The sequence below is a fragment of the Rhinopithecus roxellana genome, chromosome 5, assembly GCF_007565055.1.
Source record: "Rhinopithecus roxellana isolate Shanxi Qingling chromosome 5, ASM756505v1, whole genome shotgun sequence".
NCBI lineage: Eukaryota > Metazoa > Chordata > Mammalia > Primates > Cercopithecidae > Rhinopithecus > Rhinopithecus roxellana.
The window spans coordinates 168,050,283-168,194,461 of record NC_044553.1 but is presented as its reverse complement, the minus strand read 5'-3'; the positions used below and the strand labels follow the sequence as shown (position 1 = coordinate 168,194,461).

Here is a 144,179-nt window from a genome sequence, read left to right as displayed (position 1 = left end):
TATAGTTTGAGAGCGCTGACATACATATAAATCAGTCATTGAGGCTGGGTGTGGTGGCTCATGCCTGTAACCCCAGAACTTTAGGAGGCTGAGGCAGGTGGATCACTTGAGGTCAGGAGTTCAAGACCAACCTGGCCAATATGATGAAACCCTGTCTCTAGTAAAAATACAAAAAAAAAAAAAAAATTAGTGGGGCATAGTGGTGCATGCCTGAAATCCCAGCTACTTGGGAGGCTGAGGCAGGAGAATCACTTGAACCTGGGAGGTGGAGGTTGCAGTGAGCCGAGATCACACCACTGTGCTCCAGCCTGGGTGACAGAGGGAGACTCCATCTCAATAAATGAATAAATCAGTTGTTGAATAGTGTTGGAAATTCTTACCAGGGCAATCAGGCAGGAGAAAGAAATAAAGGGTGTTAAATTAGGAAAAGAGGAAGTCAAATTGTCCCTTTTTGCAGATGACATGATTGTATATTTAGAAAACCCCACTGTCTCAGCCTAAAATCTCCTTAAGCTGATAAGCAACTTCAGCAAAGTTTCAGGATACAAAGTCAATGTGCAAAAATCACAAGCATTCCTATACCTCCTATACAGCCAAATCTGAGTGAACTCCCTTTCACAATTGCTTCAAAGAGAATAAAATACCTACGAATACAACTTACAAGGGATGTGAAGGACCTCTTCAAAGAGAACTACAAACCACTGCTCAAAGAAATAAAAGAGAACACAAACAAATGGAAGAACATCCCATACTCATGGATAGGAAGAATCAATATCTTGAAAATAGCCATACTGCCCAAGGTAATTTATAGATTCAACTGCCATCCCCATCAAGCTACCAATGACTTTCTTCACAGAATTGGAAAAAAATACTTTAAACTTCATATGGAAGCAAAAAAGAGTCTACATTGCCAAGACAATCATAAGCAAAAAGAGCAAAGCTGGAGGCATCATGCTACCTGACTTCAAACTATACCACAAGCCTACAGTAACCAAAACAGCATGGTACTGGTACCAAAACAGATATAGACCAATGGAACAGAATAGAGCCCTCAGAAATAATACCACACCTCTACAACCATCCAATCTTTGACAAAACTGACAAAAAACAAGAAATAGGGAAACAATTCCCTATTTATTAAATGGTACTGGGAAAACTGGCTAGCCATATGTAGAAAGCTGAAACTGGATCCCTTCCTTACACCTTATACAAAAATTAATTCAAGATGGATTAAAGACTTAAATGCTAGACCTAAAACCATAAAAACCCTAGAAGAAAACCTAGGCAATTCCATTCAGAAACATAGGCATGGGCAAGGACTTCATGTCTAAAACACCAAAAGCAATGGCAACAAAAGCCAAAATAGACAAATGGGATCTAATTAAACTAAAGAGCTTCTGCACAGCAAAAGAAACTACCATCAGAGTGAACAGACAACCTACAGAATGGGAGAACATTTTTGCAATCTACCCACCTGACAAAGGGCTAATATCCAGAATCTACAAAGAAACAAATTTACAAGAAAAAAATCAAACAACCCCATCAAAAAGTGGATGAAGGACATGAATAGACACTTCTCAAAAGAAGACATTTATGTAGCCAACAGACACATGAAAAAATGCTCATCATCACTAGCCATCTGAGAAATACAAATCAAAACCACAATGAGATACCATTTCACACCAGTTAGAATGGTGATCATTAAAAAGTCAGGAAGCAACAGGTGCTGGAGAAGATGTGGAGAAATAGGAACGCTTTTGCACTGTTGGTGGGAGTGTAAATTAGTTTGACCACTGTGGAAGACACTGTGGTGATTCCTCAAGGATCTAGAACTAGAAATACCATTTGGCCATTCCATTACTGGGTATATACCCAAAGGATTATAAATCATGCTGCTATAAAGACACATGCACATGTATGTTTATTGTGGCACTATTCACAATAGCAAAGATTTGGAACCAACCCAAATGTCCATCAATGATAGACTGGATTAAGAAAATCTGTAGACATATAAAATAAAAATTCCATATACACTATGGAATACTATGCAGTCATAAAAAAGGATGATTTCATGTCCTTTGTAGGGACATGGATGATGCTGGAAATCATCATTCTGAGCAAACTATCACAAAGATAGAAAACCAAACACTGCATGTTCTCATTCGTAGGTGGGAATTGAACAATGAGAACACTTGGACACAAGGTGGGGAACATCACACACCAGGACCTGTCATGGGATGGGGGGAGGGTGGAGGGAAAACATTAGGAGAAATACCTAATGTAAATGATGAGTTAATGGGTGCAGCAACCCAACATGGTACATGTATACATATGTAACAAACCTGCACATTGTGCACATGTACCCTAGAACTTAAAGTATAATAATATAAATAAATAAATAAATAAATCAGTTGTTGAAAAGATTACCCATTATGTAATGAATTATCTTGGCAGCTTTCTCAAAAAGCAATTACTCATATGTGTATGAGTTCACTTTTCAACTCTCTTCTGTTACACTACTCTATTTGTCTACATACCATGCTGTTTTGTTTATTATAGCTGATAGTAAGTCTTGAAATCAGAGAGTTTAAGTCCTTCAACATTTTTCTTCTTTTAAAAACGTTTACCTGTGTAATAAACCTGCACATCCTGCACATGTACCCTGGAACTTAAAATAAAAGTTAATGAAAAAAAATGTATTTGTTATTTATGGTTCTTTGTCATTTCAAATATTAAACATCAATTTGTCAATTTCTGGTTTGAAAAGCTTACTTTGATTTACATTGCTTCATATAAACATCCCATTTTGGAAAGAATTAACATCTTAGTGATGTTGAGTCTTATGATCCATTAACATGGTATACATGCCTATTTATTTAGATCTTTAATTTCTCTCAGCAACATTCTTTAATTTTTACTGTACATATCTCTTGTATTTAATCTTAAGTATTTTATGTTTTTGACATTGTATTAAATGAATCTTTTTATGATATTTTTCACTGGTTTACTGCTAGTATAAAATAACAATCAATTTTTGTATATTATACTTGTATCCTGCAGGTTTGCTAAATTTGTTTTTTATTTCTAATAGCTCTTTCATAAATTCCTTGGAGTTTTCTATATAAACAATCATGTTACATGCAAATACAGGCAGTTTTACTTCTTACTTTTCATCTGTATACCTTTTATTTATTGTCCTTGTCTTATTGCAATGGCTATAACCGCAGTACAATGTTAAATAGTAGCGGGTGAGAGTTACATCCTTACCTTGTGCTCAGGCTGAGAGGTAAAACATTCACTATTTCACTATCAACCATGGTGTTAACTGTAGGTTTCTCATATAGATGACCTATAGAAATGTGAGGAGGATCTCTTTTTTCCTACTTTACTGAGAGATTTTATTAATGGATTTTAAATTTTTTCACTTGCATTTTTCACTTGCAATTTCTATTAAAATTATCTATATTGTTTTTCTCCTTTCTTTATTTTGTTAATATGGTGAATTACATTGATTGATTTTTAAACATTAAGCCAACCTTGCATTTCTAGGATAAATCCCATGTGGTCATGGTGTATTATCCTTTTTATATACTGTTGGATTCAATTTGCTAAACCTTTTTTAGGAATTTTATGTCTATGTTCATAAGGAATATTGGTCTGAAATTTTATTTTATCTTTGGAATATCTTTCACAGATGTTGGTATTAGAGTTATGCTAACTTCAGATAATTAAATAATTGTCCTACTTTATTTATTTTCTAAAGGATTTTATGTAAAATTGGTATTATTTTATTTTATCCTTGAATTTTTTATAGAATTTACCAATAAAGCTATTTGAGCCTGGAATTTTCTTTGTGAAGAGTTGTGTGTGTGTGTATGTATTTTGTTGTTGTTGTTCTTAAGAGACAAAGTCTTGTTCTGTCACCAAGGCTGGAATGTAGTGGCATGATCACTGCAGCCTTGAACTCCTAGGCTCAATATTCCCACCTCACTTCCTGAGTAGCTAGGACTATAAGTGTGCACCATCATGCTTGACTAATTTTTTAAATTTTTGTAGAGATGTGGTCTTGCAATGTTGCTCAGTCTGGTCTCAAACTCCTTGCCTCAAGTGATCTTCTCACCTCAGCCCCCCAAAGCAGGAAGTTGGTTAAAAAAAATAATTAAATTTATTTAATAGATAAAGGCTACTCAGAGTTTCTGTTTCATCTTATGTCAGTTCTCATGAATTATATTTTTGATTTTGTCTATAGTGTTGAATTTGTTGGTATACAGCTATTTATACTATGCCCTTCTATCTTTTTAATATCTGTAGTATCTGTATTAATTAATTAACTTTCATTTATTCCTGATGTTGGTCCTTTGTCTCCACTCTATGACCAGTCTAACTAGAGATTTACCAATTTCGTTCACCTTTTCAAGGAAAGAACTTTGGCCTTGTTAATTGTTTATATTACCCGATCTCTTCTATACTGATTTTTGCTTTTGTCTTTATTGTTTTTTCCTTCTACTTATTTTTGGTTTACATTGCTCTTTTTTGTTTGTTTTCTCTTAGCTCTTTGGGCATTGATTTTCTTTTCTTTTTTTGAGATGGAGTCTCATTCTGTCGCCAGGCTGGAGTTCAGTGGTGCAATCTCGGCTCACTGCAACCTCCGCTTCTCAGGTTCAAGCAATTCTCTTGCCTCAGCCTCCAAGTAGCTGGGACTACAGGTGCACACCACCATGCCCAGCTAATTTTCGTATTTTTAGTAGAGACGGGGTTTCACATGTTGGCCAGGATGGTCTCGACCTCCTGACCTCATGATCCACCTGCCTCGGCCTCCCAAAGTGCTGGGATTACAGGTGTGAGCCACCACACCTGGCCTTTTCTTTTTAAATAAAAGGATTTAAATCGTTTTCTTCTAAACACTGATTTAGCCAAATCTCACAGATTTAGACATTGTTATTTTCCTTATCATAATGTCTGAGATTTTTATTATTATTAATATTATTTTGAGATGGAGTCTCGCTGTGTCACCCAGGCTGGAGTGCAGTGGCACGATCTCAGCTCACCACAACCTCTGCCTCCCAGATCAAAGCAGTTCTCCTGCATCAGCCTCCCTAGTAACTGGGACTACAGGCGCGTGCCACCACGCCTGGCTAATTTTTGTATTTTTAGTAGAGACGGGGTTTCACCATGTTGGCCAGGCTGGTCTTGAGCGCCCAACCTCAGGTGATCTACTCTCCTTGCCTCCCAAAGTGCTGGGATTACAGGCATGAGCCACTGCGCCCGGCATAAAATATTTTTTAATTTGGGGGAATTTCTTCTTTGACCCATGGGTTATAGAGAACTGTATTATTGAATTCCCAAAATGTGGGTTTTTTCTAGATGTCATAGTTGTTGATTCAAATTTAGTTCAATTTTGGTCAGAGAACATACTCCAAAAAGGCCAAATTTTGAATTTACCTCTCTGGGTTTCTGTCATCCTCCAATATGCTTCATTATAATATCAGCTCACTAGAGCTTACATGCAGATCTTTTAAGAAATATTTTGTCTGGTTTTCCTTATTGTGCTAATGGGGAGAATTAATCCAAATGATTAATTCAAGTCATTCATTATCAGAAGTCACTATATTTGCTTTTCAAACATATGTCAGACAAAACCAATTGTTTAACATAAAAGTTAAGTCATAAATCATTTGATGGAATTTTTCTGCCTAAGATAGATTGGCTCTTTCCTTAAAACATGAGTCAAATGAAGTTTGGGCCAAAGACATTTTCTCCCTGTCCTAGAACAAATTTCAGAATCAAGTTAGGCATTCTTTTTACAAGAATTTCCAAGAGATACTCATATTGAGGTCCTTTTTCACAGTTTTTCTTCATTGCCTATTCAGTTTATAAGAATGTCTTTGACATTAATTGCTGAAGAAGGAGAAATCTCACTTCTTCCTCTTCTTCTTCAATTCCTTAGTCTCTGTTTTATCAACCTAAAAAACCAATTTTGAACTGCATTCCTTTTCAACAATTAGATATACTATTTTCTAGAATGTCTACAATGCTCTATCTAGTCCTATAGCTTTCCTTAAACCCTGATGTCATTGTTAGAAGGGAAAGATTATTCTCCACTCATGTATCATTCCATGTGGAGGGGCACCATTCTTTGTAACACTTCTGGCCTCACTCCAACTGGTGAGTTAGAAAAGAGGAACTGGGAATGTGCACTTCAGCTTCTTCTGTCCTCTTTCTCTGGAACAGATTGCCCCAAAAAAGCACGTGTTCTGTTATGCTCCTCCAAGAACAAAAATTCACAAACTAATACTTCTGGGTGGGTACAATTATCAAAGTCTGACAGATTATTAAACCCAAATATCAGGTTCATAATTAATAAAGGATCTATTCCACTGGCTCCCTTGAATCCAATAGATATGCCAATCAATTCTCTTCCTGAAGTGATCCCAAAGGAAAAGAAAGCATTATATCAAAAAGAAACCAAGTGGATGGATCACCTGAGGACAAGAGTTCAAGACCAGCCTGACCAATACAGTGAAATCCCGTCTCTACTAAAAATACAAAAATTAGCTAAGCGTGGTGATAGGTGCCTGTGGTCCCAGCTACTCAGGAGGCTGAGACAGGAGAATTGCTTGAACCCGAGAGGCAGAAGTTGCAGTGAGCCGAGATCGCACCACTGCCCTCTAGCCTGGGCGACAGAGCAAGACTCTGTCTCGAGAGAGAAAGAAAGAAAGAGAAGAAAGAAAGAAAGAAGGAAAGAAAGAAAGAAAGAAAGGAGAAAAGACAGAGAGAAAGAAAGAAATAAAGAAAAAGAAAGAAAGAAAAAGAGATCCCTACCGAAACGCAATACAAGCCGACTCACTCTAAACTCGCCACTCGCCCATCCCTCCCATCACCTCCCCGTCCTCCCGCTCTCCTCTCCCCCTCTCTCACATCGCTCCCTCTCCATACTCTCTACCCTCCTCTCCCGCTCTCACCTGTCCTCTCCCTCTCTCCTCTTCCCTCTCTCACCGTCCCTCCCTCCCATCTCTCACCTATTCCCGCACGTCACTCTCTTCCCTCGCTTCCCTCTCTTCCCTCTACACGCTCTCACTCATCGCCATGCCCAGTCCCATTACCAGGGACGCAACGACCAGTAAAAGAGACCTGCCCTCAGGTATTTATCCCAGCACTAGTCACAATAGCAAAGATATGAAATCGACCTACGTGTCCATCAACAGTTGATGGGATAAAGAAAATGTGGCATATTTACACCACGGAATACTCTTCCACTATAAAAAAAAAATGAATGAAAAATTCCACTATAAAAAAAACATGTCTTTTGCAGCAACATGGATGAAACTGGGGGCCATTATCTTAAATGAAACAATTCAGAAACAGAAAGTTAAATACCATATGTTCTCACTTATAAATAGGAGGTAAATAATGTGTACACAGGAACGTAGAGTGTGGAATAATAGGCATTGGAGACTCAGAAGGGTGGGAGGGCGGCAGAAGGGAGTGAGGGATAAAAAATTCCTTAAAAGTGTACAATGAACATTATTTGGGTGATGGTTACACTCAGAGCCCAGACTTTACCACCATGCTATATAGCCATGTAAAAACACTACACTTGTACCCCTTAAATTTATACAAATTTATAAAAAATAAAAATAGAGGTTTTCAGTCTCCAGTGTGGTGTAATAGTGAGAGGTGATACTGTGCTAGCAGCCCTCACTCTCAGTGCCTCCTCGGCCTCAGCATCCACTCTGGCAGCACTTGAGGAGCCCTTCAGCCTGCCACTGCACTGTGGGAGCCCCTCTCGGGACTGGCCGAGGCTGGAGCCGGCTCCCTCTGCTTGCTGGGAGGTGTGGAGGGAGAGGCGCGGGTGGGAACCAGAGCGAGTCCAGGCCAGGGCGAGTTCCAGCAGGCAGCCACGCGGTTCGGCAGGCCCAGCACTCCGAGCGGCCAGGCTGGCAGTGCCGGCCTGGGGCAGTAAGGGGCTTAGCACCCGGGCCAGCAGCTGCGGAGGTTGTGCCAGGTCCCCCAGCAGTGCTGGCCCCCTGGCGCTGCACTCAAATTGTCGCCGGGCCCTAGCTGCCTCCCCGCCGGGCAAGGGCTCGGCACCTGCAGCCCGCCATGTCTGAGCTCCCCTCCTGCGGTGGGCTCCCGCGCAGCCCGAGCCTCCCCAACGGGTGCCGCCCCCTGCTCTGTGGCGCCTGGTCCCATCCACAGCCCAAGGGCTGAGGAGTGCAGGTGCGGTTCGGGACTGGTGGCAGCTCCTCCTGCAGCCCAGGTGCAGCATCTTCCACTAGGTGAAGCCAGTTGGGCTCCTGACCCGGAAGGGGGCTTGGAAAACTTTTATATCTAGCTGGAGGATTGTATGTGCACCAGTCAGCACTCTGTATCTAGCTAATCTGGTGGGGACTTGGAGAACTTTTATGTCTAGCTAGAGATCGTAAATACACCAATCAGCACTCTATGTCTAGCTGAGGGTTTGTGAATACACCAATTGGTACTCTGTATCTAGCTAACCTAGTGGGGACTTGGAGGACTAGCACTCTGCGACTCTGTGTCTAGCTCAAGGATTGTAAATACACCAATTGGTGCTCTGTATCTAGCTAATTAGCACTCTGGGTCTAGCGCAAGGATTGTAAATGCACCAATCAGCACTCTGTCAAAACGGACCAATCAGCTCTGTGTAAATAGACCAATCAGCTCTCTGTAAAATGGACCAATCAGCAGGATGTGTGTGGGGCGGTGGTCAGTTAACGGAATAAAAGCAGGCTGCTGGAGCGAGCCAGCGGCAACCTGGCCGGGTCCACTTTCACACTGTGGAAGCTTCGTTCTTTCGCTCTTTGCAATAAATCTTGCTGCTGCTGACTCTTTGGGTCCACGCTGCCTTTATGAGCTATAACGTTCACCTGGAATGTCTGCAGCTTCACTCCTGACAGCGAGACCACCAACCCACCAGAAGGAAGAAGCTCCAGACACATCTGAACGTCTGAAGGAACAAACTGCGGAAACACCATCTTTAAGAACTGTAACACTCACGGCGAGGATCCGCGGCTTCATTCTTGAAGTGAGTGAGACCAAGAACCCACCAATTCCAGACACAATAGGACAGAACTGAACCCAAATCCCAGCTTTGTGACTTTAGGCAGACAGTGGTCGTTCAAAGTCCCAGTTCCCTCCCTTGTGGAAACAGAGACAAACAATGACTGTCTTCAGGGGCTGGTAAGTGGGTGACTACTGGCAAGACAAATGTGGTGAGTACTTGATAATGGCAACTATTTTTTTGAGACAGAGTCTCACTCTGTCACTCAGGCTGGAGTGCAGTGGTGTGATCTCTGCTCACTACAGCTTCTGCCTCCCAGGCTCAAGTGTTTCTCCTGCCTCAGCCTTCCAAGTAAGCGAGATTATAGCTGCCGGTCACCACGCCCAGCTAACTTTTGTATTTTTAGTAGAGATGGGGTTTCACTATGTTGCCCAGGCTGGTCTCGAACTCCTGGCCTCAAGTGATCTACCCACCTCAGCCTCCCAAAGAGCTGGGACTACAGGCGCAAGCCACCGTGCCTGGCCTCTGATAATGGTAAAATTTTTTTCTTCCAAAAAACTAACCCAAATGTCCTTGATTATTTTAGGGAGTCTCAGGGAAGACTCTCAATAATACTGAAAACCAAAGAAACGGGAAGATTGGCCAAAACAAAACAAGATAAAAACAACCGCGTTTAGAGAAGGAATGACCCAGGAAACATATTCCATTTCTACAACTTGATGCTTTGCCAAAGGGCTCCTCTCACTGTTATTTGATTTGAGCCTCACAATTGCTCTGTGAAACTGATGGGGCAAATACTACTGGGTCCATTTGGAATGTGAGGAAACTGAAGTCAAGAAATCATGTGATGATTGCTCAGGGCACCTCAGTGTCTAGTCCAATCCATTTCTCCTAGGGAACCCTCGACATGTTCTGGTCACTGAAATGATGGCCATAAAGATGCCACCCTCACACACATACGGCACTTTGCAATGTGCAAATAGCACATTTATTTTCTCATTGAGCTCTCACAGCAATGATTTCTGGCCATTTCACAAAGAGGAGCCCAAAGCTTCAGAGAGGCCAAGCAGCCAACCCCATATCACACAGCTGACGCAGAGGCTGAATTTGGGTCTTCTGGCAAGGCTGGGGCTCTCATGCTCATGGATTTTAATTACACTAGGGCAAATTAGGATACCGAGGGCAAGTGGGGAGGTGGACTGGTGTTAGAGCGAGAACAGGATGCACATTTTTCAGCCCTGGAGGAGCGCCGCACACGAGCAGCTCTGGCTTTTGTGGTCACAGTGACTGGCACAGCCAGCTCTCTGCCCAGGTCATTTAGTATAATCTGCAGCATCGTTGTGATTTATTGATGGCTTTTATTCCCCACTGGGATGGCATGAAAATAATCAGATGAATAATGAGCTTGTGAAGATGGATGCACTCTGAGCCAGCTCCCGCAGAAGGGAATTATATGCTGGGATTCTGCCTGGAGCAGCACAGGACGATGGATGTTGCTGCAGAAAGCTGGGCCTCATTTGCTCCTTTGGCAGTGAGTTGCTTCTCTCTACAGACACAGAGAGCTTAAGAGGTAATAGTGCTGGCATGTCCCTGTTCCAAGAGTGGAAATGAGATGGGCATTGATGGTCTCAGGGATGATAAAACGGAACCTCATCCTGGGGGTTGGTGGTAGGAGGCATAGCTGCACTTCACCCTGTGGTCGCTAGCAGGAAGACCACCCACTGTGAGGTTTTGCAATGCATGGGTAGCCACTCTGCATGATCACGAGTCTGGCACCTTCCTGCTGGTGCATCCATGCTGTTTCAGTTGTCTATCGCTGAATCACAAATCACCCCAAAACTTAGGGCTTTCAAACAACAGTCATTTTATTACTCACAATTCTCTGGGTCAGAATTTGTGTGTCTCAGCAGAGATAGCTTATCTCTGCTCCAGTTGTGTTGGCCACGGCAGCCCAACCAAGGCTGAAAGAGCCACAAGAGCCTGTCTTGCATGTCTGGGGCCATGGTGCTGGCTATCTACTGGGCTGCCTCAGTTCTCCTCCATATCATCTCCCTCCAGCAGTACAGCCTGGACTTGTTTACATAGCGCTGGGTTCCCAGAGTGAAGGTGAAACTGCAAGTCCACTTAAACTCAGGCTCAGAAGTCCCAACCGTCACTTCTACACATTGTCTTGGTGAAAGCAAGACACGAGGCCAGCTCAGATTCAAGGTGGGGAGAAATAGGCTGCCCCTCTGGAAGGGAGAAACAGCACGGTTACTGTGAAGGGGTGGATATAGGCTGTGATTCACTGGGGCCAGTCAAGCTGACTCTGAGATGGAGTTTGGTGAGCAGGATGTTTGCTGAAGAGTGTCCTTGGGACAAACGCCTGTGGAAGGGAGAGCTCTGGAAGGAAGGCGTGGACAGAGAGGGAGGTGGAGTTGTGAAAGGGTTCACAGAGAGCTTCAGTGGACGCCGCAGGAGCACTGAAGCTGGAATGGTCCATCAGAGCTGTCCCGAGGTGGGCCAAGGTGGTCAGGACCTCGTATGCCTGCACCAAGGATGTAGGCACCCTGGAAAGGGACATGACCTTGACAGAGGCAGTCCCTGAAGGCTGCCTGCTCACAACCCTCCCTGCAGCAGACAGCACTGTGGGCGGCTCTCACAATGTCCTCCCAACCTTCTACCACACTTGCCTTCGAGAATCTACCTTCCTCCCCAGCCTCACAGCTCCCTCAGTTCCCATCCATACCACTGTCCACCCAGAAAATGCCACAGATTTCCCCTGACGCCTCCTCCCATCTGGCCAGGCCCTGCCGACCTCAGCACCCCACGATGTCCCTGTACCCTCTCCTTCCTCCCCAAGTCCTCTCCCTCCTCCCTGCCCTAGCCCTGAAGCAGCCTCCTGACCCCATGTCCTCGCTTCCGCCCTTTCCCCTTCAAAACCAGTGCTTCTGCAGTAGCCCCAGCCTTCCTTAGAAAACAGAAATGTGCCCCTGAGGCTTTCCTGTTTAAAGCCCCTCACTGATCCCCATCATCTGAAGGCCGAACCCGGGCTTCTCCACATAGCTTCCTGGCCCTGACACATGGTTCCATCCAGAGCTCCCTTCACATTCAACCCTGACCCTCAGGGACTTCCAGAGCTCTCTGTCTCTGGGCTGCCACACAAGCTGTTCCATGTGCCTGTGTGCTCTGTCTTGTGGTCCCCTCCCTGCCTCTGTCAGCAACCCCATCCCACTCTTCATCCAGCCTACTCTTCTGCTAACCCCTTGCCCTGGGAGCTTGCCCCAGTGAGCCCTAGAGCCCACCCACGTCCCTCACAGGCCCACCGCACCTCCGTTCCCCCATCCCAGCTCGCTGCACATTGGGCACAGGTGCCAGTGATGTCTGTCTCCCATCCATCAGGCGGTGGGCTCCACAGGGCGGGCCCAGGTTCACTGCACCACAGGGCCCAGGGCACAGCACCCTGCAGAGCCGCTGCTTAGTGCATGGCAGGGGATCTGCCACCTGTTCTCTGTACCAGGCTGCTGAGCTGAGAGCTGGAGGAGGGATGAGGAAGGGAAGAGAGGGCTTCAGCCTAGTCCTGCGTTAGATAGGCAGGCCTCAGGAGGGGCGCGCTCCAGGGCCAGGAAGAGCTGCTCTGGAAAACAGGCCTGGCCCACAAACAGTCCTATCCACAGGGCACGAGTGCTTCACCTGGCAGCCCAGGACAGTGGAGGCTTGGAGGATGCCCCGTACTGGTGGACAGGCTGTGGAAGGCATCACATCCCTTAAGATAATATCCAGATTCCACTCCCTACTGGGATTTTCCCTGAACATGGCACAGCCCTCAACATTTCCTGTTATGGGGTGAAATGCACAGTCCATCTTTTCCCTGCCCCACAAGAACGCTGCCAACACACAGTGCCAGAGAACTGCCTGTCATTTCTCCCAGTTCTTACTAGGATCCACGCCCTGGCAATGCACTTTATGAGGATTATTAGCCTCGGTTTTCAGGCTAGGAAACTGAGGCTCAGAGAGGTTAAGCGGCTTACCCAAGGTCTCCAGAATTAAGAAGTGGTAAATGTGGGGTTTGAAACTAAGTCCTGTCTCCTGTCCACTGCAAACACCTGACACTTTGCACAAGACCCAGGCAGGGAAGTCTGCGAGAGTCAGAGAGTGAGTGCCTATGGAAGCAGCCCACCACCAATGGGAAAAGATCACAAAGCTCGTATTTCTGACCTCTATGAGGCGCTCTGCCCAGGATTGAAAGGGAACTTGGAGACCATCCTGGCCAACTACCTCCATTTATATTTCATTTTACTTTGTGGGCCCTTGGGGCTATGGTTTTTAATATCCATCTATGTTTCTATGTGAACATCTGGTTCACTGCTTTTAAACGCTTCTAACTGCTGTGTCTACTGTGGTTTACTGCCCACTGCTGCAGGGACAGAGGCCTGGGTAACAGCTTGCTCCACAAACTCCACTGCAATGGACACCCATAGTTGTGTCTCTGTTTTTAAAAGTGAGAAAACAAGGTCTAAAGAGTGGAGAGAGGCTTGCGGCCAGTATTTATCCGTGGTAGGCGTCTCTAGTTAGCTCTTAGCAACTCTGGGGAAAGGGGCATTTTTCTCTCCCAGTATTTGCATGTCCATTCAGGAAAGAACTCCGACTGGCCCTGCTTAGATGTTCACACACTTAACTAATCCCTGTGGTCAGGGACAGGGCATCCTGACATTCCAAGCCTGGACCAGGTGACCACCTCTGGTTTGGAGTGAGTGAGGCAGTTCTTTACCTACCTATAGAGGACAGGTGGAACAGGGGAAAGACACTTAGCTCTTCAAAGAAAAATAGCAGGTGTCTATATAGGGACCTATGAGCTTTCCCAAACTGGGGACAGCAGTGCTGGCCATGGGAAAGGGCCCTTTGTTGGGGTGGAGGCACAGGGGAACGCCTGAGGAATGAGGCTCTGAGTGCATGGGGGCTCAGAGCTGCCCATCAGGAGGTGGGCATTTCCCTGCCTGTGCTCCCATGAAGGAGCCCCAAATGTTTCTCTGGTCTCTCTGAAGTGCTCAGCATGGAGCAGCAAAATTACCAAGTTTAGCATAAACTCCCCTCCCCACCTTGTCCCAGGCCAGAGTGAAGAGCTGGTGAAACTGCTCACAAACATCGCCAGGTGTGCACAGAAGCAGGCACAGAACAATAAGCGTCTCCGGACATGTCAGGGAGTCCCATCCTGCCAAATGCAGAGTCCTATCTTTGTTGACAACTTAATCTCTCAGAAAGTAGAGGAACAAGCACAACTGCTTCCACAGACTTAATTGTGGTCAACAAAGAACTGGCTGTTGAAATGGCAACGAGAAAGGAAATTGAGAAAACATAACCATCCACTCAGAATGTGTTTGTGGACTAGGTATGTGCCCGGAGCTGCCACTCATCCCTTCTCTTTTGGACACCTGAGACCTTGCACATTAGGTATGGGCAGGGCCACCTGGAAGAGTCAGATTTAATGCCTCCAGAAGCTGCCCACAGTCATCCAGGGATCGAAGTTTGGTGAATTAATACCCCAGCTCCCCAGCTTCCTTTTCCTTTGTCAGGCAACTCTGCAGTGTGCTCTGCAGGATCTCCCAGGGGTCCCCAGCAGGTTAAGCTTTCATTGCCTACAGCAGTAACTTACATGATAACACACATACAGCAAATAGTAACTTGCACGCACGCAGCAGTAACTTGCATAACACACACAGCAGTAATTTACATGATACATACACAGTAGTAACTTGCATGATACACAGCAGTAACTTGCATGATACACACAGCAGTAACTTGCATAATACAGCAGTAACTTGTATGATACACACACAGCAGTAACTTGCATGACACACACAGCAGTAACTTGCATGACATACACAGCAGTAACTTGCATGATACACACACAGCAGTAACTTGCATGACACACACAGCAGTAACTTGCATGACATACACAATAACTTGCATGATACACACACAGCAGTAACTTGCATGACATACACACACAGCAGTAACATGCATAACACACACAGCAGTAATTTGCATGATACATACAGCAGTAACTCACATGATACACACACAGCAGTAACTTGCATGATACACACAGCAGTAACTCCCACAATACACACACAGCAGTAACTTGCATGATACACACACAGCAGTAACTTGCATGACATACACAGCAGTAACTTGCATGACACACACACAGTAGTAACTCGCATGATAACACATGCTGTATGCACTTCATTTCCTCCTTGTCTCTTGTCTCCACTCCTTCAACCATTTCCTTTCTTAAAAAACTATTTGCACTTACATTCTTCTCTCGGGTTTTGTCTGGTGGGACTCAAACTAAGACAATGCAATAGCTACAAAAGTAAATTCTAGGAACTTGGAGACAGAGTTGTACAGTTGGACAGGCTTTAGAGTCAAACCATCTATGCTTGAATATACTACTAGTGTGTAAATATTTAATATTAAAATGATTGTTGTATATAAACTTTAGGAAGTCGATTTCAAGACAGGCAGAACTGGAAACTCTAGAAAAAGGAAGATGGCTCAAGAAGGAAAGGAGACATGTTAAAATTCTGAGAATAGACAAATAATTCATTCTTCCGAGGTAACCACAGAAATACAGTGACTTCCCAGGACGCTATCCGGGGAGGCAGGTGTTTAAAGGACAAAGGGCAGAAGGAGTAGTAATGAGCCAGGCAGAGAACAAAGGCTTCCTGCCCCAGCCTGCAAGATGCTGGGGAGACCAAGCCCCAGAATGCACTGTGGCTTGCAGATATCCCAAGGACAATAGAAAGGCTTTGTTAAAGTATGCCTGAAACAAAACAGAGAGGGAGGAAGGGACACACTGGTGCTTGGAGCGGAGTGTGCTGTTCACGGGTGATGGAGAGAAAACTGAACTATTCAACTCCCGTCTTACTGCTGTCTGTCCCATCAAGGCAAACGATTTAAAACATAAAAGGTGAAGACAAACAGAGTTAAGAGGAAATCAGCAGTCAGCTAAAATCTCGGCAGGCTCTTTGGCTTCACAAGGTTCCTAGACTGGTAGACAGAGATGTGGGCGAGCCAAGGAGGCTGGGCTTGGGCTCAGAGGCTGACAAGCTCTCTTGGTCAGCGGGGCAAGTGGTAACTGGAAGTGGGCTGCAGGCTCTGCCCTCAGCCCCAGCATGTTTTCCAAGAAACTGAATGAAGATACTAAACACAGGGCTTATCACAGAGATGCCTCCAAACCAACGGGTCTCACCAAGGGTGATTTTGCCGCCACAACAAGGGAAACCTTGGCAATGTCTAGAGACCATTTTTGGTGATCACAACAAGGGTATGGTGGGGTGCTATTGCTCTCTAGAGAGTAGAGCCCAGGGATGTGGCTGAACTTCCTGCAAGGCACAGGGCAGACCCCACAACAAAAAAATTATTTGATCCAAAATGTCAGTAGTGCCAAGATTGAAAAGCCCTACTTTGAGAAACCCCCCTGAAGAGATGGCTATTGAGTGAATGAATAAGACGTTGAGTATCCACTATGTGCCCTGGGAAAGTACAGATGACCGAGACGCATGCTCTCCTCTCACAAGCTCATACTTTTTTCCAAGAAACAGATACAAGTGGCTGTGTTACAGTATACAACATGCTTTAATGGAAACGCTATGGGAGCAGAGACCAAAGAACCACCGATCCCACTAAGCAAGGCATGATTTGAGCTAGGCTCTGATAAACAAACGGAAGTTTGGCAGAAGCACAAGGTGGGAATGAAGGGCGGATGGAGGCATTAAATGTGCCTGGTGTGTTAGGGACACCTCCTCTTAAGGAGGAGCAGCTGGAGGGGGACTGGGGAGGCACTGGATGCTGCAGTAAGGCCTTGGCTCTGTCTCACAGGCACAGGGCTCAAGAAGGTTAAGCAGAGGGTAACACAGTCAGATCTATTTAGGGCTGGGTGAGGTGGCTCATGCCTGTAATCCCTGCACTTTGGGAGGCTGAGGTGGGCAGATCACGAGGTCAGGAGTTCGAGATCAGCCTGACCAACATGGTGAAGCCCTGTCTACTAAAAATAGCAAAAAAAAAAAAAAAAAAAAATTAGCTGGGCATAGTGACAGGCACGTGTAATCCCAGCTACTCAGGAGACTAAAGCAGGAGAATCGCTTGAACCTGGGAGGCGGAGGTTGCAGTGAGCCGACATCGTGCCACTGCACTCCAGCCTGGGTGACAGAATGAGGCTCTGTCTCAAAAAAAAAAAAAAAAAGAATATATTTATGATCTCTGGTTTAAAAAAAAAAAAAACTTCAACAAAGAATTAGCATAACAATCACCTCATTTGTAAATCTGCCATGATGACCTCACACCAAAACACAGTGGAATATGCTGGAACCTTGGAGAGCACGCTAAAACTCTGCTCTGTCCACCCTCATGCACCCCTCCCTTGCCCTGTGCATGTGCCAGATGTTTTGTGTACAACTTAACAATTTTTTCTAAATTCATGGAGTTGTACCACCATCACCGTCATCCAGTTTTAGAACATTCCTGTCACCCCAAAGAGTCCCTGTGTGCATTTGCGCTCAATCCCTATTCCTACCCCCAGCCCCTGGCAGCCACGAAGCTGCTTTTTGTCTCCATCGATTCACCACTTCTTGACACTTCCTATAAATGGAATCATACAATATGTGGTTTTTGACCTCCGGCCTCTCTCACTTAGCATGATGTTTTCGAGGTTCGTCATGTGGTAGCATGAATCAGTGGTGTGTTCCTTTTTATTGCTGAACGATATGTCAGTCAGAGGCCTATTTAAAAGACTATGCTGGTTATAGAATGAAAGATGGGGTAGGAGGAGGAAGAAAGTAGAGGCCAAGAGAACAGTTAGGAGACAGTGATGGTTGTTCAGGCTGAGACAAAAAGCTGTGAGTCAGTAGAGAGGCTGTGGGTGTGAAGAGAGAGGACTGGGTGGGAGGTTACAGGTCTGGAGGCAATTAGTGTACAACAGGACCATCGGGGAGGCTTGACCAGAGGCCAGGGGCTACACAGGGAAGGTGAGAAGCCCACGAGAGGTCTGAATTCCCACAGGGCTAAGAAACAGGACCTGAGTTGATTGCACCTCTGGGCAGATTCATACCTGGCTGAAGGAGCAGAGTGCTCTAAGGACTCACCAGCCCTGTGGACCCTCCTGGTGGCCTGCTGCGAGGCTGGCTCCTTGGGCTATTGGGATGAAGACAATGAGAACATGTTTGTCAACTATGCAGGTGACACAAATCTGGAAAGAACAGCAAATTTGGGATAACAGTGTTCAAAAACATCTTGGCAGACTCCAGTGATGGGCTGTGGCAGAATCTGGGGCAGCTCCAGAGGGGTGAGATCTAGTGGATTATGAGTCTTCTGCTTCCCTGTTTTCCTAGGATGCTGTGAACTTTGTGAGAACAAGAACAGTGTCCGCAGGACACAAGAAGTATCATCTGAAAAGGACCCCAACAACTTGCTCTGAGTCTCAGCTCTGGGGGTTCCCCCAATAAAACCTGATTCCTAACCCATACTGTATGATGTGCAGAAATTTATCCCAAGCCCTGGTAACTCAATAGGTGGCCATCACAGTAGTGATGTCTTCTTCTTCATATCCATTTATCAAGCACCTGTCATGCCAGCCCATGGACAACAGAAGGCACAGACCCCTTGGATGATGGGCACCTTCCCTAAACAGAGTCAGCTCAGATTTCCAAATACAAGTATTAAGCAGGGGCCCCATCACTGTACTCTGTTTATAGTATCCTCATTCTTAGAAACTGGAAACTCTGATAACATTTACTGCACTGTCTAATGATATAACTAGCACATGCTCTCTGAGGCAGATCTGGAAAATATAAGCAAGGTTAACTTTTTGATTAATCTATCTCTCAATACAGAATATATGCTCCGCATGTTCATTCATTCACCCATACACATAGATACACACACACACACACACACACACACACACACACACACACACACACACACAGATTCTGTCTACATATTTGGGATCAACACTTTGGCTTTCAGTTTCAAATTAAAAACATTTTTCTGTTCTTAAGACTCTTTGAAAGCACTCTGTGTACTCAAGGCATCACACCCCACCCCATGCAGGTTCCATGACTGATGTGCCCATTCCCCTCTCATTGCCATGTCGGTGGTTTTGGATGTGGGGACTGGCTTTGGTGAGCCTAAGTCTGCAACCGGTACATCGGCTGTGTCTCTCATATGAGCCCATGAGTTCTTCCCTCTTTAAGCCACCTTCTTTCAGAACCTGCAATCCTTCCTCTTCTGGTCCCCTTGCTCCTGGGTCTGTGTGTAACTTCCCTCTGTTCCTCACCTCAAGGGCAAGTTCTGCACTAGCCCCCTGCTTCCCCCTCTCTACCAGCTAGCTTCTATGGCTTCACATCTTCACAGTCCTTCGAGGCCACAAAAAAGATTCTTCCTGGCTCTCTCCTGCCATCTCCTGCCCACTCACAACATCTCTAGCTCCCTGGCTGAAGCGGTACGGTGCTCGGATGAATTAGAAAAGAAGGACAAACCTAAATCCATGTGAAAACATGCAGTAGGTTTCATTGTAAAGTCCCATGCTTGCTTTGTGCTCAGCTATCTGCATATGACATTATGACAAGCCTGATTTAGCATCTGAAAAGAGACCTAGAGGCATAATTGGTTAATAAGCTAAAGAAGAATCAATAGTGGAATGTGACTGTCAAAAAAGAAAGTTAGGCTGGGCGCAGTAGCTCACACCTGTAATCACAGCACTTTGGGAGGCGGTCGGATCATGAGGTCAAGAGATCAAGACCATCCTGGCCAACATGGTGAAACCCCGTCTCTACTAAAAATACAAAAATTAGCTGGGCACACCTGTAGTCCCAGCTGCTTGGGAGGCTGAAGCAGGAGAATTGCTTGAACCTGGGAGACAGAGGCAAGATCGCGCTACTGCACTCCAGTCTGGGTGACGGAGCAAGACCTCATCTCAAAAACAAAAAAAAAGAAAGAAAAGAAAGTTAATGCCATGCCACTCACAGCCACCTTTGTGTACTATGTTCAGGCTCAGAAACAATAACGAAGTCACAGGAAGGCAGATTTCTGGTCAAAATTAAGAAAAGGCTTTGTAAAAGGGGTTGACTCTAATCAAATGGACTGGCAGTGAGTTGCCCACCACTAGCAAGGTGCAGGAAAAGATGGTATTCATTATGCTCCAAGATTTTCTTGCTTCCCACATAAATGTATGACCCCCACTTCTTAAGAAGTGACTACAGAAAGAGAATACCTAAACAGTCTATGGGAAATGTGAGCTCTGGCTTCTGTGTGAACCTTGGAAGACTGCAGTGAGGTGTGTGGTTGCTCTGAGGTGGGTCCTGAACAGGCCCCCAAGGAGTGCTTTCACCAGCGGTTGGGACTTGACAGAGGGAGGCAGCATTTGGTCTCGTTAACTAGGACAATCACTGGTGGGGGCACAGTGTGAGCCATTCTCCCTGAGCCGTGGGTTAAGAGAGAGCAAGGCCCTGTCCCCAACCTCCACGTGGCCCATGATGTTTTGCTGCAGCCCCTGCACTGTCTGTGCCCAGATGAGCTCCAGCAACTCTAGCAGATACTCACTTTTCACACATTCAACACACGTTTCCATCCTCCAGCCTGCTGCTGAGAATGGCGTGCAAGGGTGGTACACTCATAGGGATACCTAAGAGAATGGTTCCATTTACCTTGGGAAGAGGCATCAAGAAAGCAAAGTCTTACTGGGTCAAGGCAGTGGACATGTGAGAAGGTGTGTCTGCCAGAGTAAACAGCAAGTGCAAAGGTGTGGGAAGTGGAGGGCCTTGGGACAGGGCTTGGGGAGGAAAGCATACAATGTAGCCAGTAGCTTGACTGGTTGGGGCTGAATGGGGGTGAGACGTGAAGCTGGAGAGGCAGATGGGGTTCAGAATAACAGCCATGCTAAGAAATGGGTTTTAATCTCCAGGCCATGGGGAGCCGCTGAAGGAATGTAAAGAAGAGAATGATGGAAGCAGATTCTCATTTTCAAAAGACAATCTGGTAACACTTCACAGTGAAGTGGAGAATGGATTGAAGCAAAAGAGGCTAGACACAGGATGGCAAACTTGGGGAAAGAGTGTAGACATTCACGTGAAAAGTGCCTGGTACTTTTGCTAGAGCAGTGTGGTTTGGGAGAAGGAGGGAAGGCTTCCATCTAGAAATATTGCAGCATGGTTACAAGTGGGTATACAGAGCAGAATGGATTCGGGTGGACTCCCATGCTTTCTAACTTAAGCAGCTTCATAGATGGTAAAGTCATTTCCCAAGGCATGGCAGTGATGATTTCAGATGTTGTCTTACTGCTCTTGCTTATGTTGTCTTATTGCCCTTGCTTATGTCTTGATTTGGATTAGAAACCAATAATGTCCATGCAACATATGATATTTGTCAGAGTGTTGGATGCCACGTATCTGAGCCACTTCCTTGGTTTAAAAATTTCCTGCATGGTAAGACCAGATGGGAAGCTTGCTTTCCCTGGATTCCTTGCAGTTGGGTGTCCTGGGTTCAGCCAATCAACTACTCCTGTCCTGGACTTTAAAAAAGGATGTGGCGACATGAAGAAGCCATGAGACTCTCTAGCAAGAACAGGGGCTGCATCATCATGGAGTTTTGGGCTTCAGGGCTGCCACATTAGCAGTCCTGCATCCAGTCACAGTGGTGCAAACAGTAGCCGCAGTCTTCTCACTCAACCAGGCCTGTGAGTGAGGCCTGTCATTCAAGTAGCCCCTGAGCCTAGTACTCCAGCCCTTCTGGCAAATCTGTAAGCTCCCATGTAATCTCTCAAAAACTATTTTTTCTCCCTAAATTAGCCAGAATTGGTTTCTGTTGCTTGTAATTACGAACCTTCAATGTTACAGACATTGAAATCAGGAGTAGTTGTAGACAACAGATTCTTAGGGAAGTGGGGAAATTGTGGCAGGGTTTGCAGAGGTGAAGGCTGTGAAACTCTAGTATTAAGAAATGGGATTCCGGCAGTCCATGCATGCAGAGGAGAAACAGCAGATTAAATTATCACCACTTTATACTTAGAATGCAGTACTGATTGAAGATAACGCTGTAGGGTACTGTGATAGGCAGGATTATGGCCCCCAAAGATCTCCCACCTTAAACTCTGGGACTGGGAATACAATGTGGGATCATGCCCATAAATATGTTGCCTTGCATGGTGAAAGAGACTCTGCAGTTGTAATAAAGTTTGCTAATCAGCCAACCATAAAATAGAGAGATTATCCTGGATTATCTAGGTGGGCCCAGTATAATCATATGAGCCCTTAAAGCAGAAGAACAGGACAAACCAGAGAAGCTGGATGCCCAGGAAGGATTTGATGTGTCATTGCTGGCTTGAAGATGGAGGGGCCACGTATCAAGGAAGGGGACCCCAGTCCTACGACCATGAGGAACTGAATTCTGGCAATAACTGAATGAATTTGGGAGTGGATTATTCCCCAAAGCCTCCAAAAAGAAACACAGCCCTGCCGACTCCTCAGTTTCAATGTTGTGAGAGCCTGAGCAGTGGACTCAGTCACATTGCACGGTACCCCTGACCTACAGAACTGTGAGAGGATAAGTAAGTGTTGTTTTAAGCCACTGAGTCTATGGTGATTTGTTATGCAGACATAGAAAACAAATACAGGTACTGGGGAGGGGTCATTGTCAGAGAAGAGATGAAAAGCCTGAAGAATTCCAGGACTATGGGGTGGGTGGTTCCTTCTAAGGGCAATGACCGGGTGAAGGAAAAGACAAAAGTTCTGATTCCTGAGCTCTTGGTCTAATGGGCTCTACTTGCCAGTAGCAGTGAGCAACCTAAGACATCACACAGCACCTCGTGGAGAGGGTGGTGTTTTGCTCTCCTGAAACACACTTGGGCTTGCTTTCCACTCCTATTGTTCTGCAGCAGCTCAGCCGTCTGTGGACTCACCTCACACAGGCTTCATATCAAAAACAACACTGCTCTTAAGAAATCTATTTTTCTGCAAAATTTAAAAAAAAAAAAATGGTTGATGGTCTTCATTCACTAGTTTTACCATGTACCAAATCACCTGTAGGCAGCTGGCCTTATAGAAGGATGCATTAACCTATTGCAGACTCAAGTGATAATATCAATGGAGAGACAATGGCTTTTGGGGTTAGGGTGCTGATCTCCAGGGTACAGTGTATGCCTTGAACCAGGAGCCAGTACATGGGGCCTAGAACCAAGGGGTGGATGTGGAAATGTTGCTTGTCACTGTCACACCTAATGATCCATTCACAATGTTTTTGCTTCTTATCCCTACAACTCAGGGCTGTTTGGGTTTAAACGTTTTAGTGTTGAAAAAAGAATGCTTCCAACAACAGACACAACGATGGTTTCAAAAACATGGGCATTTCAAAAACATGATCATTTTAGCTCCCCAAAGTACTGTGGTTGTAACAAAACTGCTACATCATGCAGACAGAGAAGGGTAAAGATGGAACCTAGGAGTCTCCTGGGACTTCTCCCAATACCTTGATGTTCAGTGGTAAAAATGAATGGAAACTCTAGCCAGTGGTACTGAATTGTAGTGTTTGCTAATTTCCTTGATGTAAAAACCCCCACCATAGCCAATTTCAATCAACAAGACATTACTGAACATGCAGTTGGGATAAGATGCACGGTAGTACAGCATTATATAGTATTTCTACTATACATATAAAGACATACATCATCTCAAAAGGAAGAACATATGCTAGTAAAATAATTAGTGATGAGTGCAGGAGTATTTATTACATTTGTTTTGTTTTTAATAAAATGTATTTAATTGTAGGCTTATATAATTATTATTATTTTTTTTTTTTTTGGAGATGGAGTCTCGCTCTGCCACCCGGGCTGGAGTGCAGTGGTATAATCTCGGCTCACTGCAACCTCCACCTCCCAGGTTCAAGCAATTCTCTGCCTCAGCCTCCCAAGTAGCTGGGATTACAGGCACCCACCACCATGTCCGGCTAATTTTTTTGTATTTTTAGTAGAGACGGAGTTTCACCATCTTGGCCAGGCTGGTCTTGAACTCCTGACCTCGTGATCCACCCACCTCGGCTTCCCAACATGCTGGGATTACAGGCATGAGCTACTGCACCTGGCCTATAATTTAATTTTTAATAATGGTTGTTTTTAACAAATGCTCATAACATTGTTGAAAATTTACTAATCCACTCTCACAAGCTGGTACAAGATAGATCCAGCACACCACTGACAAAGCTATTCTATAGAGAAGAAGTCATTGAGGTCCTAGATCCCTTACAAATGAAGGTTGGGGTCACCTTTCCTGGTTAAATAATCCAGTTGGTTGAGATTCTAGCTAAAGACAAAGTGGATCTTAAATATTGAGGAGGAGAAAAATCACCAACACCAATTCTGGCCTTGGGTTCAGTTGCAAAAACTAAGGCTACCCACATTTCTTCTTCCTTCCATATATCTATTGATGAGTTTTAATTAATTTCCTTTGTCTTCCCTTTCATTATCCCTCACTCTTGGGAAGATGACTTTACAATTTAGTCTGTAAATCAGATCACAGAATTTTGAGAAAGAATGTAACATAAGTTGAGGAGGGCTGGACAGTCCCAGAGACCCTGAATGTGGACTTAAAGCTGGTCACAGTTCTTTTTTTTTTTTTTTTTTCAGAGATGGAGTTTCGTTCTTGTTGCCCAGGCTAGAGTGCAATGGTGCAATCTAGGCTCACTGCAACCTCCGCCTCCTGCGTTCAAGCGATTTTCCTGTCTCAGTCTCCCGAGTAGCTGAGATTACAGGAATGCACCACCATGCCCAGCTAATTTTTGTATGTTTAGTAGACATGGGGTTTCACCATGTTGGCCAGGCTGTTCTTGAACTTCTAACCTCAGGTGATCCGCCCGCCTTGGCCTCCCAAAGTGCTGGGATTACAGGGCTGAGCCACCACACCTGGCCAGAGCTGATCACAGTTCTTATGAGATGTTGGGTTGCCTCCCTTCAGGGGCATGGATGAATTTGTTTTTTATGATATGATGGGTAGGAGGGAGGGATTTTTGTTTTGTCATATTTTGGTTTTGAAGTATAAATGTAGAAAGAAGAAATATTTTTGATAAGGTAAAATTTCTAAATAACGCACCACCTCATATTGCAAACTTGAATATAACACAACTAGTGATTGCCCTCTGCCCAACCCCTGTTTAATCGCAGGCAGGCTTAATTTCTTATCCTCTGCAGCAGGACTGAGAAATATGGAGGAAGGATGAAGCCAAGTAGGAAATAGCAGACACAGGCAGCCCTTGTTTGGGAAAGATGAGAGATGGGGGTTATGCTCCTACATCCCTGGTATTCTCCCCAGATCAGGGCAATTAAATGGGAACCAATCAAGTGGGATAGTTTTAGAAGCACTGCAACTGTTCTGGAATCCATTCTGGTTGCAGAATCCAGAATCATTTTCTTGATATTTAAGCTAGGGGTTGACAGCTGCCCCAAATGGTACCAGATGGCACCCGGGACCAGGACACAATTGAATCCTGCAGTAGGACTCTCAGAACTCTTGTCCAGCTAGCTGTGCTAACTCACTCAGTTATTTCACAATAATACAACCCCTCCTTCTACAAGCTTTGATTCATTTTGGAACTTACTGTGGCATTAGAGCAGAGTTTATGGTATCAGCTACCAAAGGGAAGGCCTTTCATAGATATCTGTGTTTTGTTTTTCATTTTTGACTTCCCAGAGCTTGAGCCCATTTCTATAATTAGGAAATTCCCACCTTATGAGTCTTATGAGGCTGTGCTGATAATGCCCAGAACCCACTTCTCCAGCCTCCTTTGCAATTAGTGTATAAGCCACATGGCCGAGGAACAACCCGGATGGCAAACTCGCCCTGAATCTGGCATTCAGTGGTAACAATGGCATCTCCACCAAGCCCCTTCTGATGGTTTGGTTGGATAGCCTGCATACAGTCTTTCCATCTTTTGAGTGATTCCTGAGTTACCTAATATTTTTCCAATAATTACTTTTCTTCTTAAATCAGACAGCTATTTTTGTAATTAAAACCCTTAGTTCATGCTATACAAATATATTCTACGGGGAAGTAGCAGAGTCCCATTTCAACTTTTGGGCCAATGACCCAGGAAGTAAGGCCACTTGGAAAAACTATGGAATTATTTTTGAATGAGTTTGCTTGTAATGTCACTCTGCTACTTCCTTGGTGAGCTATTTGAACTCTCTGCCTTTAACCTCCCCTTCTTTCATAGGGCTCGTCCTCCAGTCATTACTATAGAGGCAGGAGGGGAGCTCTTATATCCATAGCTGCTTGATTCCCCCTGTATTCTGTCTTTCTGTTAATGCACATAAGCACATCATACACTAACAGCAGTGTGGGAAGTTCAATACATGCATGTAGACATACATCTCAACCAAACTTAGTGTCAGAAAAAGCAACTTCAAAATTCATAATTCAGAGAAAATAAGAACATGATTGGTCCAAATGCCAAGACAAGCTCAACAGTCACACCAGGAATAGAACCTCATAAAATTCTTGTGCTAAGAAGCAGTTTTGTAATAAAGCATCTCTCTTTTCACTCAGGTCTAGGTACTGAGGTTAAGTTAGTTATACAAGGTCATACCAATAATTAGGAGTATACCTAGGAGCCAAACTCAAGTCTTGTTTACATTTTTTACATTTCACAAAACTTTATAAATTCTCCATCATTAAATATGTCCTGGGTTATCTAATCTACACACACACACACTGTCCAGTAAGAGGAAGAAACTTTCTGCAGAAAGTATCAACTTCCAATGAGCCCACTAATCTCTAAAAGACATGTCTTACTTGATCTAATGTTAATTTCTCCCCATAAAGCATTCACTTCCTCTTCCACACAGTTCCATTTTAGATGGATCCTGACAAGCCTTGTACCTAGGAAATTCTTCCAGGCTAGTTTTTCCACTACAGGCGCTGGCGTTTCCCACTGACCATCATCATAGCCAGGACATAATGAGTCCACCAAGCTCTTGAATATGTCCAGAGACAAATGTAGAAGAGAAAGGACTGACATGGGCCACTATTCAGTGTTTTATTGTAACACAAAACAATAGAAAGTGCTCTTTTATTCACTCAAGTCCTAAAGGTGCTGTCCTCTGGATTAAAGAGGTAGCTTAGGGGCAAACAGAAACCCCAACAGACTCATGTTTTTCTTTGGGTTTAGGAAGCTCAGATCTGACTTTGTAGGCCAAGTTTGGTTATGGTATGAAGACTTTACACTTAGCTTAATCTTAACCCTCCAGTGCCTAACATAATTACTTTCATCTTACACGTATTTCTGTAAGTCATTGTTTATTTTTCTGAAGAACAAGGTAAATTACTTTCACCATTTTTTTTTCATTTTGAAATAGTCACTGGCCGGGCACAGTGGCTCACGCCTGTAATCCCAGCACGTTGGGAGGCTGAGGTGGGCAGATCACGAGGTCAGGAGATCGAGACCATCCTGGCTAACACGGTGAAACCCTGTCTCTACTAAAAACACAAAAACTTAGCCGGGCGTAGTGGTGAGTGCCTGTAGTCCCAGCTACTCGGGAGGCTGAGGCAGGAGAATGGCATGAACCCAAGAGGCGGAGCTTGCAGTGAGCCGAAATCCAGCCACTGCACTCCAGCCTGGGAGACAGCGAGACTCCATCTCAAAAAAAAAGAAATAGTCACCAAAAGTTTTCAAGATATTACAGAGAAGTTCACTGTGCTCTTTGCCCAGTTTCACTACATGGTTACATTTTACATCAATAATCAAAACCAAGAAATTGACACTGGTACAATATGTGTATGTTAGTTGTAGGTCATGTTCTCACATATGTAGATTCCTGTAACCCTGGAACCACCCTGTAATCAAGATACACAACTATTCCATCCCCACAAAGATCTTTCCTGCTATCTCTTCATATCGTACCCACTCCCTCCACCCCTCGTGTATTAGTCCATTCTCACACCACTCAAAAGAAATACCCAGGTCTGGGTAATTTATAAAGGAAAGACTAATTGACTCACAGTTCTGCATGGCTGGGGAAGCCTCAGGAGACTTACAATCATGGTGGAAGGAAAAGCAGGCATGTCTTACGTGGCAACAGGTAAGAGTGTGTGCAAGAGCAAGGAAAACTGCCTTATAAAACCATCAGATCTCATGAGAACTCACTCACTATCATGAGAACAACATGGAGAAACTGCCCCCATAATTCAATCACTTCCCTCCCTCCACACATTGGGATTGCAATTTGAGATGAGATTTGGGTGGGGACACAGACCCAAACCACATCACCTGGCACCCACCAATCAGTTCTCCATTGCCATAATTTTGTCATTTTGAGAATGCATATAAATGAGTTCATGTAGTACGTGAAGGTAAATATATTTTTGAAGTATTTATTTTTTCAGTCATCTTTTTTTCTCTAGACCATTTTCATTCACCATTTTATTAACATATCCACTTATTCAAGCAGAAGACTTGGCTGGGAAAGCCACCACTGGAGAGATTCAAAATGTTCTAAGACCACTCTTACTTCACTGTAGCACATAATTTGGTTTAGTAACTTACGTGTCAAAAACTTCACAGATGATAGGATAGATAACTATATCTTTATTCTCTGTGCCAGATTCAATAATGGCTTCCCAAAGATGTTACCCATGCATTAATTCCTAGAACTTGTGAATGTCACCATATATGGCAAAAAAGTACTTTTTGCAAGTGTGATTAAGGGTTTTGAGATGGAGTGATTATCCTGGATTATCCAAGTGGACTCTCCTAAACGCAACCACGTGTTCATATAAGAGGGAGACAGAGTGGGATGTGACTACAGACAAGAGAGGAGAAGGCAATGAGGCAACGTGACCACGGAGACAGAAGTTGGAGTGACACATGCACAAGCCAAGGAATGCCAGACGCTACCAGAAGCTGAGAGGCAAGGAATGGGTCTTTCCCAGAGCCTCCAGAGGAAGTGCAACCCTGCTGACACTTTGACCCAGTGAAACTGATTTCTGACTTTTGGACCCCCAGAACTGCGAGGTATTAAATTTCTTTCATTTTAGGCCACTAAAGTTATGGCAATTTGTTTAAAGTGCCCATAGGAAATGAATATACTCCCCGACAACTAAGACGGTGCCCTTCTGATATATTGCAAGTGCTCAAGAAACGTTTCATTGGCCGGGCGCGGTGGCTCAAGCCTGTAATCCCAGCACTTTGGGAGGCCGAGACGGGCGGATCACGAGGTCAGGAGATCGACACCATCCTGGCTAACACGGTGAAATCCCGGCTCTACTAAAAAATACAAAAAACTAGCCGGGCGAGGTGACGGGCGCCTGTAGTCCCAGCTACTCGGGAGGCTGAGGCAGGAGAATGGCGGGAACCCGGGAGGCGGAGCTTGCAGTGAGCTGAGATCCGGCCACTGCACTCCAGCCTGGGCGACAGAGCGAGACTCCGTCTCAAAAAAAAAAAAAAAAAAAAGAAACGTTTCATGAACTTCACTGAGTTCAGTATGAAAGAAAAAGCTTTTTACAAGGGAATTTCTGAAAGGCTTAATGGAAGGAGGATTTGGGTTGTCCCTTGAAGAATTAGGTGAATTATAATACAAATAAATGGAGCAAGAGATTATTTCAAGTGGTGTGAATAAGATGGGCAAAGCAAGGAGGCAGGAGAGCCCAGTATTATGAGGACAATGATGCTGGGATATTGTCCCAGCTTGGCTGGGATAGAAGGTCCTCGCTGGGAATCAGTGGGGGAAGCACCACAGTATGAATGGCTGGCTACCTCATTTATCAGTCCATATATGGGTTTTCACTGGCTTTCCTCCAGTGCAACTAATCCTGCCAATATGGGAGACTCTCAAATTATCCTTCTAAGACCTGAGCATAAGCAGTGGTGTTCTGTGGTGTGCTGTAGAAATCCTACTTCAGTGGGTCCACTTGGCTCCCCTGCCAGGAAGCCATTTGGAGCCCACTAGGATAGAAAGAATGTGTTTGCTCCTCTGGGAGATGGCTCTGTCAATTACTGACCAACTGTTATCATTGTCTTAGTTACCATTCTGTAATAGTTATAATGTACAAATTTCATTCATCAGCTTAGTGTGGATGTGGTGATCCATATAACAAATGGATGAGCCTGTCGTCTGTCTCCAAAAGCTCCGACACTCACTTCCCTCCCGGCATCCAAGAAGAAAAACACGGTCAACTCTATTTTATCCAATATCCTGTGCGGGCTCTGTTCATGAGCACATCAGCACATCGATTGCATAATGATAATCAGTGTTGTGATGTTGTTGATGATCCTGAGATACTATAAGGTCTTGACAGCCCTTGTGAATTCCCAAAGGCAAAGTATATTTTTTCAATACAGTTTCTTATTTAACAGAATTCTGTGTTAACCAGGACATTTTATTCTCTGCCCACATGGCCATCTCCAACTGGCAGGCTTCCCAAATTCCTGCCTATTTATCCAAGATTGCCTTTTGTTTTCTCAAAAGCAATTGCAGAAATATTTGGAACCTGTGAGAGTATAGATTTTGGAATAGAGGTAAAAGATAGGTAGACTAATGGAACAGAATGAAGAGTCAAAAAATAGCCCCAGATATATTAGAAATTTGATATGTGCTCAAGGTGGCATCACAAATCAGTGGAGAAGACAGCACTGAATTTTAAAAAATAACTGAATTAAACAAACTGTATAGCAATTTGGACAATAATTAAACTGAATCTATACCTCACACGATAGCATTAAAACAAACTCCGAATGGATTATTTGTTTAAATATATACAGTATCATACAAGCACTAGATAAAATATGTTGGGAAAGAATGTTTAAGGTGTAACACTAATGTCGGAAACCATAAAGACTGACAAATTTTACTGTATACAAATTTAAAATTTCTGAGTGAGAGAAACACAGTTAAATGACAAATGAAAAAAATCGGGAAGAATTGCAATCTATATGACAAAGAGTTAGCATTGTTTTATAGCTGATTCTTAAATAAGCTACAAATCTTAAAGGCCATCATTCTTCCCCTCTTGCCCACATAGTCCAATTCAATTAAGTACTCTTAAGCCCAGACTCTTAAAACAAGGATTGGGAGCCTATTTATTGGATTCCCTGGACAAAGATGGAAGTGGCCCCAAAATTCTGCTCCATTATTATTATTATTGTTTTTTGAGACGGAGTCTCGCTGTCACCCAGACTGGAGCACAGTGGCGCAACCTCAGCTCACTGCAACCTCCACCTCCCAGGTTCAAGCGATTCTCCTGCCTCAGCCTCTCAAGTAGCTGGGACTACAGGTGTGTGCCACTATACCTGGCTAATTTTTGTATTTTTAGTAGAGACGGGGATTTCACTATGTTGGTCAGGCTGGTCTCGAACTCCTGACCTCAGGTGATCCACCCACCTCGGCATCCCAAAGTGCTGGGATTACAGGTGTGAGCCACCGTGCCCAGCCAATGCCCCATTATTCTTCCTCAGAACAGTCTTCCTTGGAATAGATGCATACAACGTATTGGAAAAGATACATCAAAGCACTAAGAGTGATTTATCCGTAGGCTTGGAGTGAATTATTTTTGCCTTTTTCCTATCTATATTTTCTGAAATTTTCTAAATTGACTACGCTTTGGAAATAAGGAGAAAAATTCATCAGCCCAGGTTCTTAATTGTAAGCAATAGAAATCAATCTGGCTGTTTTAAGCAGACAGGGATTTATTTAAAATGTACTGGCTATCTATAGAGAAGGTAAAAAACCCTGCTTAGGCCTGAGCAGACAGAAACAAGCTTCCAAGTTATACTCCAAAGCCTGTCTGGTGAGAAAACAGCTGTTCCACCAAACATGAGATGCTCATCTTTTGGCCACCTCCATCTCTGCACCAGGAACCTGATTGTGCAGTAACCCCAACTGTCCTTGCTGCCAGAAAGACAAATATCACCCCTGCCTCTTACTGTTACTTAGTCCCCTAGTCAAAGCTGAGGGCACATTTGGCAGAATGTGCTGGCCTGGGTCATGTGCCTGCACCCCAACACCACCTCTGTCAAGGAAAAGCAACTGTTTGGCATTTTCAGCCTCTATAGTGAGCAGATGTTTCCACATCTTATCATGATTCATAAGGCAGAGAATTCCCGAGAGCTAGAAAGGTGGTTTGTATGCTGGGTGGTCAAGAGAACAGTAAATGTCCACTACACACTACACTTTTAAAAAAGATATTTATAAAAATACAGAGAAATGGAACAGTCTAAGGAAAGCAGTAACAGTTCAGGGAGAATTGTGAAGGGGGTGGGCATAATACAGGCAGAGATGATGCCTCTACTTCTTGAAAATCATCTTCCTCTCCCCCTAAAATATGAATCATTTCCCTTCATTTTATTGTTTTTCATAAGATTCTCTGCCAATTAATACATTATTAGGGGGTTAAACATGCTTTTCAAAAATTAGTTTACAATGGTTGTTATCAATAATTTACAGCCAGTATGAATTAATTTAGTCACACGGCTTTTGAATTCCTGCCTCAAAGCTATACCAATTTCTATCTTTGAATGAAGTGAGGGAGAGGAAAGAAAACAGGAGCACATGCACTTAGGGGCTAGGTAAGAGGATGCAAAAATGGGGGACTTACGGTATGGTGAGCATGTTAACGAAAAAATTATTCAGTGACACTTGTGAAAGCACAGTAAGGAAGGGTTTATTCAGGACCATCGTGTTAGGATAGGGACCACTGCAACAGAGTTTGCAAAAGGGGAGAGAGACTGGGATTGACTCTGAATACAGCAAGGGCAAGTGGAAATTTATAGCCAAGGAGCAGGGTTGGAGTGGTGGTCACTGGATGGGAAATTTCTACAAGACAACATCAGGAGTTAAGACTAAACTAACCCACAGGATTCTTGCTGAAGACAGATCGGGGTGATGAGACATCACCTGTGGAAGGTGGAGTATGAGGCACCGGATCAGATGTCAAGAGTGACCAGCTATCAAGGGTGAGGGCTCTTGCTAACCTGACCTCGTAGGGTTCTTTGCTAAAACTGGGTTGTACAGGGAAGTGCACAGATGGGCCTAGAAGAAGGTTGAATAGCCTGACTAAAGTTTGGCCAGGCAAAGAATGTTTGTCATGTGCATAGGAGGCCAGAAGGGAGTGACACAGATAATGAAAAATAAGTAAAAGGCAGGCAAAAAACCAACAAACCAACCACAAACCAGACACAGGTATCTACTTAAGAAATTTGTTTGAAACATCTGTGGCCCAAGAATAAGGCAAGAAAAAAAAAAAAAACAGATTTTTCCTTATGGACCCAAAATATGGACTGCTATTACCCTGGTTCAGTCATCTCATGGACTACAAATTACTCCAAAATAAAAATGTTACTAAAAATACTTTCTTTTTAGGTCCGATGGAAGCATTTTAGGAAGATGTGCCATTTTTATCCCAGGGCATGTGCCCTGAGGCACTGCGTGCTCCAGCTTGAGATGTATACCAATTGATGTGCTGGACCCACGGGGAACACCAGGCCAGTTTCAGAACCAGGAATATCTGTGATCTGTCTGACACCATGTCTCACATATGTGATGTTTTCATCATTACACTGGCCACTAGGAAGTTCAGAGTCAAACTGAGGTCAGCCCCAGAAAAGCAGGATATTATATTGTTAACTGGCATGTTTCCTGCACAACAAGTTGTTGCTTGTTTTTCCTATCCTTTTAGTATTTATCATCCCCATTCTCCTCTCCCATATTAACAAAAAAAAAAAAAAAAAAAATGTAAGCCATCTTAAAATCCTTTCTATAATGAGGAAGGGCAAAAATAATAAATATGCATATTGACATTTGCTTGGAAACCTAGAATATAAATTCAGGGCACTAGCTCTTTATTCTGGTTAGACATCAAATCACAATTAAATCTTCCTCAAATTCTCTGTTGTCCTGGTAACTGCTCTCTACTTAGAGAACATGGAGGGCTTGCCCAAAAGGGTCTGGAAGGAGAGCAAGAGCTTATTAAGGAATTCTTTCTGATGTTCGTAACCACACAACAAGCTGTGCCAGAATGACAGCGCGGAGCTGGAGAAAAGCCCTCCTTCAGGTTATCCCAATTGCTGTGATATATTTTAGGCTCTGCTGCCGTTAAACGGCTATGTACATTATAATAATAAGATTGGCCATGGCACACCAAAAACATTGACAATAAATAGTATTTTGGATAATCAGATTGCAAATCCTCTTAAACACATTTGACTCTAACAGCTATATTTAGACTTAGATGAACAGTGGCTGGGGGATTTTAAGTGTCAATTGGTGTGAATGAATAAAGATGGTTTTAAAGGAGCTATATTGCTTAGGGATTAAGGCCAACTGGAACAATTCACTTAAAAAAAAAAAAAAAAACCTTTCACACTCAGGAGTGCAGCTCACATTTATTTGATTGAGGCAGATGCACTTTAATCCTTAGGACTTATACTGGTAGTCCTGGGATGGTTCATCTCTCTCCATTTGTACAAAGCAGAGTGAGTTTTAACTGCACAAATGAGATCTTGCAACTCCTGTAAGTGAGACAATGTTTGCAGCAACAACAAAGAGGGAAAAAAAAATTTAAGTAGCAGTCATTTTTATTTTGGCTTAACAGATTTTCAGCAGGAAGACTCTGAATATGAATCGGCTTCATTTTTAAATTCTGAAGAAAATTTCTGAAGCAGCCCATAAGGTGCCACTTTAGTCAGAGGCAATTTAAAAAAGCCTAGAATAGCAAGAAAGAAAATCACCAAATTTGTTTGGACATTGTAGGGGGGAAAAAGTTACAAATTGTATTAACTCCATTCTCACAGCCTCCCTGAGTCTATTTGCTTTTAAACTCCTAAAACTCTTCCCATTTTTGGAAGTAGGAATGGGGCAGGAGGCATGGTATAAACAGTAAGAAAAACTTACATTAAGGTATTAATTTCAACAATGGGATTGTGATAAGCACTTAATAAAGAGAATGGTGCAGACTTTCTTCCAATAGGCAAGTGATTCTTCTCAAGGGTCAAATTCCACTCTCTCATTGATAATTCGAGCATTGCTAGAAAAAGTAAACACTTACTAGAACTCTTCTCTGGGTCTTTGTTTTCATGGTCCTTAAGGACCACTGAAGCAGGCATTTCCAAACTTAAATTCCTGACAATACATAGCAACCTTAAGAATCCTGGAAACTACTAGAAATGCAGTTTCTCTAAGTGAAATATCAACAAAGGACATGTAGCTACTTGGATTTCCTGCAGGTACCACTTTTAAAATGGGCTTCACCATATTCTTCTAGCCGGTAAGCAAGCTACTTAATGATGCATAAAACTAATTATTATAAGACTGAATCTGTTTGGTAGCTGTTCACAATGTGGAAAATCACACTTTTTCATGGCCTATTTTCTTTTAAAATGTGTGCCCCTTTCCCATCCTTAATGGGTTCTGTATATGTAAAATAAATACTCTTCGCAGCAGGACCCTGGCTTGGGGGCCTTAAAACCCAATGAAAGAGTCCTGTAGTTTAATGGTCCTTAAATGCTCAACATCTTTTTCACTTAATGTAAAATCCATCTGATCTAATAGCTGTGACTGAATTATACATATATAATTTTTTTCTATTAAATGTTAATCTTCTGACTTGGCAGAGCAATAGACGCTCTAAATTATTAAGAAGGCAATAACCTCTCTAAACTCTTTCCAGAATTCAGAATATTCCCATGACTGCTATCTTGAAAAAAACTGCAAACTTGCTTAAAATATAAAAGTCAGGCCAGGCGTGGTGACTCATGCCTGTAATGTCAGCACTTTGGGAGGCTGAGGTGGGTGGATCACCTGAGGTCAGGAGTTCGAGACCAGCCTGACCAAAATAGTGAAATCCCCGTCTCTACTAAAAATACAAAATTAGCCAGGCATGGTGGTGCATGCCTGTAATCCCAGCTACTTGGGAGGCTTGAGGCAGGGGAATCACTTGAACCCTGGAGGCGGAAGTTGCAGTGAGATGAGCGTGAACCACTTTAGCCTATGCAACAAGAGTGAAAAAAAAAAATCAGGCGTATTAAGTATAATTTGATGCCAAATATCAATTATAAGGCGCACTGTTTTTATTGATGTCTCTTCCATTATTTTAACTGAATGGAATATATATACATATAAATTAGACTGAATTACATATATATATGAACTGGAGAAGCAACCCTCACAAGTCTTGCTCTTTTTCATTTACATATGACATTTTTGTAACCTTCTCTTTTTGGTTTAATTCATTCATCACCGATGTTTGTTCATGCAGGCATAAATAATGAAAATGCCTTTAATATATAAGTGATGTCACATGCCCAATTACGCTGAACACAAGCACCCTCACTGCCCAGGGAGTCTGCTGGAATGCCATTGCTGATACAGCTTGATCTTTAAAAAAAAAAAAATCTGTACATTCATTACTCACTTGAGCCCAAAGGTCAATATATTAATAATCAGAAACTATGCTAAGAAGCAGGTTAATATTTACCTGGAGAGGCTGGTCTAAATAGTCCTGTTTCAAATAGCTAAGACCAAAACATGGGGAAGAACTGAATTTCCAGCAACAGTCTCAGGTTCAGTTTCCAGTTTAGCTGGGAACAACACTGAATGAAATGACAGTTGAAATGTCTATACTAATTTTCATTTTGTATTTTGTGAACAATCTATTTTATAGTGCAAATTCTGCCTTTACTCATCTAGTGCTTTTTATCCTCCCTCTGGACTTATTCATAAAACTTATGGGCCAGGGGTAAGATCTAGGTCAGCTACATCTTCCATGTTCATCACAGGCATTCTCTTTCAACCCGTATTTTGGTGCCAGAGGTGCTACCATTACTTTGGTGCACAGAACCAACAAGAAGAGAAAAGATCACAAGGTTGCAGAATCCAGTGGTGAGGAAAACAGAGGCAATAAGAAGTAACTGTCTTCTACCATGGTGAAGCAGATGTCAAAAGAAGCTTGTAACCACTGCTAAGGTCCGGCACTCCTGCAAGCAGGCACTGACGTATCTAGTCACCATGAACACCAAAAATTAACTTGAAACTCTTCCCTTTTTTACTTTGAAACAAGTCAGTCAAAGACATGAACATTCAGGTAGGGTAACAAGCACATGTGTGAGAACAGTTTTTAGGTGCTAGTCAGAGGAAAGCTGGTAACACTGGAGAAAAAAAATGCTCATGTTCTGAAGCTGCAAGATTTTTAAAGCAGCAATGAGCCAATGCATTTATAGAAGAGTAGAAAATTGTAAACTACAAAATTTGGTTGGGGTCAAGAGAAAAGGTTCAACTAAAAAGCCATAAAAAAGACAGAGCTAAATTCATCTGGAATTCTGGAACAATGCTGATATAGCTAAGTGATTATAGTCACCATAATATTAAAATTTAAGATGCTCAACGCATGAATATTTGATTTTATTTCAGTAGACAATTATTTATAACACTGACCCTCTATCAAAAGGAATATGCTTTTCTGATGGGGAAGTGACCAAAAAAAAAAAAAACAAAAAACAAAAAACTACACAGAACAAGAGTAATAAAGCTTTCAAGTAAGGATTGCAGTCCAATAGGAATTGAGTGATTCTCTGAGAGAGCACTCATGACATCTTAGACAACATCACTCTTCTTTCCTCTTGGCCAAATGTTCAGGTCTCACAGTCCTTCTGAACACAGAATGGCAGTGGCCAGCATTGTCCATTACCTATGTTCCACTTGTTTACTAATTAAAAAGCTTTAGTCTTCAGTGTTGTAAATGCAATTTCTACCTTCAATATCAAAAGGTGAGTGAATGAGACAAGATTAGTTGAAGGAGGTACTTGATATTTTATTTCAGAGAGCTGAAGGAAAATGGGTATTCTCATTTGTACTCTGGAGCCCATCATTTCCCACTCCCAATGCCCTCACAGACAGTAAATAAACTAGTTTAACTTGCAAATCCTTTTACAAGGATGTTCAAAACAATATTCTAGAGAAAACTTTATTAATCGTTGAAAACAAAATAAAATACACATAAGATTCCCTTCCCATCTCTAATGTGGAAAATAAAACACTTAATATAAATATTCAGTTTAAAACTTTGCTCTATTGTATATTGTAGAGCTTTTATTTTATTTATTTTATTTTGAGATGGAGTCTTGCTGTTGCTCAAGCTGGAGTGCCGTGGCGTGATCTTGGCTCACCGCAACCTCCGCCTCCCATGTTCAAGCGATTCTCCCATCTCAGCCTCCCAAGTATCTGGGAATACAGGCGTCAGCCACCATGCCGGGTTATTTTTTGTAGTTTTAATAGAGACAGGGTTTCACCATATTGGTCAGGTGGTCTGAACTCCTGACCTCAGGTGATCTACCTGCCTCGGCCTCCCAAAGGATTCTACAGGCATAAGCCACTACCCCTGGCAACTTTTTTAATTTTAATTTTTTTTTTTTACTGAAATAAAAATAAGTGGCCCAAAACTTGTGAAACAGAACTCATGCTGAAGGACAATAGTAAACATAATAATTAAAGAAACAGATATTGCTTATGTAAACCATATAAAGAATTAAAAATAAATCCAATTCTGACTTTCAATGTTGTTTCAACACTGAAAAAATATGATGACTTATTCTTTGTTATGAGAAGTCATTTTGATGGTACTTTTACCCTATTAAAAAAAATAGGATTACAAAATCTGCTTCAGGATGTTCAAAGATTATTGCTAAGGCAAATTTTGCAATTTGAGAAAACCTAACAGCAATGATCCATTTATTCAGTTATTTGTTAATACTCAAATTAGTAATTTTCACTCCGAATGGTAAATACAATGTTAATAAAAAATAACAAGACATATAAACTTTCCCTAATGAGACGCAGTACATAAAAATGGTTGGTTACTTCAGAGTATTTACTATAAACATGCCCACTTACGTTATTTGGCTATCTATACACTCTTAGCGTTTACTGTATTACTGCGCTTTTCTCTAAAACTTTGAAAATCTGTTATCTAAAATCAATTCTCTAATGCTAATTTTGCAGGAAAACTGTATTTCATATTATTAATCTCATTAGTATAACTTTCCTATAAATAAGCATGAAACATTTGGAGGATGCATATATAATGAGTGCTTGGTTACTATAGTAGCAAATGTCAAACTAATTGCTAAAAAAAAGTCTAAAGGTTTTGACACTTTGAAAAATCTAGTGTATCATTTATCATTATTCACTAATACTGTGGCAAGAATAGTCACCACAAGTAAAAATTAAGATACTGTTTTAGAGATTGAGGCAATTTTATTATAAATTCCTGACATATTCCACCCCTGCCTGTTCTTAATCTAAATGTAATTTAGCACCACAAACCATTTATGAAAATTAACTTATTTTAAAAGGCATAAAAGTTATTAGTGTAAAAAGAAAAAATACCTATAACTACAAAAAAGGCCAAAGACACTAATGCAGTTACCTCAATAAAGATACTGTAATATGTAACTTGGCCAGCCAAGTCATAACACATTCCTCGCCACTGTATTATGTCTCAGGGTTCTGAGGATCTGAAGGGTTTTTTGATCCACCTAAAAGTGGCCACCAACCAAATTAATTTCTCTGAAAGACATCTTTAAGAAATTATTTCAGCCTAACCTCGCTTCATATGGACTCACTCAGATGGCTCATGTTTTATTAGGGACTCGAAGGTTTAAAAATATGTAGTCAATCCAGGGCAAAGTGTTATGTTGTTTGCCTATTTGTAAAATTAACACATACAGAAAATAAGATTCAAACTGATATTGAAAAAGACTAATATATTCATCTAATTTTTTAAAAAAACCTACCAATGGAACAAAATATATTTTATTTTAATTATACCAGCACAGTAAGGCCCAGAAAGACCATGGAGTTGCACAAAGAATGTTCAGCACCAGCAAGATAAAACAGATACTGGCCGTCAGTGCTAAGTGCTAGCACACAAGCCCCTGCCGCATTTGTATGATCTGGAGCAGAGCCTCCTGAACATCTTCATCCATGTGACCCTTCGGAGAAACAAGAAAGAGGAGCATTATTTTATGTAATCTTTGTTTACATAAGAATTCTAAAGACAAAGCTTTTACAAAGCATAACTAGTCATTAACTCATCAAATGCTAAATCCTCACCATTGTGATATCTAAAGGAAAAGGGGGTACAGCCCTATCATGAAAATAAAGTCAATTAATAAGGAGTGCACGGCTGGGTGTGGTGGCTCATGCCTGCAATCCCAGCACTTTGGGAGGCCGAGGTGGGTGGATCATTTGAGGTCAGGAGTTTGAGACCAGCCTGGCCAACATGGCAAAACTCCGTCTCTAGTAAAAATACAAAAATAAGCCGGTTGTAGTGGCACACATCTGTAATCCCAGCTATTCAGGAGGCTGAGACAGGAGAATTGCTTGAACCTGGGAGGTGGAGGTTGCAGTGAACCGAGATCGTGGCACTGCACTCCAGCCTGGGTGACAGGGCGAGACCCCATCTAAAAAAAAAAGACTAGAGCACACCAGTTGCTCTAACATCCATTATCAGAAAACATATGGATAAACCTCCCTCTTTCTCTTTTTTAATAACAGCCTTGAATGATAGGGCAGCATAAGTTATACATGAGCAAAGTAAACTACAAGGAAATCTGTTGTTGCTGCTGAGGATTTTTTATTTTTTTTTAATTAGAAAACTAACTGACGGCCGAACACGGTGGCTCACACCTGCAATCCCAGCACTTTGGGAGGCCAAGGTGGGAGGATCACTTGAGGCCAGGAGTTTAAGACCAGCCTAAACAATAGAGTGAGACTCCATCTCAAAAACTTAAAAAAAAAAAAAAAAAAAAAAAAAAATTAGCTGGGTGTGGTGGCATGCGCCTGTAGTCCCAGCTACTTGGGAGGTTGAGGGAGGATGATCACTTGAGCCCAGGAGTTGAGGCTGTATTGAGTTATGACTGTGCCACTGCACTCCAGTCTGGATGACAGAGCAAGACTCTATCTCCTAAGAAAAATTTAAAATTTAAGTAATTGATTTTTAAAACCCATATTTATGTTTTTACATAAATAGGTTCATATAATATATATTATTTTATAACTTGCTTTTTTATATAGTGTCATAAAAATCTTTCCCTTGAGCTACTCAATTATTTTAAGTTATTGTATAATATCCACTGCATGGATATATTACATTTCTTTACCCATTCCCCTAATGATGGACATTTAAGGTATTTCCAATCTTAATGGAAAGATTACTAGAGAAGAAATTGCTGGGTCAAAAAGCAGTCTCAATTTTTAATTCTGTTAAGTACTACAAAATTTCTCTCTATAGAGATTATAACAATCTGCACTACCATCAATGGACTAAAAATGCCCGTTTCCCATACACTCTGGCTAACACGATAGACTATAATCCTGTGTGTAATATTTCCAGTTCCAATATGTTCTTATTCCTTTGCATCTCCCCCATTACTGATGAAACCAAGTTATCTTTTTTACATGCATGTTCACCATTTATATTTTTAAAACATACTTTAAACTTAAAATGATGGCATGAGTTGATTAAATGCAGCGCAATGTGGTGGGCCTATTACAATACCGCACCCCCTCCCAACACACACGTACTTTTTTTTCCTGGAGTACCTGAATAGGTTTCAGCACAACACTTCCTATTAATATGAAAAGTTTTGCTTCCAAAATCTGTTTCTATAACAGCAGGATGTTTACATTTCAAACATTAGCCATAGTTGACTGAACTGAATTTCTTAGTTAACTTTATGATGCCGGAAGGCAAGACTATTTCTGATGCCAATTGCTTTTGTTATGTTTCATTAGGACACAGTAGAAAATAATTTCAAATTCTGGAAGTGCATATCATACAAAGTGGAAAGGCTTCTTAGTTTGCTGTATTTTTCATTAAGAGCAAGCTCTTCCTCTCATGGCCAATACTAGTGAGTTTCTCAGCCTCTCTGATACAGATTTTCTACTATTTCCCCACTTGAACTTCCTATTCACTGTCCCTCAATAATCTTCTCTAATAATTGCAATAAACTTTAAAATTCTTATCTCTGATTTGCTCAAAAGAGTAGCTAAGATACCTTGTTCTATCATATCATTCATTCTTTTTCATTGGTTTCCCCTCCATCTCCTATAGAAATGGCAGGTCTATTGATTTTAAGAATTTGATATCATAAAGTATCTTTCATTATTTTATCTAGTTCTCTGTTTAAAATTGATCTTTTTTTGAATCTTTCCCTTCTTTTTTGTTTTTGTTTTTGTTTTTTTTGGCTTGTTTTTACAGTGTGACCTAACATACTTCAAATTCAAATAATTCCCATTATCTCTGTCATTCTAAAATTTGTTTCTTTTAGTACATTTTCTTCCTGCAAAAAATCTATTCTGAGAATTTTGGGGATGCTGCTCATGGTGTTTCTACAGGAAATTAAGTATAGTATCCTTTATATGTTAATCATTTCTTAGTATGTTTTTTTTAAACAATAACTTCCTCAGTACACCCCTAAAAAAGGGAATTCATAATATTATTCCTTAATTATTCCTTGGCTTTACCAAGCCAAGTTAAGACTTGGTAAATAATTATCACCAATTCTCTCTTAACAAATCATTTTGTCTTTAATTACTAGAGTCCTATACACATAACACCCTGCTTGTCACTTTTGTACTTTTCTAGTATTCAAAGCCATTCCCCCTCTCCTCTTAGATGACAGCCACGTGTGGATGTCAAGGCAGTCTCCAGCTAGCAACACCATTAACGTGTGCTACCATCACGTTACCAAACTGTCTATAAACTGAGTGACAAGCAGATGGAGACAACACTAAATTTAAGATGTTGTGTTGCCATATAGCTTTGTAAATTTTTCTGAGAGATCCACAAACCATGATTAAAAGAAACATAATTATGTTTAAATAAGCATATGGGGTGCAGCTACTTTAAACATCAATTACTTTCACATAAATTTATTTGAAAATAAAAAATTATTATCTCTAAAGCAATATTCTTTCCAAAGGAGAAGTAGCTCTTTACCTGTGCAGCACTAAGAAGGTGTGTCCGATAAATTGCAATTACTTCTTGATGCTGTCTGTCAGCATCCTAGAAATGTGGAAAGATGGGCAGATGTGAATATCAGCATTGACATTTCCAAACTTTGGACAATGCTCAGGCTTCATGCTACAAAACTATTATTATTATTAAGGGGCTCCTGCTATTTCTAACAACAAACTACCTTGGACCTACCAGATGCAGAATTCCAAAACATAACAATAGAAACTTCTCTAATGAATGCATGGCTAATGACAGTAATGCTACTTTCTCTAAGTAACATGAAATTATTGCTTTAGTTCACATCTAGTGCCATGACCTTCTGTAGACACTTATCACATGTTTGGATTATTGCAAACGCTTCCTATCCTGTCTTCCTATCTCCACACCGTATTCCCTATCATGCCTCTGAGACTAAGGTACCTCTTTCCTAACATCACTTTTGGCTCAAAAACCTTGAGTGACACTTCTTTACATACATGAGAGAATCCAAATTCATCAGTTTGGTTCTCAATGACTTCCACAGTTTGGCTTCAAACATTGGCTCTTAAATACAGCAGTCCCCTCTTATTGGCAGTTTTGCGATCAGCGGTTTCACTTTCTCTATTTCAGTTGCCCATGGTATAGTACAATAAGATATTGGGAGATATAGAGACCACATTCACATAACTTTTATTACAACATATTGTTATAATTGTTCTATTTTATTATACTATTATTATTAATCTCTTACTGTGCCCAATTGATAAATTAAACTTTATCACAGGTATTTATATATGGGGGGAAAACATAGCTTAGATAGGGTTCAGCAGGTCCTATCCATGGTTTCAGGCATCCACGGGGGGTCTTGGAACACAACCTCAGCTGGTAAGAGGGGGACTACTCTACAGGTAGGCCTTTCAATGCCCTCTGGCCATGCCACTTGTATTCTGTCTCCACGCTTTATAGCATATACAGGGTTCAGCAGGTCCTATCCATGATTTCAGGCATCCACTGGGGGTCTTGGAACATACCCTCAGTGGGTAAGAGGGGGACTACTCTACAGGCAGGCCTTTTACTGCCCTCTGGCCATGTCACTCGTATTCCATCTCCATGCTTTTTTTACACTATTTTCTTTGGATGGAAGAGCCTCTACTTTCCTTTCACCTACCAAAATAGCATCTGCTTTACAAGTTGAAGCCAGGTACTCCCTTCTTTAAAACTAGCTTCCACCACACCACTAATCTTTCCTTCCTGGAAACTCCCATCACTTAGAATCTGCATTCTCAATTCTATATTTGACGTCTCTCATCTTGTCATTTTACGAATCTGTATTTTGCCTCCCTAACTACCCAGAATTCCTTGGGGACAGTAATGGCATACTTTCTTTATCCCTGCTTAGCACAGTGTCATGAAGATAATGAACAATAAACAAATATTTCTAATTACTAGTGTCCTTTGGATAAGATCCAAAATCACAATTTACCATCCTTAATCTGTAGGCCTACAGTGTTAAAAAATAAACACTACAAAAAACCTTTCTCCTCTTAAAAAATAAACAATTCTATGAAATAGGGAAACATCAACAGCAATTTACATGTGATTGGGCCATTTTACTTAGCATTTTGTGTGTATTAGTGCATAATTAAAAGCATAGTCCCAGATACGCAGGAAACTGAGGCAGTAGGATCACTTGAGCCCAGGAGATCAGCCTATAGCAAGACCCCATTGGAGACAAGCCTAAGCAACATAGCAAGACTCCAACTTTAAAAAAAATGTAAACAAACAAGTAATCAGTTATTATTCTGTTTTGTGGATGAGAAAACCAAGAGTTAAAGGGAATGTTCCTTGCCACTTCCTTGTAAGTGGCAAGACTGAGACCAGACCTTCCAACATTAGCTTCTAAATCCAGGCATTTATTCTTCTATATAAGGTATAAAACCATAGGAATGCCTCTTTATTCACAAAGATAAAAGATTATTTTAAAACCTCCTTTAGTTTAGTGGACCAATATTTTAGAGAGTACACTGCAATGAGAAAGATGCTGGATTTGGAGTCAGCCAGTTCCACATTTATACCCCAGCTGAATGACCCCAGGCATCAAATATTTTATTCTTTGTTTCCTTAAGAATTAAATGGAGGGAATAAACCTGCTTTGTGAGATTGTGATGAAGATAAAGTTTATAGATAAAGTATGTAAAATGTTTAATATGGTACCTGGTGTACAGTAGGCATCAAATAAGTATTATTACACCACCAGTATAGGTAACTTTTCGTATATAAAAACAATTACATTCTTGGATCCAAACACAGCTACAGATCACTTTAATTTCTAAATTAGCCTTACAAACTAACTACAGGGAACCAGCACATATTCACGCAAAGCCCCGTGTGCCTGGTTACTCACAGCCAGCTGTTGCTCCAGAGATTTCACTTGGTGCTGCAGAGTGTCAATCAGCTGGCTCTGCCTCTTGGTGGGGTTCCCACTTGTGTAGGTGAGTTGGGAAAGGCCATTGAGTGCTTGTTTTAGTCTTTCCACATCATTAAGCAGTTCAGTTATCTTTAAAAAAAAAACGTTGTGGGAGAAACATATTATTCACTTATTCATGTACAATGAACATCTTTGTACATAAATCATTCCTTTTCGGAGACACAAGCTTTATCTTTATACACCAGAAAATTGAAATATGAATATTGCCAGGATTGTTATCAACGGTGCATATAATATGTAATTTGTAATTAAATCCCTCTCCAGAAATTCTTTACAAAAGCAATACCAGATTACAATAAATATTACATATATCCTAAGATGTGAGTATAAACATTGTCTTCTTACTTTTAGACTGTAAGTATCTATGAAGGCACATGAACTATCTTCCAGGTAACATATGGGACACAGGAAGGGAAGGGGGATTCCCAGCAACAAAGTGTGAAAAGTAAAAGGGTATGGCCCATGTAAGTCTAACATACGTTCCTTTTTCCTTTCAAGAGTTGTATTATTTAAGACTACTTTGCTGTCGAGAAGAAAAAAAAACAAGGAGGCTGTTTATAGGAATAGGAAGTGCCTAGAAACATAGCATTTCCCCCCCTGCTTTACAGTCAGACAGAGTCGACTTGTATGAGCTTGACTCATTTCCTTTACTTTGCTGAGCCTTAGATGCTACATTGATGAAAGGTGGACAGTCTTTCAGCGTTAAAAAAATCAGGTTGGGCACAGTGGCTCACACCTATAATCCTAACACTTTGGGAGGCTAAGGCAGGAAGATTGTTTAAACTCAGGAATTCAAGACCAGCCTGGGCAATATAGCAAGACTCCATCTCCTCCCCTGCAACACTTTTTATTGAAAAATAATAATAGAAAAAAAAAACAAAGAAAATCAAATGCAATTATATGCACATGCTCAATAAATGGCAACAAGTAGATATTAATAATTAGCTCTTACAATTTATAAGTATATTTACTTATACTTAAGTATAATAATATACTTAAATTTATAAGTATATTTATATAGTAATATATATATTACTATATATATTCATAGCTACCTTCTGAACAAGCTTAGAGCATTTAAATTCTCAATCACAGAGATGGTGTGCCAGAGGATAGTATGTACAAATACTTTCCAATGGGGAGGGCAGTCTGTGTCTGTGTTTACTCCACATGACATGTAGAAGGCATTTAATCATTATATGTTGAAAGGAAAAAACTGCAGTCAGTCTTTATATGTCATCTCCATAGTAAAAACTTTATACGACACCAGTGTCAAAAATATTGTTGAGTACCTGTCTGTAAATTGTACCATGAGAATTAAAGATAAGATGGAAAGTTATAAACCCTGCTCATAAAAACTGGGCAGATCAATTACATAATTATAACAAGGTAATATACATGTTTTAAAGGGATGGCAAAACCACAAAAAAACATGTATCTTAGAGGAGGAACTGTTTACCAAAGACTAGATTGGACAGTGGGGGCTTTAGGAAGGAGGATAACATGTTAATGAATGTATAGGATTCAACTCAGTAGAAAGGAGGGAGAGGACATTCTGGATGAGGGGACTAGTCTGTAGAAAGACATGAGCAACAGAACATAAAATGAATTGGAGGGCTCAGTTTACTACTATGGGTGAGTGCCAAGACCAACTCTGGATGCTCCCCAGTGTTCTTGGTTTCTTGCAGCCCAGAAGGAGAGCTTCCCCATCACTCTCTTCCCCACCTTTCACATGCCACAAACCCACTGGCTTTTGACTCTTCATCTGTGAGACAAATGAGCCTTAAGTCTCCCCATCATTCCTCAATTCTTGGCTAGAACAGCTAAACAAACAGAAGGAAAAATGCTTTTGATTTTTGTTTGCATTACTTCACTTTTTTTCAATTCGGAATTTTTGCACACAAGTTGCCAAACTGGAAAGGGTGTGTCTAATGGTCACTTTGTTAATACCTGTGTCTGCTTTCCTGTGAGATTCTGTGGTAAAGAGTGCTGCTCTGGGTTTCCAACACATAGTCATGTGGACTACTTTGTACCTACCTTATTATCTTTTGCTTCTATTTGTTTAGCAGATTCTTGTATTCTTCTTTGCAACTCTGTGATTGTTGTTAAGGATTTATCACATCGTTCCTTCTGATCCTTGATTTCTTGCTCAATGCTGAAATGCAGTAATTCCTTCTCATCTTTTGCAGATATTTCCTTCTTCTTGGCATGTAAAACTTCCTCACATACTTCCTCATACTTTCTATTCAGATTGGCCAATTTTTCATTTAAACTGGAAATCTGTGTCTCCAAATCACTTTTTGTTGCTTTATATTTAGACAAATCAACTACCTCTCTTGTCTCTAATTTTTTTAATGCTTGTTTAGTATTCTGAACCTCAGACTGAAGTTTGGAGACTTCTTCCATTTTGTTTTGGCTTTCTTCTTCCTTTTCTCTCAAGCTAGCTTTTATGATTCCAACTTCTTTCTCAAATGCTTCTTTAATCTGCAAATGCTCTGCCAGGGGTACAGAAGAGTTCTTTTGATTCTCCAACAACTGATGCAGTTTGGTCACTGTCTGCTGCTCTTTCTCATAACACCTTTGCATATTCTTCAATTCTTCCTTTAGATTTTCAATTGTGCCATTAAGAGATTTTTTCAGAGCCTCAACTTGTTCCAATGGAACATGTTGTTTTTGCAAAAGATTTTGCACCGCAAGTATCTCAGAAGTCTGTTTGGCATTTTCTTCTACTAGCTTCTCTTTCACATTCTTTATTTCTGCATATTTCTGTGACAAGTCTTTTAACTGTTTGTTTAGCTCGTCTGTTTTTCTGCTTAATGCTCTTTCCATTTCATGAGACTTCTCAATGAGAACTGTCTTATCCCTCAAATCTTTCTGAAGGGTAAAAATCTCCTTCTTTAACCTGTCATTCTCTTGCTTGTTTTTCTTGACTTCTTCTTCACTGACACTATACTTCTGTGTCTGCTCTGATAACTGGTCTTTTAGTTCTTTCTCTGTTGTTTTAAATTTTCTCTCGCACTCCTCAAAGCTGACAATTGGGGCGTATTTTACCTTAATGCATTCTTGTATTGTGTCGAGTTCCTTCTTCTGGGCTTTAATTTCGGCATGCAGTGTCACAATCTCTTCTTGGCCTTTTCTGTAGTTGGCCAATATTTCAGCATTACTATCCTGCACCTTTCTCATGCTCTGACTTAGCGAGCTCATCTTTGCCTCGTGCTCTGCCAGGCTGATGTACTCAGCTTTTATTTGGTTCTGAGTGTTTTCCAGGTTTCTTTTTAATATTTCATTCTTATCTTTTATTTTTACAAATTCCTGATTTATATCTTCAAATTTTTTCTTCACATCTAATAATTCTTTGTTAGTTTTAGCTAATGTGCTATTCAGTGTCATTTTAATCTCTTCATGGGTTTTAACTGGCACATACTCATTACTCATCATCTTCTTCAAGTTACTGTTTTCAGACGTGAGAGCATGTATTTTCTCCTGGTCTTCACCACATTTTTTCTTAAGTTCAGACAGTTGTTTCTTAAGTTCAACAATATTGGATTTCAGAGCTGTTATCTCTTTTTCATGTTTCTCAGGAGGTACAAACACAGTTTCTAGGCGGTTCACATCCTTACTTAAGCTGTCATTTTCCAGTAGCAATTTCTCCATTTCCAGCTTCTTTTCTGTATATTTTTGTGTTACATCTAAAAGCTTTCTATTAAGATCATCAATAATTGCATCATGTGATTTTTTCATGTCTTCACTTACTTTTAAAGGAACATAATGATTTTTCATTTCAATTGTTAAGTTATGTGCTTGCTCCTTGAGGAGCTTATTATCCAGATAAACTTTTTCAATTTCCTTTTGTAGTGACTGATTTTTCAGTGTTAACTCAGTGAGCTTCTTCCCAAGTTCTCCTGATTTCTGTTCTAATCTGCTCTTAACCTGTTCATGTTCCTCTAGTTTGATGTGCTGAGCAAGTTTGGCCTTAACATTCTCAAGTTCTCTCTTTAACTGTCTAATTTCACTAAGTGATTTTTCATGTTCTCTTTCCATTTCTACTAATTTTTTTGCTTTCTCATTCACTTCATTTGATAATGAACTCTTCATGTTTTCAAATTTTTCGGCTGGAATGGAAAGGGCCAACTTTGCTAACAATTCTTTTGCCTGGCCTTCCATCTCTTTGACCTTTCTTCCTTTCTTCTCTCGCTCCATTTCACACATACTAAGTTCCTTCTGTAATCGCTTATTTTCTTCTATCAGCTTGCCTTCATCCCTCTTAAACTCTTCCACTATCATCTCATTTTGTTTGATTTGGTTTCTTAATTTCCCCACTTCTGCTGAAGCACCTTCATATTTTGCTTTCATGTCTTTCAACTGATCCTTCAGTTCCTCGGTTAGTCTGTGATTCCCTGAGGCTGCTTCACTTGTTAAGTGTTCTTTAAGGGCAAGAAAATGGGTCTGCATTTGTTTAACTTTACCTTCTGACTCATACATCCTCTTCTGCACATCTTTTAATGCATCTTCTAATTGCTTTATCTGTTCATCTGAATCCTCCTTGACCCTTTCACATTCTAATGCTAAAGCTTTGCATTCTGCCACTTTGTGTGCCAGTTCATTTTGGAGCTTCAGTCGGTCTTGTTTTGCTGACTCACAGAAAGTTCGCATTGCTTCTAACTCTTTCTTTAAAATTTCATTTTCGGAGTATGATGTTTGACTGGGTAAAGATAGCTCCAGAGGTCTTAACATAGATCTGCTTTGCATATGGGCTGGTATACCTGGGGAAGTACACTGAAAAGAAAAAAACAAAAAGACATCAATCACAAAAGCCTAAAGGAGACATTTACTGTACTTATTTGCCAAACTTAGAGAAAGTTTGCACATCATCAGGAGTCAAAGGGTTATCAGACTAGGTAGTAAGATGGAAGAAAAACACAATGCTGATTTTTGTAGTAAGAAAACAGTTCTGGATATGATTTCCTTAATACATTCACAACATTTTCAGACTTGTGTTCACGTAAGTCTATTTCTAGCAGAACAAGGGAAAACGGTCATGGCTACTGGGTGCTATTTTGTCTTTCTTTCCCCCTTCATAACACCTACCCACACATGAATATCACCAACTTCATCAAAACATATTTATTATTTATGTTTTATGGCACATAATGTGCTTAGAACTTCAAATTCTGAAGCAAACCATCATAACCTTGAATAAAAACAAGTATTGTCATTTTAAATGTGCAGATAATTTCATAGAATTATAGATTTAACTTCTAATAAGATTTTTGACTTCTGTGTACTTTCACTGTTAAAACAACAGAATATTCTCTAAATTATAAAAATACCACCAAAATAAACCCAGCTAGTTATCAGAGTTGTCAAGAGAATGATTGGTCATGGCCAGCACCAGGGAAAGAGAGTCTCCCAATAGATAGAAAACACCCGGAGCTGGTAACAGCCACTTCCTGATAAGATCTCCGGAGCTGGGTGAGCAGGCTCAAGCATGCACACTAAGAGGCAAAGTGGTGGATGTATGACCTTCTTCCAGGGGCATTTGACTGGTAAAGGATAAGAGCCCCTAGAGAGCATGTGCACAACCTTAGTAAAGGCACTACATATGTGGACCCTCCTAAGTGCTGACAGGCCACTACGCATGCAGACAGCCTGCCCTCAAAAGAAGAATCAAGGGAGGAGAAATGCAAACCCCAAAACCAAGCCAGTGTATAAAAATCCCAAGCCAAGGGCTGAACAAGAGCAGTGGGATCTCTCAAGCCACCCACCTGGCCTTCTTCCAAGTGTACTTTGCTTCCTTTTGTTCCTGCTCTAACACTTTTTAATAAACTCGCTCCTGCCCTAAAACTTCCCTTGGTCTCTCCCTCTGACTTAAACCTACTTCTGCCCCTCAGCCGAATCCTTTCCACTGAGGAGGCAAGGATAGAGCCTGCTGTAGATCCCTACAGATTTACTGTTAGTTAAATCTGAATTGCCTTTCCCCTGGATCAAGAGGAAAAAAAAAATTAACTTTGAATTATTTATATCTGTCCTCCCCTTTATATGGGCAAATATGAAGAGTTAACTGACCACTGTTAATGAACAGAAACTCAGCATCAAATGCAACGAAACTGCAATTCAAATCTCTTATTATAACCACTATCATCAAAAACACTCTAGAGGGCACCAGAAACAGCAACATCTGTTTTTATTAAACTCAAGAAAGCAGGACCAACCTGTCTTTGATAATGAAAACCTTACTCTATTACAATGCTACTTTCTCCTCTTTATAAAGGCACAGAAATTTTCTTTAAATGTTTTTTAAAACTAAAAAAAAAAAAAAAACAGTTATTACCTGTGAGTCTGCCATATACATCTGACCTTGTTTAAGAAGCATATCTTCTTTTCCTAAATAAATCCATATAAATGACATTTTAACTTAAATATCCATATTAAAGTAGGCTAAACATTAATTTGATGTTATTTCCTTTATTATTCAAACAAAACAGAAGCAAGAGGTACAACATAAAAGTATCCTCATTCTAAAATACCCCCTTTTTTCCCTTATTATTTCTATAAACAGAAGTACCTACAATCTACTGAACAGTAGATACTAGGTTGGTTTTTATTTTTTTCTTATTTTTTTCTACGCTCTCTCTCAGCAGAATCACTAAGATTTCAGAAACATCGAAGACTGTTAAACTAGGCTACATGATAATAAAACGTATCTTATAATCAAAACAAAAATGATATTCTTTCATAATATTACTGTTGTAACAGCATAAATATTACTGCTGTACGAGACGATAGTTTAATAGTCACTAGGAAACAAACAAAAACAGATTTTCTAGAGAAATTGTTTAACACTGCAGAATAAAAAAGATTAATTATGTAGAGTCTAAAAATAATTCATAAATGTTTATTGAACATGTAATTTTAAAATGCCTACTTGCATTGAGACTGATTTCTCCAAATTAGAAAACTGCATTTATGTTCTTTCCATAAAAAAAGAAGCCTAAATATCACAAGACGAATATCTATGTCTACTAATCAACAAGGCAAATTTGATAATTCATACAATATACAATTTTAAAATACAGGTAGCAAAGGAGAATCAGAGCTTCAGTAATTATCAGAATATGTTAGAAGTTACAATAGTCATCTTAACGTCTTCCTAGTTACATGTGTTGATGAAGTTTAGCAGCAGGAATATCTTGTACAATTATTTATATATAGTTAAACAAGTAAGAATAAACATTCTTCTTTGCTTGAACTAGGTGAACTGTAATGATAATCCATATTTTTATACTTACGGTTACTGAAATGACTTCCTGATCCTAAATGATCACTCTGAAATCAGAAGCATAAAACATTTTAGGGTGAATGCTGCCTCATTTTGTTAAATTCTGTGTCTGTTTTAGCTCTAATGATGCAGTCATTAAAACTACATTTTTGACATTCCTGTTTCTCCAGAGCATTATTCTACTCAAACTCACAAAAAGAAACACTAGCAACACTTAGAGAGATCAGGTGGGAATAAAGTACTTCACTAAGCATTTTAATAAAAGCAGTCAAATGTTTTAAGGAAAAACTTCATTGCTCAAAAGAAAAAAAAAAAAAGTAAGCCCTAAATGAACTGAAACAACTTTCAAAAACTACTGTTTGCTACTGCTTTACCTGAAAAGGAAGGAAGTGGCCACATTCATGTCAATAACTCATTTCACTTTACCACTGTAGGAAGCAGAAACCCTACCTCATTGACTATGAAATATCGACATAACCTCTTCTTCCAGAGTTTATAAAATACCAAGTACTTGGAAAGTAAAACGAGACAGAGAGCAGGAAATGAAACTGAGGCAGAGACCTACACATAGTAATAAATCCATCAATCCATTAGTTAGGAAATAATAGAGAAACTCCAGATATAGTGAATCAAAATATACTGGGTTGCTCCTTTTCCCAAGTAAGCCAAATACGAAGAATCTAATATAAAAATTAAAATGTTACACTTCAAGAGTAAGAACACTTGTAATCCCAGCACTTTGGAAGGCTGAGACAGGCAGATCACTTGAGCCCAGGAGTTTGAGACCAGCATAGGCAACGTGGCAAGACCCCATCTCTACAAACAAATACAACAACGAGCCAGGCGCGGTGGCTCATTCCTGTAATCTCAGCACTTTGGAAGGCTGAGGCGAGTGGATTGCCTGAGGTCAGGAGCTCAAGACCAGCCTGGCCAACACAGTGAAAACCTGTCTCTAATAAAAATACAATAAATTAGCTGGACGTGGTGGTGGGCACCTGTAATCCCAGCTACTAGGGAGGCTGAGCCAGGAGAATTGCTTGAACCTGGGAGGCGGAGGTTGCAGTGAGCCGAGATAGTGCCATTGCACTCCAGCCTGGTCAACAAGAGTAAAACGTAAATAAATAAATAAATAAATAAATAAATACACACAGAAACATTAGCTGGGCAGGGTAACCCAAGTTACTCAGGAGGCTGAGGTGGAAGCATCACCTGAGCCCGGGGAGGTCAAGGCTACAGTGAGTGGTGATCACACCACTGCACTCCAGGCTGGGTGAGAGAGTGAGACCCTGTCTCAAAAACAAAACAAAACAAAAAACCCAGAGTAAAATGAAGAGTAAGGACAGGCAGATGCAGTTCATATTTGTGTATTTAGGTGTATCAGTCCTAATAGCTACATACCAAACTCTGAAGTAGTCGACCACGATAAAACAGTCCACAATTCCATGATTAAATTAATGCCACCTCCTTTAATCATTAGTGCCCCCACGGTATGAAAAAATACCTATAAGCTTAGTTAAGCTCTTTGTTCTATGGAATATTTAATACTAAAGTTTACAATAACTACTAAATGGCCTCATACATGCATAAGGGGGTGCTATGCACATAAGGAGTTCAAAAAACTTAATTTGGTCTTATTACCTTTATTACTCAAATGAAAACAAACATAAAAGTTGTAACATAAAATCAGCCTCATTCTAAACTATCCATTTTCCCCATATTTTTATACATACAAGGGAAATAGCTACGTTAAGTTATTATACATAACTCATACCAGTAATTCTGTTAACAGTTAAGGTTTTTTAAGCATGTGAGATAATACAGCAGTAGATATTCAATGTTTGTAGTAAGTGATGAATTCTTAGTAGTTTGTTGTTGTTTTGTTTGTTTGTTTTGAGACAGGGTCTCACTCTGTCGTCCAAGCTGGAGTGCAGAGGCATAATCTCAGCTCACTGCAGCCTCCACCTCCTGGGTTCAAGTGATTCTCCTTCCTCAGCCACCCAAGTAGCTGGGATTACAGGCATGCACCACTCTGCCCAGCTCATTTTTGTGTTTTTAGTAGAGACAGGATTTCACCATGTTGCCCAGGCTGGTCTCGAACACCTGAGCTCAAGTGATCCATTTGCCTCAGCCTCCCAAAGTGTTGGGATTACAGGCTGAGATACCACGTCCAGGCAAATTCTTAGTAGTTTTTAATGGCTGCTGTTATAAATACTAGGTCATGTATAAAGTGGGAGCTGTAATTTTCTGTTTGAAAGTAAAAAATCATTGCTAGCATAAATATTCATCACAATGAGTATATAGTGACTGAGGAAAATGTCCCCATCATATTGAATGGGAACAGCTACAAAACAGGATGTACAATATGATCCCACCTGTTGAATGACCCTAAGTGTAAAACTAGCATTGTAATTACAGCACAAAGGAGTCAGATGCTTGGATTCAAATCCTGACTCTGTCACTTACTATTTGTGAAATCCCTCATGGGTAAACCTCTCTGTGCCTCAACCTCCTTATCTGTGAAGTCAGGTAACAAAAAACTTATCACACAGAGTTGTTTTTTAATGCATGTCAAGAATGCAAAGTACATTGGTCAGTGCTATTAAAATATTAGCAATCATCAGTTTCACAATTAACCTAAAAAAGTCTTCAAATATGAAGACAGAAGCCACTATAGCTAGATCATTTTTTGGTTTATAAAATGGTGTTTCTGAATAATCTTGAAAATTCAGTGACATAAATATGTACACATATTAAATGTGTATAATACAATGAGTTTTTGCATATGCATACCTTTTGTAATTATACACAACCCAGATTAAGATATAAAATATTTCCAGGACCCCAAAAGTTTTTTCACACACCTTACTCAGTAACCCCAAACAAAGGGTGGCCTCTATTCTAATCTCTAACATCATAGATTAGTTGTATCTGCTTTTGAACTTCATAAAAATAGAATCATTCAGTATGTACTCTTTGTGTCTGATTTCTCTCTTGCAACATTATCTGTGAGATTCATACATGTTTTATATTATTTTTCATAATGCACACATAGTTTTTTATTTACAAAGAAAAATATTATTTTTGCTATGCTCTGAATGTCTGCCAAAATGTGTTGAAACTTAATTCCCACTGTGGTGGTATTACGAGGTAGGGCCTTTTGGAAACTGATCAAGTCATGAGGGCTTCACTTAGGCCCCTTTTTGCCCTTTCACCTTCTGCCAGGAGAAGATGCAGCAAAAGGCCCTCACCAGACATGAATGCCAGATCCTTGATCTTGGACTTTCCAGCCTCCAGAACTGTGAGAAATAAATTTGTTCTTTACAAATTTTCTGTATTTTGTTAGAGCAGCACAAATGGACTAAGACACTTTTTTAGTGTACTTTGGGGCTGCATTCACCAACAAAGATAAAAGATTCATGCTGAATCAGCTACCTTCAGTGATGCCCAGTGATGACTCCTTTCTGAGATAATCCTGGACATATCACCGTTCATTTTTATGAATGCTTTTTATTATCATTATACTCACTGCAAATTTACAGGTAGAAATATGACGTTTTAAAAAGGTAAGGATGGACAATGAAAAGAAACTAGAATGACACTAAATGTCAATTACATGCTAGTCAATTTAAATGATCTCAACCTTTATAACTATGTGGAGAAAGAGACAATCACCCCAGTTTTGCCAAAGAGGCAAAGGTTCGAAGACTTTAAATAAGCAGCCCAAGGTCACACTATAAATAAGAGATTTATAATTCAAATTCAAGTCTGCTGCCAAGCCCCTTAACATTACCCATTATGAGTTATAGGAAATAATTTAACCTTTCTATACCTCAAAATATTTAAATCTATTTTTCAGGGCCTCAATAGTCCTTAAGCTTTCTTCATGTTGCTTTTCTTTAGCTGCCAAAAGGGACTTCAGCTTTTCTTTCTGAAATGAAACAGAATAAATAGAGTAAAATCACCCTGTGCTTGGAATTGGGTTAAAAACGTGTTTTAGAAAACATGAATTGGAATTACATTAAGGACTGGAGTTAATGAATTCTCCAACCTGGTGAACTCTACTAGTAGAGTTGATAATTTCTACAAATATACTAATGAAACATACAATATCTATAAACAAAATCATAAAAAATTCAAATCTCTGTTTTCAATCTTAATGTTTTCAGACATTTTCTTTATGTTTAGAATTTTACATTATTTTCAGGACAAGTTTCACAGAAAGTAAGACTTTCAGAAGCAATAACAACAAAATGCCTACAATAATCTATGCCACTATATTCAAAACATCCTTTTTTAGTCATGTATACATTTTGAATTTCCCTTTAATAACCAGAAATAGAATCCTGGTCTGTATCTCAATTCAGGACTTAAACCTTTACTACTATAGCATCTTCAATTCCTAAAACAATTTTAATGGTTTAAAATAAAATGTCATCCTACCTCGCTTTCCAGATCATCAGCAACCATAACTTCCTAAATTTAAAAAGAAGACAAAATATTTTCATTCTTAAAAGCTTATTTTAAAAGGCATGAACTTGGCAAAGATCTTTTTAAAAAAGACTGGCACATATCTTTAAGACTGGGGTCAAAGATATGAGAAGAAAATAATGTACTGCCAATTCTGTTGTATGAGTTGTCTTTTATTCTTCTCACTATCCAGGTTCAGAAGCACTTTCGATTCTCTTGAGAATCTATCAACCAACAAGTCCTACTTGTTCTTTGTCCTCGTATCTTCTGTCTACTCTTTCCTCTCCAATCCCATGGCCCTAACTATAGTTCAGCCTTTTGCTTTCGCATATGTTCAATTTTAGGAAAATCTAACATAGATAGCAAGATATTAAAGTGATACAGAAAATCAGAATCAGAAGGACACAGCTGTACCAATCACGCAGTTACTTCTTACTTTTGAAATGCAAATATCACATAAGATTTCACCTGTGATAAGTGATACATAATAAAATGTATATTTAAAGAGTGAACTGATTATACTAGATTTCATATATATTCTACTTTCCCTCTAAAAAAATGATTCATGGATATTTCTTGTATTTCCAATTTTTTTATACAACAAGGAATATATTACAGGTCACTGTTTCTGTGATTTTGCTCACCACAGTGTTTTCTGGAATGCCCTCTGATTCCCCCTTACTTCCTTCAAAATTCAACAGAAGTACCATCTCCCACAGGAGGTGCCCCCCTCAGAAGTGGCGGCCCACAATGATCTCTCCTCACTTTCCTGAACATTCTTTACACTGTCCTTACTTGTTTGCTTATGCTACTTTAAATGTAAAATTTCATGTAAAAAGCCTGGTCCCCAGTAAGATTTAACTCCTCTGAAATGCAATGAGCTAATTTTACCTTAAACAATCATTAACAATTTGCTATTGATGATGTAGTAAGACAGGTTTTTGATTTTTTATATGCAGATTTATTTACCTCATTCAGCTGTAACTGTAAACCGTTGACTTTATCCAAAAGTATTCGTTGTTCTTGCTGAATTTTTCTCAACCTCTCTTTCAAATCTTCATTTTCAATCTCCAAATCCTTAAATAATAATGACAACAAGGTGCCAGGCCAATCTTAAAAGAGCAAATTCTTAAAGAAGAAATTTTTTTAAAAGCAGTTCACTGTCATACAGGTACATACGTATGTAAAACACTAAGTACAAAGATACAATAATTTCAATGATATGCCAAGGATTTAAAATCTACAGATCAAAAATAAAATAGAAAATTACTATCCTATAATAGCTAATAAATACAAGTATATACTACAAGAGGGCAAATCATCATAATTCCGATAAAGAAAAAATAAAAAGCATCCAGACACAGAAAAGAGCAAAAGAATATGCCATTTTAACTTTTGCTTAAGACCACCCAAATTTATGAGACTCTTCTAACGTTTTTGTTGAACTTATCATCTTTTTCAGTGCTCTGATAAAAGATAAAGGCTCGAATTTAAGGACATAGTTCATTTTCTTACACTACATACTAAACTAAGAAAACCCAAATAAAATGCTTTTATTATTTTGAAAACAGCTATTCAATTTATCATTTAACAGTGTTTCAGTCATAAAATTAATTATGGGTCCTTCCTCTAAAATAATCCTCATAATATTATTTGGAAACTTTGACCAATATAAAAGCTAAAAAGTACTGTGTGGTTAGTTTAACAAAATTATTTTTCTCAATCAAAATAGAAAATACTTCAAGAAAAAAAATCAGATTTAATTTACATTAATAATCATCATTTTTAATAGTATAATTTTCCAAAATAAACACAAATGTATGGTTTACATCACAAAACAGACACATTTAAATCAAATAGTTATATAAAGTTGCTTTTTCTAATGTATATTAAAACAATACTTTCTACACCATACTTCTGGCGTTATATAATTAAATTTTATAATACTGGACTCAAACATTGATAACAAAAGTCAATTCTTTAAGACAAGATTAGGCAGCCGGGCGTGGTGACTCACACCTGTAATCCCAACACTTTGGGACGCTGAGGCGGGTGCATCACCTGAGGTCAGGAGTTCGAGACCAGCCTGGCCAACATGGTGAAACCCATCTCTACTAAAATACAAAAATTAGGCCGGGCGCGGTGGCTCAAGCCTGTAATCCCAGCACTTTGGGAGGCCGAGACGGGCGGATCACAAGGTCAGGAGATCGAGACCATCCTGGCTAACATGATGAAACCCCGTCTCTACTAAAAAATACAAAAAACTAGCCGGGCGACGTGGCGGGCGCCTGTAGTCCCAGCTGCTTGGGAGGCTGAGGCAGGAGAATGGCGTAAACCCAGGAGGCGGAGCTTGCAGTGAGCTGAGACCCGGCCACTGCACTCACTGCACTTGAGACAGAGCGAGACTCCGTCTCAAAAAAAAAAAAAAAAAAAAAATACAAAAATTAGCCAGGTGTGGTGGCACATGCCTGTAATCCCAGCTACTAGAAGGGCTGAGGCAGGAGGATCACTTGAACCTGGGAGGCAGAGGTTGCAGTGAGCCGAGATGGTGCACTGCCCTCTAGCCTGGGCAACAAAGCCAGACCCTATCTCAAAATAAATAAAAATAAAATAAGAAGAGATTAGGCAAAAAAAGAGAATCACAAATAATGTTAACGAGTTTCTCTTTCTTTGTCCCGCTCATTTCACCCACTCTCCTGTTTCCTCTCTTCTCTCTCAATCCCACTACAAATACTGGAATTGTTTTTAAAGGAAGATACCACATTTTTTTTCTTTTTACCTGAATATTTTGAAGCTCCCTCTGATGTGACTTCACATTTACTTCATCTTGCATGTGTGTCAAATTTCGCTTTGGTAAAACATAAGAAAACACGGGTCAGCAAGTGTGAGAATACAGAAAAGTATATTTTCCTCAACTGGCAATACACCAGGTTAGTGATTTTCAGTTTATCCAACATTAGCTGCACATAACACAAGGTGGCAGTGTTTCTATTTAAAACCCCAAAATGTAAAGGACCTTTAAGATTATATTTTAAATAAATCAAGTATAATTTATTTTAAAATACTAAATAACAAATTTTAAAATATGATTAAGGATTCATTTTAACTAAAGTCACAAAATTTTAAAAAGAAGAATCTGTAATAAACTCATAACAAAAGTTGGGCTATAAAGCACTGCATTGCCAACTACTCCTAAAAGAACTCAATTTAAAAAAAAAAAAAAGGAGGAGGAAGGGGAAGTCACATAAATTTTGAAAGACAATATGGAAATTATTTACTTCTCTGAGCACCACCAAAATAAAATATCAAGAAGTATGGTAAGGAAGAGACAGACAGTCCCTCTGACCCGAGCAATATAAAAAGGTCTCTAAATAACTTGGTTGGGTATATGTTGTTTTTGTAACTTACTGCTTTGAAACTTTATTCCAGTTTAGAGATTTGCTTTAACAAAAACACAACATAATCATTAAACAAGAGAACAAATAACTCCCCTATTAAAAAAACCAAAATGATCTTTAAATCTCCACAATAACTAATGTAGAAAGCTATTTCTTTCTTCCTAGTTTTTTTAAAAAAAAAACTACTGCTTTAATTCTTCGAGATAATTTTCTCATGTTTTGTATTATTTGTTTACCTTTGTTTGAACAAGTTTTTAAACTATCATTCAAATGAGTTTGGATCTAGAACCAGAGGAACAAGTCCCATTTTTAAAATATTCTATGTCCACAATTTGGCCCTAACTATGTTTCCAGCCTCATTCCTTCTACCAAAGGACTGTTCTTCAAGTGGAATCTGACATCTTCTCACAGTTCACCTGATCATACCACTTTCATTCCCAGTCTTCACTTCAGAATCCTCACCCACTGCCTCCACTATACCTTAACTCAGACATTTTAAATCAACCCCATCCTTTAATTAAAATCCACCTTCCTGACAACCCTTGTTATTAGCACACTAAAAGACTCTCTTGCACCTCCGGCTCCACTTAGCAGTGATCTGATCACGTGCACCACTGATTGGGGAGCACACGTCCTGCCTTCTGCCATCTGGTAGTTACTGGTGGGTACACATCCAAAGTCCTTATCAATACAAGGTCCTTCTTAATCTAGCACTTTGTTACTTTAGCAGCCTCTTCTGCTCCCTCCACGATGGGCACATCACTCCTGTCACACTTGTCTGCTGCTGCCCCATGAACATGTCTAACCTGCTCCCTCATCAGGGGCCGGGCACCTGCCCTTCTCTCAGCCTGTGAGGCTTCTCCCACAGACCTCCACCCACTCCCTCTTCATCCTTTAATTCTGTTTCGTTTTGCTTCATAGCATCTGCTATGATACTAAATATTCCTTTGCTTATTGTTCATCTCTCACTAAGCTAGGAACTCCATAAGGGCAGAGACTTCATACACTACAATATTCCCAGCACTTAGAACAGTAGTTGGCATGTTGTAGATGTTCAACAGATATCTGTGAACTGAGTGAGTCTTACATTTGCAACTGTACTGTAGGCTTCTTGATAACAGAGATTACATGTGCCTTAGTATTTTAAAAAAAAGTCCTATTTACAGCATATATTTAGTAAGTATATTCAATAAATGATGGAAACACAGTAATTAGGGCAGTGTGTTTTTCTGTTCCTAATAGAATATTAACTCCTTGAATTTACCTCAATAATTCCTAGAGCACTGAGCCAAGCACCATTCCCATATTAATATTCAGTAATTCTTTTTATTTTAAATATCTATACATTTCAGAAATCATTTTTCTCTGATTCTGTGTGAGATGGCTAGTACAGTCATAGCAGTGTACATTTTTTTCACTCTACTCACACTTAGGTTATATGAGGCACAGGGAAGAAGGCTGGAACAGTTGCTCCAGATGGAAAAGTGCCAAAAGACATGAACCATGCATGAACATATTAACTCAGATGGATTGTAAAGGAAAACAAGCTTTAATGCAACTTTCATGATAAGTGCAATAAACCACCATGGCACATGTATAGCTATGTAACAAACCGGCAGTCAGCACACGTATCCCAGAACTTAAAGTAAAATTTTTTTAAAATGTAGCTTTCAGATTCAGGTGAGAGGTAGAAAAATGACACAAGATGATGATCAGAATTGCTCAAGATACCTGATTACTTTCTCTTCAGGGTTTGCAAATGCTTAGGTTCCTCTCTCTAGAGAAAAGCTGGAAGGAACAGTCAGCAGGAAAGGAAAGCTGCCTACACTAGCTTTTGAGCCACAGTACTGTAAACTAACCCCGCTTACTTGAACACAAATAGATTAGCAGAAAATATAAAACATTTCACAAACTGGTACATCAAAACAGGGTTAAACAGTACTTTAATAATAAATTTAATGCAAAGCATGAATTGTTTCATGTGTTGTTATTCTGCAAAGTCCTCAATTAAATACACACAGAAAAAAAGACTGAAGAAGAAATAAAAACGCTAACAGTGGCGTTGAAATCACAATATATAATCAGTTTAGAACTCTGTTTTCTTCATTTCTTATTACATTTAAAGAATTTTCCCATAACAGTAAATATTTTGTCCTATTATTAAGGGAGACTGGGGGAAACTATCTATGATCTGCCAAGCTAAAGTTCATCATTTAACAAGTTACAATGTCTCCTACTTGAAAAAGTTGAATGCTCACGGCCCCAATCAGGAGGCTACTTCTTTCCCACTGGATACCTTCATTGAAACTGAGATCTACTGTCTCAAGCTAAGTGACAGTATCTTGATATGACCTCATGATCTAAGTATCCAGAATCTACATGGGCTTGATTAACTAAGAAGAGAGATAGAATGCATTTAAAATCAGAATAGTTATGCACAACTATTAACTAGTTTTACTAAGCACTTTAAACTGTACAATACATATAATACTTTAACATTAAAATCAATATCTACCTGTTGCAAAGATGGTCCTTTCTTCCAAAGTTCTCTCCCTAAGATTTAGACAAAAAGAGAAACAACAAAATGGCAGGTTAACTTGGTGTAGATATACATTCCCTAACTATACAATTGAGTCAATATTGAATAAATAAACTTTAGAGTTTCCTCTAAAGCTTACAACTTCTTAGTTTTATTTCTAAAACATATGCTTAAAACAATAATGAAATCTCACTTTTGCCTATCAAATTAGCAAGTTTTTTATACCAACATTCAAGTAGGTAAGATTAAAGACTAAGGACGGGAGGCAGATAAAAAATGGGAAATTTATTTAGGCTGGGTATGGTGGCTCACACCTGTAATCCCAGCACTTTGGGAGGCTGGGGCAGGAGGATCACTTGAGGCTAGGAGTTCAAGACCAGCCTACGCAACACAGCAAGACCCCATCTCTACAAAAAAATACAAAAAATTAGCTGGCCATTGTGGTACATGCCTGTAGTCCCAGCTACTCATGAGGCTAAGGCAGGAAGACAGCTTAAGCCCAGGAGTTTGAGGTTGCAGTGAGCTATGATGGCACCACTGTACTCTAGCCTGGGCAACAAAGGGAGACCCCATATCTAAAAAAAGGAAGGGGAGAAAATTTAAAAACCTCCTAAATTGGGAGGCAATTTGTCAACATAGACCAAAGGCTTAAAGAACTGTACATGCCCTGAAACTCAGTGATTCAATTTCTAGGAATTGACACTAAAGGGTAATAAAAATATACTAAAATATTTATGCATAAGGACAGTCACAACCTTTGTGTACTAATGAATAATTATAAATAGCTTAAACACTACATGTAGAAAATTGCTTTATTAAATGAAACTTAAATAAATGGAATCTCATACACCAAAAAAAATCATACTATAGAAAAAGTATTTTTGAGGGAAAGGCCTTCAAAATATGTTACATAAAAAAGTAAGCTACAATTCAGATTTACAGGTGAATTCAATTTTATGGGAAAAGACTAGAAGGATATTTCTCAAAATGTTAACAGAGGCTCCTCAGTGGTAATGAGTGACTAACTTTATTCATTGTGCTTTTCTGTATTTTCCTGTTTAAAAAAAAAACATAAAAAATCATGGCATAGGCATTTGATAAATATCAGCTTAATATTTTATATACATGTTTAAACAACGATTCTTTCTTTAAAACTTTCTAAGTATAAAAAGTTGGGAGGTTCACCCCTCTTCATAAAAAAAAAAAAAATTAGTAAAACATTTGACTCTTCCTTCTCAGTTCTGAAGTTATTCCAGTGTCTTGGTGTTCACTAGATAAACTAGATGATACATGCAACACACACTGCCTCAAAGCAAGTGACTATAATGTATGTAAGCAAATCCATGTTGTAGAGGGAGATGAACCAACACTGTTTATCAGTAAGGAATGTTTTGTTTCTTATAAACTCTAGTACTACTACCTAAGTCTTTTAAAAAGTGGCTCTTTGTTAACGTGGACTCTTCTAGTTACAGAAAACTGCTGATACCTTTGTTGGTATTTTCCGATGCAGTCTTCAACAAGGTTAGAATGTCCAGATTGTCACCAATTCTTGCATAGTAAGAACTATCATGGCCAAGCGCATCCAGCAAGCTTATATCAGCACCATTTTTAATTAAGACTTCTACTGCATCTCTGCAACCATATTCGCAACCTAGCATGAGGGCAGTTCTAAATGGAAAAATGGAAGAGCAAAAGACTGAGAAAACTCCAAGGAAATATTGCAGAAATATTCTGCCAGAGGCTCCCTTCGTAAAGAATAGACACTACTTTTAAGAAGTCAAGCCTGTTACAAATATAGATTTTACTTTATATTTTAAACTCATTGCATTTATAAAAACATTTGCTTTGTATCTTACTTTGCAAAGCTAAAATTTTCTATGTCCTTATGTCCTTTAATTACTTCCACTACCAAACCAACCTCTTTTTTTTTTTTTTTTTTCTGAGGAGGAGTCTCATTCTGTCATCCAGGCTGGAGTGCAGTGGCAGGATCTCGGTTCACTGCAAGCTCCGCCTCCCGGGCTTACGCCATTCCCCTGCCTCAGCCTCCAGAGTAGCTGGGACTACAGGCGCCTGCTACCATGCCTGGCTAATTTTTTGTATTTTCAGTAGAGACGGGGTTTCACCGTGTTAGCCAGGATGGTCTCGATCTCCTGAACTCGTGATCCGCTGGCCTCGGCCTCCCAAAGTGCTGGAATTACAGGCGTGAGCCACCACGCCCGGTCATAAAATTTAACTTTAAAATCCAATTTTCTTCATCATGCTTGGAATCAGATGATAGTATCCACAAGAAGAAAGTAATATTAAAAAGCCACTTTCTTAATCACATCATTTAATTGCTTAAGAATTTCCTCCTTTGAGATGTGTGAAGAAAACAATTACAGCTATAAAATCTAAAGACTATTTTTTATACTTTTATACTTCCAATAAACTACAAACAAAAGAATACATGTTTGTAAGAATAAAATTAAGTCAACAGAAACCAAAAAGTTTACTGGTAACTAACTACAAAAATCCCAGAAATTTTAGTTTAATTTACTGTAATATCTGAATTAAATGGAAGGGGTGTATTTCAGATACTTTGTGACCATAAACATCAGAATTGTAATACAGCAAGCACCATGATACATTAGACCTACAGACAGAGATAGGGAGAATTCTGGATAGAAATTATTAGAGCACACCAACTAAAATAGTATCAAATACAGAAGCAATAATAAAGCAAGGGACCTCTGCAGTACAGAAATGGACAGGTTCAGAGGAGATGGCACTGTACCCGGGCAGAGCAAGGAGAGAAAACACCTTGAGAAAATCTATACTGAAACATACCAAGTTCCAGAACACTCAAGAACCACTTTACTCAAAAGATTCGGCCGGGCGCGGTGGCTCAAGCCTGTAATCCCAGCACTTTGGGAGGCCGAGACGGGCGGATCACGAGGTCAGGAGATCGAGACCATCCTGGCTAACACGGTGAAACCCCGTCTCTACTAAAAATACAAAAAAAAAAAACTAGCCGGGCGTGGTGGCGGGCGCCTGTAGTCCCAGCTACTCGGGAGGCTGAGGCAGGAGAATGGCGGGAACCCGGGAGATGGAGCTTGCAGTGAGCCGAGATTGCGCCACTGCACTCCAGCCTGGGCAACAGAGCGAGACTCCGTCTCAAAAAAAAAAAAAAAAAAAAGATTCACTAATGAAGAAGTAACTACAGATGTACTTTTTAAATCTTCTCCTATGTATCTTACTTGCACCCATTTCATTAAAGAGTTTTTTAAGCTTAAAACACCTGGGATAAAATTCCTCTTTCCTTCAGTTCTTTGAGCCAAACATAAGGCCTAATCACTGCTTTTATTCACATTTACCCTGTCATCTTCCTCTATTTCCCTCTCCTTCTTTCTTCAGTAGACTCTGAAGAAAACTGACAAGTAGATGTTAATTCCAAGGAAAAGCAAGCCAGGGAAGGGGAGAACCCAGGGGAAAGAAAGGCCAAGTTGGAGAATACAGCTGCTGCTTTGACTTGGCCTTTCCATCCCTGTGTATCCAGCTGGTATCTGGGAGCCATGATAAAAGAATTACCTGTTTTGTTTGTCTCTGGAATTAACATCCGCTCCTCTATCTATCAGCAGTTGACATATTGTTGGCCTACTCATCTGAGTAGCCAGAACAAGTGGTGTCCGCCCATCCTAAGCAAGAGGAAAAATAAAACAGCATTAAGACAACAGATCTCCCAAAATGTAGAAATGTAGTTGAAATGAGAATAAACATCATAGACTAACTTACTACATCTTTGGCATTCACAGAGGCCCCATGGTCACAAAGCAGCTGTATGCTAGAAGGACAATCTGCCATTGCTTTAAGGAACAAAAGAAAATGACAAATGGTGAACATCTGTTGGTAAGACACATGGTGTTTTTCTAGGTCCATATAAGGAATAAGTTCTTCAGTTTTTAAACTACCAAGCTTCACATCCTTCACTCTCAGTTTAGCATTATAAGTATCAATTTTTCATCTGAAAATGGATTAGACAAGATCATATTATAAATTGTCTACAATTTATTAGGACCAAGGAATAATGTCAAACTTGTAGAAGATAAGAACACACTACTATTCTAAGGATAAGCATAGATAATAAAAATCAAAGTTAAATTTTGTACTTACAGTATATTTTTAAACATGGCTATAACTGACTTGATCCTTGAAGTGTTGGCTCAGGTTTTTTAAAGAATCGTATCTGTTTTTTATAGAATAGTCACTGTAACTAAAGTATGAATCATACAATCCATATTTCTCATAAAAGCAGAGATTGCAATGTCCACCTTTATGCAAAGTAAGGTCATTTTGCTAATAATTATAAAAATCACATTATGTTTCTTTGACTAACACTGTAGTTCATATTTGTATTAGGAAAACTTATTGTTAAATTCATAAAATAGGATTATGTTTACAATCCTCATGAATTTTTTAAGCCTTATGAGTTGACATAAATTATAAGCACAAAAAGTACTGACAAAGTGAACATTCTTTTTTTTTTTTTTTTTTTTTTTTTTTTTTTTTTTTTTTTTTGGTGAAATAACAGAATTAAACCAACATAAGAAAATCAAGTAAATTTTCACTTTTCGTTTCTAATCCAGCAAATCTTTATATAAAATGTATAACCAGCTTTAAGAAAAAGATAAACTGAACTTGAATACATTAATTCAGGAACTGTAAAATTAGCGACCCTTTAGGTCCAATTATAAATGAGAATTTAAAAATGTAAAGCATAATAAATTCCAGAGTTTACAGATTACTAGACCATGAAGAACCACTTAAAACCAAAAAGAGAAAACGGTATATACCACCCAGAAATCCTAGACTTTGAGCTAGATGAAGTAAATGAGTTGGTTTATACACCCACTTCTTTGGGAGTATGTGGGAAGTAGGGGCTTTGGAGATATTTGGAAGGCCACAGGGTTGAACTGTAGTAGAAAATGCAGTATTTTACCAATTTGTTCTCCTCTTCTTCTACTATAGAGTAGGTGGAATATGACTGGTCACCTAGAGAGTTTATTTCTGAGCCTCCTTTGCAGATAAATATAGCCAATTGATTTTGCTCCTATCAGTAGAATATGAATGGAGAATAATCTACTACTTTCAAATCTGAGCTCTAGACTTTGGGCATGTATTCCACTAGACTCTCTCCTCCTTCCTGCTAGCTAGAATATGGCTATGACCACAACTCTGCTTCAACATTGTAGTTAAGGAAGATACCCAGAGGTAAGTGGAGAAACAAGATAGAAAGAATTCAGTTTTAAAATGACCATGAGTGACCTGTCAATATATATCACTCAACAATTTTTTTAATAAGCAGCTGATATTAGAGTTCTTTTGTTGTAGCAACTTAAAGTTTCCATCCTAGCTAATGCATCTAACTAATAAATATTAAGATTTCAATTGGTCAAGTTGTACCGGTTTTTAAAGCAGGGATAATAAAATATACAGTTAACTCACAGGGGTCACTGTGAGGCTCAAATGATAATGGAAAAATGCTTTGCAAATACAGTAATACCCTTCTATATTAAAAAAAAAAGAAATGCATTGTGTGAGAAATTATCATACAAACACATAAAATACAAAAAGTAAAATTTTTAAAAAATAAGGTATAAAATTTTGAAGGAAATTTGAAGTATAATATGCCTTCAGTGCAGACCACCTTAATCTACTGCATATATTCCATATATATGAAAAGAGAAAGTAGACTGTTTTTTTCCCTTTGGCCTTATAGTTAAATGTAGGAATATCAGACTTAGCAAGAGGTCAGGTTATCTTACATTCCAAAAATACCTAAATATATAACTTTTTTTAAAGTACTTTCTTTAAGACACCTAAAGAATAATGCAAATAAATTTAGACATACAAGTATAATAAAATCTCTAAAAATTATCAGTATAAATCTCTTTTAAAATATAGCACATCACAGTGATATGAAATTCAGCACTGACATATCTAAAGGAAAACAGCTACCACCATTAATTAAGAAATTATTATGTGCCAGGCACTACTTATGATTTAATTATACTTATTAATACTACTTATTGCAGTAGTATTATTAACTTCATTTTGCAAATGAGAAAAAAGAGGTTCAGACATGTTAATTAGGTAAACATAGTTTAAGGAAAGTCTTCTTCCCATTTCTCCAGTTCCCAAAGATACGAAATACACACACACACACACATTTTCTGTTTCTCTCTTTCTCTCTCTCACAAACACACACACACACAGCTTGGAGCTCCTTGTAAGCAGGATTACAGTTTATCTACCTTTGTACCTTTAGTATCTAGCAAACTGACTGACCTGTAAATATTGACTGAATGAATCTTTTTAAGCTGTATAATCTAATAAATTTCTAATTTGTGCATATGGATTTTTAACACTCTCTGTTTCTCCATGAATTATACAAATATCTATGTGTTAAAACTCTGAAATTAATTCAAATGACTAGAACATTTTAACAAATATTTGTATCCAAGGGAAACCTCTGCTCACCTGCATCGTGAAGTGCAGTTCTTCCCTGCAGGTCTGCATGCTCAGTGGGACAATTGTACTGTTAAAATAAAGAAAATTTAGTAAAGTAGGAGAGTTTTATTTTAAAATTAAATATCCAGACTCAGATGAACAGCTGCTATTTAATCTTAAAATATTCCACTTATCAAAGAAGCTAAAGACTATCAGACAATCCATTAAATATTTTGACACGGAACAAATACAGTAACATCATATAACTAAATTAACAATATTTCACCAAACAGGAAACATATGGTACATTATAACGAACGGCATGAAATACAGGAAAATATGTATTGTTTGAGTTTTTTTCCACTAAGAATTAAAACTTGAGATACTGAATCAGAAAAGCAAGTGATTTCTGCTATGAAACGTAGTGAATATGTTTTTAAAAATATATGACTGAAGTCTTTGATGCGAACTTTAGCCAACTAGTTAGAATTTTGTGGTTACCTGATTAAAAATGTAATAATATTATGTAGTATAAGTTATCCATGTTTGTATAGAAATATACAGATCCTATGTTGTATTGCTTTATCTTACATGATAGTCTAGACAACAGAAAATTCCAGCCTTCAGCTATGTCAACAGGAAGGTCAAGCCTTTGTTATTTATTTTTAATACACTGAGTTATGCAATTCACTTCCCTCAGAGTTTTTGCTCTTTATTGTTCACATTCCTTCACAAATGATGGGAAAAAATATGTAAGCCCATAGTCAAAGTTAGTTTACCATTCTCTTTGATCTAAAATTCCAGAAACACATTAAAAATACATCTATGATTTGTAGTCAAAATAATAAAGCTAAAATATTAACCACTTCCACTACCTGTAGAAGTTTTTGTAGGCACAATGCATGTCCATACTTAGCAGCCAGGTGAAGAGCATTTCTCCCTATAAATAATTTAAGATACATGTGAAGGATTATTTTCTTCATATGTGAATTGAGGAGTTTTATAGAAATATGATTCATTTTTTCCAAAACTAGTTGACAACATACTTAATCTGTAAGTATACTTTCAGTTTCCAAAGATGTTTCACCTAGTTTGATATTTTAGTAAGAGATGATATACGTACCAAAACAATGAATGTAGAAAGAAAAACTAATTATACAAATCTATAACAAGCAGGAACTTTGTTGTATTCACTACTATATCCCCAGCATGTAGAACAGTACCTAAAACACAGCAGGTAATTAAATATTGGAGCAGAGAAAAGGGAAAGGAGAGGAAGATAATGAGTAAAGAAGACAGATAAAGAAATACCAAGATTTCACATTACATTTCCAAATAGGCAGTGTGGACACTGAAAACTGAGAAAGTTTAGAAGCGTAAGGCACAGAAAGGGTATTCCTTAATTGATTTTCATGCTTTGGCTAAAATTCAAAGTTTATTATGTAATTTTATCTCTAAAAATCAGACAGCTCATTCAAATATAATTTGTATAAAATGTGCATTTTAAAGGAAATGCCAAAGGGGGTAGGGAGGAGAGTTACCAGGTAATCTGAAAGGTTAATTCTGAATACCAGAAAAGAAACTTGTAGGAAAGTTCTACCTCCAAACACTATTTTTGCTAAATATATTTCTTTATCCAAACACCTCTTGGATGGTGAAAGATATAAGGATTTAACCAGACTATTCCAACTTCTAACATTTAATGCTCTTAATTTCCCTCTAATCTCACAAACTTCTTTTCTTTTCAATTTATCCTTTGAGAGACAAGGTTTCACTCTGTCATGCAGGCTAGCGTGCAGCCTCATAGCTCAGTGCAGCCTCGAATGCCTGGGCTCAAGCAATCCTCACAGCTCAGCCTCCAGAGTAACTGGGACTACAGGCTCATGCCACCATGTGCAGCTAATTTATTTTATTTTGTGTAGAGATAGGGTCTCACTGTATTGCCCAGACTGGTCTTGAACTCCTGGCCTCAAGCAATCCTGCTGCTTTGGCCTCCCAAAGTGCTAGGATTACAAGCATGAGACATCACACCTGGCCACAAACTTCTTAAAATATAATTTGGGGGCCGGACACGGTGGCTCACATCTGTAATCCCAGCACTTTTGAGAGGCCTAGGCAGGTGGATTGCTTGAGCCTGGGAGTTTGAGAACAGCCTGGGCAACATAGTGAAACCCCATCTCTACAAAACACATAAAAATTAGTCAAGTGTGGTGATGTATTCCTGTAGTCCTAGCTACTTAGGAGGTTGAGGGCAGAGGATCACTTAAACACAGGAGGTCAAGGTTGCAGTAGACATGATCATGCCACCACACTCTAGCCTAAGTGACAGAGCGAAACCCTGTCAGAAAAAAACAAAAACGCCACAATTTGATTTCACAAGTAGACCTTTTTGCTAGAAAAGTAATTTATGTTTTATTCATCATGGAGGGATAAATAAACTGGCTTTCAACTTTTTGGTCACTTCTGTGTAGCTGACTAACCAGTCTGCAGAACAAAATACAGTGAGTCCAGGTGTTTCAGGTTTTTCAATAAGTACAGATACAATACATTCAACCACACCCAAACATCCTCTAATTACAAGTCGATCAGATGTGATCATTTCAAATTTTAGTTTGCTCCTGTTCATGAACAAGTGTCCTAGAAACATTTCACATTGTGAAAAGTGACTAAAATAACTGTCATTTACATGTGAAGTAAGAGATAGCACGGAGTGGAGATGGTAAGGTTAGGCACAGTGGCAACAGTACCTGGTGTTCTACAAAATGGTACAGAAACTTGATCACATAAGAATGTCAGGTCAGGACTAAGGAAACACCAAATCTAGCCAGTTGAGGTATGGCAGCAAAAAATCAAGGAAACATCAGATCTAACGCATACCAACATAAATTACAACACAGGTGCATACCTGGTAAGACCTAAGTAACAAATATCTCAAAACTGCACTAATTTGAAATCCGGTCATTTTAAATACACTTATATATTAAACAGCACTTAAGATAATACACATAAAGATGTGTGTTCAAATTTAATTGCTATAATGTCTGGATTATAACGGACATTACAGCAATTGAGAAAAGACCCTTGTATTCAATAAACGACAACTCTAGAGACAAACGTAATAAAACAGACCAAATGAAAATATAAATAGCAGCAAAAACAAAAGACAGGAAGAGTTAAACATGGTATGTTGGGGTGCAATATATGAAATAATGTCTGCTGAGCTTGGGAAAGCATTTGAGCTTGATCTGCAATGAAAGAAGGTAGGCAGAAGTCACTAGATTAGCCACTAGGCAAAATGTCCAGAGCAGAAAGAATACAGGCAAAAACAAGAAAGATACTTGTTTGAATTGGAATCAGCATAATAAATAGTCTAAAGAGCTCTGAAGAGGTATGGTTAGTCCAAAATTTCTAAAAATAAATGTTCTTCTACATCAATGGAAAGCATATATAAGCAATAAACACATTTCTTTGTTCACTCAAAGGTAGCAGATAAATTGAATTTGGTCTTCTTAGAATCCGATGTATTCTTAAAGATTTGCCTCACTATTTCAATTATGATCTGTCTCCCTCTCCTTCCCTTCCATTTCTAAACACAATGCTGGGTAACAGTGATGTATTTATTTGCCCATACATGGAATCACAGGATAAAAAACTGTAAAAACTAACAAACAAAAACCTTTTAGTTCTGGGTCAACTCCTATATTTAATAGAAACACAAAGTAGAACTGCAAAGAACTAAGCTGTCAACAGTTCCAGAGAAGTGAGAATGTTTATCCTGATAGATAGGAAACTAGCACTCTCATGGAACAAAAGAGACAGTTATATTCAAATACTTAAAGGTCTACCTTTGATGTACAAACTTCTGTTGTAAGATTTTAAAGCACAGACAAAGGTAAAAATAAGTGTAAGCAGAAAACTGAGTAAGAAATATATTTTGATTCTCTATAAAAAATGATTTTTTTATAAACATAGCTAGGTACAGAATGGGTTCCTTATGAGGCATAATGGTTAAGAATACAGATTCTGACTGCGACTTAGCTACTGAAGGGCCTTGGGCCAAGTTACTTAACAGCTCAGGGCCTCAGAACCTCTCTGGGTTGATGTGAGGATAAAATGAGTGGGTAAAGTGCTTAGAAGAATAGCTATTAAATGTTATATACACGTCAACTATTCTTGTTATTATTGTGTCCTTGATGATAATGTTGTTATGTGGCAGTTAGTTCTCCATCACAAGAAACATCCAACCAAATGCCAAATGACCTCACAATAGAAAGAATTCATTAATCAATAGTATATGAATATAAACGAAATGGTCCCTAATGGTTCTTCAAAATCTGAGATCTTAGGATCCTGTAACACTACTTGGACCTGCACTAGAATTCAGGTCTCCAGCTGCTCATCAGTAAAGCAATCCTTTCTCCTAAATTCCCTATACTTGACCTATCCCACAATACCTCAGAAGTAAACTCTTTCTCAACTATTTAAAAACAGAAAGTTGAGGATGTCTCTCTTTAAATCACATTTAAGTCTGAATAAAAATGTTAGCAGTAGACAATGTTTGTTTTCGCTTTATGTTTTACAATTAACTATGGAGGCAAACATACCTGCAGTGTCGCTGGTTGTAATATCAACTCCATGTATAAGGATGGCATTTAAACACTCAAGATTCCCCTTTGAGGCCACAACATGGAAGCTAAACAACAACAATAAAAATTTGTTATGCTAAGGAAATGACCAAAGGTCACCTTAAATGTTATATTAATGTCACCCTTTATTCAACACACACACACATACACACAAACACTCACATGTTTTAAAGGCTACATTAGAACACCAATATATTTAATTAAAATTAAAAAAAGAAACCTATCCTATTTACATAAGCGGCCAATACTTTCTAAAAATATCTGCTTAGAACCAATGAAATATACAAACGTGCAAAAGCCTTAATAAGAGAAAGTTTACACTATAATATCATTAACTCTAAAGTTTATAGCAAAAGCACTGCTGGTTGGATCTTAATAAATGCACTGAAAACGTTCTATCAGATTATTTTATTTAGTTTCAAATAGTTTCATTATTTTATTTAGTTTAGCGGAATGCTGAGGCCAAAGACAGATCCAAACACTTATCTCTTCTTTTTAGAATTATCAAACTAAACCTGACTAAGAAAAGCCTTCAAAACAACAAGCTAAACTACCCTTAAAATCACAAAAGAATCAGCGCCTTCCTCTCAAACATTACCAACTAATTACCAACTACCAGTTAATTCTTCCTTCTGTTCAAACGCCTGGGCTTGTATGATTGGCTTAAGTTTCACATGAATAGGAATAATTGAATAAGTTTCCTAATAAGGCAAGTTAAAGTTAAAAAACTAACTTTAAGCTATCAAGTATTCAAAATGCTAGGTAACAATATTTCATTATTTATTTGATCATCTAATGTTTTATTAATCAACAAACACAGAAATATTTTGTGTGCAGTGAGAACTGACATTCTGTGAATCTATGAATTATGCTGAGTTTAACAAAAAGAACTGCCACTGACATTGAATATTATTCTACAAATCCAAACTGGTAAACACAATAGTTGTTGGCAAAGGATGTTGAACGCAAGTAGAAATAGAACTGAGGCCTTAAGTAAGTGCAATAACCATTCTAAAGATGCCAGGAAACAAAAAATGTGAAAGTGCTCAGCAGGTGCCGGGATACAGATACACTGTTGAAGCCCACTCTCAGCAGAGGTCTTCCCTGACCACACACACCACACACCATTAAAATTGTTTACATTTCCCCATTCACCAAAACCTTAGTACTCCTAGTTCCCCCAATGCCTGCCTTTATTATTCTATATAGGATTTAATATTTTGTAATAGAATAAATTCATTACTTTATAGTCTATCAATCTCTTCCCGCTCAACTCAATGAAAGCAGGGATTTTTGTCTATTTTGCTTCCTATTACATCCCCCAAACCAATAACAGTGCCAGTCAAATGACAAACCCTCAAATATTTGAATAACTGCATGCTTGGAGACAAAATCTGATGATAGCTTACAAATTCATTTCCAGATATTACAAGACTCAGTCTTGCAAAGCTATTAGTATTACTGACATTCTGTGAATACGATGGATATAAATGCAAACTATAGACCAAGCACTACCAAGTAAAGCAGGTTTGTGTACAATTTGAATTAGAAAGATGTTTCTGGTAAAAGGAATATAGTGTTCTTAAGAATCAGGTAAGTTCTCCTTCTACTAAATTAAATCGCTGTAAGGCTGAGTATCTCCGCCTTATAATCCCTCTGCCACAATGAAACTGGGAATTATACTATGCAATGCACCATTAGAACCTTTTGAAGAATGCTAATTTCCTTTAGCAAAGGTAGTCTCCCAACAATCTTAGAGATATCATTGTTTTGTTGTTTGCTTGTTTTCATTTCTTAGATCACAAAATGTGGAAGACCTCTTTCTTCAAAAGAGATCCACATTATAATGATGATGTACAAAAGGTCAGAGATCACAACAAATCTACAATGCATTAGTAATGCTGATGTGCTATAAATAGATGTGCTTTGGAAAGAAAATATATCAATCATTAAAACATATGCAAAGAATTGTATAGGAAATTTGAAAAACTGCTTTATAAAAAATACTGTTTTGCAATTTAAAAAGCAACTCTATGTTTTTTTCTTTTAAAAACAAGACATGGACTTCTTCTATAACAAGAGATATATGTAACTTGGACAAACGTTACTACCGAGGACAACTAGAAAAGCTGCAAAAAATATGAGACACATGCTTAAAGGTGTCAGTGAGCTAACAAAATAGTAAAAAGTTACTAGGCCAGGATGCAAGGTAGGACGAAGGCCCAGAGAAGCGAGCTTAGTATTTGAGGTCACTTTTTCCCTGGGAACATTTGCTGATTCCAGAGAAACAGCAGACTGAACAGCACTTTCACAGCCTTAATGAAATGGGGAGACACAAACTGGAGTCCACTGCTCTCCAAGTAGCAGTGGAATCCTTGGTGAACCTTCCCCATCTTGGATTGGGCCGTCGAAGGGCTGTATCTTAGGAGAGAGGCGAACAGGAAGAAAACAGATCCTTGCAGTAACTATGGCTAGGCTTCAAGTATTTCATTTTTGAAACCAAATTAAGCTCAAGAAGTACATGTTCTTTTGTCTTAAATTTAGAAATAAATTTCAAAATTAAAAACAATCATTTGAAACAAATTGTTTTTGTAAATACAGAAAATATATTTGTAACATGTCCCACACTTGACTAAATACAACATGCTTTAATTAAGAATACAGTTTGCGTGTGAGTTTAAAAAAGGGAAATACTTAATTCTACGAATGCTAGAAAGAATTCTACTCTCAGCCGGGTCCAGTGGCTCACGCCTGTAATCCCAGCACTTTGGGAGGCCAAGGTGGGCAGATCACCTGATGTTGGGAGTTCAAGACCAGCCTGACTAACATGAAGAAACCCTGTCTCTGCTGAAAATACAAAATTAGCCAGGGGTGGTGGTGCATTCCTGTAATCCCAGCTACTCAGGAGGCTGAGGCAGGAGAATCAATTGAACCCGGGAGGCAGAGGTTGCAGTGAGCTGAGATCACGCCATAGCACTCCAGCCTGAGCAACAAGAGCAAAACTCCATCTCAGAAAAATTTAAAATAAATAAAAAATTTAAAAAATTCTACTCTCTACACTGAAAACTTCAAGACTAACACTCCTCAAATATTTCAAAAACTAAAGTTCACAGTTCATCAAATTACATCATTATAACTGACTATTTAATGCCACTCAAAATTGAACCTTATATCAAAAACTCCAAACAAAAACTCAAGCCACCATTCACTCAAAACATTCAAAGTATGAATGGGCAGAATTGATTTCAGTGATGTAGGTTTCACTGAAAAGTTTCATCCCAAAAAAAGATTCCCTTTATCTTTTATCATCTTAGCATTTGAGAAAAAAGAAACATGAAAAGCAATGTCACTTTTGGATATTAAATTTTCACAATTTATACTGTGAGCCCTATAAATAGCTTAAAATTCAGTAATGGGGCAAGATTCAAAATAACCAATGTTTCTATAACTATCAAACTGCTACTTGATAAAAGTGAAACATTATGAACTTGAAACTTTTCCAACTTTATTGCTCTTAAAAACTACTTAATTTATAGTCCTGCTTTGTTATCTTTACTATATTTAATATCTAAGCATTCCAAGGCAGTGACCCACATCACACATTAACTATTCACTTCCTAATATTTGTTTCTATATTTAGTATCTGGTTTCCAGTTATAATATTCTGAATAAATTCATGCAAGTACAAGACTGAGAAGAATTTTTAGGAAATGAGACTTTTCACCTCTAACTTTGGAAGGGTTCCCAGATAAGGTTTTAAAAGCTATAAGTATAGAGGGTCATAACAGACACTAGATCTACCCTTTAACCCAACTGCTCCCCACCCACAGCAAGAAAGGAAATAATGAAGATTTGAGACGAGGGGGAGAAGACAAGACACATGGTTCATAAGCATATATACAAGCCAGCAGTTCCCCTCAGTAACAAAAAAACAAAAGGGTGAGATTATTACCTGTATCTCCCTAAGTCACACTAGTTATTCTGCCTCCTTTCTGCTCTAAGCATTCTCATTTAAGTGAATTATCCAAGTATAAAAATGGATTGGGGGTTGGGAGAAAAGACAGTGTAATTTACAGAACTCTTCAAAGACACAAAGCTTAGGTTCACATTCCAGCTCTGTGACTTTACCTGAAATGAGACCAAATTATTTAACCTCCGTAAACTTTTTCCCACTTCTTTTATCAGGCTGCTTCAAAGAGCAAATATGATAAGGAATACAAAAAGGCTTATAATGAAAATGCACCAAATAACCATAGGCTGTGGTTTGCCACCGGGCCTAAACAATTCTAGACCACTGGATAGTATTCTGGTGTTCTCTCTCTAGACTGTAAATATTTTAAATTGAGAACAATTATTAGTTTGTTTGAAAGATTTTATAGTGCAGGTTTTGGCAGAATTTCTTAATAAGTTGATAACTACAATTCACAAGTTTCATTTGTATCCCAAGACAATTCCCTTCAGACATGCTTTTATCATCAATAATACTTACGCAGATCTGCCTTCCACATCTAGTTTGCCTGGATTGACCCCCTTTTTAGCAAGGATTGAGGACACTTTTTCTACATCCCCCCTTTCTGCTGCTTTCATCAATCGGTCATCATATTTATTCCAATCTGCTGCATGCTACAAAAATGAAAAAAAAAAAGTAAATATGGCATACTACATTAGTTAAGATTTTCTAAAGAAAGGGAAAAAAAGAGAAGAGAAAGCAGTACTGCATAATACATAACTTATTTTCCAATTGCATTCCAAATTTCCTTCTCCCTTCTGTGCTAACTTCATTAGGAGAGCAGAGTTATAAAATCTGTGTATCTTAAACAAGATATACAAGACACAAGATATACAAGAAACATTTAAAATTATACTTTTGAGGGAAAGCATGTTTCTTTTGTTCTCTGCCCAGTTCTCTTTGCCTTTGAGGCAAAAAAGAAAATCAGTAACTACTGAACACCTACCCTGTACCAGGCACTAAGGTCCCAACCAACCCCAGTAAACTAAAATTATCATCTCCATTTAGTAGATAAGAAAAGCCACGGCCCCAGAGACAGTAAATGTCTTAAGTGTTCAAGCCCAACCATGACTTTTATAGTTCCAAAATCAGTGTGGTTTTCCCACACCCTTTCAGATTTCAAATCACACTTTCAGATTTGGCTCTGGTTACATATCTCCTAGGACTCTTAGATGCAGTGGAATTCTATATACATTTTAAGAAACTACCCCCCCACCAACAGACATTTATTTAAAAAGTACTGTTGGAAATATATTTATGGAGGCAAATTAAATATACGCACACATATTCTATAGAGAAAGCAATGCATTGTTTATATATTAGAATAAAACTTTTACATAGAAAAAGCTAAAAATGACAGACTCTAAAGTATTAACTGCTTAACATCTGAAAATACTAAGATCACAGCTCACTTTCATTTTCTCCCTTTTTATATTCCATATGTATTGTTTTTATAAAAAATAGATTTTTAATTTTAATAAAAATTCTGTGTATGTGTATTTAGAAGATTAAAGGTGGGGGTTTTAAGGAGGATGTCTCATAACATACATTTTAATCATATCAAGGTTATCTCTAACTTTGATAAGCGAAAATACATTCAAGGTATTCTGAAGCCAATAACCTAGATCTTTTCTCAATAAGCATAAATGTCAGAATATAGAACTAAAATACATGTTAAACGGTGAGATTTTAGCCTTTTAAAATATTATACCAGTTTACTAGTAAATTCTGTGCTAAATCCAGTATTATTTCTAGAACAAAAAAAGATCTGGGTATTTTTCACTTAACTTACAAAACAAATCCTATGGCTACAAATACCCTAACAAATCTCTGAGAAAAAAACTGAATCACCTGTATATCCTCTAAATGTTTGATCAATATGATAATTTTATATCTACTATTCCCTATAAACCAAAAAAGAAAAGTAAAACAAATCACCATCACTAATTTTCTTGTTAAACAGGTAATGTAAAATTACTTGATGTAGAGAATGAATATGAAAAAAGACAAATACATTAAAATTTTAACTTACTCCTGTAATTTAATATTTTAATGGAACCTGGTTCAAGTACCTACACAGATTTTAGAATTGTCTCTAAATTAGTTAAATTTGGTGATGAACCCACTTCCTCCTAACTTCAAAAGTTTAAACTGCCAACTTATAGAATAACCCTACCTATGGGCTCCAAATCTAAGCTACATTTTATGTATCACCTTTCTTAAGCTTTAAAACAAAAACAAAACAGTTTACTGACTACAATTTGGGGAGTGGTAGTGAACATAAGCTTACAAGACATTGTATTTTCAAATGTCTAAAGGATTAAATCACACTTAACACACTTGTTCTAGATTTGATTAGTCTATCCTTACAATTAAAATAATCTCAAGTTTATTTCCAAGTAAACTTGCTGGTGGAAAAAAGAGCCATTTAAATCACCAAAAAGTTGTAAAAATTCAAAAATAAGGCTTTCTTTAAAGATAATTAAATGTGATTAAAGTCTCACATTATCATATGACTTTCAGTTCTACACCAAGTACCATTTTCAGCTGTGATTCACTGTCAGTTAACAGTAACACTGTACAATTATTAAGATTTTATCATGTGCTTTTTAAACCCAGAGAAAGAAAGAACTTTTGTTTTCTATTACTAACCCCAATCTGCTAATCAACTAAATCAAGAAGAAAAAAATAAAGCAAACCAAATTAATAAAACAGTAGTGCATTTTAAAAGAACACAGTTCAGCAAGCCTAACCAAGAATCTTTTGTTACACTAGACTACTGGGATACCTACTCTGTTCTTAGGAGCACAAGAAAACCAACAGTTCATCATAGACAGGATTTAGTTTCTTGTTGCTAATGGCAAACTACTTTGCATTAAGTTACAAATCTCTGTAAGCTCACAAAGCAAACCCTCAGACAAACTCCTGACAAGTGACTCAGTCCCTCACATGCTGTGCTACACTTAGCTTGGATCTCTAACGATATTTTCTTCGTCTTCAGGATCCTTCTCCGCCTTCATAACGCTTGAATATTATCTTCCTTGCAATGCAGCACTTGATTAACAGCAGCCCCAAGTCAGGTACAGTAACTATCTATTTCTTATTCTTTAGAAGCTAGCTATCTTTCAAAGTTGTCCCTTTGAGGGACCCCACTGGAAAACTTGAACAGCACTCTGCATCCTGCTGCCTCAACACTGCAACACAGACGCTGCAGTGCATGATAAAACTGTCCACATCCGAATTGTCCAGTAAACAGTGTGGAGCCTGTCTCCCATTGGTTGAGGTCTATTTTAGATTCCATAGGACTTGACAGCTGAATGACAGAAAGGAGCAGCTAAGAATATATTGTAAATGCATGCTTCTCCTCTGAGTAATAAATTTCAGGTCTACTGGGGAAAATGACTCAAACATATTGTAAAACATGCTTATTATATAAAAACAAATTGTGTGACATAATGACAACATTTTAAGAGACAAATTTGGTTATTCCTCAGAACAATATTTAAAACCAGTTTCAGTCTTAGGATCATCTAACATGGAAGTTATAATAGCCCTGACAAACTCTATTTTAAGCAAACGTGTCACATTTTAATTTAAGGAAACACACAGTAACACTTTCAAATTTTCTCCATTTTACTTTGTACCCCTATCAGTCTCATTCTGCATACAACCAGGTTTCAACTTACAACTGCTGCCAGTCTGTCTCCCAGCATGTTAAATGAGAAGAGCCAGAGGCACTGCCAAAACATTAAATAGAATACATCATGATGAATACTTTTCAACAAATTTTAAATTTAACTCAGTACTTTTAATTTCCAAGTTTAGCACCCTGCCTAATATGACAAGTAAATATTTTATCAGTGGAAAGTCAAATTACCTGGATTCACTGGATTAAAAAAAAAAACTGGTTAAACAGTAAAGGAGGCAAATACACATTAGACAACGAGCTAGACTATTAAAAAAATCTCCATTTGGGGACAAACCAGGTAACTTCTCTGCATTCTCTATGATAGCATACTTGTATCAACATTTCTTACATTACCAAAGCCGGTGCAAGTTCAGGGTGGTTTTTTTGTGGTTGTTAGTGGTGGTGGTCTTTTTTTTTTTTCTTTTTTAAAACCATGTTCTCATTACCACAATAGCATGAGAATAATTTACACTTCCTCTAAAAAGGCACATTTGGGAAAATTGTTTCATGGGAATGCAAAACATTCCAACACAAGTGTTTACAGGAAGGAGGTAGCTGCTATATTATAGATCATGCTGCCAGTTAAAAATTCTGCTATGTACTTCCACAAGAAATTAGTTTCCTACTAAATTTAAAACATTAGGCCCATATTCTAATTATAAAATATATAACGGTCATATACCATATCTTATTTTTGAAACAATGATTGTTTTTTTCCCCCAAACCACGAGATATCACAATGGATTCATTTGGCTAAACCCAGAGACTCCGCCCGGTTTGTGTCACGTTCTTCTGAGGAAATCTGTGATAGAACTCAGACCCTGTCCTTTGGGTAACAAAGCAAGCACATTCTTTCTAGAAATAGGACAGCAAAGGCAAAGGAAGATGGAAAACAGGAACAAATAACTAAAGCCATATAAGGAGCTGCCCGCGCTCAGGAGATAGAATTGTGTGTCCTAGTATTATGGATGTCCTGAGCTGTCTGCCACCTCCCCAGCCTCTGTGGCGTAATCTTCTGTGCCTGCTCTCACACCTTCCTTCACAGCTATTTCCCAAGAGCCCTAGGCAAATTCCCACCTTTGCTGTCCCCTGTACCTATAAGGTTCTTCCCTCCCCTACTTTCAGGTTCTTCTCGAATGTTACTTCCTTAGAGAGGGCTTCTCAGACCTCTGCATCTAAACGGCCCCCAGTCCCACTCTACCCCACCACTCTTTATCCTTGTGCCCTGTTTTACTTTTCTGCAGGGAGCTCATCAATATCTGTCATTATATCAGATGTTTATCTGTTTATTTGCATACTGTCTGTTTCCTCAGCTCCCCTCTAATTTGACTATATCTAAGGTTTCTTCTGTATCTGGTTTGAAACTGTAAAACTAATTTTTCAATAAGTAATTTGGTAGCCAGTCACTAGATTCTCATCCACCTTAAGGACCAGAATCCACATCTGCTTGATGAATCCTCTTTAGTCCCAATCCTTGGACTAAATTGTTAAATAGGCTAGATCTGTAACACACATTTACCAGCAACATTGCTTCCCAGTAAACTATCTACATTCAGATAACAAATATCTATTGGCCTGAGGTGAGGGCAGTTAGCCCATGAGTGGTTCAGTTGATTGCAACTGAGCAAACAGATCCTACTGCTCATGGTCAATAAAAGATCCTTCTTCACACTTACTCCTGCACATCCCACACTGCAAGTCTTTCTTTACCAGTCTACAAATCCCACTGAACTCCTCAAAAAGCACTTTAGTTAAAACACACATTCTTCAGAATTTTGCCTGACTCAAAAGTCAGGCAAACCTGGGTTCAGAGTCCAGCTTTGCTACCTACCTGCTGTATACTACTGGGATAATTTATTTACACTTTCTAGGCACCAGTGCCCTCAACTACAAAGCAAGGATAACAATAGAGAACCTATATGTGTAAAATCAAACAGCTAATAGATATGAATGATCTCAGCACCATGCATGGTAGATGTTTATGCCCAAAAATGGTAGGCACTGGCGATAGTCACAAGTGCTCCCGCACCTGGTCAGTGTCACTGTGAAAAGAAAAATTTCAGCTGAATTAAATTTAAAGGAGTTTAATTGAGCAATGAACAATTCAGAAATCAGGCAGCCCATAGAATCACAGCAGATTCAGAGAGACCCCAGGGATGCCCTATGATCAGAACAAATTTATAGATTAAAAAGGGAAGTGATGTATAGAAATCAGAAGGGAGGTACAGAAATAGCTGGACTAGTTACAGGTTGGCGTTTGTCGTATTTGAATACAGTTTGAACACTCAGCAGTGTATGAGTGGTTGAAGTATGTGGCTGCTGGGATTGGCCAAGACTCAGCTATTGTTACGGGCACATACTCCTAAATTAGGTTTTCAATCTTGCCTACCGATTAAGTTAGGTTATAGTTCATCTGCAAGGACTCAAATATAGAAGTACAGAGTCCTTCTCAGGCCATATTTAGTTTGCTTTAACATTACTCATCAGAAAAACACTCTTTAACAAATTAATAAAGAAGTGGCCGGGCGCAGTGGCTCACGTCTGTAATCCCAGAACTTTGAGAAGCCGAGGCAGGCGGATCACCCGAGGTCAGGAGTTCGAGTCCAGCCTGACCAACATGGAGGAACCCCGTCTATACTAAAAATATAAAAGTAGCCAGGCATGGGGGTGCATGCCTGTAATCCCAGCTACTCCAGAGGCTGAGGCAGGAGAATTGCTTGAACACAGGACACGGAGACTGCAGTGAGCCGAGATCGCGCCATTTCACCCAAACTTGGGCAACAAGAGAGAAACTCCGTCTCAAAAAAATAAAATAAAATACAAAAATAAAAATCCAACCAAACCCCTAGAAGTAACAATTTACAAGAAATACTGGGGACAGAGAAATATAATAAACTATATCACAAAGATTGCATCACAGGATGCAATCAGAAAGATCTACCATTGAGTAAACCATGGCTTCTTAAACAAAATATGGCAAGATGAAAAAGACAGAATTTAACCTATAAATTGAAAGTGACTTCAGAAACCTACCAAGCAATCCTAAGTCACAGAACTTAAGTACGCTGATTAAACAAACTGTATTTATAAAAATAAAACAATTGAGAAAATACGACTACTGACTGGACATTGGATGGCATTAAAGAATTACAGTAAACTGAGATTTCTGATGTGATAATCTTATAATTATTTCTGAAAATCCCCATGTTTTAAAAATACGTACTGAAATATTTTTAGATCAAATGAATCAAGTGATAAGATGCCTGGTATGTGCTTCAAAAATAATCAAAACAATCAGAGGGCAAACCTAATCTAATAGCACATTTATTTATTTATTTATTTATTTATTTATTTATTTATTTATTTTTTGAGACGGAGTCTCGCTCTGTCGCCGAGTGCAGTGGCCGGATCTCAGCTCACTGCAAGCTCCGCCTCCCGGGCTTACGCCATTCTCCTGCCTCAGCCTCCAGAGTAGCTGGGACTACAGGCGCCCGCCACCTCGCCCGGCTAGTTTTTTTTTTTTTTTGTATTTTTTAGTAGAGACGGGGTTTCACCGTGTTAGCCAGGATGGTTTCGATCTCCTGACCTCGTGATCCGCCCGTCTCGGCCTCCCAAAGTGCTGGGATTACAGGCTTGAGCCACCGCACCCGGCCTAATAGCACATTTAAAAGATTATACACCATGATCAAGTGTATAATCTTTATTCCTGGAATGCAAGGACGTTTCAATATATGAAATTCATTGTAATATACCACCTTAACAGAATAAAGGACAAAAATCACAATGATCATATAAGTTGATAAAGAAAAAGCATTTGACAAGACTCAACATCCTTTCATGGTAAAAATACCCAAAAAACTGGGACTAGAAGGAAACTGCCTCAACACAATAAAGACCACATATGAAAAGCCCACTGCTAACATTACACTCAACTATGGAAAATTGAAAGCTTTTCCTATAAGATCAGGCAGAAGACAAAGATGCTGCTCTGGCCATTTCTATTTAGCATAGAATTGTAAGTCTTACTCAGAGAAATTAGGCAGGAAAAAGAAATAAAAGACATCCAAACCAGAAAGGAAGAAGTTGAAATCATCTCTGTTCTCAAATGACATGATCTTATTTGTAAAAAAAACTCTAAAGATTATAGATACACACTCATATACACAAACAAAACAAAAACCTGTTAGAATAAATTCACCAAAGGTGTGGGAAAGAGCACACAAAAACCAGTTGCATTTCTATACAACAACAATAAACAATCCAAAACAAAATTAAACAATTCCATTTACAATAGCATCAAAAATTAAAAAATACTTAGGAATAAGCCTAGTCAATTAGGTGGAAAATTTGTACACTGAAAATGACAAAACATTTTTGAAATTAAAAAGTGACAAATAAATTTAAAGACATCCCAGGTTCACAGGTTTGGAAAACTTAATACCATTAAGATGTCAATACCACCCAAGGCAATCCAGAGATCAGTGCAATCCCTATCAAAATCCCAATGGCATTTTTTGCAGAAATAGAAAAATAAATCCTAACATTCATATGGAATCTCAAGGGACCGCAAATAGGCAGTCTTGAAAAGGAAGAAGAAAGTTGGAAACCTCATACTTCCTGATTCCAAAGCTTATGAAACTATAGTAATCAAAACAGGGTCAAAAGTGGCATAAAGACAGACATATAGACCAGTGGAATAAAGTAAACAGCCCACAGATAAACCCTCATATAACAGTCAAATGATCTTCAACAAGGTGCCAAGAGCACTCAATGGAGAAAGAAAAACCTCCTCAACAGTATTGGGAAAACTGGATATCCACATGCAAAAGAATAAAGTTGCACCTTTAGCTTACACCAGATGCAAAAAATGACTCAAAATTGATTGAAGACCTAAACATAAGACCCAAAACTGTAAAACTCCTAGAAGAAAACACAGGAGAAAACTTCATAAATTGGATTTGGCAATGATTTCCTGGACGTGAGACCAAAAGCTCAGCTACAAAAGCAAAACTAGACCAATGAAACTATATCAAACTTCTGTGCAGCAAAAGAAACAACACAATAAAAAAGCAACCTACAGAATGCACAGAAATATCTGCAAATCATATATCTAATAAGGGGCTAATACATAAATTACATTTTTAAATTACTATGACTCAACAACAACAAAGATTTTAAAATGGGCAAAGGACTTGAATAAAGATTTCTACAAAGATAATATATGAATAGCCAATAAGCATAAGAAGATGTTCAATGTCACTAATCATTAGAGAAAAGCAAATCAAAACCACAGTGAGATATAACCTCACACTCACATTAGGAATGCTAACATCCCAAAAAAAGGAATAAGAAAAGAACAGGTGTTAGCAAGAATGTGTAGAAATTAGAACCCTTGTGCACTGTGGGGATTGTAAAATAGTGCAACTACGATGGAACGCATATGGTGATTCCTCAAAAAATTATAAATAGAGCTACCATATGATCCAGCCATCCTACTTCTGGGTATATATCCAAATGAGTTGAAAGCAGGGTCTCCTAGAGATATTTGCATATCCATATTTATAGTAGCATTATTCACAATAGCTAAGAAGTGGAAATAATCCAAATGTCCATTGATGGTTGAATGGATAAACAAAATGTGGCATATGCATACAATGGAATACTACTGAGCCTTAAAAAGAAGGAAACCCTGTCACATGCTACAACATAGATGAACCTTGAAAACATTATGCTAAATGAAATTAGCGAGTCAAAAAAGACAAATACTGTAAGATTTACTTACATGAGGTACCTAAAGTAGTCGAATTTACAGAAAAACAAAAACAATGGTGGATATCAGGGCTGTGACAGGGGCAGAAATGTGGAGCTATTGTTTAATGGGTATAGAGTTTCAATATTCCAAGATAACGTTCTAAAGATCAGTTGCATAACAATGTGAACATACTCAACACATGAATTTAAAATTGTTGACAGTAAATGTTTATGTTATGTGTTTTCAGTACAATTAATAATAAAAACATAAATGTAATTTCTCAAGACCATCTTTCTTTTTCTTTTTTTTTTTTTTTGAGACAGAGTTTGTTGTGTCACCCAGGCTGGAGTGCAATGGCACAATACCAGCTCACTGCAACCTGCAACCTCCACCACCCAGGTTCAAGCTATTCTCCTGGTTCAGCCTACCGAGTAGCTGGGATTACAGGTGCACACCACCCACACCCGGCTAATATTTTTGTATTTTTAGTAGAGACAGGATTTTGCCACGTTGGCCAGGCTAGTCTTGAACTGCTGACCTCAAGTGATCTGCCCACCTCGGCCTCCCAAAGTGCTGGGATTACAGGTGTGAGCCACTGTGCCCGGCCAGCCTATTTCATGATTAATACTAACAAATACTAATTTTTAAAAAATCAATCAGGGGGTTGGGAGTATAGATAAAACAAGATTGGCCACAGGTTAATAACTGTTAAAGCTGAGTTATAGGTTCATGGGAGTTCATTATAATAAACTATTCTCTCAACTTCTGTATATTTCATTCACTGTTAATAAATTAGCTGATGTATACATATTTAAACTGCAATACATCGTTATCACCAATGCCTTTCACTGAGTCATTAATGTGGCAGGAAAAGCAGCACACCCTTTCCACTCCAATCCTTTAACAAAAGATACCTATCTGCTTCAAAAGAAAGTATTAACATATCAACATATCTTAGTCAGTCCACAGTCATATACTTACAAGGTAAGCGCCATAATATCAAATGAAAGCCTTCTAAAAGGAAGTAGTAATTTTTTTGAGGGGTATTAATGTTTACCATATATTATAACAAGTAAATTTCTACAGTCAGTTATTATGTTGGTTTGAAAAAGAGACGTTCATCCTATTCAGAATGCAGCAAACCAAAGTATCTATGGTAAAAGACAAATATAGTTGTTTCTGGAGAACAAACATTTTAACATAAATCAGTTATTTCACTAGGTAGATCTAACTGGATAACTTTAAACTCTACATCAACATAAAAAATCACTTAAAAGTTTTGACACTGACTCTCATATTAATATCAATTAGAAATTCATAACTTTTCCAGATATATAAAATTTTTAATTTGAAAAGTAATGTATGTTTTGTGTAGAAAGCCTAGAATACATTTAAGTTTATAAATGAAAACAGATATACCCCATAATTCCACCATGCAGAAATAACCATTATTAAAAACTTTACATCTAGACTCTTTTCTGTTAAAAAGTCTAAACAACATTTCTTTAAGCCTATGAGTCCAATACTGAATATTTATTCAATATTTAAGACAGAAAAAGTCTCCTAAGAAATTTATATGCAAATAAACAGACCTTAACATATATGCAAATCCATATGAAATATCTTATACTGTTTCATGGCTAGTCAACACATCATAACTAAAATGATTAGGTGACTAGTTTTAGCCTAAAGGTAATTTATATAGGATGATAGCAAAACTTTGATAGAAAACTGCTTAAAGCCAAGAGGAGTCATCCTGAACAAAAGTATCTAATTCACAGATCTTAATAATTTTGGTGTCATGGCTCCCTTTAAAAATCTAATGAGGCAGGGCGTGGTGGCTCTCGTCTATAATCCCAGCACTTTGGGATCACTTGAGCCCAGGAGTTGAGACCAGCCTGGGCAACATGACGAAACCCTATCTCTACAAAAAATACAAAAAAATTAGGCATGGTGGCACACACCTATAGTCCCAACTATTTGGGAGGCTGAGGTGGGAGAATCACCTGGTCCTGGGAAGTCGGGGCTGCAGTGAGCCAAGTTCGTGCCACTATATTCCAGTCTGTCTGTTAGAGCAAGACCCTGTCTCCAAAAAATAAATAAAAATAAATCTGACGAAAGCAATGGACCCTCTTTTTATTTATAATTGCATATAAGCACTCGGTGAGATAGGAAAAACCAAACTTTTCCCAACTCTCACACTCACCACAGAATACTTCTGTGACCAAATGCAGAGAGGTTTTCCCCACTTACGGAGCAATTCTCCAGCACACACCATCTGAGTCTCCTACAATTTAACTCATTTCTGACACTAGCTACCTGGAGATAGTGTCAGATCGCACAGAGCTACAGACTCAGTCCCATGAGACTGTCACTCCCACCCTTCAGATGCCAATTGCAAGCCCCAGCTTGTGACCTGTGCTTCTGACCAACTGCCTGTAAATCAGCGTTCCCATGACCCATGATTAATTTGCTAAAGCAGCTCACAAGACTCAGGGAAACACTTTACTTATGCTTACTCATTTATTGTAAAGGATGTTACCAAGCTTGCAGATGGAAGAGATGCAAAAGGCAAAGAATGCGGGAAGGTGTAAAGGGCTTTCTTGCCCTCTCTCCTGGCTCACCATCCTCCAGGTGCCTCCACATGTTCAGCAACCAGGAAGCTCTCTGAACCCTGTCCTTTTGGGGCTTTCATGGAGGCTACATTACATAGGCATGACTGATTACATCACTGGTCATTGGTGATCAACTCAACCATCAGCCCCTTTCCCCACCCCTGAGGTTGGGGTGGGCTGAAAGTCCTAACCCTCTAATCATGGCTTGGTCTTTCTGGAAGACCAGTCCCCATTCTCAAACTATCTAGGGGCTCCCAGTCATCTCATTAGCATACAAAGGCACTCTTATCTATCTGGAGAGTCCAAGGGTTTTAGCAGTTGTGTGCCAGAAACCAGAAGCAGGGATCAAATATATCTTTCTTATTACATCATAATATCAAAAGCACATATTCAGAAACATTTATATTTATTTTCAAAGGTTCATTGACCTCCTTTGCACAATATAGAATCCATAAACCCCAAAATAAAAATTTTAAACCCTAATATAGGGAGAAGCAGCAAAAAAAAAAAATGTGTATTTTACAAAATGTTTATAAAATAAGTACCAAAGAACTGCCAGAAGACTGGATAATTCATTTGTTCAATAAAAATCAGGCCGGGCACAGTGGCTCACACCTGTAATCCAAGCACTTTAGGAGGCCAAAGCGGGCAGATTACTTGAGGTCAGGAGGTCAAGACCAGCCTGACCAACATGGCAAAACCCCGAATGTACTTAAAAAAAAAAAAAAAAAATTGCAACAAAATAATCACTAAACACCTATGTGTAAAGGGATATAAATATTTCACTCAACATTCAAATATGTATGATCAATTGATAGTGCCAATCACCATATTTAGGGTGCTAGATATACCCGGAGGAAGAAAATAGACACGATACCTGGCCTCAACCAGGTGACTGGAATTAAACTCAGTCACTTTCTTCAACTGATCTCACAGTAGAATAAGGCAGACAGATATGTATATAAACATGCACAAAACAATTACAGTATAGTATAACACCACCACAATAATTATGTGTGCAATACAGAAATAGTTCAAAAGAGGGAAAGTCAGAAAAGTTCTACAAAGATGACTAACCTATCTATTAAAAGGTAAGCAGAAAATCAGGTTGGAAATACCACCACAAATTTAGGAAACGACAAACGCAACCTGTGGCCTTTTATGTTCTACAAAGCACTTTATATTCATGATATACATATCAATTAAAATCTACATGCAAATGACTCAGAAACACATCCGCAACCCAGGCTTCTCTAAGTTCCAGGAATATGTGTGTATCTCCATGTACCTTCTTCATGATTCTTCTTGAGTGTTTTAAAAGCACCTACATGTCCCAAACCAAAAACATGCTCTTCCTCCTGAATTCTGATCCTATTCCAAGTTTCATTAATACAGCAAAGACATCAGAATCCATCTGGTTGTGTACAGACAGAAATCTAGGTATTAATCTTGACACCTTCCTTTCCTTGGTCCCCATCACCAAATCCTGCTGATTTTACCTCCCCAAGTTACTGAAATCCACCTGCTCATCTCCATGTCCATTGAAATTACCCTACTCCAAGTTAGTACCATCCCTCATCAGGATGGCTGCATTTATCTCCTAAATGGTTTGTTCTCATTCATGCTAGCCCCTTTCCTTGTGTTCTCCACACTGCAGTCAGTAATTTTTCTAAAATGGAAACCTAATCATACCACCACCACCACCACTTCCCTATATCCTGTCCCACCTCAGTTAAAATCCTTTCAGTAGCTTTCTATTGCGTGTAGGATAAATACAAAGTTCTTTGACGGAGTCCAAAAACTCCCTGCACAGTGCTGCCCTCACTTGCCTCCTTATATCATATGGAAAGTTAACCCTGTTTCTCATTTTATATATGCAGAAACGGAGTCACTAGGAGATTAGGGGATTTGGTCTGCTATAAGGCAACTGTAATTAGTTGCAGAATGATTAAAGAAACCTGTTGTATTGACTTCTTGTCCATTGCTCTTCGTACTAGTTGTGCTACTTCTTTTCTCTAATCATCTGGAAAAAATCTTCAATGTAAAAATGCAAGTATCTTTTTAAAATTTCCACCTAATAAACTTAGATATCCTTTATAGCAAAAAGGATGAAAACTTCCATATTTGCATATGCAAACTTTCATGAAGCGCCTACTACTGTCAGGAGTGGAAGACAGCCCAAGTCTCTCTTCCCATGGAACTTGATGTTTTAATGAAGAAAGATAAGTAAGCAACCAAGGAAAACAAACTATCACGTAAGAATACGGAAGGAGGGCCGGGCGCAGTGGCTCACGCCTGTAATCCCAGCACTCTGGGAGGCCGCGGCAGGCGTATCACGAGGTCAGGAGATGGAGACCACGGTGAAACCCCGTCTCTACTAAAAATACAAAAAATTAGCCAGGCGCGGTGGCAGGTGCCTGTAGTCCCAGCTACTTGGGAGGCTGAGGCAGGAGAATGGCATGAACCCGGGAGGCGGAGCTTGCAGTGAGCTGAGATCCAGCCACTGCAGTCCAGCCTGGGCGACAGAGCGAGACTCCGTCTCAAAAAAATAAATAAATAGGGAAGGAGATGTGATGAAAATGCTGAGAGTTGACTGTTAGGTTGGGTAACTGGAAAAGGCTGTTGTAAGAACCTCATTTTGAGGGTGATATCCGAATGACAAAGAATTTATAACCCAGACAGTGGGAACAACTAGTGAAAGGGGCTTGGATGTCTGAAAGAAGGCCAACGTAGCTGATGCATGAGTAAGACAATCCCAGGATGAGATAAGAAGGCAGACACCACCAGATCTATAATATGGGATTCCCCAGTTTTATCATAAACATTTTTCAAAAGGGACTTCTTGAAGGATTAAGGCAACTGTATTTTCATGAAGTTCTTTTGGTCACTTTGGAATCAAGTCTACAAAAATAACTCATCCTGACATACTATTTTTTTTCACTTCCAAGAATTTATATTGAGCAATATTACCTGCTGAATCTTAACTTGCTTTGAAATGTTTGCAAGATGAATTAATTATCTTAATATAATAGATACCTTATATACCTCACCCACTTCAGACCTAGAAATCTAAATAAACTTTACAATGAACTATGCTAAAAAATCTACCATAAAAATAGCACTCCCCAAAACAGAGTTTCATAAACAGTCACCATCCTCCAGATAAGGCTCCAAGAAAAGAAAGTCTTCTCCAAAGGGAAAAATATATATCCTAAATAAAACTAAACATCATTGGTATTTAGACAAATTCCCCCAAAACATCTAATTAACAAAGTACAGCAGGCTTCTATAGTACCCTATAATTACCAACATTCTCTGTTACACAAGCTGTATCACAATTCAAAACAGCAGAGAGCAAAGCTTACAAAGCATAAACATTCCTTGAAGATTAGGCTGCACAATTAAGAACTGTTCTACAGTTCATTGGATTGATGATGGCTAGAAGTATTTCCCCCATTCCATTTAGTCCAAAGGTTATTTATTCCTCCCACTTATATAACAGCAAATTAGAGCTTATGTAATAGAAAAAGAAAAGAATGTTAAAATATACCAGGGATACAAAAGCTGTACAGCCAGCTTCTTTCTCCCTGACCCCTGACTCTCTTCTCTTTATTATTTTTGTTATCCTTAGTTAATTATGCCTCATTCACTTCTGTTATCCTTCCACTGTATGATTTGAAAGTATGCAGTTTGGACTCAGTGGAACAAACAGAGGAAAGGGAAAATTATATCCTAAAATCATTTTCCTGACCAAGGCAAGAACAGGCTTAATCTCACTTTACTGGATTCTTCTACATAAAAATATAAACGACAAAAAAGATGATGATGATTTAAATAAAAAATCTAACCTCTTCAACATCTAAGGTGGCTATCAAATCTGAAAACAAAATTTAAAGAACTGGAGTCAGAAAGACTCAGAAAGCATTGCTTTGCCAAGATTTCCTAACCACCCAGTTTGATTCTATTCTAGTCTGTTGTATAAATACCAGACTGTCTACCCCTCCTCCCTAATGCAGGTATTTGTTACTTTATTAGAACTGTCTAGGCACTTAAAACAGTTTATTTAAAATATAGACAAGATGTGCCTTCTCCACATTTAACAGTTATCATTTATACTGTAATATTACTTATTTTACCCTTCCTCAAGAGGAGATGCATTAAATTACTAAGTAAATATATACACAGACCTTAAACAGAACAAATTATAATGTATATCATACAAGAATGAAGCTTTCAGGCTAGTTAAGATTTTGTTTAATATTCCCTTAAAAATGCTAAGATTGATTATCTGGAAAAAAATAAATTTTGTTCCTTGATATTTTTTGAAAAGTGTATCCAAATTAGAGTTCTTAAAAAGCCTAAATGTCATAAGTAAAAATTTTTAAATATAAAGCTAAAAACCAAAGAGGATCATTTTGCCTTCTATCCCTATATACACCAATGAACATAGTAATACTTATGGTGAATTTTAACAAATATTTTTGCCAATGTTTGATATGTATCTCAAAACAGGAGAGTTTTAGAAAGCATTCTATGTTTATTCTCAACAAAGTAAAAGGCAAAATAGATACACTTATTAAAGAGCCTCTGATGGGGTTTTATCACAATAAAAACCAACAAAAGATATTTTTGTACCTTTGGTTTTTTCTTGGCTTTGCAAAGAAATATTAATTAAACAAAAATATGTTCGCTACAACTCAAAAGACTCTTCAAATACTAAACTGAAAACAAACATTACACTATTAGCCAATATTTTTAGAATGTAAAATGTGAATTATAAGGTTATATATATAAAAGCAGAGGGTTATAGGAAAGCATATGTTTTTGTAAACCTATTAAAAGTTAGCTGCCCTTCCTTTTATTAAATGAATAATACTTCTGCACAAATGCATAACTTTCCCCCAAACACAGCTATTTCACACAGGATTTCCTTCCAGTGAGTCTTAATACATGTCTCCCATGTTAAAAATACATGGCCAAATTAATAATGAGAAAGAATGTTTGCTCTCATATTTAGATCTATAATAAAAACACAGCATTATAAATAAGGATTCTATTTCAAAATCGTTGAGGAAAATCTCTAAGTGTTGTATGTACACAATTATTAAACTTGAAGAACCCTTCAAGTCAAGTCAAACTGTTATTTCTACTTTCCAAATAGGGCATAAAGGAACTAACTAATTTAAGGCAGTGGATGATGCAGCCACTGTCCATTTCTTTCACTGCTATAGGCCCAGCCCTTTGCAATGTGATTGAGCCACTCCTCTCATCAAGAAATGACATTTACTTCCTCATCCGTTGAATCCGGCCTGGACTTGTAACTTAATTTGACAAATACAATGTGGCAGAAGTGACCTTTCTTGCTGCTTCCACTCTACTCTGGGAATGCTGCTAGCATGCTGTGAACAAGCTAGCCCCCTTGAGGGTAGGAGAGCATGTCAGAAAAAGAGCCCAGCCACCCAGTCACGCCAGCAGGCATCATGTGCCAGACATTATCACTGCTGCCATTTTAGACCATGCAGTCCTCGTGCAGCCACCAGATGACTGCAGCCACAGGAGTGACCCCAGACAGACCAGACCAGCAGAACCACCATGTAGCAGAGTCCAGCCCAAATTGCTGACCTACAGAGTCATCAGCAAATAAAACAGTTGTTATAAGTCACTAAATTTAAACCTAGGTCTGTCTAAATCCAGAGCCTAGACTCTCTCCACTAACTAAAGCTGCAATTATTCTTTGGTTGAGAAATACAAAATCTTACATCTTGTAGTCTAATTCAATTTTATAGATACAAGAAGAGCAGCCAAATTGAGAAATAATAGTTTATAATTTTTTTATCCATTACCTAAAAATAGGGGGTTAGTTGGGAACAGAAATATGTCTTTTTACCCTCCCAAAAGGAAAATAGATACAATATCAATAATATTACGCTGATAAAATTTTATTAGAAAAAGTACTTTTTCCTCTTTCCCAAAGATATGCCAAGTATTCATTTAAAACCTAACAGCATTCATATATGTTTTATTGATAAAAGCTGAACTCAGCACCTGATCTAAAAGACAATCTGGCCATGCAATAAAAATTAAGAAGTTATTAATTTTTATTAATAAATTTGTGGCTTCAAACATTGAAACATGGCTGGGCACAGTGGCTCATGCTTGTAATCCTAGCACTCTGGGAGGCCAAGGCGGGCAGATCACCTGAGGTCGGGAGTTCGAGATCAGTCTAACTAATATGGAGAAATCTCGTCTCTACTAAAAATACAAAATTAGCCGGATGTGGTGGCGCATGCCTGTAATCCCAGCTACTCAGGAGGCTGAGGCAGGAGAACTGCTTGAACCCAGGAGGCAGAGGTTGCAGGGAGCTGAGATCACACTACTGCACTCCAGCCTGGGCAACAAGAGCGAAACTCTGTCTAAAAAACAAACAAACAAACAATGAAACACTGCTACTACTGTAATGTCTGATCAGTATACATTCATACTTGAATGGAAACCCTAAACTAGGCATGGACCATAACAGAGCAAGAACCGTAAGAGCCTTCTCTATGTGTATCCTTTAGGGTTTGGCAAACTTTTTCAGCAAAAGATTACATAGTAAGTATTTTAGACTTTGCAGACCATGTGGTTTCTGTTGTAACTATTCAACTCTGCCACTGTAAACTAAAACAGCCATAGGCAATATGTAATGAATAAGCATGGCTGTTTTCCACTAAAGCTTTATTTATAAAAATGGGCAGTAGGCCACAGTCTGCCAATCCTTGTTTTAGATAGTCACTGATCTTTGGCCAAAAGACACGGATTGGCTCTGATCAAGCTAATCTGCATGCTGCCTTCTCATAAGACCTACCAGAAAGTACTCTCCATACTTATATTTTACTGTCTGCAAAATTGCACAATGTATATGTGATGGTTAAATTTTGTGTAAATTTGATTCTGTTATGCTGCTCAGCTGTTTGGTCAGACACAAGCCCAGATGTAACTCTGAAGGTATTCTGTAGATGTGATTCACATCTACAATCAGTTGACCTGAAGTAAAGGAGATTACCCTCTATAATGTAAGTAAGCCTCAAACCCTTAAAGGGCTTAAGGGCAAAAACAGGATTCCCAGAGAAGAAGCAATTCTACCTCAAGACTGTAACATGAAAATCCTGCCTGACTTCCCTGCCTGCTCTACAAATTTCAGATTTGCCAGTACCATAATCACATCAGCCAATTCTTTAAAATAAACTTCCATATACACACACACACACACACACACACACACACACACACACACACACACACACACATATATCCTATTAGTTTTATTTCTCTGGATACCCCTGATTAACATACTAAGGTAGTATGTCCTTACATTTAAAAAGGAATATACTCTGATTTTTTCGTACATCAACTGAAAGTTATGGTAGATTGCATTACTATTTGAAACTATTTATTCTCCTGCTTCCTTACAAGGTAAGAGAGAGAGACAGAGGAACAGAAAGAGAGAAGGAGAGGGGAAGGGAGGGAGGGAGGGGGGAGAGAGAGAGAGAGAAAGAGAGAGAGAGAGAGAGAGAGAGAGAGAGTGTGTGTGTGTGTGTGTGTGTGTGTGTGTGTGTGTGTGTGTGTGTGTGTGTTAGGAGTAGACATCCCTAGGTTACTGCTCTGGGGATCAGCCATGTGATATGTTTGACCAATAGAATGTGAACAGAAGTGAGGTACACTGCATGTTACCAAAAGCTTGAAGCAGCAATCCAAGTTACAGTCAGCCTTCTTGCTGTAGTACTTTGTGAAGAGACTGGCACATATCTTACGAGGGCTGTTTCTTCAGCCTTGTTTCCCAAATGAGAAAAAGTCTGGAGCAGAGCCACAGGTCAGGGCAGAACTGAAGTTGAATCACATTTTATTATATAAAGTTAGTGGGAAATATAAGTGTGTTATCTTGAGAAGCCACTTAAATTTGGAGATAATTACTGTAACATGGCTGAACACTGCAAAATTTGGTACCAAAAGTGGGGTGCTACCTTAACAACAGCTATCACAAAAAACAATTTTAAAATATGTGACCTAGGCTTTGAAACCAGGTGGCAGAAAGCAAGAAAACTGTTATTGGAGAATGGAAAAATAGCAACCCACATAAGGCGGTGGTAAATAAAACTGTCACATAAAAAAATTGAATAACTTGACAAAAAGATTATAAAAGCTGAACTTCAGATGTCATTAAGTAGATTTAATAAAGTACCATTAGATTAACTCATTAAAGGAAAAAGAAATCCCCCAGTCATAGGAAGGAGGAAGGAAGGGAAGAAGGAAGAGAGGAAGGAAGGGTGGAAAGTAGGAAGGGAGGAAGAAGGGAGGGAGGGAGGGAGGAAGAGAAAGAGGAGAGGAGAAAAGAGAAGAGAAGAGAAAAGAGAAGAGGCGAGGCTCAGAAAAGGGGCCTACTTGCAAGTAAGGATAAAAAAAGAGAGAACCTGAAATTCCTGGACTTGCAAGGTAGACACTCCCAACTATTTCCCATTTCCAACAAGTAAAAAAGTGTTTTCAAAGGTCAATTATGACACAAACCCAGGGCAAAAACCGAATCAGAAGTGTAGCCATCATACTGTCTAAGACCTTAGAATTAACGCTGCCCCCAGTAAATCCACTCAGTGGAACAAAATGGCTTGGTGGGGGATTCCCCCGACAGGCAGCAACTAAGAATGTGGACCCACGGAAGCCCAGTAACCTCAAGATACCTGTACTGAAGTCCAAAGTAAAATGCACATCTCAACGAGTTGAGGATGTAGCTACTGGCACATGGCTCTGACTAAAATCAAATAGATAAAAAGAAAAAATACAACCACCAAAACATCATTCTGTTTGAATTAAGGAACTATTATTCTTCTGGATTACCTTTGGGCCCTCAATTTTCTATAGGCAAGAAGTGGGTTGAGAAAGGTGTTCAACCCTTATAACATTCCCTGACCAAGAAGAGCATATCCTCCAATATTCTGTTCAAATGTAGACAAGAATGATATATTAAAGGAAACACCTTACAGAGTACCCACCCAAGAGTCATGGAAAACAACAAACCGGGTGAATAATCAAGGAAAATCCCCTAGGGCCAATAAAAGTTACCTTTGCTACATTTATCCAGTAAGATTTTCATTGCTAAGGACCAACAATTGTTATATGCTTCCTTTCCTCCCCTTTTATTTATTTATAAATTGTTTGAGATACAAGGTGATATGGTTTGGATCAGTGTCCCCACCCAAATCTCATGTTGAATTGTAATCCCCAATGTTGGAGGTGGGCCTGGTGAGAGGTGACTGGATCATGGGGGCGGATTTCTCCCTTTGGTGCTGTTCTCATGAGATCTGGTTGTTTAAAGTGTGCAGCACCTCCCCTCTTTCTCTTCCTCCTGCTCCAGCCATGTAAGACATGCCCGCTTCCCTTTTGCCTTCTGCCCTGATTGTAAGTTTCCTGAGGCCTCTCCAGAAGCAGATGCCACTAGGCTTCCTGTCCAGCCTGCAGAACAGTGAGCCAATTAAACCTCTTTTCTTTACAAATTACCCAGTCTCTGGTATTTCTTTATAGCAATGTGTGAGTAGACTAATACACAGTGTCTTGCTTTGTTGCCCGAGCTGGAGTGCAGTGGTATGATCATGACTCACTGCAGCCTCAAACTCCTGAGCTCAAGTGATCTTCCCACCTCAGCCTCCCAAAGTGCTAGGACTACAGACATGAGCCACCATGCCCCACCCACTCTTCCCCTTTCTTAACAGGAATGTTTATTGTGGACATCCTGTCTCTGTTCCACTACTGGGAGAGATGGATGGCAGAACTGGTATTTTAGTTCATTGATCTCTGGATCAAGAAAATCTGCATAGGTAAAAGATGTAGAAATCCTGAAGAGGTTTAGACTTCAAGACTAATGTTACTGAAGGAAATTCTTGGAGTATTTTCCTTGAGGAAGAGATAAATATATTTTGTATGCCGAAGCAAAGAAAGTTAATATTTGTGATCAACAGGACAAACTGTGGTAGATTATATTACTGTTTGGTATTTACCAGCCCTGTCTGTGAAAAATATGCACCCCTGCACCTCACTGACTCTGCACCTGACCACGTGACATGCACTGGCAGTCATGAAGTACTCCACTCCCGAGCAGAAGATTTAACAGGTATCACAAGTTACAGCCAGCCCTGAATTCTGCTTACTACCATGAAAATGGCAGGTAGAGACAGAGGCTGCTCCATCATTCTGGATCTTAGGATGAAAATATGGAGTGCAGCCACTTGCACAGTCAGCCCAAAGCCTACATGTGCCATAATGCTGACAAACCACCAAGATTTGGAGATTATTTGTGTCTGCAGTGAAGTTGATTAATACAGAAATCAAATGAAACAAAAGGTTAAAGGGGGAGGAATTGTGTTACATACAAGTATTATTCTGGCAGTTGAATATAGTGTGAGATGCCTTAGGTGGTAAAATGAGTACAGTTAGTGAAGTAAAGAACACCCATTCTGTTTCTAGAATGGCTATGGGTGTGGGTAAATATAGATTCTTTAAAGGATAAATCAGTTCAGTTTGGTTGTTGGATGTGATGCGTAGCAAAATATAAAACTACAGTTGCAAACCTAATAAATTAACTTTTATTAACCCAGCACTTTGCATAGTCCTCAACTATAATCAACACAGACTTATTACCATCTTCATAAAAAGAAACAGAGAAGTTCAGTCACCTGCCAAAATTACAGTTAGCAAGCAACAGTTAAAACTCAAACTTGAGACTATCTAATCCTAAACTTTAAATTTTTTCTATAGCATGCTGTCAAAAAACAAGGGTACAGATTATTTGGTAAACATTCAATTAAAGTGGTTACCTGACTTTATACCATTTGCCCATTAGATGCAAAAGAAAGGTGATTCCATGAACTCAGTTCTAAGTCTGAATCCCTATTTAAAAACATTCTGTATCTCTATTCAGTAAGTTCTCTTAAATTTAGACTATACTAATTCAGAATTCTGAAAACCCAGATAAGGAATGGCCTATATTTTACCTTTTTGATATGAAAAATATTTCCCAGGCAAATTAATAATGCATTCAAATGACTGGTGATGCAGTTTGGACATTTTATACACTTTATAAACCCCTTAACAGCCTTCAAACTCCTTATATTTACTATGTCATTTTTATTATACAATAATATATTCATAGTAGAAAAACAAGAAAACACTAATAAGAAAATACTAATACATACTCAAAAAAAGAGGAAAGGAAGGCAAGAGGGAAGAAAGAGGGAAAAGGCAATCTAGCAAAATCACTTTTTTTATTTTTTGAGACAGGATCTCACTCTGTTGCCCAGGCTGGAGTGCTACGGCACCACAGTAGCTCACCATGGCCTCAATCTCCTAGGCTCAAATGATCCTCTCACCTCAGCCTCCTGAGTAGCTGGGACTACAGGCATGTGCCACCACACTGAGCTAATTTTTTTTGTTTTTAGTAAAGAAGAGGTCTTGCTATGTGGCCCAGACTGGTCCTGAACTACTGAGCTCAAGCAATCCTCCTGGCCTCCCAAAGTGCTGGGATCTGGCCTACAAAACCACCATTAAAACAGTAACTTCATATTTTGTTGTATGTTATATGTCTTTCCAAACTTCAACTTTATATGTTATATGTCTTTCCGAACTTCAATATCTAGACATTCATTAAACTTTTAAGTCAAAATGAGAACATACTATACACATATTCCACTTTAAGGAATATTCTTAATATGAGTTCACTGGAATTCCTTACTGATGAATATTCCTCACTGAGAATTTCAAAGCTCATATCAATCTTTCTGGCTCCCTCTGGTGGCAACTAAGAGAAGCTATTTTTTTTTCTTCAATTCAGTTTGAAAAAAAGGTGGCTCCACTCAAAAGCATTAATTTATCATTACTAAAAACATCTTTAAGAACCTATCTGAACAGGCCGGGCGCGGTGGCTCAAGCCTGTAATCCCAGCACTTTGGGAGGCCGAGACGGGCGGATCACGAGGTCAGGAGATCGAGACCATCCTGGCTAATACGGTGAAACCCCGTCTCTACTAAAAAATACAAAAAAAAAAAAACCATAAAATGAGTTAGGGAGGATTCCCTCTTTTTCTATTGATTGGAATAGTTTCAGAAGGAATGGTACCAGCTCCTCCTTGTACCTCTGGTAGAATTCAGCTGTGAATCCATCTGGTCCTGGACTTTTTTTGGTGGGTAGGCTATTAATTGTTGCCTCAATTTCAGAGCCTGCTATTGGTCTATTCAGGGATTCAACTTCTTCCTGGTTTAGCCTTGGGAGAGTGTAAGTGTCCAGGAAATTATCCATTTCTTCTAGATTTTCTAGTTGATTTGCGTAGAGGCGTTTATAGTATTCTCTGATGGTAGTTTGTATTTCTGTGGGGTCAGTGGTGATATCCCCTTTATCATTTTTTATTGCATCTATTTGATTCCTCTCTCTTTTTTTCTTTATTAGCCTTGCTAGCGGTCTGTCAATTTTGTTGATCTTTTCAAAAAACCAACTCCTGGATTCATGGATTTTTTGGAGGGTTTTTTGTGTCTCTATCTCCTTCAGTTCTGCTCTGATCTTAGTTATTTCTTGCCTTCTGCTAGCTTTTGAATGTGATTGCTCTTGCCTCTCTAGTTCTTTTAATTGTGATGTTAGAGTGTCAATTTTAGATCTTTCCTGCTTTCTCTTGTGGGCATTTAGTGCTATAAATTTCCCTCTACACACTGCTTTAAATGTGTCCCAGAGATTCTGGTATGTTGTATCTTTGTTCTCATTGGTTTCAAAGAACATCTTTATTTCCGCTTTCATTTCGTTATGTACCCAGTAGTCATTCAGGAGCAGGTTGTTCAGTTTCCATGTAGTTGAGCGGTTTTGATTGAGTTTCTTAGTCCTGAGTTCTAGTTTGATTGCACTGTGGTCTGAGAGACAGTTTAAAAATCACAAGCATTCTTATACACCAGCAACAGACAAGCAGAGAGCCAAATCAGGAATGAACTTCCATTCACAATTGCTTCAAAGAGAATAAAATACCTAGGAATCCAGCTTACAAGGGATGTAAAGGACCTCTTCAAGGAGAACTACAAACCACTGCTCAGTGAAATAAAAGAGGACACAAGCAAATGGAAGAACATACCATGCTCATGGATAGGAAGAATCAATATCGTGAAAATGGCCATACTCCCCAAGGTTATTTATAGATTCAATGCCATCCCCATCAAGCTACCAATGACTTTCTTCACGGAATTGGAAAAAACTGCTTTAAAGTTCATATGGAACCAAAAAAGAGCCCGCATTGCCAAGACAATCCTAAGTCAAAAGGACAAAGCTGGAGGCGTCACGCTACCTGACTTCAAACTATACTACAAGGCTACAGTAACCAAAACAGCATGGTACTGGTACCAAAACAGAGATATAGACCAATGGAACAGAACAGAGTCCTCAGAAATAATACCGCACATCTACAGCCATCTGATCTTTGACAAACCTGAGAGAAACAAGAAATGGGGAAAGGATTCCCTATTTAATAAATGGTGCTGGGAAAATTGGCTAGCCATAAGTAGAAAGCTGAAACTGGATCCTTTCCTTACCCCTTATACGAAGATTAATTCAAGATGGATTAGAGACTTAAATGTTAGACCTAATACCATAAAAACCCTAGAAGAAAATCTAGGTAGTACCATTCAGGACATAGGCATGGGCAAGGACTTCATGTCTAAAACACCAAAAGCAACGGCAGCAAAAGCCATAATTGACAAATGGGATCTAATTAAACTAAAGAGCTTTTGCACAGCAAAAGAAACTACCATCAGAGTGAACAGGCAACCTACAGAATGGGAGAAAATTTTTGCAACCTACTCATCTGACAAAGGGCTAATATCCAGAATCTACAAAGAACTCAAACAAATATACAAGAAAAAAACAAACAACCCCATCAAAAAGTGGGGAAAGGATATGAACAGACATTTCTCAAAAGAAGATATTCATACAGCCAACAGACACATGAAAAAATGCTCATCATCACTGGCCATCAGAGAAATGCAAATCAAAACCACAATGAGATACCATCTCACACCAGTTAGAATGGCAATCATTAAGAAGTCAGGAAACAACAGGTGTTGGAGAGGATGTGGAGAAATAGGAACACTTTTACACTGTTGGTGGGATTGTAAACTAGTTCAACCATTATGGAAAACAGTATGGCAATTCCTCAAGGATCTAGAACTAGATGTACCATATGACCCAGCCATCCCACTACTGGGTATATACCCAAAGGATTATAAATTAGTCTACTACAAAGACACATGTACACGTATGTTTATTGCGGCACTATTCACAATAGCAAAGACTTGGAATCAACCCAAATGTCCGTCTGTGACAGACTGGATTAAGAAAATGTGGCACATATACACCATGGAATACTATACAGCCATAAAAAAGGATGAGTTTGCGTCCTTTGTAGGGACATGGATGCAGCTGGAAACCATCATTCTTAGCAAACTATCACAAGAAGAGAAAACCAAACACCGCATGTTCTCACTCATAGGTGGGAACTGAACAATGAGATCACTTGGACTCGGGAAGGGGAACATCACACACTGGGGTCTATCATGGGGAGGGGGGAGGGGGGAGGAGGGAGGGATTGCATTGGGGAGTTATACATGATATAAATGATGAATTGATGGGTGCTGACGAGTTGATGGGTGCAGCACACCAACATGGCATAAGTATACATATGTAACAAACCTGCACGTTATGCACATGTACCCTAGAACTTAAAGTATAATAAAAAAAAAAAAAAAAAAAAAAAAAAAAAAAAAAAAAAAAAAAACCAGCCGGGCGACGTGGCGGGCGCCTGTAGTCCCAGCTACTTGGGAGGCTGAGGCAGGAGAATGGCGTAAACCCAGGAGGCGGGGCTTGCAGTGAGCTGAGATCCGGCCATTGCACACCAGCCTGGGCGGCAGAGCGAGACTCCGTCTCAAAAAAAAAAAAAAAAAAAAAAAAGGAACCTATCTGAATATACAATTTGGCCAGAAAGTGTAAAATGGACAATTTTTGAGTGAATTTCTATTAACCAACAGGGATTTCACATCAGAAAAACCTGGACAGAGTTCCTGACTTGACATTTGTTTGCTAGTTGACCTTGGTCAAGTTACTTAATCCCCCTGTGCGTCAGTTTCCTCATTTTAAAAATAATGTTAACAGGACCGGGTGCGGTGGCTCAAGCCTGTAATTCCAGCACTTGAGAGTCCGAGATGGGCGGATCACGAGGTCAGGAGATCGAGACCATCCTGGTTAACATGGTGAAACCCCATCTCTACTAAAAAATACAAAAAAACTAGCCGGGCGAGGTGGTGGGCGCCTGTAGTCCCAGCTACTCGGGAGGCTGAGGCAGGAGAATGGTGTAAACCCAGGAGGCAGAGCTTGCAGTGAGCTGAGATCCGGCCACTGCACTCTAGCCTGGGCGACACAGCGAGACTCTGTCTCAAAAATAATAATAATAATAATAATAATGCTAATAAAAACCACTTCATTCGTTATTAGAGTTAGGGTTAATACATGTGTACTCTGAATATGCTCCACAGTACTGACAAAGTAAAACAGTAAACCGCGGGTGCAGTGGCTCACGCCTGTAATCCTAAACTTTGGAAGGCCTAGAATGGAGGGTCGCTTGAGCTCAGGCATTTGAGACCAGCCTGAGCAACATAGTAAGACTTTGTCTTTACAAAAAATTAGCCAGGCGTGATGGTACATGTCTGTAGTCCCAGCTACTCAGGGATACTCTTATAATAAACTTATTGTTCTCAAGACCAAAGTCCTTAATGACCTCTAAGATTCTCCACGGTCTCGCCCCTCCTTACCTCTAAAGTATAATCTTGAAATGGGATACTCTCCGTCTAGCCTCCAATCTCTTTTCATAGCGAAGTTCTTCAAAATTACCAAGTTCCCTCACACAGTACCAAGGTACAATGCTACTCCATTTGTGCTTCTTAATCCTAATTCATTTTTCAGATCTCATCTCAACTTTTTCAAAGAATCTTCCTTTGACTCCCCAGATTTTGTCAGGCCCTCCCCGTTAGATACTCTGGTATATCTGTACTTCGTACAGCTTATTACATAGAGCTGTACCTTTATATTTTAAGTGTGTTAGCTTTCTAATCCTGTCTCCCCCCACTTTTCTGTCTACAAATTTCTCAAGAGCAAGGAGTACATGTTAGAGCGTAGCACTCTATTTGTCTACATAGAGTAGACACTTAAGTATCTGTTGAGCAACTGAATAAACTGAAATTAACACATACTGCAATTAAAGAATTTTTTCTAAACCTACTTCACATAAAAGATGGTCATGGAAATGTAAAATAATATTCCACATACTATGCTCTGTATTTCTTCCCAGGTTATTTAGTGTTCATAAAGGCTGATAGAAAATAATACTCAGAAATATATTTAACCCATACTCACAGAAAAAGTTACACCCTTCAGAGAAGAATCAAGAGCACAGAACCTAAATATATATAGTCCTTTAAACACCTCCGCTTTAATTTTTTTTCAAATTTTAGTACATATGTGGTTGTTTTCTGTAGCAAATATCCAGCTGAAAATGTGTCTGAAAATGGTGTGTTTTATAAATGTACTAGACAGTTTTACTTTTCAAGGAAAACTGGTGAATGAACTAGTACAGCTAACAATCACTCGCTAAAAAGTGTACTTCATGGTTTCCTTGGAAGGTATGCACTGAACTATTTTAAACCAAGGCACACTTATAATTGCCTCAAAGAGTGTGACCTTTTTATAGATTAAACTCCTTCTCTATACAGTAAGCATCCCCAAGCACAAAGTAAATTTTGGTCCCAAATGGCTGTGTCCTCTTCATTTTCACCAAGCCAGAAAAAAAAGATATCTGGGGATTCCCAACCAAAGAAAGTTACAAAGTTTGCAATACTCTTGCCCAGAAGTTTGAGACCAGCCTTGGCAACACGGCAAGACTTTGTCTCTATGAAAAAAAAAAAAAAAAAAAAAAATTTAGCCAGGTATGGTGGCAAGTACCTTGTAGTCCTAGCTACTCCAGAGGCTAAGCTGGGAGGGTCACTTAAGCAAGGGAGGTTAAGGCTGCAGTGAGCCATCACCACGCTGCTGCACTCTAGCCTGGGCAACACAGCAAGACCTCAAAAAAAAAATCTTCATTTGGCCGGGCGCGGTGGCTCAAGTCTGTAATCCCAGCACTTTGGGAGGCCGAGACGGGCGGATCACGAGGTCAGGAGATCGAGACCATCCTGGCTAATACGGTGAAACCCCGTCTCTACTAAAAAATACAAAAAAAAAAAACCAGCCGGGCGAGGTGGCGGGCGCCTGTAGTCCCAGCTACTCGGGAGGCTGAGGCAGGAGAATGGCGTAAACCCGGGGGGCGGAGCTTGCAGTGAGCTGAGATCTGCCCACTGCACTCCAGCCTGGGCGACACAGCGAGACTCCATCTCAAAAAAAAAAAATCTTCATTTGATGGAATATTTTACAGATTTATCTGACAGATTTTTGGTAAATCCTATGACTCCAAAACAGTAATTATTTTTCCCCAAAAGCTGCATCATGATACATAAAAATTTAAAAATTAATTCCTTCCCCTGTTAGTTTAAAGGAAAATAAGAGTTTAAAATATAGCTCATATTTATAATAAAATCCTTGAGAATCACCTTCTCCAGGAAAAGTAAATATTGGTACTATGTGGCCTCCCTCCCATGGTGAATATAGATAAATCAAGCTTAGCACTCTTTCCTCTGACCAAGAATGTCCACAGACCTCCTTAGGACATGGCACTACTCAGTAATATAAGAAAAGCATAGAGCCGGGCGCGGTGGTTCAAGCCTGTAATCCCAGAACTTTGGGAGGCCGAGACGGGCGGATCACGAGGTCAGGAGATCGAGACCATCCTGGCTAACACGGTGAAACCCTGTCTCTACTAAAGAAATACAAAAAATTAGCTGCGCGTGGTGGCGGGCACCTGTAGTCCCAGCTACTCCGGCGGCTGAGCCAGGAGAATGGCGTGAACCTGGGAGGCGGAGCTTGCAGTGAGCCGAGATCGCGCCACTGCACTCCAGCCTGGGCGACAGAAAGAGACTCCTTCTCAAAAAAAAAAAAAAAAAAAAAAAAAAAGGAAAGAAAAAAAGAAAAGCATAGTCATTTTAACTGCCAGAGGGAACATTTGCCATCAATGGTTGTGAAAGGAAGTGGCCACTACTTTAGGGAAACTTCTCTTCTCCCTGTCTGAAAAGAAAATCTTTCAACTTTCACAGTGTCCTTCTAACCTTAAGGAGGACCTCTCATGGTGGATCTCTTAATTCTCCAGTCTCCAGGAAGGCGGATAGAACTGTGATCTTATTAATAATATATTTCCTATGCTATCGTTTAACCAAGAAATAAAAACCTAGAGTGGGGATACAAATGTACCTGAGTGAAAGCAGAGGTATATTAAGAAGGAAGGTTTTCAAGAATCTTGGCACTGGCCACGCAGAAGCAATCCAAGGAAGATGAAGGCAACTCCAAGTCATCAAGATAACTTTGCTAGAAGAAAGAACCTGAAACGTACCCAACACATAGACATGATAAACACTGAGGTGATGGATGCCCTAAATATCCTGACTTGATCATTACCCACTCTATGAATGTAAAAAAATTCACAGGTATCCCATAAATATGTACAAATATAATGTATCCAGATAAATAAATAAAAATAAATAGGACGACTTTAAACATCTGAATCTTATTCATTCCCACTGTTCTGACTGCACCTTCACTAAGCAAGCTTCCGACAAACTTGCTTTCCTATGGGAAGAGACTGGATGGAACTATCCAGCCCCTCAACCAGTTATTTAGTTCTCATTACACATTAATAAAATGACATTTAATACATGAGTGACTTTCAGGGTAACTCAGCACCCCCAAATCCAATCAAGATTGAGTTTCTGCTTAAATAAGCCTAAGGTTAATTTACCAAGATGATAAAAGGCCTTCACCTGGCAACAGAGGATTGGCTCTTCCCCAACAAAACTTCTCAAAGTTTTACAAGATGTATATCTGAGCAGCATGGAGGAAATTGTTTTTAAAAAATGTAAACAGCACTGATTTTCTCATTAGCTTAGAATTAGAAGCATATTCTTTGCTGTTTGTGTATAAAATAAAACTAAATCTCTCCAAAATACAGATCTTAAAAATATGTATTCACGACTTTCTCCACTTATTTTCATTTCATTTGGCTTTACTTTTTCTTCTGAAATAGAAATAAGATCACAAAGCTCAGCATCCCGAAAAAGTTTTAAGACCACATGTTAAGAAATAAACACTCAGAAAACTAATGAAAGGGAATAGCCAAAAAATTAACAGCTATGGGATGTGGTATTAGAGAAGACATTTTTTCTTTATATGTTCGGTGCTTTCTAAATTTTCTACAATAAATATTGTTCTGTTCAGGCTTCTTTATTTGGAAGGAACAAGTACCCATCCAATTTCTTTGTGATTTATCACAAAGCTATACAAAGAATCACAAAGGAAATCTCACAGAAAATACTGGGAACCACAACTGAGCTGAGCCCTATAAAGTCAGGAGCTAGAGGGTGGCCTGGGAGTCAATTCTGTTCTGGGAATTTGAAGCAGACGATGAGTGGTGCTGCGGCCAGTGCTCAGCCATGCACACTGCTCAGAGCTCTAATCCACATGTTCTTCCACTCTCACTATCAGCAGGAAACATTCTTTCTTGCCTCCATCTTAAACTCTAAATTCCTTTCATTTTAAGTATAAGCCTGCAGTATAAGAAGGTTAGAAAAACATGCAGCTTTTTCTTAAGGGTTAAATTTAATGCCTTTTAGATTATATACGGAATGCATAATCATAGCTTCAAAAAAGATCCAACAGTATAAAGAAGGGTATATAAAAAGGAAAATCTCCTTCCCCCCCATTCCTCTTCCCTGGCGTATTTTGGGGGGAAGAGAAAGCAATCTACGACAGAAAAATTTATAATTAATGCATATTTCCTAAAATCATAAAAATATTATTTAACAAACCACAATATCCTATAACTTTTTTCTCATTTTATTACATAAATTAAAAATTGCTGTATAACCAAAAAATACAGATAATAAAAAAGCAAAACTAGGTCACTTTAAAATTACTTGATACTGCATACTGCATCATATATAAATAATAAGAAGCACTTTAAAATTGATTGGTTCTATTTTAAATAGACATTTTTCTTTACTGTCCATGGAGTAGATATGTTTACATTAACAACCTATTTATAAATGATATAAAATGCCTCATCACTGTAGAAATATTTCAATTCCTATAAAACTTTTCATTTGTCTTGTTCAGGTTTAATTGGTTAAAATTAAAATAATTGTGAAACCGTTCTCAAAAACTAAAAACACCAAATAAACACAAGGCAGTGATGTTTAATGTATTAATTACTAAATATCTTAAACTGTTTTAGAACTTCTACTTAATATAGCCAGTAATCTCCAACAGTGGTTTTCAAACCTATCTAATTTTTAAAATTTTCTTAAAAGCCTTGAAATGAAGAAAGAAAGAACGGTGGCTCTGTTTGAAAGTAGGGCCTCTTCACTGCCTATATTCTTTCCCTGAACCCCTAAGGCTCTTCACAGAGCAGCTCAAAGTGTAGTAGGCAAACCATTTTCATCAAAATAACCTGGTGCATAACACTAACCAAACTAACCAAAACAACATTGATACTGGTACAAAAACAGACACACCAACCAATGGAACAGAAGACAGAACCCAGAAATAAAGCCACACTCCTATAACCAGCTGATCTTTGACAAGGCTGACAAAAATAAGCAATGGGGAAAGGACTTCCTATTCATTAAATACTACTGGGATAACTGGCTAGCCATATGTAGAAGAATGAAACTAGACCCCTACCTTTCACCATATACAAAAATGAACTCAACATGGATTAAAGACTTAAATGTAAGATCTAAAACTATAAAAATCATAGAAGAGGCCAGGCACAGTGGCTCATGCCTGTAATCCCAGTACTTAGGGAGGCCAAGGCAGGCAGATCACCTGAGGTTGGGAGGTCGAGACCAGCCTGACCAACATGGAGAAACCCCATCTCTAATAAAAATACAAAATTAGTCAAGTGTGGTGGCGCATGCCTGTAACCCCAGCTACTTGGGAGGCTGAGGCAGGAGAATCCCTTGAACCCAGGAGGCAGAAATTGCGGTGAGCCGAGATCGCACCATTGCACTCCAGCCTGGGCAACAAGAGTGAAACTCCGTCTCAAAGAAAAAAAGCAAAGAAAAAACATAGAAAAAAAACCTAGGAAATACCATTCTGGAAAGCAGCCTCGGCAAAACACTTACAACTAAGTCCTCAAAGGCAATTGCAACGAAAGCAAAAATTGATAAGTGGGACCTAATGAAACTAAAGAGCTTCCACACAGTAAAAGAAACTCAACAGAGTAAACACACAACCTACAGAACAGGAGAAAATAGTCACAAACTATGTATCCAACAAAGGTTTAATATACTAAATCTATATGTAACCTAATGCAACAAGCAAAAACAAACAACCCTATTAAAAAGTGGGCAGAGAACATGAAACGACACCTCTCAAAAGAACACATACAAGCGGCCACCAAGCATATGCAAAAATGCTCAACAACACTAATCAGAGAAATGCAAATCAAAAACTGCAATGAGTTACCATCTCACACCAATCAGAATGGCTATTACTATAAAGTCAAAAAATAACAGATACTGGTAAGGCTATGGAGAAAAGGTAATTCATATATACTGCTGGTGGGAATGTAAATTAGTTCAGCCACTGTGGAAAGCAGTTTGGAGATTTCTCAAAGAACTGAAAATAGAACTACCATTCAACCCAGTAATCCCATTACTGGGTACATACTCAAAGGAAAATAAATCGTTCCACCCAAAAGGCACTGTACTTGTGTGTTCACTGCAGCACTATTCACAATAGCAAAAACATGGAAGCAACTTAGGTACCCATCAAGAGTGGACTGGAAAAAGAAAATGTGGTACATATATACCATGGAATACTACTTAGCCATAAAAAAAGAATGAAACCATGTCTTTGCTGCAACTTGGATGCAATCGGAGGCCATTATCCCACATGAATTAATGCAGAAACAGAAAACCAAATCCCACATGTTCTTGCTTATGAGTGGAACTAAACACTGAGTACACATGGACATAAAGACGAGAACAAAAGACACTAGAGGGCAGACAGAGGGACGGGGGAAGGGCTGAAAAACTACGTATTGGGTACTATGCTCAATACCTGGGTGACAAGATCAATCATACCACAAACTTCGGCAACATACAATACACCCAAGTAACAAACATGCATATGTACCCCCGAATCTAAAAGTTGAATTTTTTAATGCAGACTCATAAACAAACACCATTCTAAACATCTCTAAAAGTGTTGTCTAGGAATACACCTGAGAACCTAACATTCCTAAACCCCTTAAACATAGGAAACTATTTTAAAGAGTTTAAAGAATTGATGCTTATTTTCTCAATTAAAAAACTCACCACTAACCATACTGGGATTACACTAATAGTCCTCCAGCTTGCTTCTTTTTACATATTTTGACATCTTGGCATGTCACATATATGTAAATATGGACAATTTGCACATTCCAAATGATAATTTCTAAAGATTTACAATTTCCTACAACTAGAGAAAACCATGTATTTTTGTTGTTTGTTTTTGAAACAGGGTCTTGCTCTGTTACCCAAGCTAGAGTGCAGTGGTGCAATCATGACTCTGCAGCCTTGACCTCCCAGGCTGAAGCGATCCTCCCATTGCAGCCTCCCAAGCAGCTGGGACTACAGGTTTAAGACACCAAGCCCAGCTAATTTTTTAATTTTCTATAGAGACAGAGTCTTGTTATGTTGCCAAGACTGGTCTCAAACTCCTGTGCTCAAGTGATCCCCCCACCTCAGCCTCCCAACATGTTGAGATTATGGATGCAAGCCACTGTGCCTAGCTGAAAACAAAGATTTTTTAAAAAGAAATGAATAACAAAGGTTTTTTTATACTTCTGTAATTTCAAGTACTTTTAATTGATTTTAGGATTTAATGTTGGGATTATAATTGTAATATTATACTGATAGATGTCTTTATGCAAAACACCTCTGGTGTGGAATTTGAAAGTTAATGGCCAGATTTCTAAATTGGTTTAATTTTCATGTTTTAGAAATAGTAATACTTAAAAACAAGTTTGAATGTTTCGCATCATATTTTACATCAGTCAAGTAGCTGTATATAAAGAATAATTTGAATTTGACACGAATAAGTAGTTTCCATACTTCTTAGTATGCTTTAAGTATTTATGTTTATAGTCAGATTCTTTATAGCAAACCATTCTTAAAAATTATACTTTATTATACTATACAATTGGGATAAAATATTTTATACTGATTTTAATAGAATGCTTAAGTATTTAACATGCTTTTTGTGTTTTTTTTTTTTTTTTTTTTTTTGAGATGCAGTCTCGTTCTGCCACCCAGGCTAGAGTACAGTGCCGCGATCTTGGCTCACTGTAACCTCCACCTCCCAGGTTCAAGCAATTTTCCTGCCTCAGCCTCCCAAGTAGCAGGGATTACAGGCAAGCACCACCACGCCCGGCCATTTTATACATATATATTTTTAGTAGAGAGGGGCTTTCACCATGTTGGCCAGGCTGGTCTCGAACTCCTGACCTCAAATGATGCGCCCACCTCTGCCCCCCAAAGTGCTGGGTACAGGCGTGAGCTACCACACCCAGCTTCAACCTGGTTTTAAATAACATTTTCGGTATTTAAGAAATTATGGAACTTAAAGTTCAACAACTTTATCCTTTTAATGTAAGATTGCAGTCATCTATATTGAGGTGATTATTCTAACTATAGTAAATAAATGCTTATACTTGTAAGCTCTTGGCTGATGGTGACAGAGCTCATGACCTTTGATTATGGCAGGGCTTGGCATTTTACGTAAGAAGAATTTCAGTTTACTAGTTATCAAATGCTAACTCAGGACACTCTTTGGTACTATAAAAGGTATGAGGGTGTCTCATATCCATCCTATTACTTTTTTGAATTTCAAGGATATTGAAAATGTTTAATAATGAGCAGATCTGAGATCCAAAACAGTTATGATGCTTTAAAATCATTACTGTTCTGAGCTGATAACCTAATGTGAATAGGTGGCCATCGGGGCTTAGTGTTTGGAACCAAATGTCTTAGGAAATTTCTGTCCCTTTTAAGTGTAACAGTGCCCTATTTGGGAACTATGCCTATATTATCAACAGATTAAAGAGTGGGCAACTTCATCCACAGTATTATAAATGTGTACATTAAAGAATAAAAGACTGTGTCTAAGTCTTAAATTTTATATTAGATTCTAACAAGTTTTATTCAGTTTTAAATTTAGTATTTTTTCTATATTTAAAAACACCTGGCTGGGCGCAGTGGCTCATGCCTGTAATTCCAGCACTTTGCTGGAATTACAGGCATGTAATTCTTTACATGCCTGTAATCCCATCTCTATTAAAAATACAAAAAAATTAGCCAGGCACAGTGGTGGGTGCCTGTAGTCCCAGCTACTGGGAAGGCTGAGGCAGGAGAATCACTTTCTGAACCCCGTAGGCAGAGGATGCAGGGAGCTGAGATTGCACCACTGTACTTTAACCTTGGTGGAAGAGTGAAACTCCATCTCAAAAAGTAAAGTAACATAACATAACATAACATAACATAACATAACATAACATAACATAACATAACATTACTTGTTAGTTGATTTGCTTATATTCCTACAATTATCGCTACATAATAAGATATTTGGATTTTTTGAATGTCATCTGTACCTCAATCATAGCCTTTTACTTAAAGTAGAAGTGGAACATCAGCCACAGTACTTACACAGACACCAAACCACATTTCCAGGCCCACTCTACAATTCAATAATTTGCTTACTTAGACTTTTCCAATAATAGAGACAACACAGTCTCACACATTTTTGCAACTTGTGATTCTCTTCCTACATCTTTCCTGGACTTCCCATTAATGTTTTGACAGGAAGATGAATTTTTAAATAGACCCATAAGTATATTATTTTTAAAAAAACCAACTTTTCTATTTTATTATTTCTTAAGTAAAAGACTATGGAAAAAAGCAAAATAACATTTTTTAAATATCCTGGAATAAACTTAATTTATATTAATCAGTAAAAATCAGAATTATAATCACTTATTTTTCTTCTGGTTTCTGCATCCTAGACTATTATAATAATCTATTAATTGGTCTCCCTGCTTCTGCTTGTACCCTTGCCTCCCTGCTACAGTTTATTCTCCACACGGTAGTCAGAATATTATTTTAGACCATGTCAGATCATGTTCCTCCTTTGTTTTAAAACCCTCCAGTAGTCAGCATCCTTGCCATAAATGTTTAACCTAAACCTAATAACTAGTAAGTAATCAAACCCAAATTGTAGGAAGTTCTTTTAAAACAAAACAAAACACACCTGGCCTGGATTCTTTAGTTTGGCATTCAAACACAATCCAAAATCTTTACCCATACATGATCCAGACCCCTAAGAGATCACTGACAATAATCTCCTTCCACTTTCTCCCTCTTGCTTACTTTAATTTTAATGGCTTTAAACCATGGTTTTAAAACATGAAGACAATAAAATCTTATCTCAGGGTCTTTTAACATGCTATTCCCTCTATCTGGAATTATTATTGATTAGAGGAAAAAGCAGAAACATTCATCGAAAAAAAAATATTACTATGTCTATTGCTGCAGAACCAAAATAGTGATTTGAAACAGCTACCATTTATTATTGCTCATTACTCTGCAGGCCAACAGAGCAGTTCTGCTGGGCTGGGCCAGGTATAGCAGTCTCAGCTGGTTCATGCATTCATGCTTGTGTCTCCAGTCGACTAGTAAACATGTTGGAGGTTAGATGGCTCAGCACGGGCTTGTTCCCAAGAAAGAACGGAAACATGAAAGACTTTTTGAGACGTAGGTTCAACATCACTTCTAACACATTCTATTGTTCAAAGCAAGTCACAAATCCAACCCACATTCAAGAGGTAGGGAAACAAAGTCACATTGCAAAGACTATGGATCCAGGCAAGGGTAGAGAACTGGGACCAATTTGTAATCAATCTACCATATCTTAAGAGGACTATTTCAAAATAGTGGTTCATCTAAGATGGGAGAAAATGAAATGCACAAAGGATAAAAACTATACTTTATACTTATAAATCCTATAAGGCAGGGTTTCTCAATCTTGGCACTATTGACATTTTGGGCCAGGTGATTCTTTATTGTAAAGAGGGTGTCCTGCACATTGTAGGATGTTCAGCAATATCCATGGCATCTCCCCACTAGATACTAGCAATACTCCTCAAACTTAACAACCAAAAATATCTCCAGGCATTGCCAAATGTCTCTTAAGGAACAAAATCACCCTTAGTTGAGAACCACTGTTATAAATGGATAAATAAAGGGATACATTAAGGGAAAGACAACTTGGCCTTACAAACTGGCTTTATATTGGCAAGAATATAATTGCTTTAAAAGGCTGTTAAAAATGATTCTAAAGTGCAAACCTTATTTACAGGTATGTATGATATATACCAAACTTTCAATAGCTGACATATTAAAAATTCAAAATTTTGTTGACAATTCCTAGGTCACTCCCAATTCATACAATTTAATAAAAAACATTACCATACTCTTGAAGTCAATATAAAAGAAGATAATGGTGTCAGATGTTAAATTAAATTAATACTACTGGCTCTAGAATTTGATGTGTGTATATATAAGCCCCAGATTGTAATAAACAAAGTTGTTTCTCTCCAATTGCCAAATATAAAATTCTGTCTTACAACTCTATCTCATCTCCAACCCTTCTTTTCCCAGTTCATGCATGACACTGGCAATTTGCCTCCCAATTCCACTTCTCATTCTTATCATCATCAACAGATGTAAAACACAGCACAGAAAACTGCTGTAAAAAACAACAGCAGTAGAAAGCATTAATTTTTTAATAAGTACAACAAATCAAAATACACCTTAGAGAACTTTTCTAAGTCAAAAAAAATTGGAAAACCTACAGTAAAAAGCAACCAAGAAATATTTGTTAATCTAAATTGTTTCCACAATACTTATGTTCCTGAAACTCTATATATAAATCAAACTACTTTAAATACATAATACTGTGAATCTTATAATATTGTATGTTGTAATCATGTAATTTGTAAATATTATAAACTAAATATTCTCTAACATTCATGTGCAAATCTGTGATAGCACTGGCCAAGTAAAGTCATATACACAAGAACCAATTTAAAAACTTTCTTTGGAGCCAGGTACAGTGGCTCACGCCTGTAATCCCAGAACTTTGGGAGGCCAAGGTGGGAGGATCACTTGAGCCCAGGTATTTGAGATCAGACTGGGCAACGAAATGAGGCCTTGTCTCTATTAAAAAAAAAAAAAAAATTCAATCGATCAATCAAAAAATTAGCTGGGCATGGTGGTATGCACCTGTGGTCACATCTACATGGGAAACTGAGGCAGGAGGATTGTTTGAGCCCAGGAGGTCAAGGCTATAGTGAGCCAGTTTCCTGCCACTGCACTCCAGCCTGGGTGACAAAGCAAGACCCTGTCTCCAAAAAAAAAAAAAAAAAAAAAAAAGCCCTTCATTATGGAGTTTTAGGGCAAAAATAATAGTTTCTCCCTTAGAGAAAATAAAATGGGGTAACTTGCTAACGCAGTAATACACAAATGAGCTGGGCTGGCCGGGCGTGGTGGCTCACACCTGTAATCCCAGCACTTTAGGAGGCCCAGGTGGGCAGATCACAAGGTCAGGAGTTAGAGACCACCTGGTCAATAATTTCTACCAGAAATACAAAAATTAGCCAGACGTGGTGGTGGGCGCTTGTAGTCTCAGCTACTCAGGAGGCTGAGGCAGGAGAATCGCTTGAACCCGGGAGGCAGAGGTTGCAGTGAGCAAAGATCACGCCACTGCACTCCAGCCTGGGCGGCAGGCTCAAAAACAAAAAAAAGGTGGGGGGGGGGGGGGGGGGGGCCTGGGCTGAGAGTAGGAAGAGGGCAGTAAAGTGCCTACGGTGCAAAATATATAAGGAGGGACTCACTGTCAAGGCCAGGCAATAAGCCAAAGTGTGAGGCAAGAGCCTGCTGTTCTCATTTCACGTCCAGTCCAGCAGGAACTGCACTTAACAGCAGGCAAATAACACAGCAGGCTGCCCAAGGTCTGTCCTGTGCTAAGCCTCAGCACTCACATCTTACTCTTCACTATCTCTGTGTCCCAAGCATACAATTAAGATACTTGCCAAAGTTTTGAAACTATGAAGGTGGGAAAGAGGAGCATTCTGGGAAGTTTCCAAACCTCTGTCCTTTATAAAATTGGCTTTGTGTTTAAAAGTAGTTTCTAATTTAAGCATGTGTATTCACAATTTCAATGAAAATATTATTTTAGTCATTTTTTTCTAATTACTGCTATTTAACTGAACCAATGTTATTACCCATGAACAACGAAAAGCAACAGTATGTGATTAGAACGTTAGTTTTAATAAGTCAGTTCATGCAAAAATGACTACAGAATAGGGTTTCATCCTCACAATGCAAGAGTATTCCTTCACTACTTTTGGTCCTCTTTCAGGAGTATCTTCAATACTAGCAGTTAGGAGCAACCACAAGAAATTCCACCTTACAGGTTAGAACCAACAACAAAAACCTACCTGATAGCCTCCATGCATTAAATGAGATAATTTGTCCTAGGATACACACAAACACACCACCACACCCAAAAGCGTTTACAATGGATCATAAGTGTAGTTCCTTCCTCTTTTGTGACTCACCCTTTTCCAGGATGTCAAAACAGTTCAACAGCAGGAATGTAATTAGATATGAGCAATTAGAAAACTTGCTGTTCTATTTTCTCAATGTGCATACAAAAATGTTCTGATTAATAAAGCCTAACTTACAGGACACCCTGCAATATAGTTCTCACATTAAGGCTAAATTACTTAACACAGCTGTAAGTAATAATATGCACAAATCCTTTCACATCTTCATTTTAAAGGCCATATATAACATAAGCAACTTGAAATCCATCTTTCCAACTGCCACTTCTACTACCTCCACACATAATCTATTTTCAAAAGCTATTTCCTCAACAAACTAGTCAATTGGTGAGTGTCAAGGAATGTAGGATTTTTAGTTTATTACCTACAGGTTTTTAAATACCAATTATCAGCTGGGCGCGGTGGCTCATGCCTGTAATCCCACCACTTCGGGAGGCCAAGGCAGGCGGATCACGAAGTCAGGAGATGGAGACCATCCTGGCTAACACAGTGAAACCCTGTCTCTACTAAAAATACAAAAAATTAGCCAGGCGTGGTGACTGGCACCTGTAGTCCCAGCTACTCGGGAGGCTGAGGCAGGAGAATGGCCTGAACCTGGGAGGTGGAGCTTGCGGTGAGCAAAGATCGCACCACTGCACTCTAGCCTGGGTAACAGAGCGAGACTCCGTCTCAAAAAAAAAAAACGATTACCTTACTGACATATTTAGTAATTACACAAAATTACAGAAAACACACAAGTTTTTCACATCTAACACTTGACAGCAAGAGTCTTTTCGGGTACATGAATTTGCATGCTCCCAGTAATAAATTCCCAAATAAAATTAAGTTCTTCATTTTATATAAATGTTTATTATAAGTTGCATTAATATATTTTAATTATAAAAAGGAATATCATAACCAAAAAATGAAAAATAAAAAACATTTCATAATTCTACCATACCTCCATAACTATGATCTTTGTATATCCCCTGCCGGTCTTTTCCCATGTGAATGTTTCATATGACTATTATCAGGTTGTACCTATAATTTTTATTTTGTTTTTTTCACTCATGGGATTTCCATTTCTTCCATAGTAGTCACATGGTTGCCAAATGCCTTGCATATCAATTTTCTATTGCCATATAACAAACCACTGCCAACTCAGAGGCTTAAAAACAACATTTATTTAAAATTTTATAGTTCTGTAGGTCGGAAGTTCAGGTGGAGTTGACTAGGTTCTCTGCTTGGGGTCTGATCTCTCAAGGCCAAAATCAAGGTGCCAGCCAGGCTGGGCTCTTGTCTGGAAAAAGACTCTGCTTCCAGGCTCATTTGGTTGTCGGCAGAATTCAGTTCCCTGAAGCTATTGGACTAAGGTCCCTGTTTCTGGTGGGTTGTTAGCCACAAGCCTCTCTTAGCTCAAGACCGCTCACATTTCTTCTCACATGGCCCTGTCCATCTTCAAGCCAGCAACAGGAAAAGTCCTTCTCATCTTTCAAATTGCTGTGACCTGCAGTTCTGCTTTAGAAAACTTTGTTTTTAAAAGGGCTCGTGTAATTAGAATAGGCACACCTAGGTCTCCTTTTTAACTAAACTCAAGTGATTAGTAACTTAATTACATCTGCAAGATGTCATTTGCCATGTAACATAACATAATCATGGGCACATTTCCTTATCATATTCAAAGTCCTGGGGATTCAGGTGGGAAATTAAGGCCATTTTTTAAATTCTGCTTACCACATCTCTGGATGTGTATTTTTCACTGCGCGTTGTAGTCAAAAAGCTTAAAGGGCATCTTTAAGGTCCCTTCCAGTCCCAAAATTCTAAAAATCTAACATGTAAAGCTATTTTTTTAATTGGAAAGGAAATACAAGTATGCAAATTTCAAAGTTAGTTAAATCGGAAAGGGTGCTGAAGATTTTCCTTTCCTAGTTTAAAATAAAAAGGATATGTTTTAACGAAATTGTCATGGGGGGGGGGCGCCAATTTCTAGTCCCAATAAGAGGCTGAACATCTAGGGAAGAATACAGTATGAAAGTGAAAATAAAAGTTAGTGCCAAATTGTAACGCCTGGGAAAGCCAAAAGCAAAAGACTCTGAACCAGTGGCAATTTCCACACTACAAAACTCCAGTTTCATTCTAAGTATAAAGATTAGAAAAGGTAAACAGGAGAAATGAAAAATTAGGTTATAAACAGACTATTCCACCCAAGGTTCATTAAGAAAAACTAGGACTAAGGATACAAACCTTAGGCTGTTGGGTCTCTTAACATACAGGGATTCAGCTGACTGCCTTTGGTATAAGACAGTCCTCATCCCTACCACACAAATCTAGCAGAAGGAAGGAGGGAGAGAAAAAAGTACCTCACATATACCTGATGCCACATAAATATCTGTTGAGTAAAGGTGTAAGATAATAGACTATAAATTTTTTAGCCTTCAGAAACTTCACCTCCCTAGCCAGAGGAGAGAACTATTTCTGAATTTCAGCTATTAATGGAATAAAAGCTACCTATATCAAGCAAGGCTGACATTGGATCAAAGGTAAGACAGTCTGCAAGGGGGCTGGATAATGGTCCTCAGGGGTGACAGAAGAAAATGAGGGCAGGCAGTGTTAAGACCAAAAAACAGTCTTAACAAATATTAGTAGAATTGAATTTTGCTGAAATTTTTAGTTTCAAAGTAATTACAACTTATATAATGGCAAATATACAAGTAGATACAGTGTCCTCAACAGAATTCCCAAGACTTGTTCTCAGCAAAATTAGTCAAGATTCTGCCTACTGGTATTAACAAGCAGAAAGAACACTTTGATAGCTATGAGTGATACCATGGAATGAGAACTTCATAACAGTCATACAGAGAATACTAACCATAGCTCCAACTCCTCATCAAATACACAAGCGTAATGTTTTCCATAGCTTACAAAACACACTTCAGTCTAGGGTTCTCATTCATTGCTCTACTCTATAACAAAAATTTACTGGGGAAAAAACATGTATTTTGACCTACGAATACAACTCACAAGAGATGTGAAGGACCTCTTCAAGGAGAACTACAAACCACTGCTGAAGGAAATAAGAGAGAACAGAAACAAGCCAGGCGCAGTGGCTCACACCTGTAATCCCAGCACTTTGGGACGCCGAGGCAGGCGGATCATGAGGTCAGGAGATCAAGACCATCCTGGCTAACACAGTGAAACCCCTTCTCTACTAAAAAAAAAAAAAAAAAAAAAAATACAAAAAATTAGCCGGTTGTGGTGGCAGGCACCTGTAGTCCCAGCTACAGGAGAGTGGCATGAACCCGGGAAGCAGAGCCTGCAGTGAGCCAAGATTGTGCCACTGCACTTCAGCCTGGGCAGCAAGACTCTTGTCTCAAAAAAGAAAAAAAAAAAAAAAGAGAGAGAGAGAGGGGACACAAACAAATAGAAAAACATCCATGCTCGTGGATAGGAAGAATCAATATTGTGAAAATGGCCATACTGTCCAAAGTAATTTATAGATTCAACGCTAATCCCATCAAGCTACCATTGACTTTCTTCATAGAATTAGAAAAAACTACTTTAAATTTCATATGGAACCAAAAAAGAGCCTGTATTCCCAAGACAATCCTAAGCAAAAAGAACAAAACTGGAGGCATCATGCTACCTGACTTCAAACTACAGTAACCAAAACAGCACGGTACTGGTACCAAAACAGATACACAGACCAGTGGAACAGAACAGAGGCCTAAGAAATAACACCACACATCTACAACCATCTGATCTTCGACAAACCGGACAAAAACAGGTGATGGGGAAAGTATTCCCTATTTAATAAATGGTGTTAGGAAAAATGTCTAGCCATATGCAGAAAACTGAAACTGGACCCCTTCCTTACACCTTATACAAAAATTAAATCAAGATGGATAAAAGATTTAAACATAAGACCTAAAGCCATAAAAACCCTACAAGAGAATCTAGGCAATACCATTCAAGACATAAGCATGGACAAAGACTTCATGACTAAAACACCAAAAGCAACGGCAACAAAAGCCGAAATTGACAAATGGGATCTAATTAAACTAAAGAGCTTCTACACGGCAAAAGAAACTCTCATCAGAGTGAACAGGCAACCTACAGAATGGGAGAAAATTTTTGCAATCTATCCATCTGACAAAGGGCTAAGGGCTAATATCCAGAATCTACAAAGAACTTAAACAAATTTATAAGAAAAAAACAAACAAACCCATCAAAAAGTGGGTGAAGGATATGAATAGACACTTCTCAAAAGATGACATTTATGCAGCCAACAAACATGAAAAAAAAGCTCATCATCACTGGTCATTAGAGAAATGCAAATCAAAACCACAGTGAGATACCATCTCACGCCAGTTAGAATGGCAATCATTAAAAAGTCAGGAAAGAGATGCTGGAGAGAATGTGGAGAAATAGGAATGCTTTCACACTGTTGGTGGGAGTGTAAATTAGTTCAACCATTGTGGAAGACAGTGTGGGGATTCCTCAAGGATCTAGAACTACAAACACCATTTGACCCAGCAATCCCATTACTGGGTATATACCCAAAGGATTATAAATCATTCTACTATAAAGACACATGCACACGTATGTTTACTGCAGCACTATTCACAATAGCAAAGACTTGGAACCAACCCAAATGCCTGTCAATTTTAGGCTGGATAAAGAAAATGTGGCACATATTCACCATGGGATACCATGCAGCCATAAAAAAGAATGAGTTCATGTCCTTCACAGGGACATGGATGAAGCTAGAAACCATCAATCTCAGCAAATAACACAAGAACAGAAAACCAAACACCCTTGTTCTCACTCATAAGTAGGAGTTGAACAATGAAAATATATGGGCACAGGGAGGGGAACATCACACACTGGGGCCTATCAGGGAGTGGGGGGCAAGGGGATAGCATTAGGAGAAACACTTAATGTAGGTGATGGGTTGATGTGTGCGGCAAACTACCATAGCACATGTATACCTATGTAACAAACCTGCACGTTCTGCACATGTATCCCAGAACTTAAAGTATGTTTTTAAAAATGTATTTTGTCACCTTTACAAACACTGTTCCATCTCACTTCTGCTGTATTCAAGTATTCAACTCAAAACTACTTTGTGCAGAAACGAATGGTGTTTGTTTTGGGGTGGGGGTTTGTTTTTGTTTTTTGTTGTATTTATTTATTTATTTATTTATTTGAGACTGAGTCTTGCTCTGTTGCCAGGCTGGAGTGCAGTGGTGTGATCTCAGCTCACTACAACCTCTGCCTCCTGGGTTCAAGCAATTCCCCTGCCTCAGTCTCCCTTTTAGGGGTTATTTTCGGGAGACAAGGTCTTGCTCTATTGCCCAGGCTGCAGTACACTGTCATGATCATGGCTCGCTTCAGCCTCAACCTCCTAAACTCAAGGGATCCTCCTGCCTCAGCCTCCCAAGTAGCGGGGACTATAAGTGTGCACGACTACACCTGGCTACTTTTTCTCAAGATGGGGTACGTTTCCATTTATAGTGTTTTAAAGCTTTCGAAATATTTCCATTCTTCCTAGTAGCTAAAATCTCTGGTAGGGTAGAAAAGCGAGTGGTATTAGCCCCATCTTACAAGAGAAATAATAGAAACTTATTGAGATAAAGTTCTTTGACCAGAGTTTTTCGGTAGCAGTGCCTGGACTTAAGCCAAAATTTTCTCACATCCTCTCATCCTTGATCTTTCTGTCCATTGAATATCTCTACTTAAATAGTATTGACACTAAAATCAAAGAAGACATTTTTTAAATTGCATCAAATTTCTTTTTATTTATACAGAAAAAAATAAAACAGAATAATTTGTTCCAGAGAAACACTAATTTTATCTTAAAAATCTGAATGAAATAATATATTCTTAAATATAAGTCCAGGTGATTCAGTTTAGAGAAAAAGAATTCTCTAATTCATATAAATTCTCAAATATTCACGAATATATGCTGAATTTTTTGTTTATGTTTTTTATGCAACCTAGTGCCTGGCATACTACTGTATGTATACACCTACACCAAGCTAGGCTGACACTGGACCCAAGGTGGGGCAGTGTGCAAGGGGGCTGGATAATGGTCCTTAAGAGTGACAGAAAAAAATGCAGCCAATTTAAATGGTTTACTATTTAATTAAGAACTTCAACAAATTTCAATTCTTAGCTGTAAAGAAAAGTCAAAAAAAAATTCAACCCACAAACACGAAAGTATTTACTTAGTAGCAGAATACAGAAATTGAGCATCTCTCTAAGTGTAGTCTATACACCACTATGCACATAACCCTCCTCCTGGCACAAGGACAAACGTGGGTGACACAGCCTTCTGGCAGTTCCTCCTATGGTTCCATATTGTTCTGCATCAGTCTGCAGCAGGGACAGATGCAGCAGTGAAGCCTGGGGCATGAAGTTAGAAATTAAAAAGGAATAAAAGCCCAACAGAAGCCGGCTCCAAAACTCCGGTCCTTGGCTCACCCTAATGACAGGACAAATAGAGCGCAGGTCCTTGCATACAGCCTGCAGTCACATGCCTGGACACCAACATTCTCTTCCCACCTGCCCCTACCCTTCCCTTTCCCTGTTCATTCCCTAGAGATACTCATCATACAAATACTCTCTGTAGCTCAGAGGAACACGAGGTTACCATTTCACACACTGTCCTGCATAGTTTCCTTTCTAAATAAATGTACTGATATTTAAGTGTTTATAAGTGAGATATTTAAAAGAATATTCCAATTATTAATAGCACCAGTATTTCATGGATGTGACAAAAAAAATCAAGATAATACATTAATATTAATGAAGTTTGGAAAAAACAAAAAAAAACCTTATTTCTTCCAGTTCTGCTTCATCTTCACAAGTCATATTACCCTTAAGTTTCCTCACCTTTAAAAGTTAGTTTCAAATATCCCTGTTATATTGTAGATACCTGCTATAGTATTTAATGGTAAAATGTCATTCTACAACTTACTTCCAAATGGTTCAGTGAAAGATATGAGTGTGCATTTATTATGCTTTTACTATACATATACAGATAGAGAGAATGCACCAAACTGTTAACTTTCAGATCTAAGTAGAGCGCAGGCAGATCCTAGTTCATTGTGCTATTCTTTCAAATGTTATGTATGGTTCAATTTTTTCATAACAAAAAGTTGGAGAAAACAAATTAGCTATGTGCTAAAAAACTGTGCTTATAAAGATTATTAGCACAGTAAGTTAAACTTTCAAGGTTATTTTTCAAACATCATCAGAACATTGAGCTATTCACCTGAACTGAATATAAATATGTGCACTTCAGAAAAAAACCCACTAAATTGCTAACATACAGGAGGATGTAGACAGTGCTCTCTCTCTCCCTCTTACAGCATAATTACCATTCAATCAGGGACTGCACGGTGCATCAAACCCAGCATGCTTGGAAATCACAAGGGGCTAGCAGGCAGGGTTTCTGACCACGTGTCTTTTGACTGTGTGACTTTGGTAAGTCACAACTTCTTCAGGGTTTCAGGTGGCCTACATTTCTCCAACTTGGGCCCTCCTCTCCATCCCTTCCAGCATTGTAATGATGCAGGCCCTCACTAATTCTTGCCTATACTATTTCAGCCACTTCATAACTGATTCACCTGTCTCCAAGCTAGACCCAACTCAAATCCATCCTGAACAGAGCTACCACAGTAATCCATCTAAAACACATTTCATTTTGGAATTTCCCACTTCTGGAACCACAGGAAAAAGTTCCAACAACTCTTGAAAATGTCCATTTTTAAAGCCATTCCAAGATCTACCCCTAAATCTCCTCTACTTCCTATTTCCCACCCAGTCTCCTTGCTATTATTCCAGGATCCTCCCTTGCTATTTTTCTAGTATCCAATTTCCCCCTCACCCAGCTCCGTGATATTTCCTCTTCTCTATGCCTTTGCTCTTGTTGTTCCCTCTGAAAGAAATTTTAACATTTCCTAGATCACTCCTACCCACTTCTTTCAAATATCAAGAAGCTCACCCTGGCCAGGTGCGGTGGCTCACTCCTATAATCCCAACACTTCAAGAGGCTGAGGTGGGAGGCTCGCTCGAGCCCTGAAGCCTGGGGAACACAGTGAGACCCCTGTCTCTACAAAAAAATAAACAAAATTAGTCAGCCATGGTGGCGCATGCCTGTAGTCCCAGCTACTCACTTGCTGCAGTGAGCCAAGGCTGTGCCACTGCACTCTAGTCTGAGTGACAGGGCAAGACCCTGTCTCAAAAAAAAAAACATCACCCTGCAGATTGCTGTCTGCCAGGAGCTAGAGAAGAGTAGGTGAAAAGCAGTTGCTTAATGGGTACAGAATTTTCTTCTGGAGTGATGAAAATGTTCTTGAAGTACGTAGAGATGGTGGTTATACAACATTGTGAATGTATTAAATGCCTCTGAATCGTTCAATTTAATATGACTGATTTTATGTTTTGTCAATCTCATCTCAATTTTTAAAAGACACCACCAGCAGCAGCTTATTCTACCAAAAAACCCTCAATGGCTCCCCACTCTTCTGCCCCAGACTAGATCAGTACCTTGTACACTTCTCTATCACAGCATTTATTATCTTCTATTGTCTGCTCATAGAGCTTCCCCACAAAACTATGAGCCTCTTCTTAACTTCCTCATCTTCTTACCCTGCAGCGCTTAGCCCAGGTGCTCAATAAATTTTTTCATAATCGAAAAATTATAGAGATACTACTTATCTCACTCAAGAAAAGGGCAATGGACTTTTGATGATCTAGGCTATATAAAAGCCTATGAGAGTTTATATTAATTGGAAAGGAAAAGATTAGGAAGATTGCCATGTCAATCCGGTTATAAAGGACAACAATGGCATGACCTCTGGTGAGATTTTTCAGTTAGCAATATAAACATGTACTGAGTTACCTATAGAAGAAGCACTGTATTAATACGCAAGCCCTGAATATGCCTTGTATCATTTAATGCTCACAACTACTCTATGAAATGAGTATGATTAATCCTGTTTTCCGAATGAAGAAACAAACATATTTAAGTAACTTGCCTAAGGTCACAAAGCTGGTTACCAGGAGTGGCAAGGCTCACACCCAAGATGTGCAGGCTGCAGAGTTTGACCCTGTAGCATCAATGTACTACCCTGCACCTTCATGCTGCTCCAGGTATGGTTTCAAGAGCTATGAATGGACATTCTGTGGCCCACAATTTGCCTTTTCTAAGACTGAGAAACACTTCATTTTCCTTATTTACCTACTTATACATGGCCATGAATACTATTTATATTTCATAAAGTCCTTTTTTAAAATATAAAATGTTAATTTTAAAAAAAAAGTCACAAAAAAGAGATGAATCATTTAAAAAGGATTTATCATTTAAAAACCTCTCATGTGGCCTTTCGGCCGGAACCGCCATTTCCAGTAATTTGCCAAAATGACGAACACAAAGGGAAAGAGGAGAGGCACCCGATATACATTCTCTAGGCCTTTTAGAAAACATAAGTTGTTCCTTTGGCCACGTATATGCAAATCTATAAGAAAGGTGGTATCGTAGACATCAAGGGAATGGGTACTGTTCAAAAAGGAATGCCCCACAAGTGTTAGCATGGCAAAACTGGGAGAGTCTACAACGTTACCCAGCACGCTGTTGGCATTGTTGTAAACAAACAAGTTAAGGGCAAGATTCTTGCCAAAAGAATGTGCGTATTGAGCACATTAAGCACTCTAAGAGCCGAGATAGCTTCCTGAAACGCGTGAAGGAAAATGATCAGAAAAAGAAAGAAGCCAAAGAGAAAGGTACCTGGGTTCAACTGAAGCGCCAGCCTGCTCCACCCAGAGAAGCACACTTTGTGAGAACCAATGAGAAGGAGCCTGAGCTGCTGGAACCTATTCCCTATGAATTCATGGCATAATAGGTGTTTAAAAAAAAAAAATAAAAGATCTCTGGGCTGAAAAAAAAATAAAAAAATAAAAATAAATAAAAACCTCTCATGTGGCCAGGCACAGTGAATCACACCTGTATGTAATTCCAACACTTTGGAGGCCAAGGTGGGCAGATCACCTGAGGTCAGGAGTTCAAGACCAGCCTGACCAACATGGAGAAACCCCTTCTCTACTAAAAATACAAAATTAGCTGGGTGTGGTGGTGCATGCCTGTAATCCCAACTACTCGGGAGGCTGAGGCAGGAGAATCGCTTGAACCCGGGAGGCCGAGGTCGCAGTGAGCCAAGATCGTGCCATTGCACTCAAGCCTGGGGCAACGAGAGGGAAACTCCATCAAAAAAAAAAAAAAAAAAAAAAAAAAAAAAAAAAAAAAAACCTCTCACGTGTAAATCAGCAAGTATTTGTGGGCTATTCTTGTACACGGCTGGAAAGATCAGAGTGTACTGGCTTTACTACAACCACACCCACGAGGCCTCTCCACTGGGACTCATTTTCAAAGTACCTCAACATCTGCACAAAGTAGGCACCCTGCTAATGAGAAAACCATATGAAATAACAGTATGTTGGAAAAAAAGTTAAACACTCTTACTTTTTTAAAAGTTTAGAAAGCATGGTGTATATGTCTCTCTCTAATAAAGAGAAAATGTCACAATCTGGAATCTATGAGATTAAAAAAAAAAGATTTGTGCATCTGCAAGGGAAAACCTTACTACAGAGGTAATGTAAAACCTTGACAATATATAAATATGGTCAATATTAAAAACACGTCATCTCCTCAAAAGTGTACACAGTTGCAGATACGCACACAAATACACACACACACCCCTCCAAATAAAACTAAGGATGATAGTATAATATACTGGGTAAGTATACATGCATATGAAGCAAAATGACAGAAGGGGCAGTGTGACAGTATTAATATCTAACAATGTCAAATTCAAAACAAAAGTTATAATGGAACGAACTAGAAGCTTTTATACTACAAGTTATACACTACAATGAATATAAAATAGCCAAGAACCTTAATGTATCAATTATCACAAAATTAAATACATAAAACAAAAACTCTTTGAAATATAAGGGAAGGTAACAGAAGCACAGCTATAGTGAGACAGACATTACTCTAAAGCGACGGCTGGCCAAGTAGCAAAAATAAGGATGTATAATGCTCTTATAGCTCAACATGAACAAGGCATCAGCAGAAAAAAATGGTCAAAGAAAATGAACAAACAATTCCTAAAACAAGAAATCAACGCAGCCGATAAGCACAGAAATATGTTCACACTCCCTGGAAATCAAAAACATGGATTAAGCCAAACTATTTTTTTCTATCAAGTTTAAAAATATGTTTTAAATAACAGCATCTATTATTGGAAGGATATAAGGAATGCAACAATTTCACATATCTCTGGAGGGAACACAAATTGGTTTTGGAATTTCCTGTAAAATGCCTCCTTTCTCCCTAATCACGCCTTCTCCAATTTTTTTGTATATATGGCTTAAGGTGTAAATCCCATAGCATTAAATTTAAAACATCAGTTCACAATGATAAGGACATGGGTTCCAAAGCCAGGCTACCTAACTCTTCACTTATTAGCTACAGTGTCTTGGGCAGGTAAATTATTTAACTTGCATCTGAAATGATGGCAATAGTACCTACTTTTTAGGGCTGCGGTGAGGACTGAGTTACTACCACTTGGACCAATGCCTGGGAAATACACGCTCAATAAATCTTGGCTGTCGGCACATGGATTTCTCATAAGCAGTTTCTTTCTAAGTAACTCACTAGCATTTACTGAGTACACCTAATTGGGACACTTGTATGTGCTCAAATAATTTCAAATTACTTATAATTTTTAAGTACAAAGTTTATTAGAATAAAATGTAAATCAAAAAATCATACATATATCAGCAGGGCATGATGGCTCACACCTGTAATCTTAGCCCTTTGGAGACCAACATGGCCAGATTGCTTGAGCCCAGGAGTTCAAGACCAGCCCGGGCAACAGAGCAAAATCTGTGTCTACAAAAAATACAAAAATTAGCCAGGCATGGTAGCATGTGCTTATAGTCCCAGCTAGCCAGGAGGCTGAGGTGGGACGATCACCTGAGCCCAGGGAGGTCAAGGCCACAGGGAGCCATGATTGTGGCACTGCACTCCAGCCTGGATGGTAGAGTGAAACCCCCATCTCAGAAAAAAAAAAAAAGTAGACATACATTATTGCTATAGAATCAAGATAAATAAACGCAGAGTGAATAACAAAGAGAGAGCATGGTATATTTATCTATTTATTTATCTTGAGAGAGGGTGTAGTTCTGTTACCCAGGCTGGAGTAAGTAGGTGCTACAGTGGCACAACTGCACCTCACTCACCATAGCCTCAACAAACTTCTGGGCTCAAGTGATCCCCCTGCCTCAGCCTCCTAAGCAGCTGCGACTACAGGTGTGCATCACCATGCCTATTTTTTTTTTGGTGAGGGGTTAGAGACAGGGTCTTACTATGTTGCCCAGGCTGGTCTCAAACCCCCAGGTTCAAGTGATCCTCCCACCTTGGCCTCTTTAAGTGCTAGGATTACAGGCATGAGCCTCTACAGAATTTTTAAAAAGAGCATCAGTGGTTTATGGCACAGTGAATGACATTATGGATGATTTGTTCTATTCTTATCATCAACTATACTTGGTTTTCTTTTTTTTCGGGGGGGTGAGATGGAGTCTCACTCTGTCGCCCAGGCTGGAGTGCAGAATGCAATGGCTCGATCTCAGCTCATTGCAACCTCTGCCTCCCAGGTTCAAGCAATTCTCCTGCCTCAGCCTCCCGAGTAGGTGGGATTACAGGCACGCGCCACCATGCCCTGCTAATTTTTGTATTTTTAGTGGAGATAGGGTTTCACCATGTTGCCCAGGCTGGTTTCAAACTCCTGACCTCAAGTGATCCGCCCACCTCAGCCTCCCAAAGTGCTAGGATTACAGGCGTGGGCGACCACGCCCAGCCTATATTTGGTTTCTACAATGAACATCTATGACTTTTGTGGGACAGTCATTTACCCTAACTGGTTGAGACATTCACCTGTGCTCTCTCAAGGGTACCTGGCCAGGTCCCATTCAATTACAGAGAGCCCCCAACTTATAATGGTTAGACTTAGGATTTTTTGACTTTACAACAGTACAAAAGCTACATGCATTCAGCAGAAACTGTACGTACTTTGAGTACCCGTACAACTATTCTGTGTTTTCACTTTCAATAGAGTATTCGGCATTGAATTCATGAGATAGTCAATACTTTCTTATAAAATAGGCTTTGTGTTCAATGATTTTGTCCAATTAGAGGCTAACGTGTAAGTGTTCTGAGCATGTTTAAAGGTTAGGCTAGGCCGGGCGCGGTGGCTCAAGCCTGTAATCCCAGCACTTTGGGAGGCCGAGACGGGCAGATCACGAGGTCAGGAGATCAAGACCATCCTGGCTAACAGGGCGAAACCCCATCTCCCCGTCTCTACTAAACAATACAAAAACTAGCCGGGCGAGGTGGCGGGCGCCTGTAGTCCCAGCTACTCGGGAGGCTGAGGCAGGAGAATGGCGTAAACCGGAAGGCGGAGCTAGCAGTGAGCTGAGATCCGGCGACTGCACTCCAGTCTGGGCGACAGAGCGAGACTCCGTCTCAAAAAAAAAAAAAAAGAAGGTTAGGCTAAGCTATGATGTTAGGTAGTTTAGGTGTCTTAAATGCATTTCAACTTACAATATTTTCAACTTACACTGGGTTTACCAAGACATAACCCCATAATAAGTCAAAGAGCGTCTGTATAAAAATACAACTCATCGATCCTTTGCCAGAACCTTTGGTCACTCAACTACATCAGTTCATCTTCTGCATATCACCTTGGAGACTGTACCATTTCAAAATATGTCAATGTCAACAATATTTAGGATTTCTGACAATAAAACAAAGCCAACAGACAAAACTGTTTTTGTGACTACAAACAATCCAATTTATTCATGTGTTTGGGGGCTATATTTTTAAGCCCAGAAGAGACATTATCTTTTCTAACTATATAAAAGCTATATAAAGCTTTTAATTGTATTATGACTAAGGAAAATAAGGCAAAGAGTATTATATCCTATTGTTCCGTTTATAATTTCAGGAAGCGCATTTCAACCATCCATTTTTAGGCAAATTCCCCACAGAAATCAATCTGACTTCCTTTCCAAAAATAAGCGTGTATGGGTGGAAATTTCAATAATTTGCTGTATCCTTTAGGTGGCAGGACAAACATCTGCAAAACTAACAGGACAGTAAAAGTTTCCATATGATAGCGATGAAACACAATACATAAGTTATAACGTTCAAATCTATTATTCTTGGATCTAGATAGGCTGATAAAATCAAAATTTTGCTGGCTATTAGTTAATTCTAGAGAGGAAGGGAGAAGCAGAAGGATGAACTGATAAACTCACTAACGGGATAATTTCTGAAGATGAAACTTTCATGACTAGTCAGTTCTCTCTAAACAGTGATTTAAACTTGTCAAGTAATTTAACATTTTAATTCAAGGTTAAAAAAAAAAAAACGAATGAAGCCGGGTGCAGTGGCTCACGCCTGTAATTATTAGGGAGGCCGAGGCAGGTGGATCGCTTGAGGTCAGGAGTTCGAGACCAGCCTGGCCAACATGGTGAAACCCCATTTCTACTAAAAACACAAAAATTAGCCAGGTGTGGTGACAGACATCTGTAATCCCAGCTACTCCAGAGGCTGAGGCAGGAGAATCGCTTGAACCCGAGAGGCAGAGGTTGTAGTGGGCCAAGACTGCGCCACTGCACTCCAGCCTGAGCGACAAGAGGGAGACTTATTCTAAAAAAAAAAAAAAAAAAAAAAAAAAAAAAACAAACAAACAAACAAACAAAAAGAATGAATGAAAACCTTCCTTTACCACAATCCCCAAGCTGCAGGCCCTCTAACTCCCTATTTTCACTAGAATTCTTATTTGAAGATTTGTCTATGCCTCACCTGTGCCACCCTCTACCATAAAACCAGAATTAGTTTCCAAATCTGATGCTCGCTCAGTGAGCTGTATAATTTCACAGCTCCATACCACTGCATTTGCCTGTTCTTTTGCCTAGAAAGCCACTGAAATTGTCTTTCTGGCCCAAGTTCAGACTCTACTTTTCAACCTTTTTATGGGCTCACTCTACACATCTGTGCTCCCACAGCAATTTATACCGACTTCTATTATGACTTTTAACATGCCATATACATTTATTTTTTCTATCTAGCTCTTAAAATTATTGAAGGCTATGACTAGCTCTTTCTAATTACAGTACAGAAATTTTTAGGACATACGCTAAATACAACAGTATCACAAAAGTGAATAAACATCATGAACCACCCAGCTGCAATTTTTTTTTTTTTTTTTTTTTGAGATGGAGTCCCACTCTGTTGCCCAGGTTGGAGTACAGTGGCATGATCTCAGCTCACTGCAGCCTCCACCTCCCAGGTTCAAGCAATTCTCCTGCCTCAGCCTCCCAAGTAGCTGGGACTACAAGTGACCATGGCCAGCTAATTTTTGTATTTTTAGTAGAGACGGGGTTTTACCATGTTGGCTAGGCTGGTCTCGAACTCCTAACCTCAAGTGATCTGCCCACCTCGGCCTCCCAAAGTGCTGGGATTACAAGTGTGAGCCACTGTACCCAGCCCCAAATGCAGTTACTAACTCAAGACCAATCCTATTGCAACTATACCCCCAACATACTATCCCTACCCACCCAAAGATTATTTTGAAGCAAATCCCAGACTCCAGAGTATTTCTTTGAAAGATAAAGACTCAGCCAGGCAAGGTGGCTCATGCCTGTAATCCCATCACTTTGGGAGGCCGAGGCAGATGGATCACCTGAGGTCATGAGTTCAAGACCAGCCTGGCCAAGACGGCAAAACCCCGTCTCTACCAAAAATACAAAAATTAGCCAGGTGTGGTGGTGGGCAACTGTAATCCCAACTACTCAGAAGGCTGAGCCAGGAGAATCACTTGAACCCGGGAAGCAGAGGTTGCCGTGAGCAGAGATCACGCCACTGCACTCCAGTCGGGGCAACAGAGTGAGACTCCATCTCCAAAAAATAAAATAAAGAAGGATAAAGACTCTTTATAAACACAACCACATTACTACCACAGTCACATTTAGATGTTTTAAATAATTCGATATCATCAAGTATCCATGTGATGATTACATTTCCTTAATTGTTTAATAAACTTTTACTTTTTACAAGTAGTTAACCAGGATCTAAATAAAGTCCATCACTGCAATTGGCTAATATGTATTTTAATCTCTTAAATCTCTTGTAATCTATAGGTATCTCTTCTTTTTCCTTTTCTTACAATTTATAATTTTTAAGAAACCATTTCATTTTTCTATAGATTTCCACAATCATAATTTTGCTGACTGCACCCCTATCTTCCTTTGTTCCCTGTACTGTCTATAAAATCGTGGTTATAGCTAAAGGGTTATTATTTTGGCAAGACTATTAATAGGTGGTAATAAATATTCCCACCACAAGATATACTATGCCTGCTTGTCTTTCTTACTGAGACATTAGTAACCTCTGATAATCATGTCTAGACTCTAGATTCATTAACTCACTAGTAGCTGTAAAGTTATGATATACTAATTCTATCACCTCTTCTTAATATGTTAGCTGGGACAGAATACATGCTGTACTAATTACATCATCCCTTCTTCATCAATTAGTGGCAGTAAAGTACACCTAAAACAAGACACTTCCTCTTATCAGCTATTTGGCTACCTTGAGATACAGTTCTCACAGGAAATGCACAATAAATGTTTTATTATTTCCCTTTATTTTCCTGATCTTAAAAGAATGCATCAGTTTCCTAGCATCCTCCAAAAGTCAACAGTTGTTTTTATTTTTTTTGGTCATCATTACAAACTCATGCATTTAAGCATTTCAGTGCACTACAGTTGTTATTCTTACTGATGGTCAAACTGTCCCATCCTTGGGCAACTGAGAGCCTCTCTGAGTTGGCTCCAGTGTCCTAATCTTTCACAGCCTCTTTACACTCTAGCATGACAAGGGGACTCCAAGTTCATCCTCCACACTTTCTGCTTTCAACTTGGAATTATCCATTTCTTTGAAGAGGACCTAATTAATCCATTCTTGAGCCTATGTGTTCCATAAATGTTTTCCAAACAAATAAGGCGACTGCTGAGCAAAGTCTACTTCCTGAACTAAACATTTTTAATTTGAACAATGTGTATGATGCACAATAAGTATACATAATAATTATGCCATCCTTATTAAAAAAGTAATTAAAATCCTTTACTCATCACCTAAAGTTCCTGGACTCATTATGCACCAAAGGCCCTACCAAACCACTCTGCTTTGGTATTACAATAAAATTCAGCAATTCAAATCAACATAATGATCTGAATAAACTTGCTGCAGGAGAGGGTTGAAATCAAAAAGTATAAAAGGAGGGTTTCTTTATTGTAATCCTCCTTCAAGAACAACAAGAAATACAATGCAGGGATAACCATAGGAAGTTGTCTGAATACAGCTTTAATTAAGGTAAGCATTTTTAATTTAAGGTTGGAATTGTTAATGACAATGAGTAAACAGTGCTTAATTAAGTATCATGAGTTTAAACTAAACATAACAATTTGTTATCTTAATTATTTACATTACCCAAAAGTCGTTGTTATGAGAATAACATTAACATCTTTTCAAATGCACCCAAATCCCTCAGTGGAAAACACAAAGCCCTCATTCTCAAAATCACAACTAAAACAAAATCATGTTTAATCCTTCATGCTTTCTAAACATCTCAAACTGATGTTATTAGTGGAAACAGAAAATGTTTTTGAAGATTTTTTTCAGTTGCTGTATTTGTAACTCTAAATTCTTTTAGAAATACCAGTATTTTTTCACAGTGCTGAAGCATTATAGCAAGATGCTTTAGAACATATTTAGTTCTGATGTATAAAATTCACTGCCCCATTTTAAGAGTAGCCTAGAAAAAGGGCAGCAAAAATAATCACTACAGAACCTCTCAGGTCAGAGATTACTTCTACAATCAAAGTACTCTGCTACGACTTTTTTTTTTTTTTTTTTTGGAGACAGGGTTTCCCTCTGTCACCCAGGCTGGAGTCACAGTTCACTGTAGCCTTGACCTCCTTGGCCCAAGTGACCCTCTCACCTCAGCCTCCTAGGTAGCTAGGACCACAGGCATGCACCATCACGTCCGGCTAATCTTTTGTATTTTTTTGTGGAGATGGGATTTCACCACGTCGCCCAGGCGGGTCTGGAACTCCTGGGCTCAAGCAATCCAATTTAAAGTGGAATCCCCTTCTAAAATGTCTGCTTACAATATTTGTTTGCAGCACTTCTACTACTTCTGGAATTACAGTTCCTTAATTTATATTACTTAAATTTCCTAAGCTAGGTGAAAATGGAACAAGCATATTCTCACTACACATATAACTGAACAAATAATTAACCAGATCTGATACAGTATATATAGTCATTTAATTATCCCTTTTAGAAATCCAAAGCTCCAATTTAGTAATTAAAAATAAATGTAACAGGCTGGGCACGGTGGCTCATGCTTGTAATCCCAGCACTTTGGGAGGCCAAGGTAGGTGGATCACTTGAGGCCAGGAGTTTGAGACCAGCCTGGCCAACATGGTGAAACTCCATCTCTACTAAAAATACAAAAAAATTAGCCAGGAGTGGTGGCGGGTGCCTGTAATCCCAGCTGCTCTCGGGGCTGAGGCAGGAGAATCACTTGAACCCGGGAGGTGGGGGTTGCAGTGGGCCGAGATCGCGTCATTGCACTTCAGCCTGGGCAACAAGAGCAAAACTCCGTCTCAAAAAATAAATACATAAATAAATAAACAATAAATGTAACAATAAAAACACTCTTCGTTTATGGTTAATAGATGCAGCCATCTCCAGATTTGCTAGCAAAGGACTAATCCGCAAATGTAGTTTATCCACAATTTGTAATTGTGAACTACATTTACACGTGTACAAACATTCCCATTTAGTAAACTCTAAATTCACTGCAAGTATTTATAACAAAGGTACTATATTCAGAATATGTAAAATACTACTTTTGCCCATAATCTGCACATAATTCTAATTTAGCATGCTAAGCTAATATGCTGTATTCCACATATTATGTAATAAAATATCTGTATATGTCACATACCTCAGTCTACTGCTAATGTGTCTCCTTCAGATAATAAACTTAAATACACATACACAAAGGAAATTTATGAAATAAACATTTTAAAATTTTATCTCAAATCAAATTTGTGCAAAGCGAATAGTGACTATTTCCAAAATAATTAAATGAACACTTTAAGACTCAAATTAGGTACCCATAGAGGAAAGAGGAGAAGAAAGTAAGATGTACCTTACACCATAATAAATATCTTATGTATCAAAGACTTAAACGTTAAAAAAAAGAAAAAAAAGACTAGAAGAAACTTGGGGAGGGGGGTTGTTTAATACTTGAATATTGCAGAGTGGAAAGGCCAAGATCTAACATAAACCTAAAAAACATAAAAGGTTATAAATTCAATTGTATAAAAATAACCACCTTCTCTGCACAGCAAATGCCACCAAAAAAAGTCTTAAGACAAATAACCAATTAAGAAATAATATCATTCATATGAAAAGGGCTAATTTCCCAGATATAAAGTACATACAAATGAATAGGGAAAAATATCAACAACCCAACAGAAAAATGGAAAGGATAGGCCGGGCACAGTAGCTCACGCCTGTAATCCCAGCAGTTTGGGAGGCCGAGGCGGGTGGATCAACAAGGTAAAGAGATTGAGACCATCCTGGACAACATGGTGAAACTCGGTATCTACTAAAAATACAAAAATTAGCCAGGCATGGTGCTGCGTGCCTGTAGTCCCAGCTACTCAGGAGGCTGAGGCAGGAGAATCACTTGAACCTGGAAGGTGCAGGCTGCAGTGAGCGGAGATGGTGCCACTCCAGCCTGGCGACTGAGCGAGACTCCATCTCAAAAAAAAAAAAAAAAAAACAGAAAAAGAAAATGGAAAGGATAAGCTGTTCTTACCTACCATGTTAGCAAAGATCAAAAACCAATTTAAACAGACTTCTACTAAAAGCTTGGAAAACATCTCTCATATACTGGTTCCATGATGCATGAAAGGAAATTTTACATCATTCAAAATTACAAATGCACATATCCTTTAACCCAGCAATTCACTTTTAGGAATTGATCCTACAGATACAGACACGCACTTGAAATATAAATATTAATCACATAATTGTACATTACAGCAAAAGATATGAATGGGAAGGTTCTATTTACAGTTAAAAGAAAGTCCAAGATGTGAAACAGCAGCTACAGTGTGCTAGCATTTCTATAAAGGATGACTATTTATACTCATATTTGTTTGTATATGCTAAGCTCTCTCTGGAGGAACATGCAAGCAACTGTATCACCAGTGGCCTCTGAGGAAGTGGGGCAGGGTGGCTGAAGCAGGGGTTAGGGAAACAGTACTGATATTTTGTTGTAAATATTTTTATTCCTTTCCAGTATTAAACCATGTACTATAATACCTATTCAAAAAATAACTGTTTTTAAAGGCAAAAAGAAAAGAAAAAAAAAGAGTAGCCCAATCATACAATACATACACGTGACCAAATTTGGGATTATGGTTTATAGATTGAAAAGCAGAAAGGATCTATTTCTCCTGTATATGTGTTTTATTCTATCAATGCTTGGTTTGGTTTTATTCATCACTACAGTTTTATTTTAAAATTTTACAGAATTCATTCTAAGTTTTATTCATCATTATGTTTTTATTTTTAAATTGTACAAAACTTATTCTAATATTTAAACAGAAAAGTTTGCTTTTTCTACATAAATAGGTTAATATCATGTTTATCATTATTATGTCATTTTGAGAAAAATAGAATGCTCAATTGAATGATAAGATTTAAGCTTAGAGATATGCACTTTATGTTCCAAATGTATAAAATGCAAACTATCATGCTGATAATACCCACCAAATACTCTGCATTTCCAGAAAACGGGATAAAATTAAGTCGTATAAACCTCTAAATGGGATGTAAATCCTTAGTGCAAACCAAACACAACCAGGGAAAATACAGTTAATAAACCTAGAAACGTGTAACTTCTATAAAGCTAAAAACACAACCTGCATTAGAGAAGTAGAATCTTAGCTGTAATGACCTCCAATATCACTGGCATTTCCAATTACTTTTTTTTAAGTGAAACAAAGTAATCTCTCTTTTCTATGAGCTTATAAAACGACTTCATGCTTTATCAAAGAACATCAATTACATCATCTGAATCTACTCTCTTTTTTTGAAATAGGAATTTGTCTACTTAGTTCCTCCACAATTTCTTATATGTTCAAGTAAAATAATCCTCAATATAGGTGGAGAGAAAGGCACAATTCTGAATTAACTCAAAAAAGCAGAAGCAGATTAATTAGTATTCTGATAAAAAGAATACAATCCTTTGGTAAAATCTGTGTTAAACTGTAAAGGTTCATTTTAATTGCCCCAACTAGGTAACTGGGCACTTGGAGCATAACAACTCCTTTACATTCGACTCTTCAACACTTTTTAAGTAGCACTTTTCTAATGACATAGAATTTTGATGATATCGCCATTCTTGTAACGTGACAAATTATCTAAATCACAACATCTGTGGTCAGGCTGTTTCTCAAGATTTCTGTTCTCCTGCCAACTAAAGAGGCCCTGACTACTCCTTGGCGTGCACACTGAAGCCGCGCTACAGGTCAGCACCGAAAGCGCCCCGCACGGATCCCGCCCCACAGGTGCGATTTACACGACCCACATCACCACCCGACTTCACCACCTCCAGGGTCACTACCCTGTGGGGTTTTGTCTTTACAACTAAGGCGATTCCCTCTGCCTCGCTGGGGAATCAAACTTCCCAGTGACAACGACAGCGGCCAGCACGGGACGTCCACCAGCCTGACAGGGCTTGACGCTCAGTCTCAGACTCGGAGAAGGTCCGGAGTCCGGGCACGGTGGCGCGGGGTGCGCAGCCCTGCGCACCTGCCCTGCCCGGTGCGAGCCCCGGCCCTGGGGACGGGGGAGCCAACACGGCCGAGCGGGCGTGGGGAGCCGGACGAGCGCCGGGAGAGGAGAGCGATGAGGGGGGTCAACGGAAAGAGCGGAGTGGGTGGGGGGGAATCGAGGAACGCTGGATTTAGGAGGGGGCCATAACCGCCGCACTGAGGTTTCTTCCAGAAGTTCGGAGGCTTGGGGGAAAGGGGTGGGGAAGAGACCCGTAGAGGCTCGGGTGCGGCGACGGGGAGGGTCCCCGGGGTCTCTGGGCTGACTGAGTCTCCGGCCTGAGAGAGGAGTCGCCAGGGCCGCCGAAGCCGAACTGGCAGAGGAAAAGCAGAGGAAGGCGGCGCGCGAGCTCGCCAGCAAAGGATGGCTGCGCTGCTCCCGGAGCGGAGCGCCAGGCAGCCCGGGCCGCGGGACTCACCGCGCTGGCGGCGGCGGCCGCGGCGCCAGACGACGCGGGGCCGGGCACGTCCTGCCTCCTTAGGCGGGACTTGAGGCTCTTCATGGCTAACCTTCGCCAGTCCCGCGCGCCACAGGCTCGGCGCGCCTGGCCCGCGTGCGAACCTTAAAGGCTGCGGGGTGCCAGCGCGCAAGAAGTCGACCTCCGCAGCTGCAACAGACGCCGCGCGGGCTGCACCAGCCCCACCTGCCTGCCACCTGGGGGCCTAGGCAGCCGACGGCAACGGGCCTGAGGCGGGGCTCCCCTCCCGTAGCCAATAGACCCGCTGCCCTGGCGGGGGCGTGGCAAATCCCGGCCAATCGGAATCCGGGAATGGGGCGGGACTTCCCTTTTAAACTGAGTAACACCCTTCCTCTCCCCGCTGGAGGAAAAGTTTGGGAACTTTAGCCTGGGAAGGGCCGGAGGAGGTGTGTGGTCAGAGGTGTGGAGAGGCGCGCAGGCCGGGCTCCAGGCCACCGGCGCCCGCCCACCCGGAGTTTAAGATCTGGAGAGAGCACGGAGTCTCGCCTCTGCCACCTCTCATCTTCCCGGACTCCCCTCCTCTTTGCACCCACGCGCTGTATACCAAGTAAAGTTCCTTCCCTTCGTCTGGTCTCAGAAATTTCTGATTCTTGGTTACCTGCGCACAGAACAGCTTTCGGGAGCAACTTCTCTTCAGTCTCCTGTTTTACTACCAAATCCTGGTGCCTGGAAACCACCACGTGCATCAAAAATTCCAGAAATGAACAGTCTCTAAGAAATAAGGTGCTGATTGTGCAGAAAAACGTACAGTTAAGAAAGACCTTGAAAGACGTTATAAGTTACAGTACCAGTTACGTGCTCGATTATGTATTGAGTGAGGAACCCGCCGTGTTGGAAGCAAAGGGATGGAATGGGGGCGGGGCGGGAGGTAGAAGAGGTGCCATCAATTAAAAATGACTCCCATAGCCAGTAATGTAAGTTGTCAAAAAAAAGTTACGCCCTTTTTTCTTCAAAAAGGTTTTTTGTTTTCTGTAGAAACACATTACACGTAAACGTATAAGATGAAGTTAAATCATCCTACCTAGAAATCTGGGTTAATAAAAATTAAGAGGTTGAAGAAACAGGAAGGTGTTCAGCACCCAATAATTTGCTGTTCGTGTGACATCTTCAAAAGTCTTCTTTGGAGTCATTTTTCCCGCCAGCGAAACGTTTATTGTCGCATGCATCCATTTGAAAAGACAAACAGTCCACATTTCCTGACTAACAAAGGACTCTTTTTGTCTGAAAGGTCAGTTGCTTTCTTTAGAGTTTCTTTATAGTAACTCAAGGTTTTCTTCAAATACTGTAAGAAAGTTTTCAGAATTTCTTGGAGAGACAGCATTCAAAGACTGTGTTAACCCTATACAACAAGTAAATAACAACTAACTACCAAAAAAAAAATTACTAAATTTCATCTTGATTAGATCGTTGGAAGAAAATTTTCTTTGACTCCTCCCCCTTCCTCTAGATCTCCAGTCATTTAGTTCTTGTTTAAAGTTCTCTTTAAAGTGTCTGTGTATGGTCAGTTACTCTGTTCTCACTGCCACTGCAGAGCCAAAATTATCTCATACCCGGACTATTATTACAGAAGTTCCCAGCCAGTCTCCCAACCTTAGTCTCTCAATTGTCCCATCACCAGTAAATTATCAGCCATCATCAAAAAGTCTTACAAAAATAATCCTCTTGCTCAAAAGCCTTCAGCAGCTAACAAATAAAATCTGACTCCTGTACTTGGCATTTAAAGCTGTATAACGTGGACGTGACCCTGTTCTCTAGCCAACATCCCAAGCAAATTACTCTTCAGCCCATTCTCCAAACATGTGTCATGGCTTTCAATTTCCACATCTTTATGCATACTGATCCTTCCTCCAATAATCTTCTGTCTGTCTACATTCATCTCAGAAAATCCTACTCCCCCCAGAGTGATTGGCAGGGGACATGGGGGGCTTCTGGAATACTGTACTATTCTCTCTGGGTGCTGGTTACATATCTAGTGTTTTCAGATTGTGAAAATTCAGTGAGCCTGTACTGTATACAATATATACTCTTTTATGTGTGTGTTATGCTTTAACAAAAAGTTTGTTTTTAAGTGTACTGCCCCTTCCAAGTGCCCTCCTCGCTATAGAACCTTCCCTGATCAAGTAACTGGAAGTGATCTCTCCATCCTCCAAATAGTTACAGCAATTATACCTCTCATACAATACTAACACATATGTGCTGAGCAAACCTTATTTCACTACTGGACTTCAATTTACTTAAAATTAGGGAATAACTGGCCAGGCATGGTGGCTCAAGCCTGTAATCTCAGCACTTTGGGAGGCCGACGTGGGCGGATCAGGAGGTCAATAGATCCAGACCATCCTGGCTAACCCGGTGAA

The 144,179-nt window shown here is 39.1% G+C and overlaps 1 protein-coding gene and 1 pseudogene across 5 annotated transcripts; one reads left to right on the top strand and one right to left on the bottom strand.

Annotated features, from left to right (window-relative positions):
* Window positions 1-39,355: 39,355 nt before the first annotated feature.
* Window positions 39,356-142,002, bottom strand: UACA (uveal autoantigen with coiled-coil domains and ankyrin repeats). 5 transcript variants are annotated; one of them, XM_030929753.1, is made up of 20 exons: window positions 141,763-142,002; window positions 82,028-82,078; window positions 78,822-78,955; window positions 74,291-74,379; window positions 70,562-70,626; window positions 69,717-69,774; window positions 66,972-67,042; window positions 66,768-66,874; window positions 64,687-64,868; window positions 63,177-63,214; window positions 60,043-60,111; window positions 58,233-58,340; window positions 57,237-57,269; window positions 56,626-56,724; window positions 52,807-52,843; window positions 51,849-51,901; window positions 47,555-50,293; window positions 45,434-45,586; window positions 43,033-43,098; window positions 39,356-40,021 (listed from the first exon to the last, which is right to left on the bottom strand). In XM_030929753.1, the coding sequence occupies exons 1-20, from the start codon at window positions 141,844-141,846 to the stop codon at window positions 39,950-39,952; spliced, it is 4,308 nt and encodes a 1,435-aa protein (XP_030785613.1). In that variant the 5' UTR covers window positions 141,847-142,002; the 3' UTR covers window positions 39,356-39,949. The 5 variants fall into 5 exon arrangements, with proteins under 5 accessions (XP_030785613.1, XP_010361962.2, XP_010361963.2 ...); XM_010363660.2 differs by lacking the exon at window positions 82,028-82,078; XM_010363661.2 differs by lacking the exons at window positions 82,028-82,078; window positions 141,763-142,002 and adding an exon at window positions 81,134-81,563.
* On the top strand, window positions 128,709-129,195 carry LOC115897399 (annotated as a pseudogene).
* Window positions 142,003-144,179: the final 2,177 nt, after the last annotated feature.

Coding starts and splice junctions, on each gene's coding strand:
- UACA (XM_030929753.1), bottom strand. CDS start 141,846: ATGAAGAGCCTCAAGTCCCGCCTAAGGAGGCAGGACGTGCCCGGCCCC. Junction 78,956..82,027: donor GAGACAGACTGGCAGCAGTT/GTAAGTTGAAAC, acceptor TCATTTTTGTAG/CATGCAGCAGATTGGAATAA. Junction 74,380..78,821: donor GATGTGGAAGGCAGATCTGC/GTAAGTATTATT, acceptor GTTGTTGTTTAG/CTTCCATGTTGTGGCCTCAA.